General features: G+C 48.2%; 1 protein-coding gene and 1 long non-coding RNA gene across 8 annotated transcripts; both read right to left on the bottom strand.

The window, feature by feature from the left end:
- Positions 1-12,762: 12,762 nt before the first annotated feature.
- On the bottom strand, positions 12,763-18,404 carry LOC106730413. Of its 3 annotated transcripts, none has more exons than XR_004322633.1 (4): positions 18,263-18,404; positions 17,877-18,021; positions 14,542-16,924; positions 12,763-13,529 (listed from the first exon to the last, which is right to left on the bottom strand). It is a non-coding gene; the product is annotated as an uncharacterized LOC106730413 (long non-coding RNA). The 3 variants fall into 3 exon arrangements; XR_004322634.1 differs by having other exon boundaries at positions 12,763-15,327; positions 16,318-16,924; XR_004322635.1 differs by having other exon boundaries at positions 12,763-14,693; positions 16,318-16,924.
- Positions 18,405-44,187: 25,783 nt separating this feature from the next.
- Positions 44,188-112,768, bottom strand: LRRC8C (leucine rich repeat containing 8 VRAC subunit C). 5 transcript variants are annotated; one of them, XM_032487037.1, is made up of 4 exons: positions 112,060-112,306; positions 90,127-90,313; positions 75,556-75,697; positions 44,188-50,754 (listed from the first exon to the last, which is right to left on the bottom strand). In XM_032487037.1, exons 3-4 carry the CDS (start codon positions 75,691-75,693, stop codon positions 48,481-48,483), a joined length of 2,412 nt encoding a protein of 803 aa, XP_032342928.1. In that variant the 5' UTR covers positions 75,694-75,697; positions 90,127-90,313; positions 112,060-112,306; the 3' UTR covers positions 44,188-48,480. The 5 variants fall into 5 exon arrangements, with proteins under 5 accessions (XP_032342928.1, XP_032342927.1, XP_032342929.1 ...); XM_032487036.1 differs by lacking the exons at positions 90,127-90,313; positions 112,060-112,306 and adding an exon at positions 112,577-112,768; XM_032487038.1 differs by lacking the exon at positions 90,127-90,313.
- Positions 112,769-113,896: the final 1,128 nt, after the last annotated feature.

Below are 113,896 nucleotides of genomic sequence, written 5' to 3'. Positions count from 1 at the left end.
CTGAGTTTGTTTCCAAGGAACCCAGAGAAAGACAGTCTCTGACCTGCAGTGTCATGATAGCCCCTGAATGGTCACCGTGCTCGTACCCTTGACTGTCTGCAGGCTCCCTCAGTGCTAGCCGGCACAACGACTCTGTGGAAACATAAATGAGGTCAGGACACCCCACGGCTTTCCTCTTCACTCACAGTAAAGGTCAGACTCCTTACAGTGACCTGGAGGCCTCTGCATGATCTGCCCAACCACCCTGCCAACGCCTGTGCGGCCGCACCGCCCACGGCTCCACCCCTGCTTCACTCCGCGCCAGCCACACCGGCATCCGCCCCCGTCTGAACGTGCCGGGCAAAGTCCTGCCCCAGGGCTTCTGCATGGGCTTTGCTCGCGTGCCACCTCTGCAGTCGGGTCCCTGACCACTCGATTTATCATAGCAAGTGCCCCCCCCATTGGTGCTCCCCATCCCTCCTGCCTGCGTCATCTTCTCTGTGGGCCCTGTAACTTCTCTTACACTTTATCATTTAATTATTTTTCCTTACTCTTTTTCTCCTCCCACTAGACTGGGCCATTTATGAAAGCAAGTTTTTATTTGTCTGTCTATTTTAATTTGCTGCTACATCCCCAGGGCTCAGGGCTGTGCCTGGCAAAGAGTGGTCACTCAGCAAAAGTTGTTGGATGAATACATGCAGGTACAGTATTCAGAATAGTGCCCAGCACACAGTGCATGCTTGATGAATATCAGCTATTGTTTCTCGCTAGTGGAGAAGGGGTCATGAGATTCCTGCCATTTCAGAAACTGCTTACACGGAGTTTGATCCTGTGATCCTGGAGGGAGGGAAGCACGCAGCACACGCACAGGTTGATCAGGACTCTGGTTTCCTTGCTTCTGTGTGTGTGATCTAGTCCCTGTGATGAGCTGAAGTGCCTTCAGGACAGACTTAAAAGCAGAAGTCCGAGCCTGTCGCAGGGACCTAGGCGGTGATCAAGGGCCCAAGAGGAAGGTGTGGGCTTGAGATCTGTTTGGAACCACAATTTGGGCCCAGGGAACAGAGGTCAGGAGAAGTCTGATCTGGTCTGAGGTCAGGCCTGACTCACCCCAGGGCCTCTTTGGGAAACGGTTGCACTGAGACAGGTAAGGCTGATGGTGGTTGACACCGATTCTAAACTGTTTATTGGAAGGTCTGCCCTGTGTTGATGGGATTTCTGTGACGAAAGAGCCCAGAGCTCTATTGCATATTCTTGTTCATGAGCCTTATATTTTCTCGAACCGAGTGTGCTGTTGGCCCAGGGCACCAACCGAAGGTGAGGTCCCTTCTTTTGGTAAGTTTTGGGGAAAGAGGCTCAGAAACGTACTCTGAGATGGCGCACGCACCTGACTCCTAGGGAGGCACACACCTACCTTATAAAACACCTGTTCCGCTTCATACATAGATTCGTGTTAAACCGTAGAACAGCCAATTCTGCCACCTGTCGGCTGTGTGAGGGCTTTGAAGAAAAGGCTGTAGTGTATGACGTACTTAAAATCCTTGACTCCTTGACTCCAAAGTATATGTAATGCCTCAATTGTCAGGGGCAGGAGGGGAGCCGTCCTGCTTTAAAGACCTTTGGAATAGACGCCATGACTCGCTGCAGGCTCGACCCCAAGCTAGACAACATCGTGGAATGCCCTAGTAGCATTTAGCGCAGCTCTGCTTGGATCCCCACTGATGGCGTTGGCACCTACTCAGGCCTCTCTCTAATAACCCTGGTAAATGCATACTTGCAGAGATGCATGAAGTAACTCCTGTGATTTTTTTTTCCGAAATAAGGCTAATTCCTAATTCTCTAATAGTTTTTTAAGGAGATGGGATGGGGGAGCTTTCCTGAAATTTGTACTGTGTCCAGATAATGTCAGGTGCCTCAGGGCTTCCACACCTATGTCACACAGTACTTGCTTAATAAAAGTTGAATTCCTAATTCCTTTAAAAAATTCTTTTAAAAATTAACCTATCTTTGAAAATCTCTTCTAAATATTCAGTGGGCAAAACATGATATTGACAATAATGTGCACATCGAGGATTCCTTTTATCTCTCGCATAACATGCATCTTTTTAAACTGAAGTGTAGTTGATTTACAGTGTGTTTCTGATGTACAGCATAGTGATTCAGTTAGACAAATGTATAAATATATCCTTTTCATATTCTTTTTCATTATAGGTTATTACAAGATACTGAATGTAGTTTCTTGTGCTGTACGGGAGGACCCTGTTAGTCTGTTTCATATGCAGTAATTTGTATCTGCAAACCCCAAACTCTCCATTTGTCCCTCCCCTGCCCCTTTTCCTCTTGGTAAACGAGTTTGTTTTCTGTGTCTGTGAGTCAATTTCTGTTTTGTAAATAAGTTCATTTGTATCTTTTTTTTTTAGATTCCACATACAAGTGACATCGTGTGAAATTTGTCTTTGTCTGGCTGACCTCGCTTAGTGTGATCATCTCTAGGTCCATCCATGTTGCTGCAGATGGCAATATTTCATTCTTCTTTGCAGCTAAGTAGTGTTCCATTGTGTATATATGCCACATCTTCCTTATCCAAACATCTGTTCATGGACATTTAGGTTACTCCCATGTCTTGGCCATTGTAAAAAGTGCTATTATAAACATGAGCATTGGGGTGCATGTGTCTTTTCAAATTAGAGCCTTCTCTGGGTGTGTGCCCGGGGGTGGGACTGCTGCGTCATACAGTAGCTCTATTTTTAGCTTTTTCGGGAATCTCCATACTGTCCTGCACAGTGGCTGCACGAAGTTCCACTCCCGCCAGCAGTGAAGGAGGGCTGCCTGTTCTCCACTCCCTCTCCAGCACTTGCTTTTTACAGACTTTTAAATGACGGCCATTCCGACTGGTGTGAGGTGGTACCTCATTGCAGCTTTGATTTGCGATTCTCTGACAATTAGTGACTTTGAGCATCTTTTCACGTGCCTACTGTCCATCTAACATACATCCTTCTTTGTAATAGTTCTGAGAATGGGAAATACGAGCTCCGTCTCAAACCCTTGTGTCTTGAAAACTTTTGAAATAACACACGTTGCTGAGGTAAGGTTTTCACTTAGAAAGCCTTGGTTTTTCCTTCTGCACTTTTATTTAGTGATTTATTTTCCATCTGGTCTCCGGACAAGAGAAATTGGACCAAACATGCACTCTTACACCTGCATTCTCACCGCACACATTTCACCTTGTACTTGGTCGGCATTTGAGTCACCTGATTCGATTCACAGCCTCAGCTTCTAGGATGGGACTCGCCACGTCCAGTGCTGCCTGCCCGCCCGCCTGCCGTTCACCCCTCGCTCTTACAGTCACCTGCTCCATTGACATGGACCAATGGCTCATATTTCTAGGCCCCTGGGTCTCCATCCAAATGATTTTTTAAATCTAATTTCTTCAAATGTCATCTATTGTAGGGCTGTGTCCACATCTTCAGACGCTTTGCTAAGAGGAACAGTCCGCGGACAAATTGCAGCCAGCGCTGGCATCTCGTGCCTTCTCAAGTTCGCCTCTGAGTCTGTGTTAACATGATGGGTGCTTGAACTCACACTTGTGTTTTTAAAAACTTCTGCGTCATCCTTTTTAATCCTGTGTCTTGGTATCTAAAGTATCTTAGCAACATCTTCAAGCCACAATCTGGGGCATCGTTCCCTAAAACCACAGAGTTCAGAGCGTCCTACCTGGCTGTGCGCAGCTTTTCTCCAGGCAACCTCTATTTTAGGACTAAAACAGGAATCAAGAAGCTAATGACTTTTTGCCCTTCTGTCTTCAAGGAAACGCTTCCTGCCGCAAGCACGTTTCCGGCCTCGGCGACAGTCTCACGGAGCTTCTCTTTGCCAGCGATACTCCAGCAGGTATTGTTTCTAAGCCTCCCAGAGAAGGCAGAGTATTTTTGAGAGTTTATTCAGACCACTGTCGTGTTGGGAAACACCATCAAGTTCATGTACTAACATGAATCCTGTGAACTTCACTGTTAGCCAGAGGTTTAACTTTTTAAAGCGAGGTATACTGTATAAACAGCCAGGGACACAAATCCTGTGTATAATTGATGAACTGTACACATGTGTACCCGATGTAGCCGCTGTCTAGATCAAGACGGATTACTTGCAACACCCCAGAGTGTTTCCTTGCCTTCTCCAGGCCAGTCAGCGCCCCATCCCAGGTAACCGTGACGCTGGCTTCTATCGCCTTGGGTTAGTTCCGTCTGTTCTCTGACTCCATAGCAGGTGGAGCCACACAGCGTGTGCGCTCTGACGTCTGGCCTTGTCCTCGTCAGTCTGCCGGTGGGCCCGTCCGTGTTCGTGTGTGCAGCAGGACTGCATTCTGTCTTTTTTCCTTCTGTTTTGCCCCATGACTGTGTCTCACTCTGCTGCCACAGTGTCCCACGGTTTGTTTGTCCACCTACTGCCATGGACGTCGGACTGTTTACAGCCTTGGTCTATGGTGAATAATGCTGCACAGTCAGAGGTTCTCATGTGCAAAAGAACACTTAGCTGCACTCAAACTCTGCTGTTTGGACAATTTTTTATCTGATGATGGACACTGAGTAGAAAACCAGACCAAGAACCCTAGGGTGCTTCTTGGTGAGACTTTCGGACAGAAGCCTGTGTCATTCAGGTTGAAGGCAAGCGCGTAAGAGCACAGGCAGCAAAAAGAAAAAGAAAAGGTAACTTGGACTTTATTGACTTCGTGGACATTTGTGCACCAAAGGGTACCATCGAGAGAGCGAAAATACAACCTACTGAATGGGAGGAAGTCTTTGCAAATCATCATCTGATGAGGCTGATACCTAGACTATATAAAGGACACCTACGACTCAACAGCAAATAAATAACTCAATTCAGAAAATGGGCAAAAGTATTTGAATAGACATTTCTCCAAAGAAGGTACACGAGTGGCCAGTAAGCCCAGGGAAGGACGCTCAGCATCACTAGTCATCAAGGAGACGCAAGTCAGACACCCAGTGAGTTACCGCGTCACAACCACCCGGATGGCCGTGCTTTCAATAAAAAGGAAAGGAAAAGAAAAGAAAGGTTGCCTAGGATGTGGGGAGGTTGGACCTCGTGCACTGCTGGTGGGAATGTGAGACGGTGCAGCTGCTTGCAGACGCTTTGACAGTGTCTCAAAAGGTTAAGCACAGGACGACCACATGTGGCCCAGCAATGTCAGTCCCAGGTAGGGACCCAAAAGAAAGTAAAGCAGGAACTCGAGCGGGTATGTGCACAACAGTGTTCGTAAGGGCACTGTTGCCAAAGGTAAAGGCTGGAAACCACCCAAGTGCCCATCAGTGGATGAATTGCCAAACAAAAGGAGATGTATACATAGAACGGAATATTATCCAGCCATAGAAAGGAGTTAAATTTTGATGTATACTACAACCTTAATGAACCTTGAAGGCATTATGCTTAATAAAACAAACCAGTCACAGAAGGGCATCTACTGTGTGAGTCCACTTAGGAAGGCCCAGAACGGGCAGATTCACGGAGAGTCACAGGTGTCCCCAGAGGCTGGGGACAGGCCGAAAGGAGAGTTACTGTTTAATAAGTGAGACATTTTGCTGGAGGGATGATTAAAAACTTTTGGGTGTAGACAGTGGTGGATGGTTATACAATATTGTGAGTGAATTTAACTCTACCAAACTGTATACTTACAAATGGTTCCAGTGATAAATAACGTGTAATGTAATTTTACCACAACGAATAAATCAGCTGTAGGTATAGACAGTATTTCTTTGGTATTCAATCATTTGACTCATATTTATTGAACACCTGCAGGGAGCATCCGTGTTGAACACTGATGGAAAGAAAGATGGAACAGACATAGTGTATCAGCTTCCTACTGCTGTTGTAGAAAAATACCACAAACTTAGTGGCTTAAAGCAACACAACAGTATTGTTTATAGTTCTGTCGGTCAGAAGTTCACAGGGAGTCTGGCTGGGCTGAGATCAGGGTACAGCAGGACCGCATCCCTCCGCAAGGCCCTCGGGAGAACCCGTTTCCTTGCCCCTCCCAGCTCTGGAGGCTGCCTGCGTTCCTCGGCTCATGGGCCCCCTCCCAGCTTCAACCCTGCTTTACCCCACCTTCTCTGATTCTGACTGGCCTGCCTCCCTCTTCTGTTTAATGGACCCTTTTGCTTACATTGGGCCCACCTGGGTGATGAAGGGACTCCCCATCTCCACAGCTGATTAACAACCTAGTTCCACCTGCTTCTTTAATTCTCCCTTTCCAGGTAGCCTGTCATATTCACGGATTGCAGGGATTGGGACGTTGCCATCCCTGCTCACCACACAGACCCCCCTGACTTCAAAGATCAGCAGGGGAGATACAACCACAGAACAAGTCATGAACGGTGCGGTCGAAGGGCTCTGAATTGAGGGTGAGATAGACTATTCCAGCTGAGACAGAGAGTCAAGAGATCTTTCTCAGGGACTATTAGAAACCGTCCAGAAATATTACACGGGTTCCCTCTCCGCCAAGGACTCTGGGATTCTCACAGCCTCATGGCACGTGTGACATTCCACATCTAACGGCCAGGCAGGATCCTAAGAAGGCAGCTGATCAGTCAGTGCCAGGGAGCGATCCGGAGTGGCTGCCCAGCGGTCAGCGGGGGGACAGGACAGCTGCTCGACCAGCAGGCCTGCAGGGACCAGCAAGTCTCCGTGTGATCTACAGGCAACTCTTGCTCGTGGTACTTGCTGGTGAACGAGAAACCCAGAGAAATGTGAATTCTGGCGTTTGCATCAAAAGTGAGTGTGAGGCGGACACAAAAAACAAACTGGTTACCAGCGGGGGTGGGGGGAGGACTAGATGAGTCTGGGATTAACAGGTACACATTACTATATATAAAATAGGCAAACAACAAGGACCTACCATATAGCACAGGGAACTATATTCAATTTCTTTAAATGAGCTGCAATGGGAAAGAATCTGAAAAAAAAAAGTGTGCACATGTATAACTGAATTGCTTTGCTGTACACCTGAAACTAACATTGTAACTCTACCACACGTCAATAAAAAATAAGAATTCAAATAAATAAATAAAATTTTGAAAAATTCATCAGCTGTGCACAGAAAAAGTCATTTTACCACATGTTCATGAAAAAATAAATTTCTGGTACTTAAACAAAGTTAAAAAAAAGTGAGTGTGGGAGGCCTAGAAATAAATGGCCGTCTGGCCCTGTGATTCTCTCACACACGTGTGGCTACCATTTGGGGGGCACCAGGGTTGGCTCTTGCTCTGATGTCCAAGAAGTGACCTCACCAGCATTCTCACACAAACGGCTGCGGATGGAAAGCAGCAAGCCCCACTGTGTCTTCTGACGTAACATCCTTTTAAAAAATAACATCTTTGTACCCTCAGCAGCTCCAAGATGCTCTTTAACCCCACTGCGGGGCTGTGGGAAACCCTCCTCTCGGGGTGCAGGAGTGGCTGGTGCATCCTGCACCCCCATACGCAGCAGGGCACAAGTCTACGAAGCCCCCAGTACGTCCAGCAGTGGCCACTACCATTCCCTCCCGACCAGCGCGCTTCACTTTTGTCCTCCACGTCTGTCATCGAATAAATCCACTGGAGACACAATGCGGGCTCAATAAATGTTCAATAAATGCCTGAAATAGGAATAAGCGAAGGACTTCAAGTACCTAAAATTCTTAACCCAGACCTAGGCTGCGGTTCTGAAGGGTCACACCTCTACGACCGCATGCATTTCCTTGCAATGACCTCATGTCTTCACACATCCTTGCTTGGTCAGTTTAACAGACTTGCTGCCGGGCTGTGTGAGCTCTGACTAGAAAAACACATTTAAGGGTATTAGAAAAAAATATATTTAAAGGTTGCCTTACAAAAACAAGAAGTATTTTCATTGGCCTTTTTGCCTTGGTCAAAGGAAAGCACGTGGGGCTCATGCAGCCTTGCCAGTGTCCTCCCTCCGAGGACACATCCGCACCACCAGATGAAGCTGGCAGCCCGCAGCCCGCGAGCGCGTGCCCTTTCTCTCCTCTGCTCAGTGACATCAGGGGGTAATAATAACCTCCTTCAGGGTGTGGCTCAAGGTCTGCAGGCCCAAAGGACTTCACCGTTTGCCCTGAGAGAATGCCTGGGAGAGCTGCTTGCGGATCTAGACGCTGCCAAGGTGCCACCCCAGATACACGATCCCCTTCAAGTGGAGTGTGTCCAAGGGTGGGTGAAGTCCTCAGGAAGTCAGCTGCCTCGTAGTGGTTAGATTCTGCATAACTTTTTAATGTCACTTTCTCTTTTTTGTCTTCTCTCTCCTTCCTCCCTTCCTCCCTTCCTCCCTTCCTCCCTACTTTCCTGCCTTCCTTGTATTTGTTGATTCAACAAATATTATTGAGCACCTACAACGTGCAAGGGTCTGATTAGGAACTGAAGATTCAGCTGGGGATAAAGAAGCGGTCCTTGCTTCCGTGGGGTTTACATGCTAGTGAGAGGGAGAGGTCATGAACACGGGGACTCACCAACTAAGGAAATATCCTCAGATGTTAGACGTGAGGAAGGCAGTAAACAGGGCGCTGTGACAGAGAATGACGTGGGGAAAGCATGGCACTTCTTACGCACTGAAACACGTGTAAACAGGCGGTTGTCTGCAGAAGTGTGAGTAACAGTGAACCAGCCTTTGGGGGCAGCTCCTAGAGGAAAAAGCTCGGGTTCGTCTTCCTGGTAAAGGAGGGAAATGAAAACGTAAAATGCCTGGGCAGTTTACCTTGTGAGGAACCTGGAGAGTAAGGGACCCCCACCTCGTTGATCGCAGTACGTGCAGTGCACCGCGCTGTGCCGGCACACAGAAAACGCTCCAAAAGCAACAACTGATGGGAAACCTACCGACCCTGCCAAACACGTGTTTCTAAGACCAGTTCTTTCTTTCGTCCTCGGTAGAAGGAAATTCAGCCGTCTTTTCCAGAGTGATTTCCAGACACCTCTCCATACGTGGCAGACTTGGATGGCTTCGGGCAGAGCCTCCGGGGAGGCACTGAGTCAGGAGTGGCAGCGAGCGCAGGGGCGCACGGAGCGCTCCCCTCCCGGCCTCATGCGGGAGGTCAGACCCCACGGGGACGCCTCTCGGAATTATCAAGACGCCGACGCTGGCGGATTGGCTGTTTGGGTAAGGAGTACCTCTTGGGGCCAGATTGCTATTTACCAGAAGAAAATGAACACTCTTGGCTCACCCTGGGAAGGGTTCATTAGGAAAACACAGTACCCAATTATAGCATTTCCCCTCTAGTAATTCATTTAATTGTGCACACATGTCTCCTACTCCATTAGACCATAAGCTTCTCTTGTGACAACTTAAAAAAATCTGCAGGAAGAAGGGGTCAAATCTTGAAGCTGTATTTTCCTAAGTGTATGCTTTGAGATGACAGGTTTCACATTAACAAAATAGCATTTTCACTCTTTCCAGTAGGTTTCACACTTTTTATTTACTGTTATCAACACTGTCATGCTGCTAGGTGGCTTTGGGGTGGCGACAGAAGACTATGGTCAGGCCAGCTCCTGCTATTTGAGTTTGATACTTAAACACATAAGTATTCATCGAGTGTGTGAACAACAAAGCTGCCCTTCCGGCTGGGTGCAGGTCGGACATCTGTACCTGCTGTCGCAGCCCTCCCTCTCCCAGCCAAACTGACTGACCTCCAGAGCCGCCAAACCTTCTGTCAGGCCAGGGGCCAGAGGCAGAGGCCGCAGAGCCCTGGAGATGACCGTCACACGAGCCCGCGGGCTCCCCCTCCCCAGGGCACAGCGCTGGAGGGGCCCTCTGGGCCGCTGGCAGCAGACCACGTTGTGTTCCCAGCTTAATTTAACAAAAAAGAAAATGTAAGTTGAATCCAAATGAAATACAATTCTTTCTGCCTTTTATCCCAGTGATTTCAGCAGGCAAAGGAGACAGAGGCCCTGCTGAGAGCAAGTGAAGTGAGTCCTCAGCTATCACAATGGCTTTTAGGGCAGTGAGGAGGGTGGGCTGGAACGGGAGGTAAGAGCTCTCCCCCGGCCCTGCCCCAAAGCCCTGTCTTAGCTTGCAGGAGAAGAGGGGGGGTGAGGATGGATTGAAGCCCCACGTCACTGATACCCCTCCCCAGAGGAGGGCTCCTCCCCTGGAAAATCACTGCCGTGAGCAATGGGGAGTCAGAAGATTCCTGAGTAGGGGAGTGGCAGGACCAAAGGAGCATTTAGGAAGCTGAATAAATACTTGTCGAATGAATGGATGATTCAGATTAAGATCAAGACAGAGATACGAATTTGGCTACTTCTGAATATGGCTTTCAATAAAGGATATGAAAAAGGGATTGGGAAATTATATCCACTCAACACCATACCTACAGTTTTAGATTATTTATAGCTTTCTATTTGCTTATTCTTAAGTTAATATAACAAAAGTGTCAAACAGGTTTGACTGACGGATGTGAGGAAGCACAGCTCTGCTTTTGCCCTTACTGATGACACATACTCTGGGTGGTAATCTCTCACCGTCCTCGATAAACACGCAGGCAACACGCAGTAATTAAAAGAAGTAACTGAGACGCGTGAGAACAGCCTGCACGGCACTGAGCCATTTGGTCACACAATCGCATCATGTTGTGTCACATACGTCAATTTGTTAGTAAATACGCACAGTGATGTTCGCCCCCGGGTTCCTTCTTCAGGTGGCTGTGCGCCTCCGATGGATAATCACTCCTCCCTTCGTGTCTGAACTTGCTGATTCTCTCCAGGGTGCAACGTGATCCAAGTGCTGGACGCATAAAATACAGGACTAAACAGACAGACACAGTCACTGTGGAAGCGGCATTGCTCTGTGCCCCACAAGCCCAGGAATCCTGATAAATTGTATTTTGTGTGACTTACACCAAAAAAGAAAAAATATACTGTGGGTTTATAACTGCATACATTGCTTATCAAATATATTCATGGCAGGACAGAGCTTTTGACTAGGCTGTGACCAAGCTCTCTTGACTGTGAGAATAAAATACTCTGCTTGTAACCGCACAAATCCGAAGATCGGCAGAATTCTCATGGGTTAGCTTCTGCTTCATCCTTTTGAAAACCCGTTTCTCTTTCAGTACCCACATGCTTCCAACGCCTAGTGAATAGGTCACGTTCCCGTCCCAGCGTGACCTCCGGCATTGCCGAAGCGGGCAGTGGGCATCTTGCTGGAAGCCATTCCTGCCCAGGAATAGCCAGCAGTAACTTACCTAGATGCAAAAGTGAACCACATAAGTACAGCCTTCTTACCCCAAATGCTATGCATCTTCACCTCAGTAGCCTTTTAGCTGAATCCCAAGCGACCCGTGGCCTCCCCAGGACCGGCCCACGGGAGGGTGAGTGTCACAGAGGGTCAGCCGGAGGGGAAGGGGCTGCGGCCAGCGGAGGTGTGACATGTGAATACATGACCTGGGCCCCAAACAGGGCCTTGAAAGGGGTCTGTGCCCACAAGGGGCCTAAATGTCATCAACCTCAAGGTGAGTCGGCCTTGCCAACCAGGGCGGAGCCATCCATCCACAGCACACTCGCATTTGCAGGGTTGGCGCACCGGGGTGCTGTGGGCCAATGCAGGTTAGTATGCTTCTCGGCTGGCTAACCTCCAACTAGAGTCAGCGACTGAGTCAAATTTTCCTGTTTTATTCCGCAGCCTTAAGGCCTGAGGGAAGTTACTGGCCTCACTATGGTGATCGTACACCGCTGAAAGGCATCTGACTTAGAGATGGAAGGCATTGTGGTAAACTAGCTCGCAGGAGACTTGTGGAAGGACCACGAGTGAAGGCGCGGGTGGTGCTCAGACACCGGGAAAATCAGGGGGAGCGTGTTGGGTGCCTGAAGGATCGGCTTAAGGGCTCCCAGCTGCGCACTTGTGTTCTGTAAGGCACTTGCCGCGGGAATGGCGCCAGCTGGAGGCACAGAATACTCAACCAATAAACACAAGGGTGTTTCACTCTTAGAACGAGAAGTCTGAAGGCAGGTGGCTTGGTAATTCTGCTATTTTCGGACTCCGGGTCTTTGTCTCTGTGATTCTCATGGTCAAGAACGGCTGTCACAGCTCCATGCATCATCCATCCAAAGGCGGCAGCAAGAAAGTGTGTGCTTTTCTCCTTTCAGCAAGGAGGAAACATCTTTCCAAACAACTTCCCGTCAGAATTCCCCTTAGGTCCCACTGGCCCACACTGGGCACAGGGTCAGCCCTAGGAGTGAGGGGGACGGGATGGCGGGTGTGCGGCAAAGGGCCGCGGGGGCCCCATGGTGGGCTTAGTCATGCTTCACCTTGCTGGGCTGGGCATACGGCTTCCCAAAGGTAAGGGTTCTCTGTAAGGAAGAGAACAGGAGTGGCTGTTCGGAGGGGACGAACGTTAGATGCAACTGGAACTTCTGGGCTGAATGTCATAAAACTATTCTTCACCTATGAATAATTAAGCTAACAAATTGAGAACATCCATAAACACGAGCTCTCATGTATTTAGCCACTGCTCTGTGCCAGGAATGGGTGTGAGCTATTAGCCCAGCCCCGCAGGGGAGATACTATTGGCATTATTTTCAGAGAGGCCAGGGTGCCTCCCCTCCGGGGAAATAAGCAGCTCTACTTGACTTCTCTCATCAAGGTCTTCGCCTTTCTTGAACTTCAAATAAGTTAAACCATATAAAATGCTCTCTTTTGCTCCTGACTTCTCCCTCTCAGCGTCAGGCCTGGGACTCATTCGTGTTGGTGAGGGTGTCCGCAATTCATTTTTCATTACTGCGCATTGTTCTGTTGTTTGAAACTATCACAATTTATTTGTCCCTTGTGCTGTTGGTAGATACTGGGTTGTTTCTAGCTTGGAGATATTGTGAACAGAGCTGCTTTTAACACTGTGACTAATGGGTCTTCTGGTGCAGAGAAGCCCTCCTTCCTGCTGGGTTTACGCCCAGGACAGCGCAGTGAATCTATAGCTCTAGTGGAGACCCCTTAAACCTGCTGGAGATTTCCAAAGTGGCCGTACCAAGTTACACTCCGACGGCAGCTTACAAGAGAACCGCCTGCCAGTGTTTGCTTTTGTGACGCAAGGAGGTAACGGGGGAAGCTGGACAAAGTTGTCAGCACTGGGGGAAGGTGGGCAGGTTGAAATTTTAAGTACGGTGGTTAGAGTAGGCTTTCTTTTTTTTTTTTTTTTTTTTCTTTTGAAAAGGTGAAATTTGAGCAAAGTCATGAAGGAGGTCAGGGACTGAGCAACGGAGGTGTGTGGAAAATGTCCTGAGCGGAGGGAAGAGCCAGTGCAACGGCTGCGGGGAAATGCCGGCTGCACTCAAGGAGACAGTGTCCAGGGTGTCCCTCCTTCGACAGCAGGCAGGCGGGAAGATGCAAACGCAGGGCGCGGAAGATAAGGAGCATCTGGAAGACGAGCTGGAAGCAAGGGAGCTGGAGGCAGGGAATCCAGGAAAGAGACTGTAATCCTCAAGCGTGGGTGAGGGGCCAGCGCCAGGGTGGGGGCGACGGGGGTGCTGTTGAGAAGGCAGCTTGAAAGGATGTGGTGACTAAGGGACCTGGGGGCGATGACGAGGGAGGAGTTAGACTCTGAAGATTTTATCGCTGTGGTTTCCTTCCCCGTCATCCAGAGGAGCTGACGGGCCCGGCCCAGAGCCCCAGCCCTCCAAGTCTAGTGTCATGCCAGCCGTGGCCACGAGAGGGCTCCCCGCCCGGTCTGCTCAGCATCCTGGGAGGGCAGCTCTGCTGGTTAAATCCAAGTCAGGCTGGTCCCTGACGGCACGTGTCAGGGGATCTGGGCTTTAGGACAGTCGGTCTTCACTGACATGGAACCTGGGAAGGTCTCCCACACGACTGACAAGGACCGCAAACTGGGTCTAAGATGCAGTGATGAATTACAGGGTGCAGGCGCTGGGGCGGGAGGGCGGGGGTGGGGGGCCCGGGCTCCAGGGTCTGACTGTCATTTCCGGCTTGCCAGGGCTCGCTCGGCCAGGCCAGCAGTTACGCTCCTCTCCTGTCCCGGGTGTGAAGCGTGTGTGCGCATACGGGCTAGTGGGTGCAAGTGTATGAGTGTATGTAAGTGAGCACGTGTGCGTGTGTGTGTGAGCACACATGTGTGCGTGCCTGTGCGAGCGGGCTGCGTGTGTCTGTGTGCGCCTGCCCTGCAGGGGGAATGCGAGTGTTTGTTGCTTGGCTTCAGCCCAGAAGGGAAACAGATAATGAGGTGAACGGAAGTGAACTGGAGGGAGTCTGGGCTTCAGCACTAATTAGCAGCTATCAGTTTTGACAAGAGGACGTACACTAGTCGTAAATGAGCAGAGAAGGGAAAACCCAGGGACTGGGGCTGGGCAGGAGGTTGGGAGGCCACCAGCAGCCCCCGGGGCAGGAAAGGCATCTCAGGAGCCCGGTGCGGGGGTCAGGCAGGCGGCTCCTTCCTGCCCTTGGGCGCAGGTGAGTGTGGACCCGCCCTGGCCAGCTGCTCTTCGGGCTGGCCCTGACCTCACTCAGGACCACTTCACTTTCTGATGGGCTGACAGTTACCGACCTCCCCCTCCTGGGCGGTCCTCTCACCCCCTCTGCCAGGCTGGCCTCCGTCCACGTTTCCCGGGGACGTGGTCACGGCCGTCTTCCTCACCGGCTGCTGAGATGGCCCCGGCTTCGACCTGTGTCTGCACTGGTCATGGTGCCTCGTCCTTAGGCGCTCCTCTTCTTCCTGTGGAGGGCTGGAGGCAGAACGGCAGAGCAGAAGCACAGACGACTCGGTGGACTGCTGAGAAGGAGCGGCTCCTTGATTTCCAGATGTGCGTATTTATATTTACGTGCAAGGAGGCGGGAAGGCCGCGGGGGAAGGTGATGTCAGAGGCCCCCACGGCAGGTCTTTGCTCGGTGGCAATAGCTGGGGCCCCGTCTGTGGGTGTCCCTCAGGCCTCACTCACGCGGGCTTCAAGGACACGGGTTCAGTGGGGAACGCGTGTCCCCCGAGTGGCCAAAGTGCCTGCCCTGCCTGCAGAGACAGGTCTCCCCGGGGCCCTCGCAGCCCCGCGAACACGCCCCGGGGCGCCAGGCCCCTCGTGCACAGGGCTCTGAGCTGGTTTTTTCAAATCTCTCCGTTCACAGCAAGTTCCCTCCACTTGCTCTCTGAGTGGGCGGGGGGCAGGGGGGCTGGGAGGGTGCACGTCCTCATTTCCTTCACAGCCCAGTACAGCTAGGGAGTGGTCGCTTCTCCGCAGGGATTGTTCATGACCCTCTGGTTTGCTGACTGTCTTTAAACAGTCCCTGTTCGGCCGCCCCCTGCGGGCCCAAGTGGCCCGGCCCCAGCTGGTTTTCTCTCTAATGCGGTTCTGCCTTCACAGTTTGCTAGAAGGAACAGAAGTGGGAGTTCTCAAATTTTAGAAAGAGAAAGCATTCTCCTGAGGAGTTTGTTTTAAATGCAGGTTTCTCAGGCCCCACCCAAATCTATAGAATCAGAATTTCTGGGCTGAGGCACAGAAACTTGCGTTTGCCAAGCCCTCCCCTGTCACCCCCCACCCCAAGATCCCAGGTCAGGTGGTCCACAGACCACTGGCCATGAAACATGGTGCAAAAGGGGTGCCTTTTTTAATGCTGAGTTTTGAGAGTTCCTTACAAATTCTAGACCCAAGGCCTTTTTCAGATACGTTTTCTCCCCGTCTGTAACTTGGCTTTTCATTCTTCTTACAAGGTCCTTCACAGAGCTTGTAAAAGAAGGCTTAAATTTTGATTTGGTCCGATGTATAAATTTTTCCTGTTATAGGTCATGCTTTGGTGTCAAGTCCAAAAATTCTGCCTAGTCCTAGGTCAAAAAGACATTCTCCTCGGTTCTTTTCTAGAAGTTTTGTAGTTTTGTGTTTACATCTGAGACCGTGACCCATTTTGAATTAATTCTGTACAAGGCGTGAGAATTAATTACGTCCAACCACTCCAGCCCCGTTTATTGAGAAGGCTGCTTCTCCCCCATTGGATTGCTTGTACTCTTTTGTCAAAAATGATAATTGGGCACATTTGTGCAGATCTGTATCTGGGCTCGCTATTCCTTCCACCAGTAAAAACTACGTTGTCTCAGTGCTGCAGTTAAATATCACACCTCAACGTTGAGATGAGTGATTCTCCCATTTCAGTTTTGTTTTTCAGAATCGTTTTGGCCGCTCCAGGCCCTTCCCTTCCTGTATACATTTGAGAAGAAGCTTGTCTAGGCCTGCAAGGAAGCTTGCTTAGATTTAGATAGGAATTGCATTAATATGGATCAGTTTTAAGGCAGGATTTTTGTTTGTTTGTTTGTTTTTATTTGTTTTTGCAGAAGATTTCACAAAAGCAATTCTGAAGTCTTACCTCGTCAAGGACTTCCTGCATGAGGTATGTTTTTACTTCCAGCCAACACGGTCTCTCTCCTGGTTACAGAGAAGACACTCTGTGTGTAAAAGCTGGGGCTGTATTTGGCTTCAGATTCACTAATGGACTTTGTTCTCTCCTGGAACCTGGAATCTGCGCAGACCTGTAGGGGTTCAGAATGAGCCTCCCCCGAATGTGTCACTTTTATGTGAGGATTACTCTGAGCTAAAGGCAGTCAAGACCCTGCTGGCTCAGGAGGAACCACTGCCCCTCCCTCAGCTACCCAGAAGAATTTAGACCGGAGATTTTCCCCAGAAAAGAGTTATTACCAGAGATAAGCTTACCTACGTGGCCACATCTACGGCAGAGCACACACCTTAGCACCAAACACTTGCTCTTCTTCTTGTTGGAAGATTTTTCTCTCTTTAACAGACTCAATGCTTTATTTTTTTCATACTTTTAGTTTTTACTTACTTACCTTTTAATGGAGGTACTGGGGATTGAACCCTGGGCCTGGTGCACACTAGGCACACGCTCACCTCTGGGCATGCTCAGTGCCTCAAATTGGCTTCCTCAGAGCCCACTGTAGCTTCCTGGGATTCATACACTGTCCCGAGGAAAACAAAACAGAGGCGTCTTAAGAGAAGGAGGGTGTACTTCCCCAGTCTGTGAGAACCATGTGCTTCCTTCGGTAAAATCGATCCTCCCCTCTACTTTGCCGGAGCAGGAAGCCTGAGTGGGCGTGAGGGGCTGCTGGAAATAGGCCTCTCGCCAGCCCCCTCAGGGCTATTCTGAGGGCGGCGCACTGAAGGGAGCGCGCTGATGGCCTTCACCCTTTCCCTCCCTGCTCCTCGGTGTCCTCTGTGCTCCCTTCCCGCTTCCTCCCCACGAGGGAACCAGCTCTCAGCATCAGATCCTCCTGTCTTGACATCGTTTCCTCCTGGTCACAACCTGAGTTCTCCAATCTGGTTTTTAGTCATTGGCCCAGATACTTGGCCTGGTAACTTGGGTTTCAGTTAACACCAGACGAAGTAAACTCAGTTCCCCTTCTGTCCTCGTCCAAAAGTTGGCCTCAAACTACTTCAGAAAAATCTCTGCCTCCTCCCTTGGCCAGTCTAAGGTAGGCCTGCTCCTTCAGTGCGAGGTTCACACTGGCTTTGTGAAGGGCGTCACAGCACACAGCTGTGAGCGTTGTCAGGGAAGCGTTTGACAAGAAGGACCATGTATCCAAAATTTGCCCTCAGCACGTGGGACAGTTTGGGGCATCTCCAGGTGCTTTCAGGAGTTCTTTACCTGAATTTATAGAGGCAATGAAAAGATTTGTTGAGAATGACTAACCCCTACGTGGTGAATGAGAACTGTTTCCAGTTCACTAAACAGTTAATTACATCAGTTATCATTTAAATATGGTATCAACACAATCAGCTTCAAGCGTGTGTTGTAACTTAAAACGCCTCCATCCTGGGAATTAATTACAGCCTTAGTCAAATCTGGCTCAAGAAATGACTATCCAAACTCAAAAAAGACTTCGTTCCCAACTCCTTCCCCATCATCCTCACTCTGTGCCGTTCCCCAGCTTCTCCGAGGTCCTCTGCCATGTTCCACTGGGGTGGTTCCTCCTGGATGCAGACTGCAGTGCTGTGGTCATTGGTTCCACCACCTCAAGAGCTCACCGCGCTGACAGGCATGTCCAGAGCCTGAGGGCTGGAGGCCAAAGAAGACAGGGTGGAGCGCTGCTGAGCTAACGGAGCAGCTGTGTCACCCTTCTGCCGTCTCTCCTTGGACCAGGAGTGCGCACAGCTGCCTTGCCTGGGGTTACGGAAGCTCGTGGGGCAGGGCTCAGGACTGTGGGCATAACAGCGCCTGCCCGTGGGGCCGAGCCCCCTTCCATCACCGAAGCAAAACCACGGCCATCCTGCCCCCACCATTCTGCCCAGTCCCTCACCTCCTCTTAGGCTGCCCCGACTCTCTCCGCTTGCTTTCTGCCGGAGGAAGAAGGGATTTCTGTGGGGATGCGCAGAGGAGTCCTGAGCTTTCCAGCCACGCTGCTCCGTCCTTCCTTGCCCCAGGCTCCAGCGGATTGCAGAGAGTTCTCAGCTCCCGGCAGGGTGGCGGTTTCCGGTGGGGAGCGGCCGCTGCTTCTTTCCGTCCTGCTCTCTGCAGAAGGTGGCTCGCTGCTTTCTGCGGGCTGGCAGCTCCCACTGAGGTCTGCGTGGGCTCTGTCCCTGTAGGCTGCAGGGATGAGCGTGGTTGGGAAGTCCTTGGCTTCTTGGTAGTGAGAAGATTTCAGACTGAGTATAAGCTGAAACAGGTTTTCCCCTCCGAGCTGAGGCCTGTGCCTCCTGAGTCGCAGTAACAACGCCCCCCCCAGTGGATCTGGGTCGGGCTGTTTAACCGCTTCAGACCCGCTGGGGAGGTGGGGCTCTGGGAGAGTGGGAGGGGGTGCTTTCTGTGACTCCCGCCTGCTTCTGTAACCTTGGCAGCGCAGCCCTGGCTGGGCCCAGCGCCTCCTGTGTCCTCTCCAAGTTCCCTCTTCCTTATAAAACCCAGCTGCCTGTTGGGGCTTCTCTCCCCGTGTTTACGGCTGGTAACTGACTTTCAGCATTTCCCAGATTCCTGTCTCCTCCTTCATTTAGTGAGGAAATGATTGCCTTTCCTGTTTTCCATTCACTTCACGTATTAGCTGCCATGTTGTGCTGATTAATGGCCCCTTAAATACGCAGGTTATGCCCTTGCAGTTCAAGGGAGCGTTTGCCCAAAGCTAGGCAAGTCTTACATCACAGCCAAGTTCAAGTGCCTGGGACCGGGGTGGACACCTTCCCGCTCAGTCTCATGGCTAATGTCTTAAACCTTTTAGTTGTCGATGTCAAATCTAGGTTTCTAAAAGCCTTCTGTTATTTAATTCCTGCCAGGAATTAGTTTCCTTACAGACTGCCTGCCAGGACCACCCTGAATGGTGACAGGTGGGGGAAGGGTGTGGGGCTGTGCCGAGGTGTTCTGTCCCTAAGACTTGAGCTACACCAGGTTACAGAGGCTGCCTGGTGAAGTCTGAAAGACGGCAGGCCAATAACGAAAAGATTATTTTTGTGACCTGTGAGGCTGGTGAAGTCGAGCAGAAGAGAACCTGGGGAGATGAAGAGAGCAGCTGAGGGTCGAGGGTCAGACTGAGTGAAGGACAGGTGGGCTGAGGGCCAGCTGAGGCTCACCCAGCCACACCTGCCCCTTATCACATTTCGGGGTGCTTCACTGGAGGGGGGACATGTTCTTAAATGACTGCTGTTAGTCATCTGTCGGGCTCAGCCCCAAGGTGCGCTAGGATTTCTCAAGAGGAGGGGCTTACTGGTGGCCATCTGTTGGAAGCAGGTGTGTAGAGCGACGCTGGAGGACCGTTTTTGAAGCTGCCTGGCACGGGGGGCAGACTGTCCTTGGGAGAAAGGGGGAGAAGAGCACGGCTCCTGGAGGCAGACGGCCTGAATTCAAGTCCCAGAAGCACTGCCTGGCTGTGTGATCCTGGACGAGGATCCTCTGTGCACCTCAGCTTCCTTATGTATGAATCGAGGTTAATAATTTGGGAGAGTCCTTTGGCAGATCTGTCCTCAGAGCTTAGTGGCCTGGCCACTGGACTGGGGTCTAGGGTCAGGGGTCTTCTTATGAGACCGATTGGCAAGGGTGTGAGGGAATGGCAGGCCCCCACCTAGGTCATTCAGAAAAGGGGGCCCTGGGGACACCAGGCAGCACAGGAGCCCCCTGGGGGCACTGGATCCTGGCTGAGGTTAGCAGCAGACAGGAGTCTGTCAGCTCTCAGGTGTCGTGCTAAGGCCCTGGGGCCAGCAAGGACACTGGACTACACAAAGTGAGTTAGGCCCTGCCTGCTTCTCAGGCCTGGCATTACCTCTACGGCTTCATGGAAGGCAGACCCAGGCTCCACCCTGGAGTTGCCAAGCTGGGCACATCTGGAGGTTTGGGTGGGAGTCTGGTGAGCTTTACTGGATGACCACAGGCTCTGACGGAGGAGTTAGAGTCAGCAGAACTGGGAGAGATGAGGTGGAGCTCACACTGGAATCAGCCTGCAAGCTCTCACATCTTTGGGGGTTGATTCTGACTGTATTGGTTTGCTAGGGCTGCTGTCACAAAGCCCCACAAACGGGGTGACTCACACAACAGAAATTTGTTGTCGCGCGGTCCTGGAGGCCGGAAGTCCGCGGTGAGGCCTGGAGGAGGCTCTGCCCCAGGCCTCTGTCCTCACTCCCGGCGCTTTGCGCCCGGTCCTCGGTGTTCACAGGCTTGGGACGCACCTGCCACCTCAGCGTACCCTCCCCCATCGGCTTCCAAGTCCACGTAGCGCCCTCTCTGTGGTGTGTCTGCTTTTGGGTCCAAAGTTTTCCTTTTTATTGGTGACCATGACAACATTGTCATGGAGCATAAACTCACTTTAACTTGATTCCCTCTGTAAAGTCCCTGTTTCCAGGAAAGATCGCATTCTGAGGCACTGGGGTCAGGGCTGCAACACGTGTTCTGAGGGACGCAGTCCAGCCCGGAACCCCGACCACACGGGGACTGGCTGGAGACAGAGGTGGGGCAGGAGCCATCGGCGGGTTCAGGATTGCTGAGGAAGGACCTCTCGGCTCCTCCTGACATGTCTCCAGACTCTTCAAACAGCACTGGGACATTACAACTCCCAGGTGTAATCAGGAGGCCCGTCGTGAGAAAGCAGCAGCTTTAAAAATGGAATTCTGCTAACACAAGGTGGGGGGGTCCCAGAGAAAGGAACTAGCATGCCTACGAAGAGAGCCCTTCGGGGAGTTCTTGCCTTGATGGACCCCAGGCGGCTGAACCCCGCGGGAGGGACGAGCACGTAGCAGAACGTGCAGAAGGAAGCTGAGAGTGAGACGCCCGCAGAGAGCCCCAGGGCAGTAAAACGGCCTTCGCTTGGCAGAGTGAGGAGGCCAGGTGGGGGAGAGGTGGTGGGTGTGGACCAAACTCCCCGTGAGCATTTCGCTGTACAGACGTGTAGCCAAGGATCGTGCTCAACACCTTAAGCTCCCACAGCGTTCCACATCAATTGTATCTCGATAAAACTGGAAAAAAACAAAGTGTGAGTTGAGCAAGTAAAAAAAAAAGAAAAGTAGTGATTTTTGTTTTAAATAATCTTCATTATAAAAAATACCAAATAAGGAGGAGATAGTGCACGGGCAGAAGACACGTGTCAGGAGATGACAGTGGGCAGCTGTCCACTTTGTTCTGACTTCTATAATAGAAAGAACGACTTTCAAACCATAAAGGCAGATCAGAGACGGGTGAAGAGGAAAGGCAGCCGAGTACGGACGGACCGACAGACAGAGCTCACCTCGCTGTCCTAAAGCAGTTCAAAATTTTACCCTGGACTCAGGGTTGGCAAACTTTTTTCTGCCAAGGTGATATTTCAGGCTTTGTGGGCCACGTGGCCTTGGCTGCAATTACTCAACTCTGCGTTTGTAGAATGAACGCGGCCACCAACAATTTGGAAATGAGTAGGTGTGGCTGTGTTCTAATGAGACTTTATTTATAAAAAGCGGCAGCTAACCAGATTTGAGCTGGCCTGTAGTTTGCAGATCCCTGCACTGAAGCAATGACAACCCCAGAAAATGAAAAGACTCGCCTCCGAGGGGCCCTACAGGGAAGAGGGAGCCTCTGGACCCTGGAGAAAGCCGAAGACGAAAGGGGAGATTCTGAAGGCTGCAGTCCGCTCGCCTTCACACTTGCTTCTGACGCACTTTCAGAACAAGTGAGCAGATAATCCTATTCAGCAAGTGTTATGCAAACAGCCACGTCACACTGTCTAAGTTCTCGGTGGTAAACACAACACAGAGGTGGTTTTTGCCCTCAGGGAATTTTTGGTCTCAAAGAAGAGACCAGAGGAAATGAAGTGACTGCAGGCGTTGGAGGTCCTGGAAGGGGATGGATGAGGGGAATGGCGTCAGAAAGGGGACCGAGCTTGGTTTCGGGGTCAGGGGAGGCCTCCCTGGGAGAATGGAGACTCACAGTTCGAGTGACTAGCCTGGAAAAGGGGACAGGCTGAGAAAACGTTCTGAACAGAAGGAGGGGATTGTGCCAAAGCCCAGTGGCAGGGAGACTCCTCAGGCAGCGAGATAAATCGAAAAGGGTGCGACGGCCAGAGGACAGACGAAGAAGAACGGGCGGGGCCCGGCCAAGCAGCGGGCGAGAGGCCTTTCCCCGACACACACGAGGCTCGCAGTGCTGGCCGAAGTGGGGATGAGGTGATCGCGACCGCTCTTTGCTTTTGGTCAGCTCCTAGCGGCTCCTACGTCGTGGCCCCCTTTCCGGACGCCCGCGAGCTGTTCTTCCTGCTTCCAGTCTCAGTTCCCTCAGCTCACTGCCTGGCAGACACATCTCTAAAATTCAATCTGATTGTATCACACCCAGGCTTAAAACCTTCCGTGGATGACCACGGTCCTCAGGACTTTGGACTTTAACAAAGCATTCAGTTCAGTCTTTCATAATGTCTCTGGGAGCAGTGGAGATGAGCTAGTTCTTTATTCACTGTCACCTCTCTGGTGTCGCATGCGACCAAAGGGAGCCTAGGGGGTACAGCCGGATGAAGAGGGCAAGAGGGAGGCCGCACTCGTCCTGAGCAGTGCGTGCTGCCGGCCCCCGCGGTCAAGCCTGGCTCTGGCCTCCTTGGCCTTTGAGCTAACCAAGACCCAGTGCTGTCTGAAGTCCTGCCGGGAGAAGACTGGCCACGGTTGTGCTGACCGCCAAGCAATTCAGTTCCAGTGGAAAATAGCAGAAGACTGGGACCCTGGCCCACAGAAAGTCCGCAGAGCGGCTCCTGCCCTTGTGGTGCTCTTATAAGAACCCCAGATCTGCCCACACCACTCCCCCAGGCCCTCCAGCCGTCCTCACAACAGCGTCCGAACCCCAGGCCACGGCTCACACGGTCTGATTCTTGCCCTCTCTCCAACCTCGCCGCTTACACTCACTCTGATGTTTACTTCTTGAGGGTAGAAACCTTTTCTTGTGCCCCGCTGCACCTGCAGTGTTGGTAACGGAGCTTGGCATACACACTCGTAACTGTTGAGTAAATGAATCCAGACTGGGCTTCCAAAGAGCTGGCCTGAATTCACACAATGGAACCTCTCATCACTAAATTCTTCAGAATCATCTTTTTAGAAACCCCATCCGTGTAGCCCCCGATGCTTTGGAAATACAAAGCCGTGGTTTGATGAGTGAGAGGACAGCTGGAGAAGTGAAGGGTAGTGCCGTGTCCAGTTCAGACTCCTTGGGGGAACTGGGCTGGGAGGATGGAATGACCCAAGTTGGACTCTGCCCAGCACGCCAGGCTTAAGTTATTGGGAAAGAGTACATTAGAAAACTGAATTTTGGCAGCTGACAAAATATTCTCTTTATGTGGAAGTCAGTGCCCGTGGATTTAGTTTCTTCTAAAGGCTGGCTTTCTCTGTCAGGGGCAAGAGATGATGCTGTGAAGGAGCCAGGATTTTGCAATGACAGCAGCAGCACCAGGAAACCCGTGGGTGGTTGTGCAGGGCCCACTTCTCAGCACCCGTTAGAGCAGGGATGTGATGGACCAGATCTGCCTTTTGTTTTGCCAATATTTGGTCTCTCCATTTGGAGACTCACCACCCATGGTCGTAGCTGACTGTATTCCAACATCCATGAGCCTTGGCACCCGAATCAGATACCTGTGGACAAAAAGAAGCCAGTTAGTCATTCCTTTCTTCTTCCCCTCTTCTTCCTCCACTATTTAACTCTCCCACATTGTCAGCGAGTGAGTCAAGTGTTCAACATGGTTTCCACGGAGGCTGACTTTGGAAAAACCAGTCCAGTCCCTTAGACTGTTTCTCAGAGAGTTCATCACGACATTCTGGGATGCTGAAAAGGTCTTTTCTGTGTCAAGCCGTCCGGGGGGAGCTTACACCCTTTTGCCCACGTTTGGAAAAACAGATGGAGGCCAGGGTGCTCACACAGCAGGATGGGAGGGAGAGCGTGGCAGGGTGAAGGGTGTAGGCGTGGATGTGGGGAGTGCAGGGTGTGGATGGGACGGAAGGTAGGCTGCCAGGGAGCAGTGAGAGGCCTCCTCGTCGGAACTGCTCCATGTTCCAGCAAGCCCCTAAAGCTGAGAAGGAATTGAAACAGGGGAGGCCTTCCCTGAGGTATTTATATTCTTTGCTAACAAGGTCAGAAATAATCACCTTTACTGTGAATCCAAATAGAGTGTGTAATGCCAGTCACGGTGGGGTTTGGGGGAAACCGCCCCCGGGTGCCTCCCCCCGAGCCTGGTCTGGTGCCCACAAGCCCTGCTCCCACCCTTCTGTGTGTGGAAGTCCTGAGAGAATGCTGGTATCCCATGTGGGGGGGGGGCAGTGGGCAGGAATGGGGTTGGTTTACCCAGCTGTCAGCTAAGAATGCAAGCGGTTTCGGCTAGGAAGTTTGGAACGGGGCTGGGGAGGCGAGGTGCTGTCACGCTGGAGAGCTCTGGGCGGCAAGAACAGCGATGAAGACACCTGTTTGGGGCCGGCGAGGTGCATCGGAAGACGAGTGGCAACATGTGTGAGCGACAGCGTGGCCATGGCCCGCCTCCCCCATTCCCGCCTCGTACAAGGGTGTCTCCTGCGGCCACTCTGATGGGAAACGTGCAGGGAAGGGAGCTGCGGGAAATGGAGTTCAGCCTCCCCACGCTGCCCTTATCAAGCCACCACTCCAGGTCAGCTGCTTCCAGGCCCTGAGGCCTTTCCGTGTCACCACCTCACCCCCCTCCAAAGAGCCTTTTAAGTTGTTTGTTCACTCGTCCTGTTCCAGCCTGCTTTGAGTGTTGGCGGCACAGGCCTCGAGCAGGGCTGGCTAGGGCGGCAGGCAGCGTGGAGGGGAAAGGCTTGCAGGTCAGCGTCTTCTAGAGGAGACCCCACACGAGGTTCAGCTCCAGCTGCAAAGGACAAGGGTCTCAGCCTTGGGGTGTGTGCCCCCGGGAGGGGCATTTTGCTTCTCATTGCCCCTAGCTCTCCAGTGCCGCCCCCTCACACAGCCAGCCGCCAGCTCCAGGGGCGCAACCTCTGTCCTGCACAAAGCGGCCTGACCAAGCAGGAGGGCTGCGAGTGGGCCACAGGACAGCCCTGCTTCCCTCGCCAGGCGTCAGCCTTGAAGAATGAAAGATGTTTCCAATCCAAGGTTCTGGAGGAGGCATCTTTTTATAGTTTGTCCAACCACTGGACGTGTAGCTCTGCCCTTTGAATCAGCTGCCGACAGCTGCCTCACACTTTTTTCTTCCTTTTCATTTGGGAAAGACAAGCCAGGGCAGTCTGCCTGGACTTCACAGATTGCTCTCCGGCGAGCTCAGCTCCGGGTCTCCCTGTCTGGAGCCTGAGTGCTCCTCCACGTGAGGAAAGCGGGCGCTGAGAGGAGGAAAGTCCTCCGAAAGCATTAGGCACAGGGCGCCTTCACCATGGTTTGGAAGGGTTACTCTTTTTCTTTTTGAGGGTCAGCAAGGCATTTCAATGAGAAACTGAGCTTGACAGAGGGGGATTTTGGGTGTGTGCATGTGTGTGTGTGTGTCTGTGTGTGTGCGTTTCAAAAAGGAGGCAATCCAAGCACATTTGGAAAGAACCAGTTTCCCGTCAGGGTGGAAGGCTGACTGTCGACTGGCTTTGGCTACATCCAGCCCGCGAGCGCATAACAAGGACTCGCCTCATCAGGACGCCCTGACAGATTCACATCGACTCAGGGTGCTTCTTTGTTTCCTGCTGCCTGTCGTGGCTCAGTTCCATCTGCATTAGCACCCCCGGCCTTTTACTCCGATGACCCTCGAGCTTCTGCTTTGATCCTCACTGCCTGGCACGCTCCTCGTGGTGCTATTGTGGGATGGCTGGGTGGAGGTGATTTTGGACTCTTCTTCCAGTTTCCTTTTCAGCAGCCAGTGAAATGCTGGAGGCATGTAATACTTGTGATTAAAATCGCGGTGCAAAGCACAACTGTCCCACCACTGATTCTGCTCTAAGAATCCAAAAAAAGAGGTGAACCAGTTGGCTGAAGTGCACATACACATTGTCTTAGAGGCTCTGATGTAGACAGCATGAATCTTCATTATGTGGTGGGCACTTTGGGCTACTTAGCGGCCAGGCCTGCCCTGCATATACCTACATCTGCAGACCCAACTCAGAGCAAACCTGTACCACCTAGGAAATCTGTGTTTGTGTTCCTGGATCCTCACTGATTCTCTCTTACCTGCATCCCTTTCTCTCCTCTCTGGAACTTCATCATTCTTAACTATTTTTTGCAGCATGGAATAATGCAAACAATAATAGTTAATGTGTGTCACTTACTGGGCATGTAGAAGCCATTGTACTGAGCACTTTACATGAATTGAATAATATTATCCAATAAATATTTACATAGGACGTATTTTATATTAGAAAAGTTTCCAGGTGCTGGGGGTGCAGAATAAAGCAGACAAAAATCCCTTCCTTCAGGGAATGTACATTCCAGAGAGAGATAAAGAGAATTGAAAGAGTAAAATACATGATATAAAGATGATGATAAATGCATTGGAGAAAAATAACAAGAGGCAAGGTGCTGGGAAGCACTGGTGAGGGTGGAGGAGGCGGACGGCCGCACCACAGCTGAGCCACGTGCCACCTCTGTGAGACAGCTAGCGCCGCTGCCCTCAGCTCACCGACGACGAAACCTAGGCTTCCACTGTCAAAACGCTTCCTCAAGAGTAAGTCTATCAGCCATTCTTATGCCCGAGTCCACCTCTCCCAGAAGCATTTGCTGTGACTTGCTTCCTAGCTGGAGAAGGCAAAGCAGCTGCACACAGGTAAGGAATTACATCACCAGTGGGTGTGCCGGAAGTGCGAGGGAGAGGAAAGGCCATGCTGCTTGTGGCTCAGACGTCCCCAGTGGCCCCGTCAGCCTGTGGCTCAGACGTCCCCAGTGGCCCTGTCAGCTTGCTTACCTGGGCTCCCTCTGAGCTAGAACAGCCCTCTGCATGATGCTAGGCAGGGTTCCACAGCCACAGAAAAGACTTTCAAAAAATCTCAGCCAGTTTTTAAAAATAGACTTCATGTTTTAGAGCAATTTTAGGTTCGCAGCAAAATTGAATGGAAAGTACAGAGAGTTCCCACACCCCCCAACCGCCCCCCCCACGCACAGCCCCCCCCCCCAACTGTCGACATCCGGCTGGTCTCTTTTTTTACAAAGGGAACTTCTTTCCCTCCCTGTTGCTTTCTCCTGAATTAAGTCTGGGCTGCAGATTCAAATACTCAAATACTATCGCTCACTGGACGCTGACGCCCCTCACGCACACCTGCGCGGCCTGCCGTTCTCTTTTGCACGGAAGACCCACTGCCCGCAGAGCAGGACAGGACTCACAGGAAACTTGGACGGACAGATGGCTGGGTTCCTGAGTGCCTGCAGGGCTGTGAGCTGCTGCAGGTCTGAGGCCATCTCTGCCTCGCAGCCCTGTCATTTTAAGCAACCTTCTTCTCCTGGCCAAGGTTATGCATTTTTTTCTAGGAATCTCTCAGTCTTGGATTTCCCCTTTTGCTTTTCATTTTCTCATTGTGAGTTGGCTCTTCTTGCCCTCCAGACTTGCCCAAAGCCTCCTAATTGAATGTGGAGCCGTGACAAGTTCTCGCTGGCCACCATGTGCTGAGTCACAGTTCGTGTCGTTCCTCACTGGCCCCGCTGCCTTTTGGGCTGATGCGCTCGCCCCGGGGCCGAGAGGAAGCAGCGGCCGGCCAGACAGCCACACCTTCGGACAGAGCCGCATCTGAGAGGGCTTCCGGTGAAAACGGGTCATCAGCTAGGCGGGTGGGAGAGGCACGGGGTGGGGCTGGGGGTGACATCACCCCGATCTTTCCTGCCGGATTTGACAGAGCTTGACTTTTGAGGGAAAAGGAGGCGAAGTCATTGATGAGCTTTCTCCACTGAGGAGTCAGGGGACGAGGTCACATCTGGGTTTGTCTTCAAACCCGGAGAGGAATGAGCTCATGCTGCTGTTTCCCTTATTCTGCGTCCAGGAGTGAGGGGAGGGGCATCTGTGTGAGGGTGTGCCTTGTGCGAGAGGCTGGGGAGGTCTGGAAGCTCTTGTGCCTCCAAAGGCAAGTCTGTCTTCTTCCCTGAAGAGCTTGCATTTCTCCGGGAGCAGCCCTCCCAGGGCAGCACAGTGCTGGGCAAGGCCTAAGTTCTGCTCAGGGTGTTAGAGCAGGCAGACCGCTAGATGTGAGCAGAGAAAGGGGATCCCAGGCCAAATGGCAGAAAGTGGGCAAAAAGGACAGAGGCACAGGGCCAAATGCAGGAAACCCCGCATCATGCAAACAACAGGGGCCCCTGGGCGACAGAGAGAAGCAGGAACCTCGGGACTGGTGGCAAGTAACACATTTTGGGGTGACAAGTGCCCTGGAGGCCGGCAAAGAAAGGTGGGAAGAGGCAGGGATCTCCAGTGTCTGAATGTAACCTTTGGCTCATTATGCCCTCATTTCAATAAAATTGGCCTTGCAGATGAGAATTGCCCATCATGCACTGAAGCCGTGACACTTCCGATCCAGACTAAATAAGGACAAAAATCCCTCCTCCCTTCAGGAAGGTGGAGCTGGGATGAAAATCAGCGAATACGACCCCAAACCCTTCCCTCCCCAGTGAATATTCCGCCCACGCATTTCTACAATCTGTGTAGCCAACCTGCCAGAGAAACTCAGGGCAGCCGCTCCCCTGAGCCTGCCCGCCTCCCCTTGAGAGTATAGTCTGTCCCTTAATAAATCCTCACCTCACCGTCTTGACCTCCGTGTCTCGCCTCTGAATTCCTTCCACAAGGAGTCAAGAACCTACTTGCCGGCAACAAGGACACCTAGGGCCACACCGCAACTTTCACGGGCCCCTTGCTCCAATAAGAAAAAAGAAAAGAAGACTTATTTTATGACTATGTTGGTATAAAGATAGTTCAGGCCGGAATCATTGTCACGGAAGTATTATTGTATTCATTTTCTTCTGATTTTAAGAGAAAATTAAACACTTTCCTGGGTCTCTAAAAAGTTTCATGGATAAACTGGCCCTGAGGTCAGGGCGCTCCTCCCCTTCAGAAAGGAATCTGCGGCTGGAGCGAGAGCACAGAGGGCACCACCAGCTCCCGCCCTCACTCTGCCCAAGTGGGATGCTCTGCCGGGGACAGGGCTGCGAGGCCGCACAGAACGGCAACCTGCCTCCCCGTACAGACGGGGCACTGAGCAGAAGCAAGGCGGCCTGCCAGGCCACAGGCTGACTTCAGAGGACTTACTTCCGGCGACGGCGACGTAGGCTAAGCACGTAATCCACCCCTGGGCAGACCCTAGCCATTTCCCCAGCAAAGGCAGAGAGCCTTGAGGGCGCGATTTGGAAACCCAGTGTCCCAGGCAATCAACCTGTGTTGAGGAAACAATATAAGGCAGGAGTGACCACAAAAAATATTCACATTTGTTCATTGAACAAGTATTTATTGAACATCAAGGACGTGCTAAGCACCAGGCCTTGGGAGACACAAGTCCGGTCTTTCCTGAAACTTGTATAAATATTATAGACTGTACTTTTGAATTCTCCAAGGTGTCCACTTATAGCCACGGATAAGTCAGGAAAAGGGGGAGGGAGAAAGCAAAATGTGCCATGCCATGCCTCTGGCTAGCAGTCTGAAATGCGTCGTCCCTTGATCCTCCCCCACCCCATGAAGCCCGAATATGGAGGTACATCCATACCTCGGGTAGGAAGCGCGCAGCAGTCGCTATGGGGGCCACATCGAAAGTGCGATCGCCTCTCCAAGACACGCTCCGCAGCCGGGCACGGCAGCCAGCGGCACACGGAATTAGGTGTGTGCTGGGCAGGACAGTTCTCCAAACAGAAGTCGTGTTTCAAGGAGCAAACCTGACTGGGTCAAAATCCTGGGATGTACAGGACAGGAATCTCTGACCCGCAGAGTCTCCTTCAGGCAGGCACCAACGGTCTGGGCACCTGCGGTTCCCACACAAGGAGTCCAAAACCACAGCACCGGAGCCCTGGACACAGCAAGGCGCGGCCGGGCCCACGGAGGGGCTGTTTGCTTGTGACTTGTTTTGCCACGTCCTGGGTGTGTGCATCACTGGGGACACAGGGAGCTGGGTCCCAGGCATTCACAGGAGCCAGGAGTCCAGCAGTTTCTGGATGAGCCCCGCTGCCCCCGAGGCGGGGCTGGGTTAGTGTGCTGCTCCCTCAGAAACGTGAGATTGCTCATTCCTTTTACACCGTCTCTGCCACAGCACCCACTGATCCCAAATGTTTAAAACGTACTTAAAAATAATACCAGCAGGTGTGCTTCTGCACAGGCCTCTCATACTGCGCTGGTTTTCCTTGTATCCCAAGCCTCACGCATGTCCCAGTGCTGCCCGCCCAGGCTTGGTCAGGCGACAGTAACTCAGCAAAATAACCTGCTGAGACCCAGATGCCATCGTGTGCCTAACAACTAACCTCCATTTCTGCGTCTAAGCCCAGGCCCCATAACCCACCCAAGTCACTTTAGGAATAAAAGATTATTTTTCCTTCTTTCCCCTCTAAGTATCTGTCCAAACCAGGAGCATGGGAGTCTTTGGAGAGCCAGTCTGCCCAGCCTACATCGTCCCCCTCACCCCCTCCCTCCTTCCCTCTCTTCCTTCTACGTAGGATGTAGAGTATATAGAACTTAATTTAATCTGTTTTTGTTGATAATGAAAATCCTTCTGAAATTTCAGATTCACTGCTAAGAATTATTTTCACTGGATAGAATGACAAATGTTGATGTAGGAAGTCTGCAGACTAGTCAGAATCGGAGAATTTTCAGAAACATTTAGAACTAGCCTGAAAGTTCGTTGTGAGCTTGTCCCAGTTTAGAGTCACTTTTGGGGGATTTCCCATTTTCCCCTGCGAATCAAAGGTGGAAGAATGTCTGATTAGCTGAAGCTTCCGGTTCTCTGTCTCTGGTTGAAACTTCCCTTGCCGCCCTCTTCTTTTTCAGACGCACCTGGGCTGAAGTGTTAGGGAGACCCTAACAAGGGGAAATCCCTTCTGTCTAGTTAAACCATCCACGTACCTGGCTGCAAGACCATCTTCCTGCTCGCTGCTACCTCTGGGCGAAAACACTTTATCCTGATCAACAAAAGCCCTCCTGCCGCTGCCCACAGCAGGGAAGAGCTTCCGGAAGGGACGCCAAAGTCACTTCGCCTCTCCAAACGCTCTGCTGGCCACAAGCCTGGACTGGCACATGTCTGCCACCACTTTAATTATTTTGTCTAGCACAGCAGACGTGTGGCAATTACATACTTTCAAATTTCTATCACAGCTGAACTCTTCCCACATAATTAACAATCTCAACTTAAAAAAATCCTTTTCTGTTGTAAATGTCATATATTTTCATTGTAGAAAATTACAAAATACAGAGGAACATAAAGAAAAAAACCAGATAACCCCTAATCACACTATTAAGTGACAGTGTTAACACTTTGGCGAACAGCCCTCAAGTATCTTTTCTATGTATACATTTTTTATATTCAACTTAAATTTTACATTTTAATAGGGATTTGTTATTTTTCCAGCAAAAAATATATCACACATTTCCCCCATGCAGGTGTTTGTGCACAACGTGACAATTAATGGCTATGTATTGTTCAGTTGTGTAGATGTATCATAATTTAGTAAATAAATCTATGGGGAACCATAGTTAGGTGGGTTTTTTTGACAGTTTTTTCACTCATATGTAATACAGACATAGACAGCTTTGTACATAAATCTTCGGAAAAATCCCCAATTACTTCCTTATGGCACATTTCCAGACATGGAATAGCTGGCTGACAGGCCTTAAACATTTTCAAGTCTTTTACCAAAATACTGCCAAACTGGCTTCCAGAAAAAATGTACGAATTTGTTTTCCTAAGATGGTAAAGTGAGCAGTTGTTTATCTACATCCTCAACAATATACTGCCTTCAAAACAAAATGGTACTAATTTGGTTGTTGAAAAATGGGAATCTCATTTTCACTGAAGCTTTTCTGGATGCCAGGGAGGTGGAACACAGGCTTACGCGTTTAACTGGCCACTTGCATGCGAGCCCTAGGGAATGGCTTACTAACGCCATCTCCTCAGTTCCCACACTGCGACGGCCGTCTTTACTTACTGGCTTGTAAGTGAGCTAATTGTTAGGTAGTTTCCACTGTCATATCATTTCCAAAGATGAATTTTACAGCAGTTTGTTTTATACGCTTCTTTTTTGTCACCTTCTCTAAGAAGATCGTGGAAAGTGAATACACGTTAAAAACTGGCCAGATTACCTTGCTTCCAAACGTGTAAGGAGTGTTTCTCCTAAGTCTACCCATGTAATTACTCTGTTTTGAAATTTTGCAGTGACTCCTTTTCATCTTCATGAAATGAAATTTATTAGAAGAAAAACGACATCCAGGATCCAGTGGCAGTTCTCCCCCAAGCCATGCTGCTCGGTACCCGCTGGACCTTACGTCGAGCGTTCTCGTCACACACAGAAGGGGGTAATAAGTACAGGACAGGAGGAAGCTTCAGGAGGTGATGGATGTACTCATGGCACAGGTTGTGGTGTGGCTTCACAGGTGTATGCTTACCTCTAAACTTCCCAAGTTGTGTACGTCAGTTATGCACGGCTGCTCGTATGTCAGCCAGACCTCAACACAGTAGCTGAAAAAATACAGTGGCCGCCAGCCACACGTGGCTATCTAAATTTGAAAAATGAAATAGAATTAAAATTTCAGTTCCTCAGTTGCTCAACAGTCACACGTAGTGTGCAGGTACCTTTCTGGACAGCCCAGATATGGGACTTTTCCATCATCGCAGATGGTTCTGAAAGCCACTGATCCACAGATTTTGCTTTTTCCAGTCTCCAAATCTGCTCCTTTCTGTATCTCCTAGCCTCTGCTTAGAATGCCCTCCTCCTTTTCTTTGGCTCATTCCAACATCTCCTTCGGCATATAGCTCAGATATTACCTACTCTGGAGAAGTGTCCCCTGACCACTCATGTCCCCCAGCCTGGACTGCAAGCCCTCCTGTGGCCCATTAGAGCCCTGGGCATAGAATGCCCATCAAAGTCAACCGCAGGTATCGATTCTCTGGTCCCTGTCCCTTTCCAGCTCACCAAGGGGAGAGTACGTCTTCAACTGCTGATCACCTAGGACCCAGCTTAGTTTCTGAAAAGTGGACAAAACTTAGTGTATATTGAATCAACGGTCCATCTACCGTTTGCCTCACCCTCTGCAAATGTGTTTATTCTTAAAAATTCTCAAGAACTAAAAAGTATGCCAAAAGAAGTATTTAAAGAACAATATATTTATTAGGAAGAGTACAATTGTGAACTTCAATACAGGCATGACACACATGGGCACGCTTTATAAGCTGCCCCATAAAAGACAGTTATAGCAGCAAAACTATAAACTTTCTCTTTATAGAGTTATAGACATGTTGCCTTTGCACTTCAACAGGTGTTCATCATTGGAATAATTACAACCATCCCTGCTTAGTAGTTCTCCCCCAAAATAAAAAGCTTCCCAGTTACCTTTAGTCTCCCAGAGTCTCTGGGGTCTCGTCTCCTGCTCCTTCTAAAGTGACAGCAAACTGGGGGGAGGGATAAAGGAAGAATCTGGGATTAACATATATACGTTACTATGTATAAAATAAACAAGGTTCCACTCTATAACACAGAGAACTATATTCAGTACCTTGTAATAACCTATAACGAAAAAGAATATGAAAAAGAACATATATGTGTATAACTGAATCACTTTGCTATACACCTGAAATGTTGTAAATCAACTATACTTCAATTTAAAAAATAAATAAAAATTTAAAAAAATAAAGTGACAACATACTGCTTGAGAAGGTGCATTTGTAAGCACCAGGCTCAGGGTACTTTTTCCGTTTTAAATTAGAAAAAAATCACAGTTAACATGTATTTCTTAGAGGAAAAAATTAAAATACAGATACTTATTTTTAAAAAAAGGAGAATCACTCATAATCCCCCTCCAGATGACATCCTCTGCTTGCATTTGACACAAAACTTCCCCCGATTTTTCTCTACAAAGAGATAAATATATTTTCTTGTTTCTTGCAAAAGTGAGATCGCACTGTGCTTGGTTTTCAATTTTTTTCAATGAACTCATGATAAATAAGTTTATTTACATGAGATAGTCAACACTTTGTTATAAAATAGGCTTTGCGTTGATAAAAAGTTTATTTATCAATAAATATGTCCGCAACATTACTTTAAATGTTTATTATTTGAAGATAGCACTTTCCATCTTTGGAAGCTTAGATGAGCCCGTCTTTCCCGCTTCTGTCGACAGTGCCGAGAAGGCGCTCCCGACCAAGCGTGTCCCGGGATCTGCAGGTCTGCATGCGTCCTCCTCCGAGGCAGAAGCAAGGAACGGTTTTCGGGGCTTCAGAGGGTGGCGGGGAGCGGTGGCTGCACACCTGCCCAGGCCGGCCCAGGAACAACGCAGCCAAACGAGCGGGGCAGAGGGTTACTCTGAGGTCAGCAGGCCGCGGTCGGGGCGAAGCTTACCTGCTAGCGCTCCTTCGGGAGGCGCCACGGCCGCGCTGTGAACGAGGGGAAGGAAGGGCGAGGCCGGGGAGGAGGAAGGCGAGCTGTCAGCCGGCGACGCGGGACAGCTCCCGCAGCGCACGCCAGGCAGCTGGGAGCAGCAGTGACGCACCGCAGGGAGGACGGCGGCTCTCCTTCCTCCCTTTGGCTTGAATCCCCCCACTTCCGGGCTGGCGCTCCTGGCCCCTCGGGCCTGGCTGTGGGCGTGGCCACGCAGGGGGCAGGGCTTCCGCTGGGTCTGAAGCGGTGGGAGCAGCGAGGGAGTCCCCGTCTCCTCAAGGCCAACATGGGTGATGGGGCGCTCCCGCTGGGGCTGGCTCACGGAGGCCTAGGCCTGCCGGGCGCTGAGCCGCACCCTGAGGGAGGCAGGCAATGCAAACACACTAAGAAGTGGTGAGGCGGGAAGCCCCATAAAAAGACCGGCAGGACCCCTAGGCAGGGCCGCTCCTCCTCCCAGCACCATCCGGTTCCCAGGTCCAGAGCCTCTATCTCACTTTTTGCCTCTAAAGCGGCTAACTTACACCTAGAATTCTATTGGTTCCCTGAGCTTACTTCTGATTGGTCATTTCCTTCACTCCTGATTGGGTACTACTCTCACTTCTGATTGGTCCACCTCCCTAGCTTCTGATTGGTTCATTTGTAGTACTTCATTTGCATGGCACTCATTCCTGATTGGTCTATTTCTACAACACTTGTTCCTGGTTGGTCAACTTCTGTTGAACTTTATTTGCATATGATGTTGCGAAGTATAAAACTGACAGCCTATAAAAGGCCTGTGTAAAGCTGCAGACACGGTCCAGAGCTTGGAGTGTTAACTTTTTTGGGTCTGTTGGTGTAATAAACCTGAGTTCTGCTACTTTCCGAGAGCTGCTTGGTTTCTCGCCCGAATCCAGGTTACTGTCCCAACTGAGCTGTCACACGGAACTGTGTAACGCATTTTTCCGCAACAGTGGTACCAGCAGAGGAGGGGCACAGCCTCTAGATTTTCAACCTACAGTTTCTCCACTAGGCTCATCAAAGCCCTTGGTTTTGAGAGAAGAGTCAGTGCAGAGTGCGTCCACGGGAAACACCAAGCCTGGTTCTCCCCAGGAGGCAGGGCAGAACGCAGCATGTAAGGAATGGGAAAAGGAAATTAAGTTCTGTGGGCAGGAGAGCTCCACCTTTCCTCTGGGGACAGAAAAAGAGCAAGAGGTCAGGCGAGGACACTTGGCTGTGTCCAGCCACGTCCTCCTCCGCATCTCCTGGTCTGGACCACCCCGCCCCCGTGACTCAAGCAGGCAGCTGGGCTCAGCTGGGAGCGGGCTTCGGAGAGGGCAAGCGGATGCAAACTGCATCCTGCTGTGTGTGAGAGCAGTGGCACCTCCAAATGAGCACCCCACAGCCACAGGGGGCGGGGCCAGAAGGGGGAGGTCTTGCCCGGAGAACGACACTCAGAGTTCAGCTTGAGTCATTTCCTTCATGACTTTCCAGACTCTTCGACAGAGGGAATTTCCGACAATGAAGTGGTCTATTTAAAATTTGGCAGCAAAGCAAAGGGAAAACTCGGGTGTGAAGGAAGAGGAAGAGGCAGGGACAAAGAATGAGTCTGCTGGGCGATTTCCCTGAGGTCCCGACGCCAAGGACAAGTTAAAGCAGCACTGCAATGCTTATGAGTTGCGTTACGCACGGCCAGGTTTGCTCTGGGCATCGTCAGCCTGCCCACGCTTGGCTTCACTGTGCAGTCTTCGGTTTTCTTCAAGACCAGATGGTAGTTTTTTTCTTTTTACAAGGATTTGAAAACAGAGGAAGGTTTCATGTAGCCTCTGTAAGGTTACCAGGCTTGGACGTAACTAAGGACAGACTTAAATTCCTGCCTCTTCCCGCTGCCGAAGGATGTGCTCCAGAGCTTTGTGGTGCTGGGGGCAGGTCCAGGGCACCCTCAAGCCTGGTCTGCCCATCCTTGCCTCCCATCAGTTTCAAGGGCTCTTGGTCCTTCCCTGTCCCTAAGTCCTCTAATGACTTCGTGGATCTCTCAACCTCTGTGTCCATTCAAAACGCTCTTTCCCCACAGGGCTCTCAATGCTGCCGCAGGGTCGCCGTCATCAGGACTCAGCTCAGGCTCCCCTCCCGAAACCCCTCCCATCGCAGGTGGATCTGGCCACGTCCTCCCTGTGCTCATGCGCAGTGGGAGCAGACTTCCGGGTGAGCTCCTGGGAGACTGTAGCTACTGGACACATGGCTGTCTTTTCCTGTCAGTTTATGAGCTATTTAAACACAGGAGTCATATTCATTTTTGATCCTTCAGCACCTAGAATGTGCTCAGAGAACGCTGGTTGGTGAAGACAGCGCCTGTGTGACCAGAGTGGTCCAGCTGGTCTTGTGGATCAGAGGGCTGACCATTCCACGCCGCTTTATCTAAAGGACTTGAGCGTCCCTGGGTTCCAGTATGTGTGGGGGCGTCGCGGAGTCGTGACAGGGAGATCAAATGGCACCGGCATTGCCGAGAGTTCTCTGATGGAGCTGGGAGGCCACTGAGGAAGGGTCAACTTACGCACATCTCGCCCAGACGGACTCTGACCTTTGGACCACTGACCGTCTCAACGCAGGCATCCAGCACAACTGGCAGAAGTTCACGACGCTAACCCGACCCTCACCCTGAAACAGCTGGTGGCAGCCTCAGGGACGAACCCCCCTGTCCTCACGTCACAGTGCAGACTCAGCTTCTGCCTTTGTAAGCCTCGAACGCTTTCTTTTCCCTGGGACACTCTGGCTTTATCTGAACCTGTGTCCCCGAAATGCAGTTCTTAAGACCCCAAATAAACTCTTCTCTTACTTTTAGCCGTTTGAGTTTTCCGGTCCACAGAACCGACCCCCGCAGATGCTGAGGAACGGCTAGCCGTGTTTACACGCCGGCTGCACCGCTCACCGTACGCCCAAGGCAGCTGCTTCCCTGTGGCCCTCCTGGGATGCGCCAGCTCCTTGAGGGCAAAGGGACCAGCCTACTGCCTTTAAGGCAAAGCCTAGCATATTCCAGGTGTTAAATAAGTGTTGACTTTAGTAAAATGTGCGGTTTTGTAGGCTACTTTTTACATTATCCAGAGCTCAGCCTAGAGTCATCATGATACTAGCAAATTTCTTCAGTGCAAGCACTGAGCACATCTTACACGTCACACAGCTCATCATCACAGCAGCCCTTCAGGTGGGTTCCCCCACACCCCTTTTACAACGAGGAGACTATGACCCAAGGAGCTAAGTGATTTGCCTCGATGCACACATCCAGACGGTGGCAGCGGGGAGATGTAAACCCTGGTTTGAATTCAGAGGCTCTGAGGCAGCCAGCTTTTTTGGCTCTAGCCCCTCCCTCGTATCCCAATTACCTTTCAGTGTCTGAACTTCTAAGAAAAGGGAACAAGTCATCCTTCCCGAACTCCATCCACCTCTCCTCACAGCCCCCACTGACTGCTCCACATGAAGGAGTGAGGATTACTTTTGCAGACTTGGCATTTTCAGAGGGACAAAGAAAGGGGGAATTTTGAAGACAGGAGGAATAGTCAGAGAGGGGCAGGTCACAGCCACAACTTGTAACAAACAGGCTGATAAAAGAACGTAACAGCAGACATCAGACCTCCTCTTACGGGATGGACGTGTGCTGAGAAAACCTAGATAAACTGCCCAGAGTGATGGGGCTCAGCAGGAGAATGTAGATAGCTGGAGAAAGCTAACCTGCCCGGCAACGGGAGTGAAGGATTTGAGATTAGAGCTGCGTGCTGAGCAGAGACTGGGGACAGGGAGGACGGGGCGGGAGAGAGGAGGAGGCTGAGTAATGTCACAGACAGGCTGGGGGGCTTCTGCAGACCTGGGGCCCTGAAGCTGGTGTGGGTCTTGTGAAGGCTCTGCCTCTCCCAAACCTTCATTGACGTCCCTGAGATGTACCAAAGCCTGGTGTGCGTGCTGGGGGGAGGGCAGGCTCGTCTCTCAGGTGTGTGCACAGGAGCACGGAGACCCCTGGAATGACTGGTGGGAAGATGCAGCAGGCCGGAGGGAGAACCCAGACCTTCGTGCAGCGTCACCCAGACAGTTCGCACCAGCTGTGGCAGGGCAGGCCACCCCACTGCGAGTCACTGGTTTAAGCTGTCAGTTGGAGGACATCTCCGGGACTTTTCTGGCCTCTTTGCTCGTGAGTAATTGTTTCCTAGAAAACGCTTCCAACCCCCAAACATTCCTCTTGAGCTAGAAGGACAGGGCCCAACGGAGCAGGCTGCCGTGAGCGGGGTCGGGGCTTCGGAGACCTGCCTGGCCTCCGGGCTCTGGGAGCGTGTGTCCAGCGGGGAGCTGGGGCACCGGGCAGACGCCTAGCCCGGAAAGGAGCAGGTGCTGAGGCCCCGAGCTGAGCACGTCTGCGCCTTTCACCACGGATGCTGGCGAGACTCTCTCTTGCTGCTCTGTGTGAGCCGCAGGCCGGGGCCGTGGGTGTGCGCGTGCTCCTCCGAGCAGCGCAGGAGGCTTTGGCTGCCACTGGGAGGAACGTGAGAGCCAAGCAAAATTTCTGAAAGCCCTTTGTTTACACCCTGTCAAAACGTGGATGATTTTTAAGATATGGGTCAATAAAATGAAATGATGACTTTCTTCCAGTTATTTCATAATAGAAGTTCAGCCAAGGCTCTCCCAGCTTGCCCAAAAAAATTAGAAACAGAACAGGAGTGAAGGAAATAATAGCTTTCTCTCTTTTTTTTTTTTTTTTACACTAATCACCAGATATGCGGAAAGACTGAAACTTTGAGTGTTACTTGGCCTGTGTGGATCCTGTATTTCTCACCTGCAGTCACCAGTGAACATCAGAGAGTTAGGAAAGGCTGCTGCCCAGCGGTTGAAGAGGACGGAGTGGACAACGTGACAGGTTATGTTTTTCACAGACGCCTCAGCAGTGCCTCCTGTTCCACACATGCGCCTTACGTGTGACCCTGATGCTCCTCCCTGAAAGATCTGACCCTAAACTGGGCGAGAGTTACAACTACGTCAACCAACAGAGCACGGCAGAAGCAGCGTCACAGAAGCGGGGCCCTGGAAGGTGGCAGAGTGTGTCCTTCCTGCTGGAGCAGACGCTTTAGAGCCGAGCTGTCATCTAGGATCTCTGGCTGCCCTGGAGCTGCCGTCCTCTGAGGCAGCCCAGGTGGTATGGGGAGGCCCAGCCGAGGTTCCAGCCAATGGCCGAAATCCGACGCCAGACGTGGGAGTGAAGATGCCTCCAGGTGATTCTAGCTCCCAGCCATCGACTCTTCCCAACTGAGGTCCCAGACATGGTGGAGCAGAGAGAAGCTGCCTTTGCTATGCCCTGTCCAAGTTCCTTATCCACAGAATCTAGGAGTGTAATAAAGTAGTTGTTTTTCCCTGCTAAGTTTGGGGGTGGTTTGTTACGTTGCCATAGGAACTGGAACAGACGTGAAACCGGGAGCCCCATCCCGTCCTCCTGAGACCCTCTGTGGGAGGAAGCTTCCTGGAACACTATTTGAAAGCGTCAGGACTAAGCAGCCTTCAACAGCTCCAGATTCTCTTGTTCTAGGAGACCTGGAGTGTAATAGCTTCATCAGGAAAGAGCACCACCTTGCCCAGCATTAAGGATTGAACAGCATTCTACCACAAGATGACGTCCTAACCTGGTGCCTGCGCACGTGGCCTTATTTGGAAATAGGGTCTTCGCAGATTTTCAAAGTAAGATGAGGGCACTTGGGTGGGTCCCGATCCAATATGATTCTTATAAAAAGGGGACACTTGGACACAGACAAACACAGGCAGAACGTCATATGAAGGTGAAGGCAGAGATCTGGTGTGGCTGCAAGCCAAGGATTGCCAGCAGACCAGCAAAGACAGGGCAGAGGCGTGGGACAGGCCCTCCCGCACGGCCCTCCAAGGGAGCCGGGCCTGCTGCTGACACCTTGGTCTAGAACTGTGGGACGGCACTGTGTTCACGTAGGCCACCCAGGGTGTGGGAGTCTGTTACGGAGGCGCTAAGGAAATAGCACATCTCAGAACCAGTCGGAACAGGGGTGACGGCCCTCCTGGCTCCAAGATCCTCAATTAGGAGAGTGAGGCCTCTTGATTGACTCAGCAGTATTTTTCAGCACCCATCTCATCTAAACCACAATGGGAAGCACTTCAGAAAAATCTGAAGATAAATTAAGTCTTGGTTTCTGCAGTCACTGGAACTCCAGTAGGCGGCAAGTCCTAAAATAACCGTAGTAAAAGTGAGAAGTGACTGGGTGATGCGGCAGGTGGAAAGTGTTAAGAGAAATTCTAAAAAAGTCTTAAAGCTCTTTCAAAAGTCTCAGGGGCCTTAGAGTAAGCAGAGCTAAAATCAGACGCGGGTGGCCAGAAGGCAGACAGAAGGGGCGTGTCTACGAGCATTTAACTCTCCTCGGGTCTCTGTCCAGTCAAAGGACTCAGGTAAAGTGCAGCTCCTGTATTGTCAGGCCTATTTAAAGCATTTGCAGAGTTACTTTTGCGTAACGTTTGTTTCCTCCCCGCACATGTAAGAAAAAACATGTGTGAGTCTGAACATTTTAAAACAGCCTGCAATGCGACTTCTGTGTTACGACTGTTTACCATGATACAGTCAGTGCTGTTAAGAATGCCATTTGCTGTAAGGTTTTGGAGTCAACTTTCAGGCATTTTTTTGGATGCAGGTTCTTGATCAGATCTGTAATCAAAGCACTCAGTATCGCTAGCAGTTTCTTTTTAAAATTTACTTATGCATTTTATTTATTTTATTATATCAGTTTCTGAGTTAGGAAAAGCGAATTGAAAATAATGGTCCAGCTGGTTGGCCGTACTTTTGATCTGATTGTTTTAACATTGTTGTTGGTAGAATTGAAGGGGAACAAATCAGCCCGAATTTTAGAAAGTGTACTGAGCACCCTTTATCAGGAGGCTCCCGGTTAAGCAAGGCACCCCCCCACCCCCCCAACAAACAGAAGTCTGATGTGATTTAATCAGGTGCTTAATCCCTCTGACATTTTCGTATTTCCCATTTGACACCAGTTCAGTTTCTTTGAGAGGTGGTCCGGACGTAACAAAACATTCTTGTGGCTAAATATTTAGATTGAGTAGTTTTGATTGAAGCTAACCTCTAGTTGTCGATCTCACAAGTGTGAACTCATTTTAAACACTTCCTCACTAAGGTAGCGGTGGGCACTGTCCTTTGTTTCCGGATGCGTGAGACTATTAACGCTGTTTGCCTGCTGGTGTGGTTCGGGCTCAGGATGTGGCTCCCGTGAAAGTCCAAGGGTCATGTCACCAGAGGCTAGGACCCAGGGGGAATTAAGAAAAAACCCTGAATAAATAGTAAGTCTTGAGAAAAGTCTTCCTTGCCATTCTAACAAGTGTCAGATTGATTTCTTCTTAAACAGCACTTAAGAGGTCGCTGGTGTGCACGGCCTCAGGTTTCTGTTGAGACTGGCTACGTCATAAAGTGCTCTTTATAAATAAATTTAAATCCCTAAGAAATGTAATTTATACATACAACTCAATAGGCATAAATGGAACACATTAATTCCCTCCGAAATTTGTGGGCATTTATTTCTCAAACTTACAAGGATTATCTTTTCATGTTTTTGCACTGGTTTTATTTACTCTTGGACTAAATCAGCCTGAACTGTTGAAAGCTGTCCAAATGTTACTTAGATCATGATTTTAGCAAAACTACTCCACATGGTCTCTATGAAATTACAATGGAATCCCAAGTATCTTGCAATTCAGATTGAAGAAATGTAATTTTTTCCAATATCAAAATCAGTGCTGAGAAGTTGGTTTTTTTCCTTAGAACTATGGAGGAGTTATAAATGCAAAAGTTACATGTTGCCTCTTGTGTATCCCTTTTCCCAAGATCTGTCTTACCTGAGACTGCTATTAAGAATGGAACTAAACACCTTTGTAATGGTGATATCTAGGTGTAACTTGAATTGAAATAAAATTAATTCTTAAAGATTAAAAAAAAAAACTAAAGAGAAAGTCCAGACTAGACTTTACAACAGAAGAATCCCTGAATCAAAATAATCAGAATGGCCAGTCTGGTTCAGATGTTTGATAATAACGTCTTTGCCTACATTTTTTATGCAGAATATCCAGACTCTGAAAGCACCCTATCACTTGTGGGATGCCTGTCATGTAAATGCTTATTTGCACTTTGCTTAAGAAATCTAAAGTATAACCTGCATTCAAAGCTTTACACACAGAAGTAATGCAGCTAAGGAACAGCTTTTCACTTTTCCCTACTCGGATATTTAGGGTGAAATTCAAACTGACATTGAGAATGCGCAGGCTTGTGCTGTGGCTAATTAAGTGCCCCACTGAGTCTAGCATTGTCTTCAGCGACTTCCCTCTTCGTGTGCTTCTCCAGCCAAATGTGAATGCTTGTCTTGTACCTTGCTGGCCAGCAACATGAGTAACTGAATCAACTTACTTAATGTCAGTGTTTCTCTCACTGTTCTGTATCAGTGAAAGGACTGGAAGATGAGGCAGTGGAAGACGGCAGGGGACAGAGGCTTTTTCACATGTGCAAACTGCCCTGAAATCACCAGATGTCCCTAAATCTGCTGCGCATCTCAGCTTTTGTCTCCAGAGTTTCCCCGGAGCGCTCTCACAATCCCGTCTGCTTTCTGATACACACAGCCACGTGGCCTTCTCACCACACTCGTAATCCTTCTTCAGCTCAGTAGTCCTTCTCCAAAGGACTCTCTGTTGATTATCAGTTGAGTAACTGAGTCATAAATGGCTACAGGAAAAATATATGAAGTGACAATTTAGCTTTGAAAGTTACCAATCACAATTCTCTATGCGTAAGTGGTGCATGAAGTTTTCTTATAAAGAAAGGGCTTCCCTAAGCCTAGAATGTACATGTTTAACTGAGGAAGGCCTTCTGTCTGTACAGAACCATTCTGACTCATTTAAGTAGCCACAATCATTACCATAAATGTATTTACCAAAAGCTCAGCTGGACAGCAGTTGTACAATCTGATCTGGCAAATGCACGGAAATTGTGCTCCAGATTACACAGTAAGGCACTAATTACCCGAATGAAACTCCAGGGGCACCTTAGGTAGATGCAGTACAGAGAATCAAGGAAGGAAATAATTAGTCACAATTGCAGAAACAGCTAGTTATAAAGTGAAAAAATGCATGCAACCTATTTCCTGCAGAGTACAGGGCTCCTCAGTAACAGCACATGCAAAAATACAAGAGAAACGCAAGAGAGAAACATGATTTCCACAGATGAATACGCAAGGGACAAACCTCAACCTTAAATTACAAAAATGACTTTATTTAGGTTATTTTCTGTCCTATGGGCTACTTAGCCAAATAACATTAAGACATCAGTCATAAATTTACACTATGACATACCAAACTTTCAAGCATTTTCTTGACAGTTGTAGAGGTTCTGCCCGCATTTGACACAATCTGAGTACATACAGTGGAGAAAACAGCAGCAAAAGGAAAACCAGGTGAGCACATAAGGCATTGAGTGTCAACCCAGTGAAGATACTCATCAGTCAGGTGGGAGAGGGAACGGCATTCAGCAGAGAGCAAATTTATACCACATTCAAAATCATGCACAGGAACTGGTATTTAACATGGCTGAGAAATTAAGTTGTTTAAAGTTATATTCCCCCTTTTAAGATCTTTTGATTAGAAAAAATTCCTTGGGGGCAGGAGGAGACCCTCTTCCCTCTCCCCAAAATGAACTGAAGGATGTTACCTTTATCAGTGAAAGGCTCTGGGAAGATGGAGTCAGAGTGGATACCGAGTTTGGAAGGCTGGCATGAAACCGTATTAGAAGCATGTCACTGAGCCTAAGTCTGAAAAGCCACGACTGGTCTGGTCAAGACTGCCCAAGTTTTCTTACAATGTGTCTCAATAGACAAGAAAAGATGAGACAAACTCACTGACCCTGAGGCATTCCCCTCACTAAAACCCTGAGTTATTGAGACCCTCCCCAAAATGAGGACTGCTTGAACAGAATCACCACATTCAGGATTTAAAGGAGAATGTAAACTGAATCTTAATTTAGTCTCTAATCGCAAATAGAAGTTGTTTTGAAATTTATCTTATCTATTCACTACTAAGTACTGCTGACAGTTTTCATTAAGATGGATCATGACTGCTCGCTGTTTAAATACATCATCACTACTGATCAGGTATTTGGTATGAAATTTAGAGTAAAATAAACTACTTAGAAAATGGACTTTCCTTAGAATTAGGAACATAAACGACAGCAAAGCTCCTCCTGGGGGAAGTGGTGACTAGAGATACAAAGATTTTTTCTTCTTTTTCTTAATACCAGAAATCATGAGATAGCATATTGCAAAAACATGTACTTTCCTCATCCCGAGTAACAAAAGGGAGACTCCAGGTTGCTTAGACCCCTCTCTACAAAGATGGCCAGAGAGGCAGATAAGGAGGCATCTCTAAATGAGCAAAACCCTCACAGCAAGCTTCGTGCCCGAGTCTTCCTGGAGGAGCAGTGCCTGCTGCCCAGGAAGCCACGTGAACCATCAGAACTCATCGCAGCAGCGCCTGGGGCACCGAAGGCAGGGGAAAGGCGGGGAGCAATCAGAGACTTTACCAGTGCAAGGGTCAGGGTTTACTGCACCAAGAACTCTTCCATTAAAAGTGCTGTGTCAAGAACAAAACAAAATGAAAAGCCACCCCATAGCTGGCTTCCTGAGGTGTGCTCTTCTCGGGCGAGTTCCATTGGGATATACTTAGACACTCTATTTCAGCCAGATCATCACCAAATAGTTGTCTGTTCTACACTTAACCATTAACACTGACCCAAAAGCACACTCATCCTGGGTGTCAGTGTCCAGCAGCTACAGGGTTTAACGGTGCATATGATGGATGCCTTTATATGCACACGAGCAGCTTCTCATGAAGTCTGCAGAAGCTGGAGAAATAGAGCTAGTTGTTCCTTTTTAGCAAGAGCACTTGTAAAATACGAAAGGGATTAGGTAAATACCCCTTTGAACACTGAGTTGATTCACTGAAGGACTTCAGAAAAGTCAGCAGTTCATTTACCTGAGTTTCCCATTTAAAAGCTAAATAGTAATTAAATGCTTTTTTACTTAATAATGTGAACAAAAATAGACAATATTAAAAAGGGCCAGAGTCAGAAAATTTAGACTCAAGATGAAGTTTGAGCACTTTGAATTTTTATAAAATCTAATAGAAACATCTATGCATTTTTTTTTCCTAGTTAAAACATAAAGTCATAGAACTTATACTGATTGACTGGATGTTATTTAGAACTTAGGTTAGAGCCTGTGAAATCATTAAGAAAGCAAATCAAATTCTTTTGGCATTTCGAGCAAACTGTCATAAAGACTAATTATTAGCGATTTACTTCAGTTAGGAACCCATGTGAGATTATGAGTTAACACCAGATAGAGACTTCAGCATAAATATGATTTTTAACCTGAACAGATCCCCTTTAAAGGGTGATATAGAAAATAACTATAAATTTTCACCAGAAAAACAGTGCACCCAGTGTTTCACCAGTAGTTATCAAAGCTCACCTTTCAACAGGGGGGTATGCAGCCTTGTCGTGCCCAGCCACGCACAATCTTGTAGAGTATTTTGTTTGCTTAAAACAGGTTCTAAACACAACACATTGTTTATAATCAGGATCCTAACAACATTCTAGAATTGAATATTTTATCCTACAAGAAATATAACCATGTCACTATTCTAAACATATTGTTTCAATTCCAGGTGGAAAGAAACCAGCTTTATAAAATCACCATTCTAACACTTGAACACAGAGCAGAAACAGCAAAGCACCTTGGTCTACATGATTCAATTATTAAATAAATGAAAAGCATCTCTTCCCCAAATCCTTTACTCCATGATGTATCATAATATTTAAAACACAGCTGAGGTACATGTATCTGTTGAGTAGTTCCTATAGCTGTGTTCCGTGAATGACTCAAAGTAGCATTAAGCAAAGTCACCAGGGTCAAGGAGTAAATTTTAGAAGCAGCATTTTTAAACCCCAAACCATCTTCCTACTGCCTTTCATTAAGTCGCAGAAGTCCCTTAGCTCAGACCAGGGTTTCAGAAACACTCAGTGCAAAGCTGGAGAATGAAACAAAGTTCCCATTTAGGTGGGACCTGTCCCAGGTTGAGAGCACAAATAGTGTTTTCATGTTCCCATTCTATACAGTTTAGCAGTCAGTGAAAAATTTTGCCCCAAACCCATACTATGTTGGATTTTTCAGTCCACAGATAAATGAAAGCTCTGCTGACACCAGGCAAAGACTGTTTCTAATGATGTTTGCTTAGCAAGTTATTCACACTTGGAAAAAAAAGTAACAAAATCATTTCAGATGAGATATGCTTATTTGATGCCAAAGAGAGCAGTTCCTGTGCTTGGAACACTAGCATTCGCAGGAAGGGCAGGCTTGAGGGAGACTGGTTAACATATATACACATACATGGATCGTTTCGTGTAACAGGCAGAATTTGAACAGCTCCCCACAGCTGCACTGCCCAGAGGGTCGGTCCGCCTGGCTGGAGTGCATCAGCTCTGTAACAGAGTGCTTCAGTAGTGCATTTTTTTTTTTCCATCAGATGTATTCACATATCAAGATATCAAAGATGATTAAATTACTAAAAAAAAAACAGGCTTCTAATTCTATGATTTTTAAATTTAATTACCTATTTTAATTAAAATAAATCTAGCTTCTCTAAGGTTGCTCACCAGTACTGCATAGCAATGTTGGTATTAAAGGGGAGGAATCTCTGTATTTCATTTTTAAAATATCATTTAAAGATGTTGGTAAAAATTAAATCATTTAAATTATAAATGACCAGTTCAAGCATTTGACCTTGGAAGATTATTGTCTTTACTCACAAAAATTCTTGCCTGTCAGGTATATGAAAGAATATAACTTAGGGTTCTGTTGGAGGTAAGAAGAAAATGTGAAGCGTCTATGGCAATGCACTTATGTGAATTTACACTCCAGAGAAGAGTTTTCTGTAGCATGAAGGACTTGGCCGATGGAGAAGGCAGCTGGTATTAAAATAACTAGCACAGATTCCTTGGTTCACATACAATGAAAACCAACAATAAGAACCTTGTAGAGATGTAAACAAGCTAAATACGACCTTGGCAAAATATCTTCATCTATTTAAGAAACACCAGAAAGCATGCAACTAAAATTCCCTCCCTTTCACAAGAATGAACTGGGGTAAAACAAAACAAAACAAAACAACAAAAAAAAAAACCCCCAAAACAAACCAAACAAAAACAAAACAAAACAAAACAAAACAAAAAACAGATGGAACCATGTTTTTGTCAGTAGAAAACAATAATAGATACATTAGGTTCCAGGACAAATAAAACTTTAAAATATTAATTTTGAAAAAATACAATTAAATTTTTATTAAAAAATACATACTCCTTACTCATTCTTTGTGCACATTTTGTTTTGTGTGAAAAAGAAAAAAAGTAGGAAAGGCATTAAGATTACCTAATTATTTACACTGTATTTGGTAGAAGCGTGTTTCAGCCCAACTTTAAACAAAAATAAGTTACTCTGTTTTCATCTGCTCCCGGACATCAGAAGGCAGGGTTTCAAACAGAGCGTCTTCTACAACTAAGCCAGCTCGCTTCAGAGCCCGGCAGTCGCCCAGTTCAGGAGGGAGGATTTCAAAGTGATTGCCTTTAACATCTAAGTAGGAAAGAAATTGTAAATTTCCAATTTTCGGGGAAAGTACTGATAGGCTGTTTTTCCCAATCTTCAGAGTTTTCAGTTTCTTACAGAAGTAGAGTTCATCTGGCAGGCTCTCCACTTTGTTACAAGTGATGGAGAAATACTGTAAACTTTGCAGAACTCCGATTTCAGGTGGGATAAATCGAATGTCGTTGTAGGACAAGTCCAGGTATCGGATTTTGTTGCACAGGAAGAGGTGGGAAGGCAGCACCTCTATCTTGTTGTGGCTGAAGGACAGGCGCTCCAGGCTGGTGAGCTTCTTTATGTGCTCTGGGATGTAGGCGATGCTGTTGTGCCACAGCTTGAGCACGGTCAGCTTTCGCAAGTGCTGGAAGCTAACAATCTCTTCTATAGATTTCAGATTATTTTCCTTGAGGTCCAACTCCTGGAGGCTGAGCAGGCTGAACACGGCGTGAGGAATGCGCTCCAGGTCGCAGTGGACCAGCTCCAGCTCGGTCAGGTTGGTCATCTTCTTCAGATTGTTGAGCATCACCAGCTTGGTGCCGTCATTGTGAATGCACATCTTCTGGAGGTGGCTGGAAACATCCACCACTGCCTGCGGGATTTTGGAAACGTTGCTTTTGATGGAGAGAATTTTAAGGCTTTTGAGATCCCGCAGAGACTCAAGGGTAACGTTTCTGGAAATATCATGACTTAGCGAGCCAACCAGGTAGAGCTCCTCCAGGTTCCGGAGTCCGTACATCCAGGGGGGCAGCTCCCGCATATCATCAAACTTGACGCTCAAGACCTTGAGGTTTTCCTTCAGGAAGGAGAGTGCCGCGCTGTGGATCTTGACCGAGCACTGGTGCAGAGAGAGCTCCTGGAGGTTGTCGAGCTGAGCAATGGTGGCTGGTATCATTACGTTCTTAATGATTTCAAGTTTCAGAGACTGCAACTCTGTGATTTCAAAAACAGTGTCTGGAAGGCCAGAGAGCATGATGAGAGGCAGTTCCAGGCGGTTATGGGCGTTCGTCTGCAGCTTCTGCCTCAGTTTATCAGGAGTCCACTCGTTATTCAAGTTCAGCTGCTTCAGTTTGTTTTCGCTCACTTCAGACAGGAACACTGCAAATCTCTTGGAATACAGAGGGTCATACTGATCTATCATATGAAGCATAAAAGCAAAGTCATTTTTCACATCTGGAATGTCGTCGATTCCAGTCTCCTGCCGGACGTACTCAAACGAGTACTCCCTCAGAGAACGGTAGAACAGCCAGTACAAGGTATACAGGCACGTCAGTCCATAGATGCTTACGAAGCACAGGTAGCAGAAGGAGAGCTTCGAGAACAGGTGGGCCATGGTGTGGTTGCAAGAGAAGTTTTTGTATCCGGTCATGTCTTGAATGTCAACATCACAGTCCACTGTGAACTGGACTTTGGAGACCAGGGCACTGTTATATGCAACGATGATTAGGAATTTTATAACCTTAAGTACCATCTGGCGAACATACATTGCGTAGAGTATGTCACCTTCTTCCACATGCAGCCTGAACTTCTTCACCTTCTCAAATAAGGCCTTGGCTTGCTCACCCTCCTTCTTATCGAGAGCCCCCGCCGTGGACTTGTCGACCACAAACTTCTCAGGAATGGACTTCAGGGACTGGGAGGTGACCAGGCTGCCTTCCGGGCCGGACTGGGTGGTGTTGGACCTGCTCATGTTGTTCTTCCTGTTGTCCTTTTCTTCGGAGTCCTCCCCGGACACTTCAGATAAAGCCCGCGTGGTCCAGGGAGAGTCAAAACACTTCCCCAGGATGGAGATGAAGTGCTCGATTTTGGAGCTGGAGCCAGGGAATTTGAACCAAAAGTTGCTGCAGAGCATGAAGACCAGTGTGTGGATGAGGACGAGGTAAGGGAAGTACTTGGCATACCAGTGGAGGGCTCGCTCGTAGCACATCTGGTTAATGAAGCTGTACTGCTGAAGGTCCAGGTCTGTCTTCAGGCCTTTCATTTCCACTGTGACCGGGTTAGTAGGAGACGGTTTCGGTGGAGGCAGTGGGATGGTACTGGCCACGGCTTGAGAGACATTTGAAACAGAAGAGTGGTTCTGAGAAGGCTGAACTCTTTTTGGAAGGCAGATTATCTTGTCTTGCATGACCTGAAACACAGAAATCATTTTTTCAAATTGTATTACTCAGAGAGCTTTCATAATGTCATTAGCATGAAGAGAGCAGGAATAACAGCTAACAAACGTCCATTTCCTTGGCCTGGAGGGCACCGCGCTCAGCCCCAGCACCAAGAGTCCGCTTCCCAGCCCACGCGCTGGGGAGACGAGACACACGTCTCTGTTCATCGTGTCTCAGTCGTGACACAAAACACAACAGTTCTGTTAGGACATAGAACAACTCACAACAAAATTAATATTGAAAGGACATTCACGTATTTTTGAAAATTTGCATTTCTTCTCTCACGAGGGTGCCTGGGAGAACCAGCTTCTGGGCAGGGAAGCACCTCCTCTGCCAGCCGTGCTCTCGCGCTGGGTGGCTCCTGAGGTCGTATTAGCTCGTGTGTGGGAAGTAAGAGCGCTGCAAAGAGGGGATCTGGGAGAAACGCCTGTGTTTATCATCTCCGCTTTTCTCTCTGCCCATCTCCTGGACAGGCATAGGTGAACGTGACAGGCTGTAATATAATGGGAATTTACTCAGCTTTTGTGAAAACTATTTCTTCACAGGGAAATGAAAGAATACAGACATGTCCAATAGTAAAATAATTATCTAAACTTGTTGCTTTTCCCACAAAATACTACATTAACTTCTATCTCTTTACCAATGCTTCAATTTTTTGAGAAGAATATTAAGCCCTAGGAACGCCCAGCAGCCTCACACGAGTGCAGTTTGGGCATGAAGGAGGCACCCCTTCTGAGGAAGAGGTGGGACGAGGAGAGACACACCTTGAATCAACCTGTAGGAGTCTCCCCAGGAAGAAAACCACCTAAGTGGAATTATCTGAACAATGAACAAACAGCTCAGAGGAGGAATAATAACCAAGAAGCTGACAGCGATAAACTGGAATTAGTAATGCAGGGGGCATCTGTCTGTACCTTAAAATGTCAAATGGCTAAAACCCACAGTGTTTGGTGATTTTGCAACGGCAGAGCCCTTTATGTAGATTCCGGAAGTAGAAGCTGAATCCGCCACCACGTCGCCTGCTACGGCATGGGAACGTGACCCCAAGCCCCCAGAGAGAGGTACAAGGTTTGACAATGCAGAGGAGCACACAGCACTTCGCAGAGTGTCCGACACGTTGGAGACCAGCTGCACACACTTGCTGAGAACATGCATGAACCCAGAACTGACACCAGCCCTTCCAGCTCAGAGCTGCAGGGGTCTGGGTGTGCGCCATGCCCTTCCTAGGGATGGAGTTGGGGATGCGACTACAGTGGGGACAGCGACAAACTTCCTGTTGTGCGTAAGATGCAGCCCTGTTCCAGCAATGCCATGGCATTGTTTTAACTGTCACCTTGTCCTTATTCCAGTTTCACAGATAAGGAGACCAAGGCACAGAAAAGTTAAGCACCTTGTTTAATGTCATCTAGCCAAGGCCACCTGGATCCAGAACCCACATCCTTATTTTACTTTACCCAATTTCTAGGATAAACAAAAAGATCTCAATTTGACTTTATCCTAAGCAACAAATTACCTTATGTAAATTACATGTGTTTAGGTGAAAAGCTCATCTCTCCCCGCATCCTGTGACGATAACAGTGAAAGCATGAGGTCAGGGGAACAGACAAAGTTTCGCCTGTAAAGATTTATAAAAGCTCCACCCTGGAAGGTAAAGCAGGGGCAGTGCTTGCTATGTAAATCAAAAGAACACCAAACGTGATTGCATTCAGAGGGCTTGGTGGCTACAGCGGTGTGAGAATAGCTGAGAGCGTCTTCAAACACTCTTATCACTTACCTGTATCAGCAAAAACGGTAAACACATCCACATTTGTGGGCATGGGTATGTCTACTTGTAATTATATCCACAAAGTATTGCCAATCCATGTGTCAGATACTAGAAAGCTTAATTCTTCTCTTCCTTAAGTTGAAAATAAACATAAATGAAAGTTTTCACTTTAATCTCATCTCTCAGTGGGGCATCCTTCTCATTTCTTGGGGGCCAAACACTCTGCCTTGGAAACCCCTGGAATAGAACACAGTGGGAGAAAGGCTACACAAGTGTCAGACTGCCCTGAAGAAACACCAAAGAGGGAAAACGAGAAATTCAGTACTTGGGGTCATGTTTTAGACACTGTCCCACTCATGTTCTCATTTAATGCTTCAGTAATCTGTGAAGTAGACAGAAGGTAGGCGCTAGAGACCAGCATGGGAAGGAATGCTTCCCTGAGCGTCTTCTCCAGGAGTGACACCTTAGAGCTAGGGCCCTAATACGACATGGTTAATGGTGTGATGAAAATAGAGAGGCCTTGGTGTGAAAGCAAGATCAGCACCTTCTGACGGTGCTAAATCCCTGCCAAGCACCCAGGTGGCCCCATGACTGCCCACCCCCTGCGCCCAGCCCTTCCCCAGGCTTGCTCCTCAGGGGGGAAGATGAACCTCTGGGGCTTGGCTGCTGCAGAGGGTCTCAGGTTACACCTGCACCAGGGAGCCCAGCCAAGGAGCAAGTGTGGGCTGGAACCCTGCTGTGCTCCCCCTGCAGCTGCACCCTGTGGGATGCCTTTCTGTATTCTGCACAAGGCACCCGACTGGCTAGCATACTAGCATCGGCCATGCTAGAGAGGTGGGCCATTTTCTCCCCGTTCTACAGAAGGACCCGACGAAGGCTCAGAGAAGCTCAGTACCTTGCCCGAGTTCACAGTTAGGAAACAGCAGCGCAGACTAGCGTATCTCCACCCCTCTACACAGTCTCCTCATTTCTCCATGCTTCTGCTGCGACGGCTTCAGGAGAGCAGCCCAGCGCAGGAGGGCGACACGAGACGATCTCCAGAAGTTCCTTGCAGCCTTCTGATGCCACATTTCTCCTTCAATCTTCACGGAGATGCAATTTTTAAAATGTGCCTATTTAAATCTCTGGAGGGTAAAGAGAATACTCTATCTTCTGGAAGCTGTTAACTACTCAGAAATGAGCGCAGAGCAGAAAAGATACTGGAATTTCGTCAGAGGAACAGTAGCTGCTTATGCTGCCAGGAGGGCGAATCACAGTAAGATGCCTGCAGAGACACCGCTCAGAGCAGAATTCCCAAGGGATGTGACGGCAGGTGGTCAGTCCAGGACTATGGAAAGGAAGAGGGAAGGCTACGGAGTCTAGCAGTAAAGAGTGTGACGACTTACACGGCAAAACAGCCACAGGAGAGGAAGGAAGTTACCCCCCGTGGTTAATAGAAACCGTGTTTCTGATCACTGCAACATGCAGCAAAATGGGGAGAAGCAACAGTGTTTTCAAAGGTAGAGTGAAAAAGAGCAAGAAGGCAGAAAGAAGGAAGGCAGACAGGCTTCCTTCAAAAAAAGAGAAGGGCAAAGAGTACTTTTGTGGTATCTTTGTAAATAGCAGCCTGTAAGAACTTAAGTTTCTGTTTCACCTCTTCTGCTCTTTTGAGAAGCTGCTCTAATTAACCCTATACCCCACTTCTTCTCTTTTTGACTGAAGTGCGGTCAGTTACAACGTGTCCGTTTCTGGTGTGCAGCACAAAGTCCCAGTCACGCATCTACACACATAGGTTTGTTTTCATATTCTTTTCCACTAAAGATTATTACAAGATATCGAATATAGTTCCCTGTGAAACCGATGCCTCACTTCTTTCTATGTTTACCCCCAATTTAAAGATGAGAGTACAAAACACGCCTTAAAGAAAGGCTGCAAAACAAATTTCAAAGGAGCCATGGTTCCAGGCAGCTGGTGCCGGACTGAGAGCGGGTGCCGGGGGTGAGAGCGGGGAACCCGCCCCTGTCCTGCTCTGGGCTTAGGCTCCGAGGCCCAGACCGTCACCGCCAGCTCATGCACACTCACTCTCATGTCACCACGTGGAGGAGGTCCGTCTTCTTCAGGGGCAACCCTCAGACTGCCTTTGGAGGAAGAAGTTTTGAGACTAGAGTTACATGGCGTGTTTGTGTAGGGGGAGGGCAAGAAAGAGGGGCAAGAAACGGTGGTAGGGGGTAGAGACAAGAATTTAAAAAGCAAGATGAACAAGAGAATCTGATCCAAATATTATAAGGCGAGAAAGTTACTGTCCTAAAAGTGGGTTTGGGGCAAAGTCTTGGATGAAATCATCTCCACTGAGGAAAATATCTAAGTTAGCTTGGGAATGAGGAGGAGGGGGCACTGAAGAAGGAGTCACTGAGGACAAAGGGCAGGTGAAGTCGGGCAAACAAAGCCGGCTGAACCACCAACCATCTCCGGGGAGGGGCGGGCGCGGCGGGAAGGGCGGGGTCAGCAGAGCAGAGAGGGGCCAGACTCAAAGGAAGCGGGTCAAGGCACACGGGAAGAGGCTGCAGGACACACTCATGTTTCCGCTTTGAGTTGTAAGTACCTTTCACTCTTCCCCAAACCTTTGCTAGAATCTGCCACACACACACACACACACACACACACACACACACACACACACACACACACACACATACACACATACACTTTATGAATGAATTTTGTAGAAATCACAGCAAAAAGGGACCAAATTTCATGCTTGGGTCAAAACTGTACAGACAAGGAGAGTTTGTCTGAGACACTGAAAGTCCATTAAGCTCAGCTGTTTCCATGGAAGCAGGAGCTGGGGCCACGAGGCCTCACTCTCCCATGAGTCTGCTGGGGCTCGGGGAGGCCACTCGGAGAGGCCACGGGCTGCGACTGACCCAAGACCTTCTAGGTCTCAAGGCGCAGCTGACATCCAGGTAACAAAAATATGTAAGATGCTCCTCAAGACTTTGTAAGCAAAGTTCCTGGAGGAATAAACACATACATGTAAAATCGTTCCATGGCTGTCATACTTTCTAGGTAATATTTCTGCAAAAGAAACGTGAGCATTGCAGGCACTAGGGAGATGGGCTTACTAAAACTTGGATTGATGAACTATCATTTGCAAATTATTTTAAGATGACAGCTGTTTTTAGGGGAAAAAAAAAGGAATTCAGCTTTTAAAATTCCTAGGTCAATGAAATAAACTGAATTTCTTGCCTTTACTTTCTATGGTGGGGGGGTATGTTTTCAAGAGAAACAAAGTAAAATTCAGCCCTCCTTAAAATAGGAAACAGCCCATCCAAACTATGTCCTGAAATGCTGATCAGATCTACAGACATTAAATATTTCAAACTATAATTGTCAAATTTATACCAGCAAGGAGTTGCATTTTTAAGTGGAGTATGTGCACACTTTTTCGCAGCATACTGAAATACCTTGCATGGTCAGTGCAAAATTAGGGCCTTTTAACAGTAATTCTCATTATTTTAAATCATTAATCTTCATCTACACCTTTGTATGATATACCTTTGATGGGGGTTATTTTATTATCCGTTCCTTTGTTAGAATCATGACACTCATTAGCATAATGTACAAATAAGATCTACGTAATTTAGGCAGTTTCCAGAAAAGCACTGCAGTGGAAGCAGCAGGGACCTGTGGAAACACGTTTGCATGAGTGACACCGAAGCGCTGAGTTTAAAACAAAGCAAAGCAGATCCAGAGCAAACTAGACCACTTAGCTTCAGAGAAACTGTCTGAAATAACAAAGGTAGAGCCACACAAACAAGGGCCAGCTTGTCCACTACACGCGGGAGACACAACCGTCACCGATGGGGCGGCGCAGGGCGCGGAGCCCCACGTGCTCAGCAGTCCCAGTGACACCACGAGCGGCAAACTCTCAAGGTCAAGCACAAGAGGAAGACAACTCAGTCATGAGTGTTGTAAGTGCTCAAATTCACGCCTGCCTTTCACAGTGAACTTTACAATCTGCTTTATAATCTAGATCCAGGAAAACAGCAGCAACACCACCACCTCGGTGGTACTTTTACTGGGATGGCGTTACACTCATGAGCTAATCTGAGGCGCACCGACGGCTTTGCGGTGCTGGCTCCTCCTCCCCGTGGCGTCTCCACTTGTGCACATCTCAGTTTGTGTCTCTAAGGCTGCTTTCTAGCTTTCCTCACATAGGTTTTTTTGACATTTATTGTTAAGCCTAAGCATTTTATTTTTTGTTGTTATAAAACTTTTTTTTTTTAAAGACTAGTTTTTAACACAGAGGGGAGATCTCCCTTCCCCTTTCTGCCCCCACGCCAGCCTGCAGCAGGCGCTGGTCAGCCCCGAGCGGGCTCTTCCGCAGGCGCCTCTGCGCGCGCACGCCGACGCGCACAGCGACACACGGCACCTTACCGCTCGGGCTGCCCTCGTGCCTCGCGCTTTCGCTCTCGCAGTGCGTCTGGGAGACCTCACACGTCGGCACACAGGGACTTACTTCATTCTGGAGACCACAGAATCACACAGTGCGGATGTACTACGATGTAGTACTACGATGTACTCCAATGCTGATATGTGCATTTAAGCAATTTTTCAAATTAAAATCAGTGCCAGTCTCAAAAAATTACATGCTGCCTGGTTTTACGTGGCATTCTGTAAACCCGTCCAGAAGGCACATGGGCGGCTGCCAGAGGCTCACTGCAAAGGCTGAGCCCCGGGAATTCCCTGGGGTGCTGGGAGTCTTTGGATCCTATGTGGTAGTGACAAGAACTTCTGTATGTTTTAAAACTCAAACGTGTATCTTGTGTTGATAAAGAGCATGTTCTTGAAGAGGGGAGGGCTGAATGCTGCCTAATATTAACAGTGCTCCACCAGACTTTTTTCTGCTTTTTTAAATATCATTCTTTAATCTCTATTTTGTACCTTTGTCTGTGATTTTGTTTTATGTTTTAGGTGCCTGTTTTATGGATTAAAAAAAATCCAGACTAATCATCGCTTTCTTCTTACAAGTGAATTTAATCTCATCTTATTTTGTTCACCTCATTCATACTTGGATATTTACTGCCATTTGGATTTCTTTCCGTATCTTTAATTTTTATATATGCCTTTTCTTCCCCCATCCTGCCTTCTGTTGCAATGATAAAATTTTGAAACACACAATTTTAAAAACGTAATCTATTTGATTGCGATTATTTACATATTTATTAAATCATGTGCTCACTGTTTTTTTAGACCCTTTATCTTCCCTGGGGTTCCTTTTCCTTCTGGTTAAAGTATATCCCTTAATAGTTCTTTTGGTAAGGGTCTACGGATGAAAATCCATGTACCGCGCATGTCTGAATGTGTCTATATTGCTTTATATTCTTGAATAAGAGTTTAGTCAATTGCACAGTTCTGTGTCGACAGTCATTCCCCTTCGGCACTTTAAAACATTATCCCATCTTCTGGCCTTTTCTTGCTGATGAGAAGGCTGCTGTCATCTTGCATTTGTTCTTCAGTAGGCAATCTATCTTTCTCGACAACAGCTTTTAAGATTTTAGCTTTAATTCCAGACCTTCTACAATTTCACTTTAATTTTAAATGGATGAAGATTAACGCTGCTCAATGTCAGTGGTCAAGGACTTGACTGGCTTCAGTTTTGGAAAATTGTAGCAAAATCTCTTAAAATAATTGAAGAATTCCTTCATCACTTCTTCCATTTTTTTCCTGCCATTCCTCCTACCGCATGTACGTCACCGTCTCGCAGCGGGTCCTCCGGGCCGCGGTGCTGCGTCACCCCGTCTCCCCGTGTGCTGGGCTCTGGGTAACTCAGAGCCCTCATCTAGCCCATCACTCCGCCCACAGCTGAGCGCAGTCTTGTTTCTCTACATGTCGGCGTTTCTAAATTCAGCGCCTTTTCTTATTTCCACGACGTAGAGAATTTTTATATCCATTTGCTCTTCTATCAGATCTGCCTCCTTTTTTATGTTTTGTCCTCACACTTTGACCAGTCTAATAAGCACACTTATTTTAACTTCATGGTTGGTTCTAAAGTCTGTTTCGTCTCGAGCTGAGTGCATCGGGGTCCCAGCTGCCAGTGCTGCTCACTTTCTCAGCCCAGTGTTCCTCGCATGCTCTGGGTGGCAGGCTTATTCTGAGGAGGCTGTTTTCTCGCACGCGCCCTTTTGTGGCTTCCTGCACCCAACCCCCAGGCCCCCAGTCCACCATCAGGACTCAGCACGATGCTCTGATGTTCCACTGCCATGTCAGGCCCTCGCAGATCCAGTCAGGGGGACGTGGGCAGGCGGCTTAGTTCCTGGGTGGGAGGCACCCCAGATGCACGGTTTCCTCTGAAGCACTGGCTAATCGCCATTCTTTTTAGCTTCCTTTTGGGAGTCAGTGCTTTTGGCTACAAACAGTGACCAGGCTCCAGTCTCTTATCTTGCTTGGAGCATTTTCAGTTCCTTTCCTGGCAGGCGCTGAGCTCCTGGCTGCTACTGCCTGCATTTGGACAAGAGCCCGGCGGCTGCTTCAGCCCCGTTCAGTATTCCTTTCGGGCTCCACACAAGTGTTTATCTTGTTTTGAGCCCACGTATGCGTTTTGTTATCTCTTTTTATGCTTTATCATGACTGTGCGCGTTGAACAGAGGGAGTGTTTTCAAGAGTAACTCTTGCTTCACTATCTTTTCAGAAGAGAGAGACAATGTGTTGTAATACAAAAATCAGTCTCAAGTCTACCATCATGAAGAATCAGCATCGCCGGGGTAAAGCCGAGCAAGGCACACCTGTAATGCCAAAGCCGTCTCCCCGCCGAGGAAAGGCTGCGTTTCTCTTGCACCCCCCCCCCCCCACTGCATACGAGAGCAGTTGTTTTCCTGTAACCTCAACAAATACGCCACAGTTACGGCTAGGTTATCACTGCAAGAAGTGAGAAATGTAGCTGCATGTGACAGGACAGCAGGCCTCATTCCGATAGTGTTGACGTGTGTTCTTTAGATGGTGACCTGCTCCTTCAGAAGACTGGTGCTTTAGCTTGGTTCTGGCGAGTGTGACACAAACAGGCAGACTAGAGCCGCAGCGTGGCGGCTGGGCCAACATGCAGGTGATTAGCTTTATCCTTTCCCCTCCCCCCGCTGCACAAATTCAAATACAACCACTGCAAAAGGCTGTGCCCTGAAGCTGACCATCCTGGTTTGCCCCCAGTCTGGTAAGAGCAAAACGAGTTATCTCTGCTGATCTAAGAATGACCTAGTAAGAAGCAGACCCCAAAGACCTACCCCCCAGGGCTTGTTCAGAGGTACTAAGGACAGATTATCCGTGACTAACCTACACTCACTGACCGTCTACTTCATGCGAACCAGATAGGAGAGGCAGGGAGGCGTAGCCAATGTTTGCAGTCCTGAAAGCACTTACGGTTTTGTTGGAGAGACATAAATAGCCATGAGAAAAGTCACACAGGAGTGCACACAGGCTGCACACCCACCACGTGAGTGACGTGGTGACACAGAAGGAGTTCAGGCGCTGAGTGGGCCGGGAGGGCTCATGGAGTGGGGCGACGTCTTCATCTGGGCCTCGAAGACGCTGGACTCGGACAGGCTTTGCGGGAAGGGGAAGGTCTGGACCTTGTGGGCTCCAGAGACAGAGGCAAAAGGTTTTATTTGGGAAGAAAAAGTGAAAAGATTAAAAAGATGGACCATCACTATTTCTTTCTGGGAAAAGAGATGGGGCTGCAGGGGAAGGGAGTCAGCTTTCATGTCACTAAGCTATCAGCTCATGTGCAAACTTAATTAATCGTGTTCTGCCAGAAACAAGATGCTGGAAGACACAGCGTCTGTCCTGAGGGACGTACGATGTGTGCTCATCAGTGACAGAGCTAATGCTAAGCACGCAGATTTTGTTTCAAGGCTAACTACTGAAAATATTCTGAGTACAAAAAAAAACTTTGGTGAGAAAGAAAAGTAACTGAAAAGACAGGGAAGATGGTTCTAAATGGGGAAGAGTTAGGTACTTCCACTCTTAGCAACGCCTTATTCACAGGGTGTGCTGTTCTCCAAGACCAGCACTTGTGTATTTGGGGGCAGTCGCCACTGGAGCACAAAACGAGATGCCCCCGAGCACACACACCGCCTCACTCCCACCAGCACAAACGGGGCTTGCCTGCAGGGGAGGCGGGAAAGCACGGCTGCAGGGCGCGGCCTCACTTCCTGCCTGCTGCGCACACGCGCACGCGGCGCCCTCCCTTAACGATGGTGTTTAAACCTCACACGATGGTCAGGAAATAGCACCCTGTGTGCAGAGGAAGTTTGGACCCAGAGAGAGGAGGGTGAGAGAGACTGAGCCGTCTAAAGAAAACCGCCGAATTTTGAGGTGTTTATTAATAAACACGGGGCTGAGTAAAAAGTCTGTTTTTAGTGGTTGCTCATTTCCTCAACAGCAACAGGGAAAAGAGAAGAAAAAAATCATAGCCTGGCACCCCGAGGGCTGGGGTCAACGTCCTCAGGAAGAGAATCTAAGGGACCTGAGGGGCAAGCGACTAAAGCCTAGGTTCTTGGATCACCGAGTTCTCCGGGTGGTGAGGTGCGACAGCAGCGCGCTTGCTACAGGAGTCGTCTGCACACGGAAGCAGGCACAAAGCAGATCTTCCCAAGTGAAGCGTCATCAGAAACTTCTCTGCTTGAGGAACATCAGATGCCACTGGTCTGCTAGAAGAATTAAACACTAAGAAGCTAAAGCTTCATTCCCTGAGTCGTTACTGTGAAGAACAAAAACATACAGCTAACCAGAACTGAAGCAGTCTTCTCACAGCACCTATGGAAACATGGCGCAACTTCCTGACCCTGTGGAAACACCGTCTATTTACTTGCCACTTTACCTCCTACACCAGGAAGCTCCCTACAGCAAGTTCCGCCTTGCTGGCCCTGCCTGGTACGCAGGGAGCACGCACGACTCGCGAGGTGGATGAACACTGCGGCCCCGCCCCGAAGGAAGGTAAAGCGCAGCACGGATAGTCAGCTGCCCGTGCACAGCTGGAAACACCTGCCTCCTGGCTGCCTTCCTCTGAGACCAAACAGCTCATTCACGCATCCTCCAAATTAGCCAGTGACCTCACCCAGTGAGTCCTAAAGTCAGAGTGAAGGGCTGACTCACTGAAGGCACACGGAGAAAGCGCCAGATTCAGAGGCTCTACCCATTCACTTCATTCCTAAGTGAGGGAAGAACCATCACACCCATGTCAGGACTGTGCCTGCACTTTGACATTCCACTTAACAAAGGCGACTCTCCTACCGCTGTGAAGATGCAGTCTCTTGACTTTCCGAGGGCAAGGATGACCGTACACACATTCACAAACGTTCATTTTTTTTTGACCTTTGGTTAGCCTGAGACTTTCCAGCCATCAAGGATGCATTCATTCCTTGTCTCCTGTATCTTAGTTGTATCTACACTGTGTTTTCTTTTGAGGAAAGCGTCTCCAGGACACAAAAGGAGTTAAGAAAAAATTTCCAAAAACGAGGGCACGGATGAGATTCCAAACTGTTTTCACTTTGCTTACGGCATTTTTCCATAAGCCAAGTGGACTAATGAGTTATCTCATCCATGGCAGTTTAAGACTTAAGTGGGAAGCATCTATTTCAAAGTCAAAACGACATGAAAAAATTCAGTGCATATGTAAAAACTATGGCTAAACATTACGGATATTCTGTTCATCATTCACAACCAAGACAATTTGCTTTAGTTGCTTAAAAAATTTGAAATATTTATAATTATGCTCTTGAAATAAGGAAGAAAAAGCTCTTTCTGAAGCAACCCCCAGGGACTGGAATCTCAGTTCTACACTCAACTGACGTATCTCTGGACACCTTGCAGCGCACTGATAAATCTGTGAGCAGGGTAAGACGACAGAAATCGGGAGAGTCCAAGGAGAAACGTCCTCTGGACTGTACGCCAGTGCGCAAGCAGCACAAGGATACAGAATTCTAACACGGGAATCGTCCAGATAAACAAAGAGAAAAGTACTAAAAGAATCTTTTAAAAAGTGATTGTTTATTTTAGAAGTTTACTGTAATAATCAGAGAATAATTCGCTACAGTCTTCAGCAAGTGAGTGCTGTAGCTGCCGGCTGTGGTCCAGGCGCGAGACAGAGCAGCTGCGCCTCACTGTCGCGTCCGCAGAGGCCGGCGGGGGTGCGGAGTCAGGACAGCTCTTAGCCCCCCAGGGGTGTGGGACGGCGGGAGCACTTCCTCCAGGTGCGATGCTTTTAGGAAGTTAAGCCACCTGGACGCCAGCAGCACCGCTACCTTGGTTCTGTGCGTTCCAGGCAGACAGATCTTCACCATACAAGGTGATTTCAGTTACGGATTTTTTTTTCTTTTTTCTGACTCATCCAGATGGCCGATCTCTGAGCAGAACTCAAGACTCTTCTCTGTTCCTCCTGACTTCTGTCTCGGAGAAAGAGGGCTTGAAGAGATGGTAACATTAAAGGAGAAGTGTTGAACCTTGGTGCTCATAGGGGTTAAGGTTCAGAGGTCAGGCAGAGGCTCCGCTTGGCATTAGTTTGCGTGGAGTCTCCCTCAGAGCTTCTCCTGGGAGTCCTCGCTTTGAGGTCTTCTTCCTCCTTGAAGCTGACTTGACAGGCTGGGCCTGGAGCTGCCTCTCTCGGGAGCAGATTATGCCCCAGGAAGACCTGCGGAGGACCGCTCACAGATGCTCTCCTCTTGGCTGTAGGGGGAGTCAAAGTCAGTCTCCTCCTCCCCACCCCTCCCCACCCTCCCCACCCTCCCCACCCCGTCTCTCTCTTGCCTGGGCTCCCCTTTGCCTGCTCTGAGCAGGCAGAGATTACAGTGCAAGGACAGAGGTGAGAAGGGTCCTTGTGCCCCTCGCGCCGCCTTCTGGTCCAGGTTACACGGGTAGGTCCCCAGCGCTTGGCCAAGGAAGTCCCCGTGACTTCTCTGAGTTCTGGACCAGCTCACCAGGAGGGTGACAGGGAGGCGTGGGGCCAGAGCTGAGCCTGCATCACACACTCTTTTGCCTGGTCTGGTCCCCTGTCTGCATGGCTACCACGGAGCCCTCTGGGAGAGGGAAGCAGACAGTTGTGGGGGAAGCACTGGGCATCTGGTCCTTGATCGTAGATCCTTCTCCATCTGTTTGCCAGAGCCTCAACATCTATGACACGTGGAAATGCCCCAGAAGAGAAGGCATTTACACACTATAGTTAAAGAGACTAAAAATAACAAATTTCTACTTTATCATCATCATTTTTAAATCTGGGAAATGGGAATGATGCCAATATTGCTCATTTAATAAAACTGGCTCAGAAAGGCCATGTGTTTTTACCCCCAAATCACATGGAAGAGCCCATGTTTTCTGCTTGAAGTTTTGGGGAAAGATTGAACTTGTTTTAATTTACTTGACCTAGCTGAAATGATAAAAATCAACCCAGGTTTTGTGTGTCCAGTGAGCAGATGAGGTTCCTTACAAGGTAAAATGATGACGTAGTTCGTAGCTTATTTGTTAGACGAAAGACTTTTGGCTGATATTGCAGAATTTCTAAAAACATAAAATCAGATGCAGTACAATGAGGTGCACAAAGGAGATCCAGATGGGGACATCCGTACCACGTCATCTCAGCATGCAGTAGGCACTTCTGAGTCCAGTATCCAGCACCCACATCTACAAAGTCAACATCAACATCCCCAAACATAAGCTAACATACTTGAGCTTAAGGTGACACAGCCTCAGCTTTAGGTATCAGTGCAAAGATTCTCACCAGCTCTTAGGACTAATAGACCTTGAGCAGGGAGATGCTGGCTCCATTTTAAAACAGCCGACCCTAATATTGCCAGGCAGCATAGTTTGCTGCTTAGGAAGGCGAAAGCTTTGAACTTGCTATTACATGATGAAAAGGCAAGTGTACGTTCAAAGGCCTTTATTCCCTTATTCTCAGAAACAGGAAGTGCCGTTGCCTCTAGAAAGCTGGAAGTCCTTGTTTGCTAGACACCTCCAAGCAGACGTTTAATACGTTTTACTTTGCCTCACAAGTCTTACTCTCTGTAACAACCACGACACTTTCCCCCATAGGAATACAATTTAAAGCATCCCACACACAATATCAAGAACCTTGCTTTCCCAGGTACACTAGCTGCTCTTCCCCTCTCACAGCCACTGCAGCACGAACAGACAGGCACACCCACCCACACACACACAAAGCAATTACCTTGTGTTTTAGAAGGATGCATGTAAATGCCCATCTTTGCAACCGTCTAAACATCTTCAGGGCCAAGACCAAGTTTTGTGCTGCCAGAACACAGCAGTGCCAGAAACACACAAGCTGAACGCCCTGGTGCGACGGCCGAACCAATGAGCCGTTTGTCTCTCCAAATGCTCCCTAAGCTTCTCTGGGGCAGAGACGGAGCCTTAAACTACTTTGTATCCCCCATAATACCGAACACAGTGCTGGGAACCGAGTCAACATGCAGCAAATATGCACTGATGTATTTGCAGTTTCTCAGCAAAAACTTCATTAAACAGGACATTTCTCCCTTTCACCAAATATACTCAGAAAGAAACTAGGTGTTAATCTAGGTGTTAACAAGGATGCTATAAAAGAGATTCCATATTGGACGAGAACGTCCAGTGTGTCACCTCTAAATTCTTTTCCAATTCTGAATTTGTCATTTTTATTTTTTAAAAGAAATCTCACTAGTGCAGGACAATAATCTTCTTAGATCAGCAAAAACCAACACCATGAAAATACCACCACCACTCAGAAACCACTAAATTTTAAGTAAATTAAAAAACAAAGCCTGAAAGACTGAAGTATACTAAACAGTTAATCAATGTAAGCCAGACCTCAAAAGTCCATTTAAAAACTGGTCGTTTAGAATGAGGAAACCATTTTCCCACAAAACAGCACGAGGTGCGGAGACTCTCAGGGCCGCTCACAGAATCCATCCCACAGGTACAAGAGCAAAGGGCGAGCACCGCTGTGGAACCTGGGCAACACTCACAGTGTCGCACACTCACTGCACGGCGCCAGCAGGATACCTCTCCACACAGCACCCACTGCAAAGGGCAATCACTCGTGTAACAAAAGCCTGGTTTTCACCACGGCCGTCAGCTTTATTATAAAACAGCCACCTATGGCCAAAATGTGACGAATTCTCAGTTCTGTAAAGTATACTCCGTTAGTCTCACTGAAATGATTCTCTATGATGTGCCGCCATGTCTACAGTTTCTTCAGTTTCTTTGTTGTAAGAGCATGATTTTTTTTCTATACAAATTTTGGCTGTAGTTTTCCAACACTTGTGGGCACCTAACACAACTCAGGAATTGTTGATCTAGTGTTAGCACATTTGTGCAATACATCCTCAAAGGATTTCTTCTTTCAAGACTGTTGCTCAAACATAAGGGCCTGGCTCCTTTCCCTGGCCCTGGGTTTACGTGAATCACCCTGCAGAGGGTGCTCCCCGCGTTCGGTCCCGCTCTGCAGAGGCTGCACTTCATCCCCAGTGCTACTAAGAAAAGACCATTTGCTACTTTTTGCAGGGAGACCTGATTTTTATCACCTGTCGTTAATTATCGCACACGAAGCTCCCCTCCAGTTTACGGTGCAGGTTTAAACTGCACGTTTGTGTAATTGCTTTCATCACTGAGACAGTTCTTAGAGCTCCGCAAGCACAGCGATGCACTCACTCAACACACATTTCTCAAGTGTTATGTTTAAGACGCCGAGGTGGGTGCCAGGATGTATCAGACACCAACCCTGCCTTTGAGCACCTGAAGTCTGTAATGGGCAATGAGATATACCAGTAACGTTTTCTTCCACACACTGTGGCCGGCTGTGTCAGCAAAGGGTTAACACTGCTTGCTTTGGTAGTTCATAAGGTCCCGGGCTGCAGACACTGCAGGATTAAATTCTTTGTCCTAACTGACAAGTCTGAAGCTTAAATCTCAGATGCCTGACATTTTTGGTGATGCTCATTTTAGGTCAATACTGATGTTAAACCTTATAAAGTGGATTCCAGCAAGAAAACCTGCAAGAGGCCACGCTCCCCTTGCCCTCTCTGTACCCGCCACCCTGGCCTCCTGAGTTCCCTTTGCCTGGAATGTTCTTCCTCGGGAGAGCCACGGACCCCTCCCTCTCGCAGTTCCGTTACTTCTGCTCCAGTGTCACTTTTTCAGAGAGGACTTCCCCGACCACACTATTTAAAGCAGGACCGCTGCCCCCCTCTCCTTACACTGCTTTTTTCACAAAGCCCTTACATCTGACATTGGATTTTATTTATTTATTTATTTTTAGTTTTATTATTGAAGTGTAGTGGATTCACAGTGTTAGTTTCAGGTGTACAGCAAGGCAATTCAGGTACACTATACGTACATGTATTATTTTTCCTTTTCATATTCTTTTCCATTATATGTTATTACAAGGAATTGAATATAGTTCCCTGTGCTGTACAGTGGGTCCTTGTTGTTTACCTATTTTATATATAGTAACATGTGTCTGTGAGTCCCAGACCCTAATTTATCCCTCCCCGTCCTTTCCCCTTTGGTGAGCATCGTTTGTTTTCTACTGACGTTGCATTTTAAATGGATATGTTTATGTTTTTGGCAGGGCCTTGTCATTTTTATCACTGCCTAGCCCCTCTGCCTGGAACTATTTATTCTATGTAAAGAACAAAAGCACATGGTTCTCAGGACACGTGGACTCCCCCTGCAGCCTCCCCTCCACCAGGCCATTCACTCTCTGGACGGGCACCTCCAGTAACAGGGAACTCACTACCTAACATGACACTTTCAGAAAGTTCTTAACTTTTTGAAAGTTTGGGTTTGTATTGAGCCAAAATCCTCCTTCCTAGAACTTCTGCTGTTGGTTCTACTTGGTGTTGCAGGGCACGTGGAATCAGCTGAAGTCATTCACACGTTCCCCACGGCGGCCCTTCGAGTGTCTGTGGTCCGTCTTCATGTCCCCTCGGTCTTCCCACCTCAGGCTACATGTACCTCAACCAGGACTCACATAAAGGCTTTTGGTCTCTTTCTTCTACTGGTCACAATCTCTTAAGTTACACTGTAAATACCCAGAAATAAGTCTAGTATCTCTGTAATTCAGAAGTCTCAGTCCCTTTCCAAGGCCATTAAATGCTCACTGTGTATTAGCACATGGCAAGGACGTCTCATCCACTCTTCCTCACTCACTCACCCCTTCATGCTGCAGAGCGAACTCTGGTGAGCCTGTACACGAGTGCTGCCGGCTTTCGTTCTGGGAATGAACCCTGTAGACGAGGCCTGGCCTTGAGAAGATTATGTTCCTAACACTTAGAGGTTATTCTTCCAACTAGATTGTTGTTTTTGAAACAAAGGGATGATAAATCTTAGAGCTAATTATTCACCCACTTGTGCAATTTAGAGTTAAGAAATTTCCTGCTTGTGAAAGAAACTAGAATATTTGCACAGAGATTTAGAAATTCACAATTGGAAAAGGGATGCGAATTCGATGGAGCTTCTGACTTGTATTTTATAAAGGAAATCTGAAGAAGTCAGTTCACGTAGTCAAGGTGACTGTGTGGTGGGAGAGGGGACCCTCGGGGCAGAGGGCTGAATTACCCATGTCCTCGATGCACAGTATATTATCAGTTCCTGCAAAGCCCCTTCCCTTCCTGCCACCCTCTCCTCCTCCTCCCTCTTTTTCTTTCCCTTTATCACCTTACACCATTCTGTTCCCCTCCAGCACCGTAAGTGAGCACTCTTCATGTAAATTTTGGTCTATGTTCACCAAGTTTCTCAAAACAAATTCTAACTAGAATTTTCTTAATGTTGCTTTGAGCTTACAAAATAATGTGTGAGGACCGAACATCTTTGTATGTGTGTGCCATCCAAAGACCGTGTCTTTCCATTTATTCATAGTGCCTTACATGTCATTTGCTAGATGTGTGAAGTTTTTGTATGAAGTTCTTGTGCATTCTTGATTAGCTCAGTTCCTAGACACTTGATAGCTTTTGTTGCTGTTTTGGGCAGTACTTTATTTTTTGTTAAATGTTTTACTTGGTATGTATCTTTCTAGTTGGGAGTATTTCATATTTTAAAAAGTAAATACAAAACAATAAGACTAGATTTTTAAAAAACTATACAAAGCCTAGATGTTCCAAAACAATAGCAATTATAAAATAAACATAACAAAAGTGCAGGGTTTTACAAAGGAAAACAGTAGCACAGGGGAAGAAGGAACAGACTCATTATTTACATTAAACAGAAGGCTCCAGACCCCAAACCTAGACACTTACTAGCTTTGCAGTTACAATGTAGCCCCAGCGTTTGCCTGATCCTGACCCCAGGGCCCTGCGAGGCTGAGAGGATCCAGATGTTGTCAGCGTTCTCGGTGAAGTGGGACAGAGGGGACTTGGAACGGAACCCAGTGGATCTGTTTGCCTGACAGGGTGAGAGGATGGGGGAGGGTCCCAAAGGGAGGGCCCTGACTAGAAGGACAGGAGGATCCCCCTCCATGTCACGGTAAATCCACTTCATGGAGACCTTTACTGATTCTGGTGATTTACAACGCACACACAATCCACGACGGATCGTGGCTGCTCTGGTGAGCATTCACACATGACCGCTACTGTCTTTATTCTGGGGACACAGGAATGAACCCTACAGACAAGGCAGGTGGTGAATCTCATTTGCTTCACATAGAAAAAACACCCAATACGCTGTCAGTGCTTTGTTATTTGAGTGAAAAGAGGTATTACTAAATAATCAACAGGCAACGTGGTCGTCACAGCCCAGAACAGTGATATAAAAGGAGCTGTTCCCCGTTCACTGAGTGGCACTGGGTGGCATCAGATGATCTAAGAAAAGCACTTAGATTCATGCCCTGTGTTCAGCCCGAGAGTGAGGTGCAAGGCACTTACACATCACTCTTGTGGCCAGGAATTTACTGCACACTTAATTGTCAAGGTGATAGATGACAAGAAATAAAGCTCTAGGGAAGAAAAAAGGTATCAGTCTGAATAAAACCACAGTAACAAGGAGGTCCTAACTAAGCCGAACTTCTGTTACTGTGTGTGACGGGGAGTTTGAGACAGTGTTTCTCGCACGGAGCCCGAGATGAGGAAGATTGCTCTTTACGATCATTTCACCATCGAGTGATTTTTGTCTAACATTCCCCAAAGACTGAAGCAGATTGGTGCAATGTTGTGGGTACGCAGAAACCTTATGAAACACATCTTAGCTGAGGTCTTCATTTGAAGTCTACCCATTGGTGCTAACTGCAGTTTCATCACGATTCTGGATTTCACCTTAAACAAGAGCTAATCTGAGTAAGAGTTTCTGACTCTCCATCTGTAAATTCAGACTTGGCAAAAGAAAAAGATCTACCAGAAATCCCAGGAGGAACGGAACAGGGAATTGTGGGAGGGCAGTGGAAGCAAGAATTCAGGCACATTACCAAAAGGAACTGCTCTGAAGTCACCTAGAGGTTATCACTTCTCCTGCCCGGCTTTCTGGTGAACTGCCTGGGGGCGTTTTCACCTGAAGGCCCTTTGCCGTGGTTCAGAGTCTGACGCTGACGGAGCTGATGCTGAAGGTTCTAAAGCAGAGAAGCGGTTCAGTATGTACCGAAAATAAAAGTGAGGATCAACTCCAACCGACACGCTCAGATGTCCCCGGCTCTTCTTCAGCGTGACCCTGCTGGCCAGTTTGCTCCTGGTGACTGGCTTAATCCACAAGGATTTTTCTGTAGGTGGTTTCAAGTCCTTGAAATCATTCTCTTGGCTTCCCCCCCAATTCAGAAAGCAGGAAATGTCTTTCCTGCATAGCAGTCACAGCGCAGTCCCCTAGGGCTTCCAGGGGCTTGTATCTTCCAGTTCCTGTTTCTGGTCTCTGACTGTTAACTCTATATTTGGTAACGGCCCGACTGTGGGCTGTTTTGGATTTGGTCATAATAAGATAACCTGGAGTCACAGAGCAGAGATCTAAAGCAATCTTGTTTTTCCAGGAAGTGGTGTGTTGACCTTTCAGGATTTCGTCTATTTTATCAAGTGTGTTGAGCTTTTGAATAGTGCCGTTTACAGCCCAAGGTTGTGTGTTTATGTTACTGGCCCTTGAGGGTGTGTGACTGCACAGAAATAGGATGCGCGCACCCGCCTGGTTTACAGTGAGCTGATCCTTGCTTCTCACGTGGACTGATGCAATCTAGGGAGTGCTCTTCATGCACGGTCTGAAGCCATGGCAGCCTTGAAAACTGCTACTTGCTCAGAAATGAGTAAGTATTTGTCAGATGAGTGAGGCAAGTGTTGATTTTAATCCTTTTACATCAGGGCAAGAAAGAATCAACACGCCACTGATAGCCAGTAACTTCTTTCTTCCCTAGGATTTTCAAAGCTACATAATGTTAAACCTATAGGCACACAACCTTCCAGGAATAAAGAGAGAATGAACTGTTATTTGCCATTGGTAGAAGCCATTTATGAAACAGTCAAAAAGCCATGGGGCTACTGTTTTGTCACCAGTGGGTGCTCTGCCCCTGCCTAGACTTCACGTCGTCATGTTTTCCAACCCCAGGAGTTAACGTGTTTTGTCAATAAGATCAGAACGGATGCTTGCACTGTCACTTTACAAAGGGAAAATCAAGGCGCAAAAAACACATTTTGATTATTGTAATATCACCTTGGAAGTGGGAAGAGACTTTGAGCTTCACAGAGAACCTTCTGTCTCTGAAGTTACCAGTCATTAAGCCAGTGTCAGAGGATTATCAGAGCAGAGCTAAGATAAGAGTTAAATTCTCCCCCTCAGGACACTACTTCCACGTGCAGTATGGATCCTGGGGGGTTACTTTCTTTATTAGTTTACACCTTATTTCTTTAACGTTTACGATAGGTTGCAAGTTGTTTGTTAATAGCAGGTGTATAGTGAATAATCTTTTAGAAGATCTAAGCTGTAATTCAGAGAATTAATTCCTTTATAACTATTTTCTCTTTCAATCATTTTGCACTTGTTTTTATACTTAAAATCCTGTTTTAGAAGCCAAAATTTGGCCCACAACCTGTACAACTGTAATGGTTCCATAACATCCCATAGCAGGGTGCGGGGGGAGGGGGAAGCCACATGCTGGGGAGGCGACCTGTGATCTGCACTCCTGCCGCATCCTTCCTGGCTTGGGGGCAAGTCACCTAACCTCTCAGAAGAGGATTCTCACCTGGAAGATGGGACGGATCTACCTCCAGACGCTCCTTCCAGGAGCTAGTAAACACATGCTGGCTCGAGCACAGCTTCCCTCCGCGGTGTCGTGCAGTGGGAGCGCCATTGGCGTCCTGGCTTCAGTGGGAGCGTCCCACCCACTGCAGGACGCCCCGAAAGCGCCTCGAGGACTCGTCAGCTAGGGCTTGTAAAGCGGTCACACCGAACCTTCTGCTTCTGCTGCTGCTTCCACTCCTCTTTTAAAAATACTTTGGGGGGGGGGTTCTGTATTCACTCTTTGAGAATTAGCTCAGTGTCACTCAAGCCCCTCGCTCCAGGAGCTGAGCTGACAACGCCGTGTTCACCGTCTGTCTCCGCAGCCCACGCCGTGAAGGCCAGCGCAACGGGGGCGCACGCTCCGTGGCCCGCAGGCGCCAGCGCTCCGAGGGCGGCGCGTTTCTCCTTCGGTTCTCGGCGCCGCCCACCACGCCCGCCGTCCCGCCGGTGCCCAGGGGCGTTTGCCGAACCAACCTGCCCGCCCCGCACTGAGCCCGGCCTGGGCCCGGGCCCTTCACGCTCCGATGCAGCCTGTCTTTGGGGTGGTTCACACTGCAGAGGGCTGGCGTCTCGGGCTGCGCTCTTCATGTGCCCGGTCACCCTGTGTCCGTGTCCTTAAAGGCTGCAAGGACGACGCGGGCCCGTGTGTGAAGGGCCGGCTTAGGTCACGCATCCGAGGAGCCGGCACCGACTGGGAGCCAGCAGCGGCGGCGGCGGCGGCGGGGCGCGGGCTGCTAAGTGGGAAGCACGAGGGCTTCCGCGCAGGAGAGGCTCGCAGGGGCAGAGCTCTGCGAAGAACGTGTGGCGCGGGTTCGGGAAGAGACGCTTCACGTCTGCTTGAAGCCCCCCTGAGCTCCCCGCAGACACATCCCCTAGACGGTACACGTGGCAGCTGCTTTCGTGGGCGCGCCCCCGCGCTCACCCACCCCGCTCCAAGCTGACTGCGAGGTCTCGGTCGGTGTGATCGCATTCCTGCATCTCTCCCGCCACGCAACAAGCAAAGCGAGACGCGGTTCCTGGGCTTGCCGACAAGCAGGGCCGGGGACAAGGCCGGTGCCGTGGCTCAGCAGTAAAGCGAGAGGACGCAGGGCCGCCCGGCGCCGCCACGTCACTCCTTCCACCATTTCCCAGCCTTGCGCGCCCACATCCGCGCTCCTCCTCGATGACCCCGCGGTGCTGCCTCCCGCAGCTCACGCCCTCTCGGCAGGGGCGTCCCCTCCCACTTCACGGAAGCTGGAATGCGCGCGCTCCCGTCTCCCTCGGCGACCCTCCGGCCCCTGATGAAGAGCGCCTGCAGCCATCACTCCCACCCAGGCGGAAGGGACCCCTCCACCCACATCAAGGGCAAGCCCGCCTGGATACTGGGTCCATCGCCTCCCACTCCTGAGGGTGACCCTTCCGCACCTACCCCGAGGTCCTGGGTCTTACATCCAACTGCCTACTTGACATCTGCACCTGTGCAGCCAACCTATGTCAAACTTAACATGCTCAAAAACAAACTGTGTCTAGTTGCTCAGGCCTAAAAATCTTAGTCGTTCTTTTTCAAAAAGAGTATTTAACTCTAGTTGATTTATAATATTGTGTTAGTTTCAGGTGTATAGCCTCAGATTCTTCTCCATTATAGGTCTTTACAAGACACTGAGCACAGTGCCCTGTGTTCTCCAGCAGTTCCCCGTTGTTTATCTATTTTATACATAGCAGTGGGTTTCTGTTACTCCCAGATCCCAAATTTACCCCTCCTTTTCCCCTTTGATAACCATAAGTTTGTTTTGTGGGTCTGTTTCTGTTTTGTAAAGACATCTTCCACGTGCCAAGGGTCACCACAGTCCGGAAGCCCCCTGGTGCGGCAACCTGCCAGGTGTTGATCATTCCCCGAGCCCAGACGCAGCTGGGCAACCAGCAGGCATCTGTGCCATAAGCAACAGCGCCTAGTGACACAGTTACACTCGGCCTTCGTCAGGCTCCAGGGAAAGTGAGCGAGGAAGTCGAGAAAGCCAGGCGTCAAGCTCTCCTGGAGAAGGGGAGCGTCGAGCGAGCGCTTTGTTCGCTGTGTCTCTCGCTCCTGCTGTTCCCTCTGCCTGGATGGCTCCTCCCTGGACACCTGCATGGCCTGCTCCCTCACCAACTTCAATGCCTTCATCAAAAGTCACCTCCCCAATGCGGCCATCACCTGATTTGAGAACCGTGACTCAACCTCTCCTGCTGGGACCTCCTACCAGCCTCATACGCTTTCTTTTCTTTTCCATTGTCCTCACCGCCGTCTAGCATATATGATTTACTAACTGATTTTGCTTATTTTGCTAGTATTTTTTCCCCCATAGAATTTAAATTCTAAGGCTGGGATATTTGTCTTTCTTTCTTTCTTTCTTTCTCCCTTTCTGCATTGATAATGCTTGGCACCTAGAATAGTGCCTGGTATACAGTGAGTTCTTCAAAGCTATTTCTTTTATTTATGAATATATTTATGTCCTTTCTGTCTTTCAAACGCTATATTTTCTCACTGGCAAACCTCTTTTTTGGTGGTGGGGGAAGGAGGGCAAAATATTTCCAGTCTACAAATAAAAGGCAGCCTGGTGTCAGATATTAAGGACAGGGACATCTTAGGGCTGACAGGAGGATGAAATGGGTTAAAACACGTGCAAAGTGCTCAGAAGAGGGCCTGACACACAGGAAACACCACGTGTTAACTAGTGTTAAAATCAATGTTAAAAAGGCCTTTATTTCTACTCTGCACCATTTCTAGCTGTTTCCCTCTCCCCAGCTCCTCTTCCTCTTGGCTGATCTACCTGAAGGTCCCGTCTACCCCACAGCTCTTCATTTCTGCTCACTTCTCCACCTACCGAGACTAAGGTTTCTAATGAGCCGGTCGCCGCCTTCCTCCTCAGTCCGTGAGTTAGTGGAACCACCTGTCGTCACTGACCACGCTTGAGCCCCTCCTCTCTCCTGGTTCCCCCGTCCTACGGCTGCCCCTCCTCCGCCTTCTTCAGAGGCACCCCCTTTTCCTTCTTTCTCACTTAAAGTTATTGCTGGCGTCACCTCACTCATCACATTCTCTGGGGGTGACTCCACTCACAGGCATGGCTCCAACTCTCACAGCAATGACACCCAGCGTGTGCCAGTCCTACCGACAGTTCCCAGGGAGGCCGTGTTCTTCCTCACACCCCTGACTTGCAGCTTTCTTTCCCCTTCCTGGAACTCTCTTCCTCCCCAGCCCCCTCTTCCTGACTACTTCTCGCGTTTTAAGATGGCCATTTCTCCTGCCCCCTCCCTCTGGGCTCGCTGAGTGCCGTGGGAGCCTCCACCACAGGGTAACGCAGCCGCACCTGATTGCCAGTGTATGCTTCAGCTGCAGTTTAATTCAGAACTAAACACTGGGCAAGACAGTGACATCTCATCAAAATGTCAGTTCTTCCAGAAAATCTCATCTGGGGGAAATATAAGCGATAAAGTAAAGAAAAAGTCCCATTTTAACAGTCTAAGTGGCACTGTGGATACACACGCTGTTCTCTACTACAAAGCCAACTTTGAAAGATGAGGGACTCCCTTTGATGTTAGTGACAACAAATACTGCTTGGTTGTAGTCAGTTGCTATTTGAGCGCCATTAAATCTTACAGGTGCCGTATTTACCGTATTAGGAGAGTTCAGTAAATTAGGCTCCAGGCTCCCTGCCGTGATCACTCACACCACACACGAGGAGAGAAGAGCAAGTCGTGCACACGGCTAGAAACCGCACAGCCAGCTCTTAAGAGGTTTCAACAGCTTAGTGTTTTGCCCTGGCTCCATTCTGACACGCGTCTAGGCACCTACCTGCAAAGTGCATCCAAATACGCCGATCATCAGCATGGCCACCGACAGGTAATCGGTGAACACGTCCCACCATGGCTTCAGCACGCGGAAGGCCGGCTGCTGCTCAGAGAACTGCCGGAATTCTGTCACCGGAATCATGTTTCTGAGGAAGGAGAGGTTACTGGTGAGTTGATTTATCCTTATGTATAACGTACTGCACTGTTAACCGCATTTGAAATTCTGCTTCAACCCATTGGATTCAGCGGTTTAAATCAGTCCAGAAGCCGTCACAGCACCTCGGGGTTTTAACAAGCCACTGAGAGAACCACCAGCTGAGGAAGGAGGGAGCCCCACGTAGAGAAAGCAACTACCTTTGTCGCCTCTTGTCCGGTCAGCCAGGCCCCTCGGCCCCAAGTGGACCAGAGAGAGCATGACCGTCCATTACTTCCCGGACTCTCCCTCCCGTAAACAGAACACGAAGACGCCAGAAAGAGCAGGACCCGTCCTTTGAAATGCTTTTCTATTTATCATCTTGGGTTGTTGCCTTAGACTATTTTTTTTGAGTGTAACTTCAGTGTTGGTTTATATTAATTATTTACTAAGCCCTATTTGTAAAGCGTTTTGCTTGCTCTCTGGGGAAGGCAAATGACTTTGCCATTGGTCCTTTTCTGGTAAGAGGGATGCTCACATTGGGGGGAGGGGGTGTGGGGGGGAACTCCATTTTCTCTTGCTCTCCCCCCTTTTCTGGGTCCTCGTGCTTTTGACTTGATTTCTTTCCTCTATTTCCTACACCCCTTACATTTCACTGTGAACTTCAGACTTACCCTCTGAGAAATCAGTTTGCCCTGGAAACACCTGTCTCCACCTAAATGACAGAAGATAAATGAATAGGTGTCCCTGAGGCTCTGGGAAAAGGGGGAGACACATCCTTTTCCTAGTCTGCCTTGTCCTTCTCACTGCTCATTCCCCAGCCTTTATTATGGTCGAGGATTTTAAGTTAATCATCCTGCTACCGGGAGAAGGAACAGTCTTTCCGTATCTCATGTCAAGGAGTGAGGGTGGCCAGTGAGGGCCAACAAGGCACTTCCTCTCCCTTCCACCGTCTCTAGCCCTCCACACCTGCCTGGGCATTCAGTCTGATGACAGAGCAGGGCAGAGGCTGCATTCTGTGCTCACCCTCCCAAGCCTTTTTGTTCCTGGATTTTCGCTTCCCTAATACTGAACTGGATACTGCATGACAAACAGCCCCAAGGAGACCAACGGCTCCTCTTGGAGTTCGCTGGGGGTTACCTCTGGGGACGGCCATGAGGTGCTCATTCTGTCTTGCTGCTGGTTCTGGCTTTTTCTGAAGCAGTGATTTGCCTCCCTTAACACAAGGTTGAAAGTTCAGCCACTTGGCGCTGCTCTTCCCTGTGACCAACCTACTTGACTCTGTGCAGCACATGATACAGTTTCCTCGTTCTATGGAAACACACTTCCCTAACTCCACTCGGTCACCACCACCGGGCGCAGGCTTCTTGAAGGGAGGCCCTATAGGCCATGGGTGTCTGTGTTCTCAAAACACACCTTGCAGCAAGCCCCTGAGCTAAATAAGTAACGGCGCATCCCCAGCATCACTGACACTTCGGACTAGTTTGCCTTTCCTGGCCCTTCATGACCTTTTTCTTCTCCCTGGATCATGACAATTCCACGGCCCCAGACGCTTTCCAGTCACAGTTGTTCCGGCTGGCAGCCACAGGCAGGCACTCACTCAGCTTAAACGTCCACATTCTGCCCAGAAGCTACTATTCTATTTTGCACCCCCACCACTTAACCACAGTGCCTGGCAGACAAGAGGCCCTGAACACCTGTCTGTCAAATGAATGAATGAACTCAGATGCTTGTGCACGGAGCACTGCTCGCCCGGTCAGATGTGGGGGGACCCCAGCCAGCGGCGGTGCTGACAGCCGTGGCCCCTGTGCCACCGGCTACGTCCTGTGGTGGGTTTGGCTGTCTCCCTCGTGGTAAGTCCCCACACACCTTGGAGGGAACTGGGCTTGTTCTTTGAAGCAAAGAGCAATTTTAGGAATAAAAAAACGCCAAGGTAGAGCTGTGGTTCTCAAACTTTCTGATCTCAGGATCCCTTCATGCTTTAAAATGCAGTGAGGAGAAGACCTTAAAGAGTACTTTTTATGAGGGTAGCACCTATCAATATTGACCACATTAGAGATTAAAACCAAGGAATTTAAAAATATATATGAACTCACTTAAAAATAATAAACCCATTGTAAGTTAACAAATTATATTATAAAAAAATAACTATATTCTCCAGGACAAAAACCATTAATAGGCAGAACGGCGCGTCTTACGTGCTTGCTGACCTCTGGCCGCCGGCTTGGTGGAGCACGGCTGGGCCCTCACATCCGCTGCTCAGTCTGCGGTGACGCTGCTTCGACTGAACATTGTGAGTCAAATATATATGCAGTTAGAAAAGGGAGGAGCATCTCAACAGACTTTTCACATAATTGTGGATGTTAATTTTTGATAACGTATCAGGCTAACGTGGTTAGTTGCAATATGGAAACTGAAAACTGTATCAATGAACTTTTCAAACTCTCTGAAGTTAAAGCTCATTGGTCTGTCTTGTGCTGTGAATGGATTATTTATCCAAGCTCGATTTTGTGATGATTTGCATCAGTCATCTGGACAACACTGGTCACTTAGGGATGCAGATCTTCCAGATGTTGACAAATTGTTTTTAAAAATCACATTCATTAGTATCATCACTGCTTTCCTCAGGGGGAGGAAGCAAAGGAGAAGGTGACTGAAAAACTCCACAACTAAAGAGAGCGCGCATGGACCCCGCACTCGCCTAATTAAAGAGAGATGCGTGTTCTTTCATAACTCAGCTCCTCTCAACGCTGCACATTAGGGTTCTGACACCTGCTTCCCCTTTCACTGCCATCGCAGCTTCCAGATGACCTGTGACCATTTCAAGAATTGTCATCTCAAGTTGAAGGAGCCACTTCTGAATAAACTGCTGAGTTTACATAGCTTTCTTCCCCTAGAGATCAACCAGGATAATTTCATTTATATTTAACATTTTTTCTATTTAGAGATTTTTTAATAAATGATAATTTTTATAATTCTTCCAACTCCAATTTCCAACTCATTATGTAAGATTTTAGCTTACCTAATAGTGTCTTTGGAACCATGGCATTGCAAATTCAATCAAGAGAATCTGATTAAAAATATATGATTTTTTACATTATGCTATGTATTTGACTCTATCCTTTTGCAGAAATCGACATGCATTTCTTTTATTAAAAATGCTTATTACCAAAAGTCACTTTAATGGTTCCATTATCTATAAAACTTTACCTCTCAAAAATACCATATCATATATTTCTTTGGTAAAGAATATTGGTTCAGTTAGTTGCAAACCCAGAGTTTATTTCTTTCATTTATTTGGCTCTTCCTGAAACAATCTGTCTTCCCCCCTCTCAGGAGAATTTTAGTATCTTCTTCTCTGGAATTAATCACACAGAACAAATTCTACTCTACTTATCAACCATGACTTTAGCAATAGCAAACATATTCTACTGTGCCTCAAGCCTGGTTGCTAACACTGTTCTCCAGTGGCCATCAGGTGGGTGGGCTAACGCTGCTTCGTTCCACATTCTTCCAGCAGCTGGAAAATGGTACCATCTTTACACAGTACAATCACGCACCATTCAAGGAGCCCAGGGCCAATTCCACACAATAGTAGTGATCATATCAGTAATGTGGTGAGTGGCACCTTACAGAAATGAATGAAAATATTCAGTAATTCCTGAGCACATGAAATATGAATTCTATAGGAAAGAAACCCACTTACATTATTCACCTATGCGGCTAAACCTAATGGTCAGTTCTCGGCCCTCACATCACCTGCTCTGTCTGCAGCATTTGGCAAAATACGCCCATTGCCTGCTTGGCTTGCAAGACGCCAAGCCATGAGGTATGCCTCCTGTTCCCGTGTTGCTCCTTCGTTCCTCATTGGCCGTTCCGTTGTCTCCTCCCTGACCTCTGACCTCAGGGTGCCCAGTGCCTAGTCTCCGGTCTAATTGTCATCTCTAACTCAAGTACTCCCCTGTGATCACATTTAGTCACAATGCTTTCAATGGCATCATCCTAAACAAAATTCATACTGGCTTCCAGACTCACGGACCCAGCTGCCCACACAATGCCTCCACCTGGACACCCGCTAGCACGTGAAACTCAGCATGCCCCAAGGCAGCTCCAGTTCCACTCCCCATCCCCACTGCCCACTCCCGGCAAAGCCCTTCCCTCACGTGACTCCCCTCAGTTGACGGCAACTCCATCGTTCCAGTTGCAAGACCAACATTTTTGGAGTCGCCCTTGGGTCTTGTCTCTTACACCCCACATCCAATCTGTCAAAAGATACTTATATCCCTTAATGTATTGTCTGTCTCCCCTAAAAGAATGTATGTTTCACGATGGCAGGAACTTCCTTTTCAATTCTTTTTTGCATGTTGACTTGTCCTAGTACTTAGACAATAACGTTTGGCATATAGCAGGCACTCAGAATTTGCTGAGTAAATTAGTGAATAACTAGTAATGTTAATGAAGAGGGGGTGTGATTGCCTTTTGTTTTAGAAATGAGGATTACAAAAGCCTAGTGTGTGTCTGAGCAGCGTCATGGGAGGTACAGGGCGGGGACGTGGGCCCAGGAGAGGCGGGTGGACAAGGAGAGCACGGAAGTGCCCGATTTATTTACAGCCTCTTCCCAGTAGCACCACCGGCTCCGCAAGTCAAAATAAAGTTATCAGAATGTGCTCAAAACATCAACTATAAAACAAATCGCTCTTCCTCCAGCAGTGCGAGGACGGAAGTAAAAACAGGACACAAAGCCAAACTTTCCAATTTTGTAAAAATGACAGCCTTCTCTCTTGGGAGAGCATGACTCTAGGGTGTGTTTGACTCTGTAGTTGTGGCACCAATGGCAAACAAGTTTTAGAAAAGTCCACTAAAGAAGACCATAATTATATGGTTCTATAGAAGTGGACTTAATTTAAAGAAAATCATAAATGGGTTATAACCTTTCACAACCTGAAAGGCACTTTCGGAGGTCACCCACCCGTAACTCTCACTTTACGAGTGAGAAGCCTCGAGCCGGGAGAGACTAGGTGACACGTCACGGTGAGCCGTGACTTCTAATCAGATCGCACCTCTTTCTGCGCAGCTCAGAGTCCGGACGACACTGAATGCAAGGGATCCAAACTACAGTAAGAAGCAAACGGTTCGAACAGAATTTCTCCAATGTCACTCTCTCTTCTCACGTCCCTAATGGAAAATACAAAATGAGAAACAAACTCTTACCGCTACATTTGGGTGACCCTAAGCTAGAACAGTCCCTAAGTGAGAGCCATAGGCTCAGAAGGAGTCGTCGCAAGAGGCAAGCCGAACTTGCAACACCGTGGATGCTTCTGTACTACTGTCTCCTTGGAAATTTCTTTGTTTCGTTAGGTCATATGTTAAATTAATGGCCCAGTCACATTATTTAGAAAGTGTTCAAACTGAGCTTAACTTGTTTTCCTAAGGATGGTGGGGAACAAAAATCACACCTACCCGGCACTTCTAGTTCTCTGTTAACCAACTATGACACGCTACCTCTCTCTCATTTGCACCTTTTCCATATTTAAAGGAAACCCCTTTGATGGCTGCCCTTCATCCATCTCAAGGCCACTGCTTTACATAACAGCTCCCACTGTTCTCTATTTAAGTCACTGAAACTTTGTTACATATTATCAGTAGCTGATTTTTCTCTCTCACAAGCACAGATTACTTTCATTTACTCACATACTTGCTATAATTACAGCATTGTAATAAAATTTACTTTAAAAATACAGAGTGTCAGCTAAGTCAGGCACTGTGTTAGGTGCTGAGGGAACGGAAGTGAACAAAACCGACCAAGCACCCGCCCCACCCCCTGGGCTCTGACGGGAGAAGGTAGCTAAGGAAATGCCTCTGAAGCATGAATTGTGACTGGTCTTCTTTGTACAAGTGACTGATTATTGTTTCCAGTGCCAATGACGCATTTAAAGGGGTGGCTGTTTTCACTTCCCTGAGGAGAGGGTTTGTATTTTGTTTATCTGTGTATCTTCTAGGAAATAGCACAATACCTTAGAGCAGAAGCTCAGGACGCATTTGCTAAATTCAAATAGGCCGAAACACACACACAGGCACACACACCCAGCTGAGCGTTCTGTAGCCGAGGCCAGACTTCTGTTACGTCGTCAGCCTCTGATGCAGTCTGACACACAGCAAATGAGAGAGAGACCACCGCCACGTAGCTTCACGCCGTAGACGGTGAGTATCCACAGCACACCCGCCGCTGCAGAGCCGTCTGAGACGCGGACAAGGGCCAGGGGGGACGCATAATTTCAAAGGTAAGGGTCACTGAAATTCTAACGCACAGGGTCTGTCACTAGTCACAGGGAAAATGTGTGGATCACAACGACCTCTTAGGCACCAGCGTGTCCCCAGTGGCCACACTTTGCGCCTCCCTTATCAGAACATTACCCTATTAAGGAACAGGTGACAAAAAACAGAGCCAAACATTAAAGCCTTGTTTGCAGTGTAATGGTTTGGAATGCTGCCTGCCTTTGTAACCCCTGGTGAGATCGTGACCTTTGGGGGTTTCTGTCCAAGAGCTTCAGCTACGTGTACATAACACTAATAATTATTTAAGGTTTAGTCTATATATTCCAAGTAAATCTAAACTCAGACATCTTTTCTAAAATGCGGCTAAACTGTGATCTAATAGTCTTTTCCGTAGGAGGTTGGCATCAAATGTAACTCACCCCGCCCCTCTCCTGTTACCCTGGAGATACCCAGAGTCTCTGAGCAAGAGACTCCAGCTCTCTGTGTCCACCGGGCTTCCTGGCCACCTCTCTGTTTACACCGCTTCCGCCTCCTTTACACCAGGAGCAGCAGGCTTCCAGCGTCAGTGTCACTCAGCGCCCCCCCCCCAGGACTGTAACCCCTGAGGAGAGTGTGTGCTTCCCCTTGGACGCCTGACATTATTCAAACAGGACGAAGATGAGGCTTCCGTTCTTACCAGTCTCACCATCCAAAAGCTGAGTCTAGGGTTCAGCAGTAAATCTGCAGTGATTGTTCTGAAGACGATTTATCCCTTCCCGGCGGACAAGAAGGGGCTGAAGTTCATCGCCAACCCAGTTTTCCCCCTTGAACAACAGAGCACAGAAGTTCTGGGCAGCTGGCACAGCATGAATGTACCACACAGGCCAGAAAACTCAACACAACAAGCGCGGGAAGCCGTCTCCCTGGAGGGCCGCTCTCCCCTGGAAGGGGTGGCCAGGGGAGGCGCGTGGAGAGTCAGGACAGCTCCTGCGCTCCGGAACATTCCAAGTGGAGGTTTTTGCTTATTTTTTACCCCCTGGAGTTTAGAGGAGTCTGAACAGGCAGGGGTCCTCTTTTATTTCATTTGCTTGCTCTGGGGCCCAAAGTGCTCAATGGTTTATTGAGCTGAATTCCTATGAGTCTGTGGGGGGAAGCTGCCTTTTCTGTCCCAACAGAAAGTTTGGGTGTTTTACAAACACTTTTTCACAAACATGTATACACTGGTACTTAGGGAACAGAGCCAACAAAACACGTGACAGGGAAGCTAAAGCAATTTGTTATCAAAACTTTCCACTAAGCTTTTTTTTTTTTTTTAATGGGGTAAAATTTCACATTTCCTGCCACCAGGAAGCAAAATGACACCCCTCAGGAGACAAGAGGCTGGTGGTCAAAGTGAGACGTCGAAAGACGAATGGAGTTAAATGTGACGACTTCGCTGTCCTCTTTATTAAACACACCTTTACAAAAACCTGCCATTCAAATTCTCCCTTTTAAGACCGGGGACCATGGAAAGGCTGGTAATAGCAGAGAAATGTTAACTGCTGAATAAATCTCTTTGGGGCTTTTCAGGAAGGTTGTTCTCAAGAAGTGAGCTCTTGGTTCGTCTTTCCTGTTGGCTGTGCTCGTAAAGTCCACGATGAAAAGAAGAAGTTCAGACCCTCCGGCCTCCAGGAAAAAAGGAAAACAAAACTACAGGAGAAAATCAATGACCAGAGTTTTACTGCCAGAATATTAAACCTGATATAAATGCTGTGGAAAATTGGAATATTAGGTTTTTGTCTATCCAGCCAAAAAATATTTAATGCAAGGCTTTGTGCCTAAGAGAAAAATATGTGTTGGCTTTGGCTCTAAAATGAACATATTGATTTAAGGGCCATCTTTTCCAAGTTAGACACTACAGGAGTTCCCTCTCCCAACTCTTGTTTTCTCACATCAAAGCTAAATAACATCTCACATGATGGTATCCGATACTCCCAGAATCTCACATTCTAGAAGCTGAGGAAGGGCATGGAAAGCTTCTTTACATGAAGACTCTAGGACATTGCGGTCAACAGGTACTTGCCTCTCAGACCTACCTGTGCCAAAACTCTAAATGAAAAAAAGTGCTTGGGAAACGTAAGTCATTAAAATACATGTTTCTAAAGATGATATGTTCTTTACAAATGAAACAAAACAAAAACACATTAAAAAAAGAAAAACCCTCCCCTCCCCCGACAACCAAAAAGGAAAGAGTGAAGGTCGGTGACACACGTCACAAGCCTGCAGAGCTCAGGGGGCCTGCAGAGCTGTCGGAAATCCACCCCAGAGGAGACACAGCAACGGCACCAGCCGCTGAGGAGCTAACCCCACACTGGAGTGCTCTTCAGCCTCCTCTCACTCTTCCGCCGCCTGTGCATCCCGCAGAGCTCGCCTCGGTACCTCTCACTTGGGGAAGCTGTCCTAGATCGCCCTGACTAGGCAAAGCCCGCTCTGCAGGCTCGCACGGCACTGTGGCACTCTCGCGGTTGCCCCCCTCACGGACACCCCATTCCGTTCACTGGTGGTTTCTGGAGCAATGTCGGTCTCCGCTGTTCTCCCAACACCTAATGGTCTTTGGCATACAAGAGGTGATCAATATATATTCATCAAACAAACAAACGATTCATTAAAAACAAAGTGACAAGAGCAATCCAGGTGTGAGAGCTCTGACTTACCAACTTGAATACTGTGTCAGCAAAACGAAAATAGGCTGGCAGAGTGTAAAGCCCATAAGCTTCCCTGCAGTAAGACCCAAAACAGTGCGTCTTTATAGACAGACTGTATCGCGCTTTGAAACTGTTCACTTGCACCTGCTATCATTAGTAAGAAAGATGGCTTGGGGCCAGACGGAGTCTCCCTGGGAGAAGTATCTCAAAGATGTTCAGAGCCCTGCCAAATGTGTTTTTAAAAATGGTTCGAAGACCTGGAAGACAAGATGCTGAAGCCCAGGAATGCATCAGCCTGTGTGGCGACACCGTTACCCGCAGTGGTCTGGCCAAACAGCTTCACTGGGAGGAAGAGGGGGACTGGGGATGCCTGCAAGAAGCAAGACCAATCAGGAGCTGTTAAACCAGAAGGTTTTAAGTATTAATCACAAATACTGAAAAATTGGGCAGGGAGGTCATAGAAATGTATTTTAAAACTTAGATTTTGAAGGAACAAGTGAGGAAGAAACAAGTAAAAAAGTTACTTTTAAAAGTCAAACGTCTCAAAGCTTAGAGATCTTCGGAGTTCTGAAGTAAAATGAGATTTAGGAACGAGCGAATGATCCCTCAAGTGGCCCTCGGCCAAGGGAAAACGTGGTTTATGGGGCAGCTATGTGGGTTGGTTTGTTTGTGCTTGTTCTGTAACGTTTAATCCTATTTTCAGAAGACCTGTGTTAAAACCTTAACAGACCGACGTTTCAGAGCTCTGCCGATGGTTATACAGACACAAACTAAAGTCGGTTCTACAAAAACAAAATAAATGTCCACTTAGCAAAGAAGCAGAAATTGGTGAAAAGATAAGTTGGTTCATTTCTACTCGGTGTTCACAAAAAGTGTCGGGATCCGGGGAAGTGAGGTGCAGAAGCCACAGAGTCTTGAGGCAGCCTCGGTCTTCAATTCCAGAGGCTGAGAGAGGGATACGCTGTTGTTAGAGACAGCGGCTCCAGAGGCACCAAGTTTTCCACGGATGGAAGCAGCGTCTCTGAAAAGCTCTGTATCCCCAGCACCCAGCAGGTGCCCGGCAGCCTTACTCATTCTTTCTGCAATACTGTAGCGGCTTTCCCCTGTCCGGTGTTGAGCTCACTCATGTCGACACACCAGTGATTAAGACAGACACAACCCCTGTCCTTCTGAACCTTACATCATGGTGGAAAGAGAGACACTAGATAATTACACACAACTGTATCATCACAACTGTGACAGGTATGATGAAGTGGGAGTTTGGGGTACTCTGGTAGTACGCTGAGGTACCTGAGCTATGGGGGGCTTAGGGATCAATGCCTGCATGAAACAGGAAGTACAGGCGGGAACAGGGGCCTGGGCAGAGCTGGAGGCCAGGGCCAGCAGAACATTCTGGGCAGAATGAAAGGTGTGCAGTGCGATGGGTTTTGGTTCCCCTTTGAGATGCATCATTTTGCCCTCCATCACTCATTAGAAAGGTGTTGTTTCTTTTATTCAAGTAAGGTTGGACCTGACATCTTCCATCTCTGGAGACGTAACGGCAGGGGTAGCCTGAGCTGGTTCAGATTCCAAGAGCCAGAGGGCAACAAGCTACATGTTCTTAGATTGAAACGGCAAAAAGTTGCCAGGACACAGCAGGAATCTTCTACTAAGGCAGTAACTCTCAGGACCAAAGGCTGCGCTCCTCGCTTGCACCATCCAAACCCGCGCCCCCCTGGGAGCCGTCGTCTCACTCAGCATCGTCCAGGGTTCCTCCTTTGGGACTGACTTCTCACAGGAAATCAGTCTTTGGTCAGAGGGTGGTCTCCTTGAGTCTGCTTTTCGTCCCCGCCTTTCCTTTCTCGGATAGACCCTTCTTCCTTCCATTTCTTTCTTCCTCTTCTCTTCCTTGCTCCTCCCTCCCTCTTTCAACATTTCTTATCCAACCACCATGTGCCAAGCACCGGGGATAAAAGACAAAGAAGCTCTAGTTGAATATGTGGGCAATGGACCTACAAACGAGGCGGCTCCAGGTGTGCTGCCCCTTCTCTGGGCTTCTCAGATTTTGGGTGGATTCAAACCCTAAGGGCTTCTGCGAGCCAGACCCGCACCAGAAAAGCAGCAGCCCACTGGCCATCTCACCCCTGCAGATGGTCGGCCAAGAGACCTGCCAGAGAAGGACACGGACAAAACCAAGCACAAGACGGCCCTGGGATGGAGCAAAGCTGGAAACGGACATAGACAGGCGTCTTAACTTCCACAATCTGAACTGGAACAGACGGGGATAGATTATTTTTGAAAAGTCTCTCCCTATACAAACTCTTGCTACTTGCTATCCAAACCCCCCAAACCAAATAAATTTGTACAAGAGAGGCTGTTTATTCGATGTTCCCATTCATTCTCTCTTTGTAATTGGCACGCAACACTGTATTACTCTCAGCTGTATGACGTCATGATCTGATGTTGTGTGTTGTGCAATGATGACCAGAGCAAGGCTGGTTGATGCCCAGCACCACACAGAGCACAGATTTTCCTCTTGCGATGAGAAGCTTTAGCATCGACTCTCCCTGCGCTTTCAAGCAGACAGTGCAGCACTGCTCACTACAGTCGTCGTTACACACTGTGTCCCCAGAACTCACTGGCCTTGTAACGGCAAGTCTGCACCTTTCAGCCACCTTCACACGGTTCACCAACGCCCAGCCTCCTGCCTCTGGAACCACCGACGGGTTCTCTGTATCGATGAGGTCAGTTTTGTGTTACGTTTTTTGCTTTTCTGAGATTCCACGTAACTGAGATCACACAGTGTTTGTCTTTCTCTTTCTCACTTACTTAGCATAGTGCCCTCAAGGTGCACCCGGTTGTTAAAAATGGCAGGATTTCCTTCTTTTTTATGACTGAATAATAAACCGTTGTACACGGACACCACACTTACTTCATCTGCTCACCCATCACAGGGCATGGGCTGCTCCTGTGCTTTGGCCGCTGCACACAACGCTGCAGTGAACACGGGGCGCAGACGTCTTCTCCAGTTAGTGTTTTTGTTTCCTTTGGATAAATGCCCACAAGTGGAATTGCTGGATCTGTTTTTAGTTCTAGTTCTATTTTTAATTTTTTGAGGAAACGCCATACTGTCTTCTATAGTGGCTACACCAATTTACATTCCTACCAACAGTGCACAAGGATTTTTCCACATCCTTGCCAACACTAATTTCTTGTCTTTTTGATAACAGCCATTCTGACAGGTGTGAGGTGCTATCTCATTGTGGTTTTCATTTGCATTTCCCTGATGACCAGTGATGCTGAGCACGTTTTCACGGACTTGTTGGCAATTTGTATGTCTTCTTTGGAAAAATATCTATTTAAATCCTCTGCCCATTTTAAAAAAAATGGATTGTTCGGGGTCTTTTTCCTATTGATTTGCATGAGTTCTTTATATTATTTTGCTATCGGCCACTTATCAGATTTATGACTTGCAAGTACTTTCTCCCATTCCACATGCTGCCTTTTCTGTTTGGTGATGGTTTCCTTTGCTGTATGGAAGCCTTTTAGTCTGATGTTACCCACGTGTTTATTTCAGCTTTTGCTGCCTTTGCTTTTGGTCTCATAGCCAAGAACTTCTGCCACGGCCGACGTCGTGGTCTCAGCCCCCACGCCTTCTCTGAGGCGCTCCATGGTTTCAGGTCTTACGTGCAGGTCCTTCATTCACGTTGAATTGATTTCTGTGTGTGGTGTAAGCTAGAGCTGCAGTTTCACTCTGCTGCTTGTGGCTGTCCAGTTTTCCCAATATCATTTATTAACGAGACAATCCTTTCTCCATTGTATATTCATCCTTTTTTCTTAAACTGACATTTTTTTTTCTGGTGAGAAAGTCCATAGCTCTTTTCTAATCCTCCGTGGGACTTGTATCCCTCCAACACTTAACCACTGCCCCACAGCACATCAGCTATCACGGCTACAGAAAAGCAGAAAGCCTGTGTGCAAAGGAGGCAGCTGCCGGAATCAAACTAGAAAAAAACTGGAAGAACGTGAGTGAGTCAGCATGAGGGCACAGCAGCTTTAAAAGGTATCAGCTTCAAAGAGAAAACGAAATTATTTGGGTTGCCCTAGTCACACTGAGATAAAATGTGGAAGTGAAAGCACGGGTTCAACATTAGGAAAAGCTTCTTGGGCACTAAGATCGCCCACATCCTGGAATGAGCGTTACCATGGCAACAGGCAAAAAACATGTAAACGGAAAAAGGAAGAAGGTATACAAGGGCGTGGAAGCGCAGCGATAAAGACTGAGCTGGTCTAGTGAGCAGCCTGCACCGTCCTCTCCCTGCACTTCGCAGAATTAGAGAGGGGGAAGGCGCGGAGTCTGCAGGGGCCAGATGTCACGCGAACAGTAGCAGTTCAGCTTCGCGTGCGGTTTTCACCCACTTGTTTTCCCCCACGTGGTACAGAACCTTCACTCAGTCTACAGCTCTGGTTTTACTATAGAAAAAAGAAAAAGGAAAGGAAAACGTAAGGACTAGGTTACGTTTCCCACGCCCAGCCTCTGCTTCTTCGGAGGAGTTACGTCCCTGGTGACGAAGGCAAGAAGGGTCACTCGTGACGACAAGGCCCCGGGGCCCCGGAGGATTCCTCTGGTACCGAAGTGTTCAGGGCACAGCCCTGAAGCGCCCGGGTCTGAATCCTGGCTCTGCCGCCGCCGGGCGGCCACGAGCAGGCTGCTTGACCGTCTGTTCCCTCATCTTTAAGGTGGGGGCAAGGACGGTAGCTCCCTTCTCAGGGCTGCTGGGAAGTGCAGGAGAGGGGGTTCCGGCAAACGCCAGCTGCTGCACGAGGCAGGGCACAGGACGCATCAACAGAGCTGACAGTCAGGCCTGGCAAGTGTGACAGGGAGGTTACTACGGAGAACAAGACTGCCTTGGGGTTTGGGGCCGTCAGTTCTAGCCTGAGGTATCACACAAAGAACAATTCTTTACAGAACAGAAGAAACAAACTTCAAAAGAGCCACTTCTGTTACAGGGGAAAGGAAAGGGCTAACGATGAGCATTTGGTGTTACTGTGCCTACAGAGGCCAGGCCTCAGACAAGGAACATCCACATCAGACCCACGAGGCAGGCACCGTCTCAGCCCTGCAGAAGCAGCAGCGTGCAAAGGGATGAAATGACCTCTCCAAGGTCACCAAGCCTGTGGGTGGCACGGCAGGACTTCCCTCAGCCCTCAGGTTACAGTGCCCAGGCTCACCCCACTTCATGGGAGAAATTATTTTAGCCTCTACAACCTCCTTCATGGGGAATTCAGCCTTGCCATCCGCCGGCAGAAACACCTATTTGAGGAGTTAGCAATCTGAGGACGGAATTCAGGGCTATCAAATTTGTGATTTGCACACTCCAGCCTAAAACCTGGTGCTGCGAGAGAACGCCAGTCTGAGGACAGGTCTGTTTAAAGTTTACAAAGGACTCAGCCTCCCTCCGCGAAGGAGGAACTGGTAGGGCACTCACACTTCTCTCGTAAACAGCTGGAAAAGCAAACGTACCAGAACCGCAGGTCTTCTTGTTACGCACTTGGCTGCACCAGTTTTTCATTTGCTGGTAAACCCTTGGGCGAAGAAGGCAATCCCCTGGATTTTGCACTGTTCCAGTTTCCTCGGGGGATCTGCAGGTGACTTCCAGGAACGCAGTGCAGCAAAGCAGCAAGAACCTTCTGTACTGAGAACCTGAATACTGGGAAAGGACAGGGACTACTTACTTCCTTTTAATTGTTCTTATTCCAGTTAATTTGGTCAAGACCCTTAACATTACTCATCTCTCGCCCTTAGAAAACTATCAGAACCTCCCTTCCTCGATGCTTCAGCGAAGTGTCTTGCTTCACGGCAGATACACCCACAGAGGATTTGTTTTTCTAAAAAATGGCTCAAGTGTTCACTGTCTTTTAAAAGTTATGATTCTGAATTTCTAGCTTCCCCGTCTGAGCTCCACAGTGCTTCCTGAGGCAGCGGGCGGATCGTGCTTTGGGGGAGCTGCACGTGGGAGCCTCCCACACGTGTCTGAGGCCCCTTCCCAGCCTGCGGGGCTGCCGCCTCAGTTCTGCCAGCCGACACAGGTCCCGATGTCAGGACGTACCCCGACGCGAGGACGGCCTGGCACTGCAGCCGCCTTCGGGGCCTCTGACTTCCGAGGCGGCTTCGTGTCAGCCTGCGTTCCCGGGCCCACGCTCTCTCAGGCTCAGCGTTCTTCCTATCACCGAATCCCACCTGCGGGCACCTCTGCTGCGGCTCTGCTTTCTGTGTAAACTCGATTTCCTCATCTCGGCTTCCTAAGTTTCCGCCTTTTCTAGTTTTCCCCAATACAAGTAACTCATGACGTCTCTGGTGGCTCAGACATGGGATCTGAGAGAGACAATGAGAGCAAGATTTCGGCTTGAGAAACAGAAAGGATGGAGATGACATCTTCCAAAGGGAGAGAGAAACTACAGGAAGAGCAGGTTTGGTGTCGGGGGTTGAGGATCTTGGCTAGAGGTGTGTTGACTCTGAGACACCCGTTAAGACATCCGAGTGGAGGGACCTCAGAACAGCTGGATATGCTTGGCTGGAGTAATGAAAGATCTGGGCAGTAGACAGAGATTTGGGGGCCATCGGGGTGCAGGAAGTGATTAAAGTCATGGGACGGGGTAAAGTCGCTTAGGAAATACGCAGAGGGAGGACAACTGTGTGAGGACCTCCTGCAGCAAGGAGCGTCTTCTCAGCAGACGTGGGGTTGAATCACTCTTACTTCCTTTAGGTTGCTGTGAAAATGCCATGTCATCATTAACAAGATGATGCCACGCCGTCTCTGGTGACCCTATTTAAAATATGAATACCAATACCAGCACACGCTAAGCCCAGTAGTCCCTTCGTTCTCCTGAGTACCTTCACACCGTTGTATTATCAGATGCACCACATACGTGTTCACTTGCCTACTCGTGTTTTTGTCTGTCTCCCATGTTGTAAGTACGTTCCGTAAGAAACAGGGACTCTGTTCACGCCTGCCTCCCCATGTGCAGAACACTGCCTGGCACATAACAAGTACTCCATGAACAGTTGCTGAATGACTGAATAATGAAAAATGAGTGTACAGATTCTCAAATTCTCTCCATTGTCAAAAACGAACTGGTATACCTCGTTTTATTGTGCTTCACAGATAACGCTTTCTGTTTTGTTTATACAAGTTGAAGGTTTGTGGCAATCCTGCGTGCTCAGGTGATAGCTAGCATTTTTTAGCAATGAAGTATTTCTAATTAAGGTATATACATTTTTTGAGACACAGTGCTATTGCACACTTAACAGACAACATCACAGTATAAACACAACTTCACGTGCACTGGGAGGCCAAAGGTTGGTGTGACTCGCTTTGCTGCGGTATTTGCTTTACTGCGGTGGTCTAGGACCAAACCCACAGTATCTCCGAGGTGTGCCTGCATAAAATGGGTATTTCTGTGAATACCAGAATTTGGATTTTTTTTTTTTCAACACTGCATTTTTTCACGATGCCCACACTCTGCTTCAGGGCAGAGAAGAAACAAAGGAGGCATAAAAGGCCACGTGGGAGATTTATGTGAAGGTTGAAAAGGAACGTCTTTCTCTGTTCTCTGCCTTGTTCGGGGAGTTGGGAGAGGGAAGAGGCGAGGAGTGGGGAAAGAGGTGTCCCGTCCTGATTTACGCTGAACCTTGGGCTCCTGTGTCGCAACAGCAGCAGAATCACATTCTTCCCTCCACCCCCATCGCCTGCCCGAGTCTCCTCCAGGGACCTGCACAGAATAAGGTAAAGGCCGTGAGAGGGGAGCAACAGCAGGCCAGAATCCTCAATGGCAAGTGAGCAGTAAGGCAAACGCGCAGAAAAGCTGGAGAGCCAGGACTGTGGGAGGCCACGGAGGATGGAAGCAGAACAAATCAGTTAATACCAGCGTCCTTTAAAAACAGCATGACACTGAGTTTGTGGTAACGAGAGCCAGAAGGCAGCCTTTTGCTGTCACCAAGCATCACTCAGACCCCTTGCTGCAGTTTGAGGCTGCGTCTTTCGAGAGGAATGTGGAAAAATCTTAGACAGACACTCATGTAAGACCGACAAGTTCTACCTTCCACAATACGTAGATTTCAGTATTTCCAGCTCCGTTCTACTGAGTTACCCTGGTCCAGGCCATCGTCATCTGTCAGTCGGACTATGGCAACAGCCTCGTGACTGGTCTCCCTGCTTCTACCCCGACCCACACGGATTTGTCTCAACTGTGCGGCCAGAATGATCCTGTTAAAGCAGTGGGTTTCTCTTGCCTTCAGAGCCCTCTAATAACTTCATCTTACTCGGAAAAAGCCAGAATGTTTACAAAAATCTTACAAGGCTCTTCACTGCGCTCACCCACCCCCAGCTTGTGTCATCACCCTCTCCTTCACTCTGGCTTGCTCCAGCCACGCTGGTCCTTCTGGCAGTTTCTTTAACATCCCAGGTTCACGCCTGCCCCAGGCCCTTTGCACTTGCAGTATCCTCTGCCTGGAATTGTCCTCTTTCTGATATCTGCATGGCTCAATCCCTTGCCTTCTTCAAGCTTTGCTGAAACTTATCCAGATTCCAACTGGTTTTTATCATTTCTGTTACCACCACTCTGGCCCAGGCCTTCACTAGCTCCCACATGGATAATACTGCAGCCCCAGCCAGGCCCCTTTCTTCCTGCCCTGCCCTATTTTTCTCCACAGCATTTAGCACCTTTGAACATACTATGTATTTTAGTTACTTACGTATTTCTCTTATCTCCTTCCCCTCAACCGTAAGTCCCAAGATGGCAGATTTAGACACTATTTTTTCCCCTAATGTCCAGAAGACTGCCTGGCTCACATTTGTCATTCAATAAATATTTTTTGAATGAAAGGAAAAAGCAGTAGAAACAGAATTTATACAGAAATGTTACCTAAACGGAGATAAGCAAAGGAATATGTAAGTCTCTAATAGATGAATCCAGAGCCTAGAAATATGTGGACAGACTAAGGTACCAAATACAAAATGCTTCAACTTCGAATGTGAAAACAGGCCTCAAACTGCTGTACGAGAGACTCAGGGTGGACAGGGGGAACCTGCTGTTAAGTTATTCAGCAGAAGGTTGTAAGACAAAGCCGTGGGGTCGCCATGCCATGGAGGTCTGGAAAACAGGTGAAACTCGCTCTCCGGAGGCAGAGTGCTAGATGAGAAAGCTCTGTGCTGCTCTGCTCGGGGCCTAAGGTGCGCACCTCCCCAGAAGCCAACGTCACTCACTGAACAGCAGAGCCCCGTGCGCTTCCAGAGGGAAAACACATGGACTGACACTAGTCTAGGAACCGCCCGCTGGAAAGCCTGCTGCTAGAGTCTGGGCTGAGCCAGGCTCCTGAAATCTGTCAGAACGCCTTGGGGGAGATGAAGCCTCAGGTGGGTAGAGTGGCGGCTCTCAGTGTCGGCTGGTTGCAGGTGGCATCGGCCAGAAGGCTTTAAAAATACTAATGCCCAGGGCCAGTTAAATCAGAACGCACTCCAGGCGTGAAGTTTCTTTTTAAAGGTGACCAGGTCACCCCAACGTGCAGCTGAGGCTGAGACCTGTTTCCCGAGAAACATCTTGCTTCCTCTTCTTGTGATTGAAAAGTAAACCTACAAACCAGGTGCGGCCTTACGGGGAAGTCAGAGCTTTATCTGTGCCTGCAAAGCGGAGTCTCCTTACTTAAGACGGCTTCAAGACTCTGTGAACTCACGTTGTAACACCCCATCTTCGGTTAGAGGCGCCTCACCTCCCACCTCGCCCGGATCACCGCGTCAGGACGGACGGGCTCCCGCGCGGCTGCCCCGCGGGACGAGCCTGCGCTGCGCGTTCGGCAGGGTCGGCGTCCTGGACCGCAGCCGCAGGGCCCTGCCCCGGGAGCCCGTGGCCGGTCTGTTCGGCCGCGGCCCGAGCTCGACACCCGGCCCGGCCGCTCCGGCCGCCCCCTCGCCCCTGGGCTCCCGTCTGCGTGCCCGTGTCCCCCGACAGCGGCAGCTCCGCGCCCCAGGACGACCGCGGGTCCCCCCCACCCCCACCCCGAGCGCCTTGGGAGGGCAGATGACGCTTCGCACACCGGAACTGCAGTTCTCCCGGGGAACACTTTCGCTCGGCAGGTGTCCCATTTCCGAGTGACAGTGGGCGCGGCTGTGACTCGCAGAGGCCTCCGTGCAAGTGAAGGAAAGCCCGTCCCGCCAAGCGGAGCTGCGGGCTCCCGCGCGCAGCGCCGGGCACCTCGCTCGTGCGCGCGACTCGGCCCGAACGCGCCCGGCGCCCCCGCGGGGCTGCTCGCCCTGCCCGGGGCACACGGTGGTGCCGGAGGAGCGCAGCCAGGCGACCCGTCTTTAGAGCCAGCTATTCTCGTAACGTAAGTCACTAATCTAAGATTTCATGGGCAACAGGACTGGAAATTACGCTTCTTGACTTAATCCAGGAGTTAGCAAGGAAGGGTGTCAGTCTACGGAAGGGATCCCCAAAGCCCGGAGTGCGGCTGCTTACAGTTTCTATTACCTGCATTGGAACGTCAGAGACGCTTTCTTTGAGACTTACTGTGTTCAGAGCATCCCATGTTAAGAGATGTTCTGTCAGTTTTCTCTTTGCTTTTCCACTGGCATTGGTTACTAACTCTGGCTGTAAAGATCAGCTTTCCGGCCTCTCGGTCAAACACTTAATAACGTTAAAGAACTGTAAGGGTAGAATCTACTTCGTCCAACAGCTAAATGAGAGCGCAGCTGGTCCAGCGGCCTGTTGTACGTCCGTATTTTTAATACAAAATTTGTAATTTATTATTTGGCGATGAAAGATACCACATGGGTTCAGTTTTTATATCGAAGGCTTAGTTTTAGAAAGGTAATAAAGATTTCTTTAATCTTCTTCCCAGGTGATTCTAACATAAAAATAGTGATGCCGCTTAGGAATAATCTTTCTAAAAATGAGAACATAGCTGTCTCTTTCTAAAGTACAGTGTTTCTGCTCCCTTCCCCGCTTCCACTAAGTAAATGACTTAGCTGGACTATGTGATGTTGAGATGGGGAATAACTATCTTAAAATGTTGTAGAGGTTGCACATGTTCTTTTTGGATTATATTCTAAAAACAAATCTATTTTAAAACAGGTTTCATTCCAGGGGTCCGAGCAAACACACCCAAATAGATTAATTAATATATCAGAGCCTTATGCTGTTTTCAGACACCATACTTACACTCTTATGATGTCACACGAATAATTCTGATTCAGTTTTGAATATGTCAACAGGAAGAGGGCTGGCAGAAACATAAAAATTCTCAGCAAACTAATTCTGAGACTCAAGCAGTTCCATGACCAGAAACGCTAGTTCAGCCAAACAGCAGTGCGGCCAAAGAGTATCAGGGAACACCGCCGTTTCCAAGATTTGTGGTTTCCCTACATAAGGGACCTATTCTGCTCTTATGTGGATGCGGCACAAGGGGGCCTTTTAAAAGTATGGTATATTTCAATTAAAAAAATCTCAATACAGCTGAGTAAATGTAAAGATGCTCTCAGTCAGACACACATTCTGAGAGGTTCCATACAGATGTCTGCTGCTTAACAGTCACAACACACCTTACTGCCTCACCTAAAACATTCTCCTTTTTGCATGTAAAATACTCTAGTATGAAACAGTCCTTTGTGCATGGCTCCAGTTTGGGTCTAAAACTGTTTTCCTTTCTATTGAAAAATAAGTCTTCTGAAAATCTCGCAGAATCAGAGAGTCACCAAACCAAGCATCTCTTTTCTAAACCGCGATGGCCGCTGCCGACTGAGCTCCCTGGGCAGACCGCTCACAACGCTGGGGATGGTTCATGTCCCTTCTGATGGCACTGACATGTCAGCAGCATTTTAATACAAAACTTAAAGGTAATTCGTGCAAATTCTCTTCTCTATGAAGCGACTCCAGTTTTGTGCATGTAGGGTGAAAAGAAATCCTGAGTCCAAAGCAATACATGCCAGCAACAAAACTGCTAAAGACCTTCCTGCTACTGCCTCGGGCTGCATTTTACCTTGTCTAGAGCCTGAACTCTCAGAATGCTCAGCTTAGTCATAAGTAGCCACATTAATCTAAAAAGTGAACATGAATGTAAGTTACCTCTACTCACCATTTTGTTCAACATGGTGCAAATTTTACAGCCAGAAAGACCTGGGGTTAAAATCTAGTTCTTTGGCAACCTCTTTAAATTATGCACACTTAGAAAAGTGCCTGCAGTAAATATGACAATTATCAACCTCATTATTTAATTAAGAAAGTATTAGCGAGGCTTCTCTCCTGGGAAGCTTCTGGATTCTGAAAAAATCCCATTTAATGTATGTTCCTCTGTGTCGACTTTTCATAGAATATGCTGCAAAGTATCCCCAAATTGTGGAATCTTCTTTAAAACATTTCGTAATTTTTTTTCCTTACCTCAGGATAGGCCAGTTTCTTCAAATCAGCCACCTCCAATTACATGTTTTATCTCTGTCGCATGGATGTACTGAAACAAAACCCCAAGAAAATGCCAAACTACCCCGATTCTTTAACCAGATATCTGGAAATACAAAGTCCCAGATATGCAAATCTGTTAGACCCTGTGCCCCCCAGACTACGTGGCTCCCGAAGTTCCTAGGCACCTAGCATCTCCGGAGCTTGACCCAGAGTTTGGAGGAAGCCTCAACAGCTAAGACCAGCAAAGATGAGGTCAGTGGAGGAGTTCCTGAAGAACAAGTGCCCAGCCCTCCCCAACCACCTTCAGAGGCTAGCCCTGCCAGCGTGAAATCACACCACTGTGGAAAGGCTGTTCCTCTGCCCGCTGCCGTCCACAAGCACCCCTGCCTTCATGGGGTCTGCAGCACGGTCGCTGCTGTAGCTGCGGGGCCCACATGTCCCCCTAAGGGAGACTCCCGGCAGCCAGGGCGTGGCCTCCACGAGCAGTCACCCACACGGCCCTCATGCCGCATCTCCCTTGTGAGGGGCCCCTCTGGCCCTGCGCCCTTTGTGGCCTGAGCTGGGATGGCAACATCACGGCAGGAGGGATCGCTTATGGTCCCCTGATGTCCTGTGTCTCCTTTTCTACACGACAGTGCGTGTTCTAGGTCTCTTGAACAGGCGTGACCATGTGGCCTGGTCCTAGCCAGTGAAACAGAAATAGAAAAGATGTATTCAACACTGTGTTGTGTCCTTAAGGAAAGGAGCTTGCCCTCAACATGCCTTCACCTCATTTCTGCCCTGGGATGTAGGCTTAGTGTTAATCGTCTTCAGTTAGACCAGCCAGGGATGCATGATAGCAATGGTGGAGCATGAAGACTCGAGGCGGCTGAACCCTTGACATCACAGACACACATGATCAGGTTCCCATTAGTATGAGAAAGAATAATGTCCTTTCTTATTTAAGCCACTATTAGGAGGAGGCAGAGACAGTTCAAATGCTATCTCTGACAGCATCTGAACTCACAACCCTTAGCCACATGTGGCAGTGCTCCCATCGGAGTAGGTGAATGCGTCCAGCTGGGGAGTATGAGAAGCCAGAAGATACACACGTGTATTTTCCAGGCACATTGACTTTACTCAAAGTGTCACACTGAAACCAATAAGGACATAGTTTCATGTGCTTTTTAGAGTTAAAATACAAGGTATTAAGTGAAATTTGGTACTTCACACGGTACACTTCTAGCTCTATTCCAGGTTCCTGAAATAAGCAGAAAATCTCTTCCATCCTAAGGGAGGCTCTGATGGAAAGCTGGAGATGCACTGGCTGCAGAAAAGACATCTGGCTGGAAGTCCAAGGTTCTAGGCCCAACTCCACTTCCGATTACACGAGACAAGCCCTGCTGCCCTGCTGCTCTTCAGGTCTGTAAAGCAGACACACGTCTGCATGCCCAGTCCATGCACTGTCACGCCTACGTGCACACTGCTGGGCTGCCTGGGAGGTAAAGACGACCTACACGTGCTCTGGGAAGGCAGTGTGGTGCCGGAGCTGTAACCCAGGAACAAGGACACCCATGTGGAAGCCTTCTTGCTGTCGCTCCGTCAGGCCAGGGGTCTGCCTCTGCCTTTGCTGCTCCCTCCTCTTGGATCTCTCTCTCCTCAGACTGGTTGGCTCCTTCCCCTCCTCCAGTCTCTGCCTTATAAGCTACGTTTTTAATCGTTTCTCTTTCCAGATATATCAGTGCTTGCAAATGTTTCCGTTCTCCTGTGGTAATGCTGCCCCTTGGCTTTGCCACACGGGTATTTGTTTACCCTGCTCCACCTGTCACAGAGGACGCCCTGAAGGACAATGCCTGGTTTCCAGCCTCCTCAAAGGAGAATAGGTCTGGTGGTGGTTTGCACCCAGTATGGTCTTGAATTAAAAACACATGGTTGATCTCAAGGGACTATCTGGCCACACCTCCAGGCAAGACCACACTCAACCAGGGCAGAGAGCCCCAACCCCGTTCAATTGTTGAAACCTTCCGAAGACCCAGTGAAAATTCTGTGAACTTTTGAAAATTGCGGAAAGCCTAACGCCTTGATGTCAAAAGATTCTTAGTTGAAACGTCCCAGTTCTTTCCATTTTCCCACATAGGTTCACTTTTTCAATGCTCTAATCTTTTGTGATGGTCTCCCGACTCTGCCAAGCTTTTTGTCTTCCTGTTTATCTGTGTAGTCCTAAATTAGACTGCAGGAGTTAGCGTGGCAGTGAGAGATTCCCAGAGGTTCCTTTTCTTTCAGTGCAGCCTATTGTGTGCTTTTAAGATTTACTGATACATTGCCTTACAGAAGAAAAATTGTTCCAAGCTTGTTTGTATAACTTGCAACCTCCTCCCAGAAAGAAATTAATGTTACTGACACAATGCTTAATTAATTGATTCTCATGAACTTTACTGACATTAAGAAATTCTGGTAAATTAGTTACCAGCCAGACAATTGATGAGCTGTCAATCAAGAGTTTAGTAGCCTTTAAGCAAATATTATTTTCTTTTGATGTTGAATCTAGTGCTTTTCTAACCATTCTTTGAATTCATCTACTAGAGAGATTTTCTTTTATGGGAAACTTGTTATAAAACTTTGGTACATGCTAACAACAAAATTGTCCTTTGGAGGTAGGTAATTAGGTTTGCTTATTTCCTTATTTTATTTTATTTATTTAATGGAGGTACTGGGGATTGAACCCAGGACCTAGTGTAAGCTAAGCATGCACTCTACCACTGAGCTCTACCCTTTCCCCCAAAGTTGTCTTTTTTTTAGTGAAGGAATCAGTTAAGTTGTTCTATACAGGGAGAGATAGTAAATAATTAGGCCTTACAGGTCATATCTGGTATATGTTGCATATTCTTGAAAAATTTTTTTAAACAACCCTTCAAAAATGTAAAAATCAACCTCAGCAAGCGGGCCATACAAAAACAGGCTGCAGATCCAAACTACGTGGGCCACATTTGCCAATTTCTGTAGTGATGGTCCTTGGAGGGCCCGTGGGGACGAGCGCACCTCACAGGAGCAGCCTCTGGCTCAAGGAAACGTGTGACGTTCACACTGTTCAGATCCCTTTCTTCGCTTCTTGAGCCTCAGGCTTTTTGCTGATTCATGACAATCTGAGCACTAGAATGTCAAAGTCTAGTAGCCATCTGCAAGCATGCTTGTTCTACTGGGCATCTACATCATCTACAATGATCTACTATCTACTCTGAGAGCTTGGAGAACGGTTTGGGCCCCAAGAACTGGTTAAACTTGAGGTTGGAGTTAAAGCAGAACCCTTCCCCAGGATGAGATTAGAGTTATTTTGACATCTGAGTGACATAAAGGACCCCCAGGAAGGGAAGTCAAGTGTAAAAGCCAAAGTTGCTGTCCCATGTTTGAGAACTCCCATGACCAGTGTTTTGCATTTGACCCACTCCACGGCCAAATGTTTGTTATATTACTAAGAAAAACTAAAGCCCTTAAAAAGGGTGAGCAACTATGCATTGTTTAAAAAAAGAAAGTATCCAAAACTTGGAAGCGAGGCAAAGGGAAGGCAGAATATCCTTTTACTGTTACACTGAAAAGTCATTTCCGGGGCCCATCCAAGGATAACTTAGAAAAATATACTCTTCTTTGACTTGCTAATTACTACTGATTACCTTCCATACTTGTAGATTCTCTGTTAGGCAGAAGAGAGAACCCAAAACATTTCTTTTTTATTGTGTAGTTTGTATCTAACCATGCAATGTTCCTCTAACATTCTTTCTTCAAATAGTTCCAGGAATGCCCTTTAAACCAAACGCTTTTCCATCTTGCTGGCTTCTCCGTCCAGGAGGTGAATAGCCCTTTGACATGTTCACTCTATACTCACTTCAGTCATGTTTATCTTTTAGAAAATTACCCTTTGACAGCACTCACAGAAGTCTCGTTACCTTGTGTTTTGCTTATGGCTGGTTTGTGCATAAATCTGCACTCATATTTGCGTTTGCCTAACAGTTAGAATTGCAGGTAGGACTGGCTCAGTGGTTTTCTGTATATCTTCCTGTTTCTGTAAGTGGTTACTTACAGTGTTCTGTGCTGTTCTGGTCTGTTCTGTTTTGTTGGTCAGTGAGCTCTTTGGGCACCTATTAGACCGAAGCTTCTCACTTGCTTAAGAGTACCTCTACGAATGAAGGCTCAGTGGTCACGGAGTTTGTCCTTTGTATGCTAGGAAAACAGCTCCTTAAATAGATTCACTTTGAAGTGAAGGGAGAAGGGGAAATCTGCGTGGGTGACTTCATAAGGGTGTGTGGGAAAGAGTTAAGGGAAATTTCTGCCCGGCCTTGGTCTGATAGTGAATCCAAACAATAGTTCTAAATAGACCAAAACAGATGGAATCTGCAGTTTATAAAGATAGTCCCTCCACTTTCACCCTGGGCAGAAGAGTAGTGCCTGAAAGAACGCTGACTGGGGCAAGGTGTTTTACTGTGAAAAGCTCCTCTGCCTCTTTCCAGAGGGAAATTAGCAAGACTGTAAAAACTCAAATGAGTGAATTCACATATTCCAAGCAGAAGGTAATAAACACACAATCTACAATAAACGAATATGAAAAATGTCCACCATTCCCCACTGCCCATAACAAAAAGAGTTAAAAACTGCACAAAAGGAAGTTTGGAGGTAACAGGAGGTACCACAGGTCACCAAGGACAAGGGACCCCCAAGTGTGCAAACAGCTTTCCGGTTAGCCTTCAGCAGCACGTTCTATATTTCTTAACCAGAACTTTTAATTCACAGCAACTTAGTAGTACTTTAAAAGTACTTTGTGAACTACAACTGAATTATATAAAAATTCAAAGTTCAGTTGGTATTCCTGATAATGAGGAGTTCTTGGACAAATTAAACCCTTTTGTTAAATTTTGTTTAAAAGACAGTTAAGTGTCTTAACCCTGATTTTCTTCTAGTTTGGGGAGATGATGTAAAAATTACTCCTCATTGATATCAAAATGTTAAAGAGATATGATATGACCCAGCAATTCCACTTCCACACATATTTATCCAAGAGAAATGAAAACACATGTCCACACAAAAACTTACACACGAATGCTTATAGGAGCGTCACGCCTCAGAGCCCAAAGGTGGAAACAACCTGACGTTCTATCAACTGATGAATGGATAAAGAAAATGCGGCATATCCACATAATGGAAAATTATTTGTCAATTAAAAGGAATGGTGCACTGATACCTGCCACCGTGTGGATGGATCTCAAACATATGCTACGTGGAAGAAGCCAGTCACAAAGGACCACCTACTTTATGACACCATTTATACGAAGTGTCCAGAATAGGCAAATATTTAGAGACAGGGGCTAGATTAGTGGCTACCCAGAGCTTGGGAGGAGAGGAGGGTATGGTAGAGAGTGACAGCTCATGGGTGCAGGCTTTTTTTTGGGGGGGAGGGGTGATGAAAATATTCTAAAATAGATTATAACAGTTGCATAATTCTGTAATTATACCAAAAACCAATAAATTACACACTTTAATCAAATAAATGGTATAGTATGTAAATTATACCTCAGTAAAGCTGTTACCAAGGATTTTAGTTCATGCCTGGCTGATCTGTTCTCCGACAGGATGCCTGTTTTAATCCTTATATGTGTCTCATTAGTTAGATAATTACTTACACTAAAAATGTACGTCTTTGTAGAAATGTTCAGCAACACTGATTGGAACTAGTGCCAGTTTACCTGACGGCTGTTGTGCTGCTGCAGCGATGTGAAACCATGGAGTGTCATATTCCCCTGGTATGTTTTCAATATGAACTATGATTATATGATTCTTAAGTGGCAATGTAAATTGTAATTCAAGATAATTAATATTAAGACCTAGGGCTAATATTAAAATCAGATAATTAGTGAGTAATCTTTGGCAAATACTATCATATGATAGTTTTAACCTACGCATCATATCTAAACATAAACATAATTTGTCCTTCATAATATTAAAGAAGACTATAATCGTTGTCTTATGTTGATAAAGTTAACTTTATTTTAAAAGCTACGGTCCAACCCTTTAAATACCACCACCCACCACCGCTTAGCTTATGTGACTTGTATGATAGATAACATGCAATGAGACAAAACGAACTATTTTTATTACCTTATCAGAACAGATAACTGCAACTAAGGAAAAAATGGTTTTGAGATGGTCTTTTCTCAATATGAGGCTGCAAAATTATTTACTTTCCATATATTCTGCCTAGTTGACGAAAGGTACTTTTTCACTCACCCAAACCAAGTGTGTTCTTTCAGAGGGGCAATTAGCCTTCCTGCTTTTGTGCTGCTTTTCAGTATTTCAAAATTATAAATAATTGAAAGCAAAAATAGTAAGAGATTTCTGGCCTGTAGAGAATTAAAATGCTGAGATTTCTTACACATTTTATAATTCATTGCGGGTAACAAGCCGGCCGCCAGCATGGCCTTCTCTTATCACTGGGCGCCAGTATTCTTATCTGACAACATTTTAAAATGTTGCTTTGAGATCGTTTCAAATTTGGAGCAATTAAAAAAGGAGCAGTTTTCTATCACCCAAAACATGTCTGAGACATACTAGACAGCCTCTAGGTAGCACCAAGGGTTTGCTCCCTCTCCCGTAAGCCAGGATGTGGCACTCACAAGAAAAAGAGATGCTAGAGATAATTAGTTTTAATTTATTTGCTCCTTAAATTTCTTAATTAGGTCAACAGTAGGCTGTTCTGTTTATTGCAGTCACATTATGGGGAAAGCTCTCAAACAAAAAAAAAAAGAGTTGATAGGTAAAATGTTGTTAATTGTGATAATGTCATTAGATACCCTTTCAGGATAAGTAAAATCATGTTCAAATTCAGGTACAAGGGCTGACTGAAATAGTGACTGTCAGCAGATTTACTTCTAAGATTTTGTTCATAAATTTTAAATACCCACCTGTCAGTTAGAGATTAGTGTGGCATTTATCTGTAGTTGTTGCTTTGTAGATTCCTTAAGATATGGAATCCTAATTTCAAACACAAAGTCTGTAAGGAGAGAGACTTTTACTTCTTCCTTACCAACCTTCAAGTCCAATATTTTTTCATCCTCTTGCACCAGCTAGCCTCCTGTATGATGCTGAATGAGGATGAGGCTTGTCCTTGGAGCTAATCAGCTAACCACTAGCTGTTAGCCAAGAGTCTAGTGACCTCAAACCCACATTTTTTTATCTAGTCTAACAATGATACCTAATTATCCACTATGCTTATAAAATATCCCTGGTAAGGATGAATTTTTTAACCGACCTACCAGAAGTCTTTTCTCTTACATGTAAGACTAAAAATAAAATAAACCTTTAACACATATTTATAAATGATCTTTCCAAAAACGTTTCATAAAGCCTCTTCAGTCTACTAGCTATCCACTGCCATCTCCTCAGGGTCCATTTAACTTTTACCCTAATGGCATAGAGTTAGTCTTTCTCCATCTTGCACTTCATTCATCTATTCATTCAACAAATATTTACTGATCCTTTGCTACGTACTAGGTACTGCTCTAAACACTGGTGATACAGAAATGGACCCAAAGCAGACAAAAATGTAGCATATTTGTACAGTTGGCTCATTTGTTTTTCTTCAGGTATAACCCTATACTTCCCTCAAGTGAATTTCATTGCTCAGTTATGACAATTTCCTTTCATTTTTTTTTTTTTATTTTGTCAAGTTCATGCCCAGTCCTTGCTTTGGCACTTTGCTGCTCTGTCCATCATGGGGCCACTCACAGAAACATCAGATACATGTTACGCCATCCAGATCCTTAGGTGAGATGCTCAAACACTCAGCTCAGATCCGAACCCTAGACACACCACCCGCGGCTCTCCTCAGCTTCAGCCACGTTCTGGCTGCAGGGACCCACACGGCTGGGCATGAGCCAGAACGATGCTCTGTGTGCTGCACAGCGTCTCCTGACTTTGCTGATAAGGACACTGCCCTGGACCCTGCTAACGTCAAAGGGGATAATACAAATTGGCCTGACCGTGTCTTCCTAATGAAGCTATTCTCACAGCTTTTTTAAAAAGTCAAGGTGTTGTTAGCTAAATAATCCCCTACAGCATTTTTTTCAGAAGTTGGATTTATAGGTTATAACTTTCCCATTAAACAAAGATATTTGAACTTGTTTCTAATTTTTGTAACTCTCTAAGGTATTTGATAAAGTAGTTAACTAACTTTTATTGATTTGATAAGTTCTTCATGTATACAGGAAGAACACAGAACCCATGAGTTTTCATATACTTAACTTATTTAGTGACTTTTATCTGGGGTTTATTTTGATGTCCTGACTTCGTATTTTATATAATACTTGCTCCTAATTTCCAACTATATATAGAAATATTTCTATGCAGGTATGTCATGACCCTATTAAGAAGGATAACTTCTAATTACACTCTCAAATTTCATTTCTAGAATGTAAAATAATAGAAGGGGAAATGGATACACTCTAAGACGGTAGGTTAGAAACTTTACTGTAAAATACGTCATTAAATATTTATTGCACAACTCTTTCGTGAGTGGCTCTGCCCGGGCACTGGGCAGGGGCTGTGGATACAGAAGTAAACAAGACGGTTATGTCCTGGATGGCCTCCATCTCTATGAGACTTTCACTGCAGGTAAAATCAAACAGAAAAAATGCTGAAAAATAAAGATATTTCTGGAGGTTTGAGGGTAAAGGAAAGGGAAAAGAGCAATATGGTTAAAGTAAAGCTGGAGGAGAAGAGGATTTTGGGGGGAAGGGAGCATGCCAAGGATGACAGCCTCCAAATGCTGAAGGAAACCAATGCAAAAGGAAGCCAAGCTCTTCTAAACCCTTACAGCTCCGAGAGGGGACACCAGAAGCCCGGGCTAACACTCCCTGGGGGACTGGAGCAGGGACCCGCATGTGAGAAGCTAAGAATGATCTCAGAAGCCCCACCCTCCCCAACAACTACTTGTTATGAGCTAAAATCTCGTTGATAGGGAACACAGTGTTTCATAATTATAAATAACTAGCTTAAAATGCAAACCCTCTAATGAATACAAAGTAATTTATACTCATGAATAATTGACCTGTCACAAGAATGAATGGTTATTATCAGAGCCTTCCCAGCATAACAGAAGTGAGTAAATGAAAGATGTTGAGCATTTAAAATTTGGGGAGGGCTTCCCATCCCAGAAACAAAAGACTGCAGGTAGAGGAGGCTTTGGATAACTTTGTGAATTTAACAATCTTGCCATGGTGAAACTGGGACAATTGAAAGCTCCATAGTTTTTACAAATGTATTTCAGTTTAAGATCCAATGAAGTTGCTTTTTTATAAAGGAAAAAAAAGGGCAATCTAATTGCAGATAATTTGTTAATGAAGGTATCATCTGCATTCATATATACATACATATTGACTATCCTTCATGTCTTTTAGTTCCATATGGCTCTTTTGTGATTTTCAAACACAATCTAGAATCATGCTACATCATGTATTCTCAATAGGGGGGCAATCTTGTCTCCGTCAAAAATTGGGTCGGAGGGGGAGGAGGGTAAAAGAATCTTCCGGTGTGTAGCCTGCCAACAGGTAACAGCACACAAACAGATACACAGAGTGTCTGTGGCGTTACAACGTATCTGAAAAAGGAGGGGAGGGACGGCAACAGTGAACTAAAGGCTAAGATGCGCCCCTCACTCCCGCCGGGCCCGGGGCGTGTTTATCCCACCGCCGGCCTTGCTCCTCCTCCCCGCCCCGCCCCAGCGTGGGCTGAGCACCTGTCCCTCTGAGTTCTTAGAAGGGTTCTTGGAAGAGCATATCCCTCTCCTGGATTCCTCTGACCCAAAATGCTTCAGTCATCGGGGGGCATTTTCAGTTATTTCTCTAAGCTCTAAATTATTTTTCTTAAAACTGATTTTTGAATTTTGCCTGTCTTCTCTTTTCTCTTCTTAGCTCTGTTCATTCTCTGAATACAACCATTTCTCCCCTGACTGCCACTCAGAGGCTGTCGAATCATACTTTAAAGGGACACTCATCCAACCCCAGCAAAGGGTCTCAGATTCACTCACAGAACTTGTGATGGTGTGTTACCCTTCCACGTAGATAGGCCAGGTTATTTCTGTTTGTTTCACGCCTGGGATTGGAAAAGAGCTTAGTAATTCTCTACCTTTTAATACTTCCAGGAAATTTTCAATGTATTCCTGCCAAACTATCTATTTGAAGCAAAGCTCTAAGAACCCCTCCTGCCCAAGCGCTGGGAACAAACAGGAATATGTTAACATTCCAGATGTCTGAGGCTGCACTAACCTCTCCCCTCTCTGCCCATCTGACCCCACCCTCCCTGTCCTAGTTCTGCGGTCTGGGAAGGACCCACCTCTAGCAGCTGCACACAGTGTCCCAGTCCTGCTCCACGTCTTCTCCCTCCTCCTGTTTATTTTCTTCTGTCTCCTATCTGTGGTGAGACTGCCTGGGTCTTCTCCCTGTGCTGACTCTCTCACGAGGTCACTTCTGGTTGTGCTGTCCGTACTGTGCCAAGGTTGGTCTTATCTTCCACCAAAGAGGTCGAGACCCTCTTTGCCTATTACCTCGACCTTCTCTCTAAGGCAGGTGCAGGTATCCTCGCTTTTCAAAAGCGCCCCTTACACCATTTCACTTTTATGAAAGACCCACATTTGGTACCTGCTCTCACTGACTGAAAGAAATCCAAAAGGATTTTTGCTTTTACAAAGAAAGGCAAAGGCAAAAAGCCGTGTCCGGCACTGGTTTTGCAGGGAGCAGGTACAGAGAGGCAGCGCGCACCCAGAGCACAGCAAGAGCAGCCGCAAGAGTGGCAGGGCCTGGCTCCCTCCCCTCCCAGCATCAAGCCCCGTAACTCCGACAGTACCTGTGCTTTTTCTCCGTTTATTTTGTGCATCCATTAGTAAGACGTGCCCTAAGGTTAACTGCTTCTTTAAGCCGTTTCAGCTTAGGTAAGTTTCTGTAGGAACTCGAATTAGGGCGAGCAGGGAAACCTGCATTCCTTTCCCTCAGGTAAATTATATTCCCAATTAACGAAATCCATCTGGACCGTTACCCCATCTAAAATGTTAAACTACTCAAATACTGTTGACGTGATCAATATATTTGCAACCTAATGAGGTTATTATACCACCACGGGAACAATTTATCAATGAAACATAGCTATCCCACATGGTACCTAATGGCCAAGGCTTTGTTTAGGAACTGCGGCCTGCCAGTAAATTAAATGCCAGTTAAATGGGCAAAGAAGGCTGGGAGGAACAAGTCCCAGAAAAAAAGAGGGAGGCACCACAAGCCATCATGTAACAGAGACAAGCAACCTGGGCATCTTTCCTGATTATTGCAAGAACCTCTCTCTAAACATCTGACTCATCCTTCATTCAGGAAACTGAAGCCATCTATGTTTCATACAAAGCAAAGAATATGAAGAAATAGAAAAATGTCCCTGTCCTCAAAGAGTTTACAGTCTATTGTAGAATATTACCTGAGCAAATAACGGAAAAAGTAAAAAATAAATAAATAAATAAAAGTATTAGGGGTACATGTTGTTTGAATTATAAGTGAACCGACAATAATTTTAAAGGGAAGGTCTATGGGCTCAGGAAGGAGGTAGCATTTAGGCTGGGCCTTGAAGGAGAGGCAGAATTCCAGCTGGTGGAGGCTCAGTTAAGGGGGAGGTGTGTGGTGGGGAGATACCTGGATTGTCATGGTGCTCTGAGTGATAAGCAAGGCTGAGCTATCAGGAGAGGCAGAAAACAGGAAAGCGTCTTTGCCAAAAAATACAAATTCCAACCCATTGAAATATGGCTAATAATATTCTAAACAATGTGCAGAGTGGAACAAAGGAAACACTACATAAGGTGAATAAATGCTTTTAAGTCAAGACCATAAAAAAAGAGTGATTCACACATTAAAGATGCTAAAACCAGATAAGACCTTTGTATAAAGAGTGAATCACTGACAGCGCTGACTAATGGCTGCATGTGTGTAAAACACACAGATATAAAACGAAGGGGGCACATCTCAGGGACAGAGTGTGTGCGTAGCATGCACGGTGCCTCCGTTACAATGAGCACATGAACAAATAAACCTCATCTCCCCCCAAAAGCAAACCCTAAAAATAAATAAACAAGTAAAAGGGTTAAGAAACAAACGTAAAATGAAGCAGAAACTTCACCAGTGCTAGAATACAGTGGTCCTGCCGTCTATGAAGCACCTCCCAGGCGACAGGAGCTGTCCTCGTCGCTGCACTTAACCCACACGACAGTCCGGCTGGGAGGGCTTCAATGATACACACACGATACACACAAAGAGAGTGGGGCTCAGAGAAGTTCAGTTAGTTGGCACTTGTACTGTGCAGTTACCCCGTGCCAATCTAGAATGACTTATATTTTAAGAGAAATGAAGGGAATTCAAAGATACCCGCACAGCGATGTCACCTCCTTGGTTGCAATATGCTTTCATGAGCGACCCAGCCCTGGAGATACAGCCAGTGCTCCAGGCACTGAGCATCAGGTCTTTGGGAGAGTGTGCTGCAGCCCGCGAGGCGGCGGCGTCGTGCGGGTGAGGGCCGCTGATGGGCACAAGTGAAATGTTCATTTGGTTAAGCCCTGAATCAGTAATTTAATAGAGCTCAGCGGGAAGAATGGGGGTTTGGGAAGCAGATGGCGCTGACTCCAAATTTGAATCCTGCTGTTCACTCGTCACATGGAAACCCTAGCCGGGCGACTTTACTTCCTTGACCTCCATTTCCTCATACTGTCGTGACAAGTTAACAAAAAATTTATGTAGGAAAGAAAAAAGAAGCAACTTTGGATGACAGAAAAGTAAGTGATTAAGGCCAAAGGGGCACTAACTTAGCTGCACCATCTTGGGTACGTCACAAACTTTGAGCCTCCCTCTTCCATGAGTGTGAACGGCTGGCCATCTACCTTCAGGGGCTGTTGTCAGATTCTGAGATAATGTGTGTGAGGCCCCTAGAGCAACAAGACTGTTTTATAGTGATGCAACACGTTAAATTATTAACACAATGCTTGGCAAAATAAGGATGAGTTTCTACCCTATTTCTCTTTAAACCTGGGCCTTATTATAAAGTTATTGGTAACTACAACTTAAAAATACTACAGACTATTAAAAAACCATAACAATTTGATAAAAATTTGATACTTTGGAGTTTAAAATATTGTGAATTTGTATTGTTTTTAAAAGATAAATGTCATATAAGTGAAAAATCATTCATTCTTTTCTCTTACAGTTCCTAAATTTTTTTTTAATTTAAAGCATTCCCTTCTAAAAAAGCATTCCATTACGTGCCTAGTCAATCTGAAAAATAAGAAATTAGTATCATTAACAACCGCTCTGATAATTTCATTAAAAAGAAAGCTGTTAAACATGCTCGCTATCTCTGATCTGATGGTTGGGTCAGTGGGCCTTATCTGTGGTCAGTCTATTACGTGAACCACAGAGGTACCCATCTTTGCAAAGCTGCTCCCCACCTCTCCCTCAAAAGCGAACAAACTGACCTAAAGAGAGTATTTAATCACTCAAGGAAAGCAAATCAGGGTTACATCCCTGGTCGTCCCTATTGAAGCAAGTCACAGAAATGCAAATATCCAGATGAGAGTTGTATACGTCTAATCTGTTACCTATGTCCACATACCCCACACACGGTTTATGAACCTGAGCAAATTTTGTGAAGTTCAGCTTACATTTGGGGTTTACATAAATCATTAAAACAATAAAGAAAGGTAATGGGAAAACATATAAAGCTAATTTGCTCTGGCGATTTTTCAGTGTTGTGCCACCCAAGAGGTGACCACTTGTCCTCCTCTTTCACCTGGATGGCATCTTAATGACCTGTCCGTGAAGAAGCCTCGCGCAGCCTTAGGAACCCACCACACACCTGCCCGGAAACGCGGCTGCATCTCCTACACTATGGAGGGCCTGGAAGAAGTGTGCGACTGCCATTCCCTTCACCTGTTCCTCCCCCAGAAGCTGCAAGAAACAAGTCATTCAAGCCTCCCTCCGCCCAGCGCCGGCCTCCCACACGGGGTGATTGGTTCTTATTTTTTTTTTTACTTTAAGGAGGATGGGCACTTGAAAGTGCTTCCTAACTGGTTTGTTGGGAGTTTCACAAGCTTAAAAAGAATTTAAAAGCGAAGTTTGGCCCTAAGCCTCTGAAATTCTGTCCTGGGATGTGGGTAGCGTCTGAGCACTAGACGCTGGGCACGGGCGAGGTCTCGAAGCGGCCGGAATGGATGTACCCTGGCGGGCGTGGGGTGGGGGAGGGAAGACCCGGCCGAGGGCGAAGAGAAAGGAGTCAGCGCCCGCAGAGCACATCCCAAGGCTCCTGAGCTGCTAACTGCATCCCTAACCAGCTCGTTGCTGAGAGCCAGCCGGAAAGGGAAAGGCCGGTGCGGCCGCGTTCGGGTCCGAGGCAGCGGTCCTGGCCTCAGCGGCCGGCCTGGGCACCTGGCCGTGGGGCCCGCGCGATCCGGCGAAACCCTCTCTCCCCTCGGGTCCTGCCAGGGAGCACATACCGCCCTCTTCGGAGACCTTCCAATTCCTTTCTCTCCCCACAAGTGCCAACTTCAGGGGCTCGGGGGCGGCAAGGGGAGAGCAGACCAGAAGGGGCAGGCCCTGGGGTCTCGGGGGGCTTTAAGGTCGGAAAGAACGGCCATCGCCCCCAGAGTGGCCCCGTTTCCGCCTGGTCCCATCCACCACCTCCTCTCCAGGCAGAACCCGCCGCGCTGCGCTTGGCGCCAGACTGGGGACCCTCGCCCGACGCTGGGGCTGGCGTGGGGTGGGTTGGGTAGGGTTGGCGGGTCCCCGAGCCCCAGCAGCGGATGGCTCCCGGGACCACGTTCCGCCTGCCCGAAAGCCGGGAGAAGGCAGGGGCGCGAACGAGGCGGGGCGAGTCTCGGCTCCGGCGCACCTAGCGGACCAAGCCCTGGGTCCTCGGCGGGCCGCCCCTCTCCGCCCCATCCCTGCGCGGTCCCCGCCCTTACCTCCGGGCGCGAGGGTGCCGGCAGCGGAGGCTGCTGGGGAGCGGCGAGCTGTCCCCCGGCCGCGCTCAGCGGCGGCCAGCGACAGCGGGGTCGCCCGCGGGGCCGCTGCTCATGGCTCGTCGCTGCCGGAGCACTGCGGCCGCGGCCACGGCGGCGCCCTCCTCCTAGTCCTCTTCGCGGGCTCCGAGCCGGGACGCAGCTAACGCCCCGGCCCCGCAGCCCTCCTCCCCTCCGCCTCCCCGGTCGCGGACGGAGCCGCCTCCAGCGCCGCCCCGCGCGCAGCCCGGCCAGCGGCCGCCAGCGCCGCCCAGCGCCCGACCCCGGGGTCGCCGCGCCGCCCGCCGGCCCGCTGTGACGCAGGCCGCCGGGCCCGGGAACTTCCTCCCCTGCGGAGACCACCCCGCGCCGCGGCCGCCGCCCGCCGCCCGCCGCCCGCCGCCGGGGGCTTCCTTCAGGGCGAGGAGGGAGACCTCCCGCCGCTCCCCGGCGGGGCCGCCCCCGCCAGCGAGACGCCCACCTGGCGGCCTCTGCGCGGGGAGGCGGCTGGGCCCGGTACCTGCCCCCATCCCCAGCGGCGCGCGGAGAGGCCGAGGCTTCCCCGCGCCCGGCGCCGCTACGCGACCGCGGCTCCTCCCCTGGAGCGGGGAGCAGCCGCCACCAAAAATAGCCCTTCTGGGAACTCCTCGCGAGGACCGGAGTCGGGATGGAGAAAACCCCTCCGTTATCACCCTCCCCCCACTTAGGAACAGAAGGGTGGGAGGGGGTGGTGGGGCACACTGAGGAACTCGGAAGGCAAAGCCAAAAGCCAGTGTTCCTGGACCACAAAGCCCACGAGCCCCCTGACACCCGAGCCTGCTCTCCCGCAGGAACCCCGGCGTTCCCGGACCCCGACAGCCCGGCTCCTGGATCTCTCGGCAGCAGGCCCGGGGGTGCTGAAATTGAGTGCTCCGCGTGCAGTTTCGTACTGTGCGTGAAGGAGGTGACCGTGCACGTCAAAGCCACCTGTTGTTTAAAGAGTACGGGAGAGGGCTTCCCCCACCTTTTTAAAAATTGATCTGAACCATGCTTGTCTTCTCCGATTTCCCTACCCAATTTCAGGATGAAAAAGTGAACTCTGCCTTCTTGAAAGCTGACAGTAATCCGTATGGAAAATCTTCTGCCCAGTGGAAAAGTATACAGACAAGATAACTAAGTAATATGGGGTCTTTGGGGATTGCTTACCGTTATTAACTCTTTTAGGAGCACCCCAAATTAAACTGTTGCTCTGTCCTGGAAGTCAGGACAAGATGGGTGTATGCCAGTAGAGCAACGTAGACAACTGTCTTTCACGAGTTGGTTTGTTTTTACACAGAAAGCCTTAGGAAAGCAGGCGTCTCCTTTACCCCATTTTTATTTCCAAGCCAAAATGAAAATTTGTCCAAAAGCTGTTCTCTTGGGCTTTTACCTGATTTTTCCCATGTTCCTCCCACAAACCACTACCCTTTTTCCAATTCCAGTGCTGTTGCTGAGGCCCAGAAGACTACCCGAAACCCTCTTGGGCCTTAGGAGATGAGCCTACCACCAGCCACATCTAGGGTAGGGTCTTCCTTCTGGACAGTAGGTGGGAAAGTTCCTGGGGAAAAGGCAGAGGCTGTCTAGCAATTTGCTAAAAAATGCAAGTACCTTGCAAGCCACCAGGTAGTACCTAAGGTAGCTCCAGCCCTAAGTACCTTTCCTGGATGTAAACACTCAGTGAGGCGAGTACGACGGGTACACACGTCCTGTGAAGGGCCCTCTTCTCCAGGTGCTGTCTGAGTGCACCTCCATCCTCCGTGTGCCCTTGGCATCCTCGCCTCAA

This window comes from Camelus ferus, chromosome 9 (genome assembly GCF_009834535.1).
Source record: "Camelus ferus isolate YT-003-E chromosome 9, BCGSAC_Cfer_1.0, whole genome shotgun sequence".
NCBI classification, from domain to species: Eukaryota; Metazoa; Chordata; class Mammalia; order Artiodactyla; family Camelidae; genus Camelus; species Camelus ferus.
Note: the sequence above shows the minus strand (reverse complement) of the source record. Positions and strands in the feature narration are given on the sequence as shown.

Excerpts from the sequence above, each read along its gene's own strand:
- LRRC8C (XM_032487036.1), bottom strand. The coding sequence starts at position 75,693 with ATGATTCCGGTGACAGAATTCCGGCAGTTCTCTGAGCAGCAGCCGGCC. Across the intron at positions 50,755-75,555 it reads TATTTGGATGCACTTTGCAG|GTCATGCAAGACAAGATAAT; the intron begins GTAGGTGCCTAG and ends TCTGTGTTTCAG.